This window comes from Budorcas taxicolor, chromosome 13 (assembly GCF_023091745.1).
Source record: "Budorcas taxicolor isolate Tak-1 chromosome 13, Takin1.1, whole genome shotgun sequence".
In the NCBI taxonomy this organism is placed as follows: Eukaryota; Metazoa; Chordata; class Mammalia; order Artiodactyla; family Bovidae; genus Budorcas; species Budorcas taxicolor.
The window spans coordinates 58,393,104-58,510,704 of record NC_068922.1 but is presented as its reverse complement, the minus strand read 5'-3'; the positions used below and the strand labels follow the sequence as shown (position 1 = coordinate 58,510,704).

Sequence of the window (117,601 nt, the reverse complement as noted above, 5' to 3'; positions counted from 1 at the left end):
ACCACCAAGAAGCTCTGGAGACTGTTCAGCATCCCCAGGAGAGGAGCCTCTATTTAGGGCCACAGGAATGTTCTCCTTGGAACATTCAGAAAGTTCCATTTAGAATCTGAGATGCGTCAAGATGTAGAAAGGTCCCTGGAACTCCTGCTGTGGCCCCAGGGAGCCCTGAACTCGGCCAAAGGGCTGACCTGCCTGCCCCACCTCCAGTGCACACGCCCACATCTGCTCCTACACCCTCAGGGTGTCCTGCTGTGGCGTGTTATCTGTAGGTAATCAGCAGCTGTAGTCACTCCAGCAGCTCCTTCCCACTGCCTGGTCTGTGGTGTCAAAGGGTAAGGCTGGCCAAGGGGCTAGGGCAGGGGGACAGGGGCTTTAGAGAAAACTGAGGACCCCTGGGCACTGACTTGTCCCCACCTGTGCCTGTGGTGAGAAGAGGGGTGAGCACTGGCTAAACTGGGAGAACCCCCCTCCATGAACTAGGCTGAGCAGCCTTGGAGGGAGCATCCTGAAGGTGGGGGGGCAGGAGCGGGGAGGGGCAGGTCTGCTGTGAGCTGGGGTTGGGGGCTTGTCGTGTCTCAGGAGTCACTGTCCGGCATAGAGTCCCCCAGTCTGCCTGCCGTTGTTCCAGTCAGCAGCTTCACTTCTTGGAGTCTCAGTTTTGCCATCTTTAAAATGGGTATAATACAAATGCTACCACATGAGTGACTGTGGGAATTCAGCTGGACCAGGTGTGTGGAGGGCTCTGCATAGAGCTGTCTGGGGATTTAGTGGGATCCTGGGTGAGGGAGGAGATCTTGCCTTTCCTGGGGGGTAGGGGCAGACAGGGGCCTGTTCCTGATGGCCCCGCTCCCTGAGTTTTTCACTGCTTTCTCAGTGGCCTAGGGGAGCTAGAGTGGCATTTTGAGGTTTCCTGAGCCCCTCCCAGAGCAGAAAACATGTGGCTGGAGGTGACACAGATGTTCACGTGTGGATGGGTATGAGTGTGTGTGAATGTGGGGGGGCCCCAGTGGACTCCCAGGAACACAGCTGTGTGATTGTGAATGTATGCAGGCAAGTGGACACTTGGGCCCCTGGTGTGGGCATGGGGATGTGGTTTGTGATGATTTCCATTTCTGAAGCCTTTCATGAGATCTGGGAATCTCCAGGTGACGGATCTCCCCGGCTGGACCCTCAAAGCCCCTCTCCCAGGATGGGCTATGGAATTAGGGACCGAGTGCAAAATAAAAATGTGCAACTCCTTGTTTGAAAAGTATCAAGACTTTCAAGATGGCAACAGCATAGCATTAAACCAAGTGTGGGGCCTTTCTGAACCCTGGTCCCCATGTATGTGACTGCCCTGGTCCTGTCCCCTCACTCTCCCTGGCAGTATGAGCATGTTTGACCCCAGCTGGACCATGGTCTTTCTAGGCCAGCAGCAGTGGTGGTGATGGGATCAGCTGGAAGGGGCTTTAAAGTCTGTAAAAGTGATCCCCACTCCCAGGGCCCCCAGTCATGGAAACAGCCAGGAGCCCAGGTCACATGTGGAGCCCATGATAAACACACTCTCCCAACTGTTCTACTGAAGGCCAAGTGAGCTCTGTTCCCCTGAACCAGAGGCCAGCAAGTTCGTGCAGCTCCTGCTCTAGTCAGCCTGGCAGGACGCTGCGGGTGAAGCTGTCTGTGACAGGGACAGCCCTCAGGTGGCTGGGATGGGCTCTGCTGCATGGGCCCCTGGGGTAGAGAAGATGAGCCATGGAGGTGAAGGCCAGGCTGTGGGGATGGGGGTGGGAGAACCCCCTGAGACCCCCAGAGCCCCTCAGCATGAAAACCAGAGGCTGCCATCTGGGGGCTCCTGCAAGGGGCTTGGGGCTTCCCTGATGGCTGCCGCTTGACACTGGCCCTAAGGTGACACTCTGCTGGCAAAGCATGTTTCCCCCCCTTCTCTGGAAAGTTCTTTGTGATCTCCAGAAATCACCAGATGGTGCTTGAATGTGCCCACTGGGAACCTCAGGATTCCGCCCAGAACCTTCCAGGTCTCCTCCTGCTGAGCTCTGAGGTCCCTTGGGCTGGGGACTGGGTTTGGCTTGTTCACTGGGGTCTCCTGGAGCCTGGCACAACCTTCCAGTGTGAGGAGAGGAGAGAGGCTCCTTTGCAGCCCATGCCATCAGCACCAGGACCGGGTGTTGGTCAGAACCCTCCTCTGAGGTTGGGCTCACCGCCGGTATGACAGCTAGTCCTTTGACATTTTATTTTAATGGAAAGCCTGATGATTCACATTCATTGGCTTATTTTCTGATGTAGGAGGTCTTTTCTCCAAGGGCCTGAGGGGTCTGCCAACGGCTTACATCTTTCTCGCAAAAACCACACACCTGAATCATCATCTGCTTTTTGCCGTTTCTCCTTTAAAGTGAAGAGAGAAGGCATATGTTCACGGAGACAACCAACCCAGAGACCTTCCTAGCGGACTTCGATGCTCTAAAGTAAACTTGTCTCTTCAATTCATCAACAAAGATTTATTTGGCATGGACTGCATGTCTGAGCCAGCCACTAGAGGCTGAGAAGCCAGAGGAAAAAATGCGCTGAGGGAGGTTCTGCCCGAGTGCAGCAAGGTGGGTTTTCTGTTTTATAAATGCAGAAACAGGCTCAGAGAGGTTGTGTGAGTTACTTAAGACAACACAGCATGTGCATGGAAGGCCTGCAAGGAAGCTGAGTGCAGAAGTTGGCTAGAGGAGGTGGTAAATGGGGTATCATTTGGTGGTTAAAACTCATGCTTTGGTGCCAGTGGAGCTGGATTCACGTTCTGCTTCTGCAGACCTTGGACTATACCTTTCCCCTCTAAGCCTGGGTTCCCTCAAACTCTGAGGGTTGTACTCTGCTACATGCCCGCTGACCTTTGGGAGCTTGTTTCTCACCTGTAAGATAGGGACAATAACAGTACCACATCAGCCAAGCAGCAGATATTTATTGAGCACCTACTATGTGCCACACACCAATCTAGGTGTGGAGGCAATCATGAACCAAGCGGCCGCTGTGAGTTATTGTGACAGTTGATGGGGAATGTGGGCCTCATGTCTGGCCCTGGTTCCCTCTTCAAGCCAGAGGTGGGGCGCATCTGGGCAACAGGGCTGCCCTGAGGGTGGAATTTGGCCCAACATGTGCCCTGCTCCGAAATCCCATCCTCTGTCTTCAGCCTGCCAGGGGCTAGGCCAGGAGCCCCAAGCGGGGCAGGGAGAGGACTGGGGGCTGGGGGAGGGGAGAAGGACTGGGGAAGAGGGGTTGCCACCATCGTCACCATCTTCTGGGGTAGCAGCCAGCTGTCAGGCACCTGATGATGGGCTCGTCTGTCAGCTCTTCACTGCACTGTCCTGTGGACCCTCAGGACCCCCTGGTGAAGCGGGGATCCCATCTGACAGATGAAGAAACTGAGGCTCAGGGAGTGAAGTCACTTGGTTATGATCACACAGCTTGTGGGGGTGGAGGCTAGGTAATGTCTGTCCACAGCCCGATCTTTGAATTATTAGTTGATGAAAGAAGAGAGATAGGGGGAGGAGAGGAGAAAGAAAGACTTGACAAGGGTAAGACGGTGCCTCACTTTGGGGGACTTTCTGGACCATCCTCCCCCACCCCCTGGTTTCCTCTGCACCCGTGCTTCTCTGGGAAGTTCAGCTCACCCATCTCTCAGGCTATCTCTGGGCCTGGACGCATGGCAGCTGTTATTCTTCTCTGAAGATGGTGTCCCAACCTTGGGCCTGAATTTTCCTCCCTCAGCCAGGGACCTGGTATCTCTGGAAGCCTGGGGAGGCTATTTTAAACCTCACAGCTGGTTTTCATCAAGGCTGCTGATATGTGCGTGTAGAAACCTTGGGATCGTTGTGCCAACATAGAACGAACTTTGCCGATGAGCGAGGATGGTGTTGATCAGAGTGGAGGCTTGTGGGGGGCATGTGAGGCTGTGGCCTGAGCTCTGTCCCTACCTGGACACTGGGAGGAGGAAGGTCAGCCTCGGGGTCTCCGTGTGACCCTGAGCATGTGACTTCCCATCTCTGAGCCCCAGTCACCCATCGATGATGATGAGGATAAATAACCAGGACTTGTCAAGCTCTCCCAGCATGCTCTCATCCAGCAGATTGAGAAGCAAGGCTCAGAGAGGGGCTGTGGGCTGCTTGGGTCACCCAGGGGTGACCAGAAGACCGGACTGAGTCCAGCTCTGGTCTGACTGTAGGGCCCAGGCTGTCTGCTCTGTCACCCCAGGGCTCCCAGGCCCTCTTTACCCTCAAACTAGGAAATGCTCTTACAGTCCCATTTCACAGAGGAGGAAACTGAGGCTCAGTGAGTGTGGTGACGTCCCCAGGGGTCTGCCCTCTAGTCACTTGCACAAAGTTTCCTCCTGCCTAGGGGCCCTCATACCTTCTGTTCCCTCTGTCTCCCCTTTCCCCTCAAGAGCGGCTTCTTCAGGAAGCCTTCTCCCACCCTCAGGCTAGACTCCGCCCCCAGACTAGACTCCGCCCCAGACTAGACTCCGCCCTCCTTTTGGGCACTGACCGGATCGATAGCTTTTCTATTTGCTGCTGTACCCCATCCTCACAAATGGACTGGATGTAAACAACAGCCTTTATGAGCTGAGTGTGCATTGGTCATAAGTGCAGGGGGCTCCACGTGCTTGTGGTTTTGGGGTCTCCCAAGGTGGTGGTTGGCTGCACTCCTTCCTAGAGATCTGGGAAGCACCTGTTTCCTGCTCGTTTGGATTGTTGGCAGAATTCAGAGCCTTGGCCAGTGGCCCCTGCCTCCAGCAAGCTCAAGGCCAAGTCTTTCTCAGTCTGCCATCTCTCTGACTCTCTCCAATTCTCTTCCACTTTGTTTTTTTTGAGATGTCATTGCCATGTAACATTATATATATGTTATCTTCCATTCTGAAGGATCTTTGTGATTACATTGGACCTGGATCATCCTGGATAATTGCTTCATCTCAAGGTCAGCTGTTTAGATACATAAATCATGGGGATGTAACATAGCATGGGGACAATAGTTCATAATACCAGATTGCATATTTAAAAGTTGCTAAGAGGGACTTCCCCAGTGGTCCAGTGGCTCAAAGTCCACGCTCCCAATGCAGTGTGCCCAGGTTCAATCCCTGGTCATGGAGCTAGATCCCACACACTGCAACTAAGTTTACAAGCCACAGCTAAAGATCCCTGGTTCGATCCCTGAACTGGGAAGATCCCATGTGCCCTGGAGCAGCTAAGCCCCTGTGCCACAACCAAGACCCATTGAAGCCAAATAAATAAACATAAGTTCCTGAGAGTAGATTAACTTGAAGTCTTCACCAGCAGAAAAAAAGGAAAATATTTTGTAACCATGTACGGAGAAGGCAATGGCACCCCACTCCAGTACTCCTGCTTGGAAAATCCCATGGATGGAGGAGCCTGGAAGTCTGCAGTCCATGGGGTCGCTGAGGGTCTGACACGACTGAGCAACTTCACTTTCACTTTTCACTTTCATGCATTGGAGAAGGAAATGGCAATGCACTCCAGTGTTCTTGCCTGGAGAATCCCAGGGATGGGGGAGCCTGGTGGGCTGCCGTCTATGGGGTCGCACAGATTCGGACACGACTGAAGTGACTTAGCAGCAGCAGCATGGGGGTGGATGTTAGCTATTGTGGTGATCATTTCTCAATGTACACAATTATTGAATCCTTATGTCGTACACCTGAAACAAATATAATGTTGTATGTCTATTATACCTCAATAAAAATAATTAATAAAAAAGTAAAAAAGATTTTCTCAGTATAACCTGAAATATAAAATAAAATGAGTAGAAATTTAAAAATACTTTACCTTGTTCACTTAAAAGTGGGTTGTTCTAATTTGTCTAGATGTTTTCATTCATCTTCTGATTTCTCATGTATTTCTTAATCCTGTTTCCTGCCTAAGTGATTCCACAACTTTAAGACCTTCCAATCTATGCATATGAAATTGTCACATATTCCAACTGTACCTGACGTTTAAAATTAAGAAAAAAAAATCTAGTGTCATATGTTAAGCAAAAAAAGTTCAGCTGTTTAGTAACCTCAGTTCTCTCTGGAGCCTTTACTTCTCTTTGTCATATAACCTAACGTATTTATAGAGTCTGGAGACTGTGGCTTGGACATGTTTGCGAGAACATTATTTTGCCTCCTGTATTACCTGACTCATCTTTTCTATCACACATGTTTATCAAATCTGTCATTATATATTCACTTGTGAGATTCTTTGTTTTCTGTCTCCCTCTCCAGGCCATTAGAGAGTTGGAGGGAATTTGGAGTACAAATTCCCTGAACAAACAGCAGGGCCAGGGTTTGAACCATGTTGTTATATATCAACAAAGAGTGTTCAATGCTCAGTTTCTCCCCCTGTCTCCAACAGGTTGCTGTGTCCAGTTGCACAGGTTGTGAACTGCACAACTCTAAGGCTCAGCTTACATCTAAGACTCTGTGATCCTTGCAGTTGGGTAGGGTCCAGCCTTTTTTTCCATGGGCCATGGCTCTGCTCCTAAACCTGGAGCTGTGTTCTCAACCCTGTCTGCCTTTGGAGTCATCCAAAGGGCTTTTAAAATCCTGATGTCCAGGCCATGCCCCAGACCAGTTGCTTTGGAATCTCTGCAGTGGACTCTGGCATCTGCATTTTCCAGGTGACTCTGAAATCAGGCTGAGACGGCCTCCTTCTGGCAGGTCAGAGAGAGAGATACGTAACACAGAGGGAGGGATGCCCACTTAGCTAAATTTGCATAAGTGAGGGTCAGCAGCTGCCTTCCCCTCCCATGGTTCCATTTGCTTACTCTGTGTGGCTGTGGCCCAGCTCTTGTGTCTCCTGCAGCCAATTAGCAGGCCTGCACAGGGCAGATGCCCTTGTGGGCTCAGGGCTGATTTCAGATCTGCCAACATCTGGCTGTCGGTGGACATGGGCTGCTCTTGTCTATCAGCCCTGCTCCACCAAGGGTGGCGAAGTGCCTCTTGGGTGACCAGCTGGCTGCAGAGAGGGGCAGGAGGCTCAAGGGTTGGGCGGAGGGAGAGTAGTTTCCTCAAGGAGCCTGTGAGGGTGTCTTTTGCTTGGGTGTCATGTGAAAGTTACTGGATGTTAAGTTTCACTTATCAACCCTGAATATTCATTGGAAGGACTGATGCTGAAGCTGAAGCTCCAATACTTTGGCCACCTAATGCAAAGAGCTGACTCATTGGAAACTACCCTGATGCTGGGAAAGCCTGAAGGCAGGAGGAGAAGGGTTCGACAGAGGATGAGATGGTTAGACAGTATCACCGAATCAATGGACATGAATCAGCAAACTCCAAGAGATAGTGGAGGATGGGGGAGCCTGACATACTGCAGTCCATGCGGTCACAAAGAATTGGACACGACTTAGTGACTGAACAGTGACAAGTTTCACTTCACTTAGCTGCTGTCAATTTGCTGGCACGTTGAAAGTGAAAGTGTTTGTCTCTCAGTCGTGCCCGACTCTGCAACTCCATGGACTGTAGCCCACCAGCTCCTCTGTCCATGAAGTTCTCCAGGCAAGAATACTGGAGTGGGTAGCCATTCCCTTCGCCAGGGGATCTTCCCAATGTAGGGATCGAACCTGGGTCTCCCGCATTGCAGGCAGATTCTTTACCATCTGAGCCAGCAGGGGCATCCAGTCAGTTAGCATGCTGACATGCTAGTCGGGGGCACTGAGCACAGCTTTTGAGTCTGGGTGGCTCACTTCTGGGGCACGTGACGAAATGCACTGGCTGACGGGGTGAGATAGGGCATCAAGGGCTGCTGGGGTAACGCTCTGGCGACACCCTCTTTCCAGGACACTTCTGCTCTATTGGGCACCTTGGGACCCAGCTGGAAGGAGGAAGGAGAGGGCAGCCTGGGGAAGCCCGGGGTGGGTGTCAGTAAGAGATGGGATTGTGGCTGGCACATCTCACCATGTGCTAGGAGTACTCATGGCCCTCTCTTGGTCCCAGTGTGAATCTGGGGCCTCTTGGCCACGCCCTACCACTGGAGGTGTGGGCCCTGCTGGGACCCCAGCCCAGAGATGGGCTTGGCAGGTCTCTGCTTTCTCCAGGGTCACCTACAGCTTCACAGCCCTGGGCCTGGTGGCCCTCTGCCCTTGGCATGCACCTCTTTGCCCTCCCCAAAGGCTCGCATTTCTTTCGCCTGTTGGCTGGGGGCCCAGGCATTTCTGTTTCCTGCTCAGTGAAGTTGGTAGTGGGGGTGGGGAGACTCGGGATCTGCTCAGGGCAGGAAGGGGGAGGACCATGGCTTCTCTCTGGGAAACCCCCCAAGCTAAGACATCACGTGCTAAACTGACATCCTCAACTGCTCACACAGCCCCTCTAACCACAGCCCTGGGGTGTCACTATGCTAAGGGTCTGCTGTATCTCCTGCTCTGGTCTCATGGCCCAGATGGAGCCAGTCAGACACTGCAGCTGGCACCAAGAAAGTTGAGGGGGTGATTCTTGATGGAAACCACCCTTCTAAATTCATTTCCATTATAATAGTTGTTAAAGTGAATTGGGCCCCTTTTAGGGACAAATGAGTTGGGTACAGCTGGGTATAAATGAGTTCATCTAATCCTCAAAAAGTCTTGGGAGCCAGTTAAACTCTTGGGGGCAGGAGGAGAAGGGGACGACAGAGGATGAGATGGCTGGATGGCCTCACTGACTCGATGGATGTGAGTCTGAGCGAACTCCAGGAGTTGGTGATGGACAGGGAGGCCTGGCGTGCTGCGATTCATGGGGTCGCAAAGAGTCGGACATGACTGAGCGACTGAACTGAACTGAACTGGACTGAACTGAACTGAACCCATTTTTTAAAAAGATTTTTTTTTAATATGGACCATTTTCAAAGTCTTTATTAAATCTGCTACAACATTGCTTCTGTCTCATGTTTTGGTTTTTTGGCCACGAGGCATGTGGTATCCTAGCTCCCCAGCCAGGGATCAGACCTGCACCCCCTGCATTGGAAGGTGAAGTCTTAGCCACTGGAACACCAGGGAATTTCCTCTTGTACCCATTTTGTAGATAAGAAGACCAAGGCATGGAGAGCTCAGTTGACAGGGCCACAGGCTCCTGGGGGGCAGGGCCAGTGTGGGGATGCGGCCTGAGCACCCAGGCTCTGGGAAGAAGTTTGCTGACTTTGAGTGTGCGCACAACTTGGGAGGGGATTCTCGGCCCTACCAGCCACAGAGGACATAGGGAGCACTTCAGCTGCTCTAGAGGCACCGGAACTTTGGAAACTACATGCTTATCTGCTCCCCGCAAGAGCTGCAACTGGGCAGGGCTTCTGAGCAGCTAAAATTGGCTGGTTCTTCATTCAATTGCTTGTTCATTCATTCATTCACTCGTTCATTCAACCAGTGTTGATAGAAGCCTTCTCCTTTGCCAAGTTCTTATCCCAGGGCAGCAACAGCAGCCAGTAGACAGTCAGGCCATGCCCCGCCTCCCCTCCCCAACCCCCACCCCCGCCTCCCCTGGAGTTCCATATCCACAGGGGAGATGGGTAAAGAATCAGCAGGCTTGTGGTGTCCATGCTGTGGCAGGTAGAAGGGCTAGAAGGCGATTAAAGTGGGCAAGAGACTGGAGGCTGATGGGATGGGGTGGGGGTGGGGGTTCTGCCTACAGCAGGGGTCAGGAGGACCTATGAGGTGGTGACCTTTGAGACCTGAACAAAGAGGAGGTCAGCCAGGCAGAGGAGAAGTCTGTTCATCTTCAAAACTGTGTAACAAATAGCCATGAACTTAGTAGCTGAACAAGCACTCAGGGTGCCTGTGGTTCAGAAGTTGGCACATTTTAGCTGAGCTCTCTGCTCAGAGTCTGACAAGGCTGCAGCCGTGGAGTGGGCTGAGCTGGGTTCTCGTAGGGAGGCTTACCCACCGAAGACTATCTTCAGAATTTGTGCTTTTGAACTGTGGTGCTGGAGAAGAGTCTCAAGAGTCTCTTGGACTGCAAGGAGATCAAACCAGTCAATCTTAAAAAAAATCAACACTGAATATTCATTGGAAGGACTGATGCTAAAGCTGAAGCACCAGTACTTTGGCCATGGTGCTGAGAAAGAGGGAAGGAGGAGAAGGGGGTGACAGAGGATGAGATGGTTGGATGGCATCACCGACTCAATGGACATGAGTTAAAGCAAACTCCAGGAGATAGTGAAGGACAGAGAAGCCTGGCATCCTGCAGACCATGGGAATGCAGAGAGTCAGACATGGCTGAGCAACTGAGCAATAAGCTCCCTCAAGTTGTCAAAGACTCAGAACTGAGATGCCTTTGTCCTGTAGCTGTTGGCTGGGAACTACTCTCAGCTTCTACAGGCTACTTCTAGACCCTTACCATGTGACCCTCTCAGGCCTCACGGTTTCAAACTCTGATTCAGGAGGGCCTGTCTCTTTTAATACCTCACCTGATTAAACCAGGCCCGTCCCAGGTAATCTCCCCTTGGAGAAACTTCAAGTCAACTGATTGACTTGGGACTTCTTCTTGGAACTGATATTCCATCTTATTCACAGTCCTGCCCAAATTCAAGGGATATTATGCCAGGTGTCCGCACCAAAAGACAGGGTTCTGCCTCCCACAAGGATTGGAGGCTCTCTGTGCTACATGAGGGGGACAAGAGCACTCTTTGGAAGAACTCCTGGTCAAACTGCCTTAGAAAGAAAAGTCAGTGAGAGGCACAGGCTCCATTCCAAAGCCTTCCTTGGGCCAGCTTCGGGAGTCTCTCCAAGTTCTGGGCACTCTGAGAGCCAAGTGTGGAGTCTGCTCCTGTGTGTCTGTACCCTTCATAAAAGAAAAAGACAGAAAACAGCTCGGGGCTCTTTCTGTCATGAGCGACACAAACTCTGACTGAATAGACTTAAGAAAAAAGATTTTTATGGAACTGAAATGGTCTGGTGCTGGCTTCAGGCATAACTGGATCCAGGAGATCAAATCCTGTCACTAGGACTTGATTTTTCTCCATCACTGGCTCTGTCTTCCTTTCCAGTCAACTCCTGGCAGCTCGAGATTTACATCCTCCCACTCCTCTTCCAATAGAAACCCAGGTTATTTCTTTCCAACAGTTTCACAGAATTAACAGACTGGATTGATTTGGGTCATCTTCCTGCCTGTGAATCAATCGCTGAGGGCTGGAGGATGCAATAAGCTGATGGGCCAGGACTGAGTTACATGTCCACCCTTGGACCCTCGAAATGGGGTTCCCCTCAGTTCAGTTCAGTTCAGTCACTCAGTCGTGTCTGACTCTTTGTGACCCCATGAACTGCAGCACGCCAGGCCTCCCTGTCCATCACCAACTCCTGGAGTTTACCCAAACTCATGTCCATTGAGGCAGTGATGCCATCCAACCATCTCATCCTCTGTCGTCCCCTTCTCCTCCTGCCCTCAATCTTTCCCAGCATCAGGGTCTTTTCAAATGAGTCAGCTCTTCACATCAGGTGGCAAAATTATTGGAGTTTCAGCTTCAATATCAGTCCTTTCAATGAACACCCAGGACTGATCTCCTTTAGGATGGACTGGTTGGATATCCTTGCAGTCCAAAGGGCTCTCAAGAGTCTTCTCCAACACCACAGTTCAAAAGCATCAATTCTTCGGTGCTCAGCTTTCTTTATAGTCCAACTCTCACATCCATACATGACTACTGGAAAAACCATAGCCTTAACTAGACGGACCTTTGTTGACAAAGTAATGTCTCTGCTTTTTAATATTCTGTCTATGTTGGTCATAACCTTCCTTCCAAGGATCAAGCATCTTTTAATTTCAAGGCTGCAATCACCATCTGCAGTGATTTTGGACCCCAGAAAAATAGAGTCAGCCACTGTTTCCACTGTTTCCCTATCTATTTGCCATGATGTTTAGCTTTAAGCCAACTTTTTCACTACCCAAACAATAGGGAATTGACTTGAGGTCGAGAGTCCTGCAAGAAAATTCTAAGTGCTATTTCCAAAAGATATGGGAGTGGGGATGTAGTCATCTCTGCATTCGATGAGACAAAAACGAGGGTGTGTGTGTGTGTGTGTGTGTGTGTGTGTGTGTGTGTGAACATCTCCCATCATACCACCCAGGGCAAGAAGCCAACTGAGGGGAAATTCTTGTTTTAATATTTTTATTTTAAATATTTATTTATTTGGCTGTGTCGGGTCTTAGTTGAGGCATACGGGGTCTTCACTGTGATTTGCAGGCTCAGTGTTTGAGCACGCAAGGTTAGTTACCCCAAGGCACTTGGGATCTTAGTTCCCTGATCAGGGATTGAACCCATGTCTCCTGCATTGGAAGGCAGATTCTTAACCATTGGACCACCAACAAAATCCATTGTGGGGAAATTCTAAAGCCAGTGTGTGTCTCTGTGTGTGTATCTGTACGTGTGTGTGTGTATGAGTCAGTGGGCCCTCCCCAAGGTGGGGGGCTGGAGGACAGAGTTCAGGGGTGGGTGGGCAAAGGGGATATAGCCATCCCTGGAGGAGAGGAGGACTTCCTAAGATTGGAAAGAAGCGTGCATGTATGTTAAGTTGCCTCACTAGTGTCTGATTCTTTGTGACCCAATGGACTATAGCCATGAGATTCTCCAGACAAGAATACTGGAGTGGGTTGCTGTGACCTCCTCCAGGGGATCTTTCTGACCCATGCATCGAACCTGCACCTCTGATGTCTTCTGCATTGGCAGTTGAGTTCTTTACTCCTAGTGCCACCTAGGATGCCCTAGAAGACCCCGAAGGTGACTCAGATCTGGGTTAAATACTGCTTTTGCCATTGATCAGCGGTGTGACTCCAGAGATGCTGTTCCTCTCTGACCCTCAGGCTCCTCCTCTGTAGGATGGAGGTTCTGATGGTGGCAGATTAGTTGAGGCCACACAGAGCAGCACTGGGGGAGACTGCATGGCTGGGTCCTGTAGTTTCTTCTTGTCTATTGGGAGAACTTTTGGACAGTGCAGGGCATGTTTGGTGGGCGGGGGCGGGGAGCACTATCTGTCCGTAATTGCCCTGGAGCCTTGACTCCCTGAGGACAGGGCCTGGTCTCTGTCTGCGGCCACCTCTGCTGGCACTGCCTCAGGCGAGAGGTGAGCAGCGGATCCCCCACCCTGTACTCCCCTGTTCCTCCTGCCACATGGCCTCCCCCAACTCCCCATGGCCCACAGGGCCCTGGCTGCTCCGCAGTGTCCCCAGTGCCAGAGTCCTTTCGTTTTGTTTTGAGGGGCCCAACTCCTTCCCCTCTGCTGTGCACCCTCATCAGAAGCCCTCCAGAGGAACTGAGGTTCTCAGGCAGGAGCATCCCCCTGCCCCTGAATCTGTAGGCTCCCAGTGGCCAGAGGCACCGGGGATGCTCTGGGAAGGTTGGTCATCCCTGTGCCCCATGGTCCCGTCGGTGGCTGGCTCCATCCTGCAGCGTGCTCTGGGGGCGCTTGAAGGCTCTAAGCGCCCACGCACTGCCTGGACTGGAGCAGGGGTCCCTTGCGTGTGAGCTGACTTCCTTCCTAGACCCCAGGAAGTAGACAAGTGCCGTTTATGGCATCATGGCAAATGCCTCGCGGCTGCTGGCTATCATCAGCTTATCTCCTGGAGCTGCGTGGTGACACTTTGACTTTTCCCAGGGTCCCTTCCCCTTCTCCCACTTCCCCTCCTGTTAATGGTGTGGGCCACTCTGACCCCTAGATCGATTTGCACTTCGGGGAACTATTGGAGGAGAAGGAGTGTGTGGCTAGACTGCTCGGGTAAAGGTATCTGCTAACAGCGGTCTCCAGATTTCACTCTCTGAAGGCAGAGAGACCCCTGAGCCAGGCTGGCTTTGTGGGTGTGCGACTTGGGTAGTCACACAGGCCCTCTCTGAAGCACCTCATACTGACTTTAATGCTCTGCCGCCACTGTTTAGAAAGTCTCAATACTTTTTGAACAAAGGCCCCAAGTTTTCTTTTCTCACTGGGCCCTGGCATGGGATTATGGGGCTGGATGGGGCCCTGAGGTTGCCTCCCCCCAACATGGGAAGAGCTCCTGTTTTCCACAGACTTTCAAATGTCTACTTCCTCCTGAGATGTGTACCCACTGGGAACGGTTCATTCATCCCTGGTTCAGGGGCCCCATCAGAACTGCCCTGCCATGCCCCATTTTTGATCCTCCACCTTTCTGTTTGGGTTTCCCAGGTGGTGCTAGTGGTGAAGAGCCCACCTGTCAATGCAGGAGATGTAAGAGACTCAGGTTTGATCCCTGGGTGGGGAAGACCCCCTGGAGGAGGTCACGGCAACCCACTCCAACATTCTTGCCTGGGAAATCCCATGGACAGAGGAGCCTGGGGGGCTACAGTCCATAGAGTCACAAAGAGTTGGACACGACTAAAGCGACTTAGCTCACACACAGTTTTTCCTTTAATTTCTGACCTTTCTCTTGTTATACATTCACTGAGCTGGTGCCAGCCTGGCCTCCCTTGCTGCAGCATCTCGCTTAGTCCTCACGACACCCCCACGGGATGGAAACGATGGTCAGTCTATTCTACAGATGGGGAAGTCGAGGTTGGGAGTCAGGAGCGACAGGCTGAGGTGGTGCTGAATCCAGGCTGCAGAGCAGCGAACTTGGACAGAGAGCTTCCTGCCTCCGGAATCGGAGGAGACAAGACAGAGTCCTGTGTCCACAATCTTCCCCTTCACAGTATCCCTTCCCCAGGGCTTGCTCTGTGCAGGAGATGGTGTAAGACTTTGAGGTGCTTGGGGTCCGTGGCTGTATCATTAGGGTGGGGGTGAGCCACCCATGGGACCCACCAGAGTAGGCCACTTGTGGTTAGTGCTGGCGGAGTGGCCTCCCTGGGGACGTGATGGATCGGCAGAGCCAGGGTTCCCAGGACTAGGTTCTGCAGAGCTTTTTAAAGCCATTTCCTAGGCTAGAAAGAGGAAGATGCCAATTAAGTGCCTGGCTGAAGCGTGAGATCCAAGTATCCTTGAACCTAGTCACGGAGCCTCCCGAAGTTTCCATCCCAGCCCAGCACGCTGTCTGGAATCAGATGGGCCTGGAGGCTTTTCACTAGCATCCCTTATGAGGGGAGATGCTCTAAGTGGACCCCTCAGGATGATACGTGCCCACCACTGCCCCACGGGCTCCTGACAATGTGTGTTCTGGTGGTGCTGATGCTGCTGATCTGGAGAGAGAGAGAAGGAAAGAAAGTAGGAAGGGAAAGAAAGAGAGAGAGGTGGAGAGGGAGGGAGGGACAGAGGAAGGAAGGAAGGGAGGAAAGAAGCAGGGAAGGAAGAACTGTGGGAGAGAAGCCCCGGGGAGTGGGCGGTGATGCTGTGTGTTACCATCAGAGGCAAGAACCGAATTCCACTCCCATCACAAGTGGCTGTAACTCAGGCCTCAGTTTCCTCCTCTTGGAAATGGAGCTAAAGACAGTTCCTATTTGGTGGGCTGGGGTGAGGAGGCAGAGGGCCTGGTGCCCGGAAGAAGTTCTGACTATGTGAGTTTTATGTTATTTGAAATATGACCAAGTGAGGGTCTTTTCAGAGACTTCCCTCTGATTTAGGACTCGTCTGCAAAGATGAGCCTGTCATCAGGCACTGGAAGTTTCTTTTATAAAAGAACTCCCAAAGATGGAAGAAAATCCATATCGTGTAGCTGCTAGGTAGTAAATTTGGGGTAGAAGATGCTGGAGGGGAAATTTGAATTTTGTACTTTGTATACTTTGGAGTGTATAAGCTCCCTGGGGTCCCTTGTGAACTTCAAGGGGGTGCCCTTGAACTCTGAGTGTGGGACATATGAGAACATTCTGTGCTATCTTTGCAACTAAAAGTACTAAAAGTTGCAAAGATAGTACAGAGTGTTTGCCCGTGTCTCTCACTCAGTTTGAATTTGCCATAATGTCATTCTGCATGATTGGGTCCTGCACCAATCCTGGTATCATTATTCACTCGATTCCAGACTTTATTTAGAGTCCACAGGTGCCCATGCCAGCACACATCCAGGGTGCACGTGACGTTTAGTGCTTTTGTTACCTTGGTCCTCTGGCTGGTGACTTTCTCCATTATGCCTTGTTTTTGGTGATCTTGGCCGTTTAGGGGAGTACAGCTCAAGTGTTTTGTGACACACCTTCCAACCTGGGTCTGCCTAATGTTTTCCTCGAGGTTAGACCAGGCTTGGGGTTTGGGGAAAGAAGGTCACAGAGGTGAAATTCCCTTCTTGTTACATCCCACCACAGGCACATACAGTCCACGTGGTATTGTTTTTACTTTCTAGCCATCCTAGAAAATTAATGATACTACATCTTCCCACCTACAGGGCGGGGCTGTGGAGGTCTCCACACCAAAGAGATCTCTTAAGGGTCACTCTGGGAGAGGCAGCAGAGACCAGTAATGGGAGGGGTCAGTGGGGGCTTGAACCCCATCTGTCATATTTCAGGTTTACAAGCTCTTTTCTTTTACTGTGAAATGGTAGATAAATGTGTGAGTAGCCCCACAAGCCTACTCGCTGCACTGAACTAAAAACACGTGTGTATACACTTACATACACATGTACACACATGTACACACTCACAGGGACACAAATACACACCTATACACATTCACAGGTACACACACATACATACACCAGTGAGCAAACTGGGGGAGTCTGAATAAAATGGGTGGCTTGTATCCATGTCAGTGTCCTGGTTGTGACCCTACAGTATAGTTTTGCAAGATATAATCATGGAGGGAGGGGCTTCCCCCGTGACTCAGCAGTAAAGAATCTGCCTGCCAATGCAGGGGACTTGAGTTCAATCCCTAGGTGGGGAAAATCCCCTGGAGAAGGGAAATGGCAACCCACTCCAGTATTCTTGCCTGGGAAATCCCATGGACAGAGGAGCCTGGTGGGCTATAGAGTCCATGGGGTCACAAAGAATCGGACAGGATTTAGCGACTAAACAACAAAACAAACCACTGGGGGAAGGGAGGTGACATTACACAGGATCTCTTTGCGTTATTTCTTCCTCCTGCATGGAAATCTACAGTTATCTACAAATTACAGGCTTAGTTGAAAATAAATGCTCCAAAGGCTTCTGATTGCCCACAGAATTAAATCCAAGCCCTTCTGTGCTTTGGCCATGCCCACCCCAGGGCACACCTGAGTCCTTACCTGGGGTTCCCACCTCCCCCTCCCCCGGCCTGCTCTCAGGCCCTCCTACCTTGGTGTCTTCCCACCTCAGGGCCTTTGCACCTACTGTTCCTCTGCTGGGATGACTCCCCTTCCCTAGGCCCACCTCCTCCAGGTCTGTCCTCGTTGTCCTTAAAGTTTCATTTCAAGCATCACTTCCTCCAGGGAGGGTCTTCCTTCCAACAGGAGCCTTCAGCTTTGCCTGACCCACCCTGTGGCACCCCACCTCCCACTCTAAGCCCCCATGGCTTGATTATGTGGTTATTGTGTTATTGGTTCCATGCCCACCTTCCCTCTAAAGGGTGAGGTCATGCAAGCCCCAGGGCTAAGCAGGCCCCTCAAAAAATACTCGCTGGATGAATGGATGGATGAATGAATGAATGGATGGATGAAAACAGTCTTTGTTTCTCAGTTAGTCTGAAACAGGGCCAGAATTTTAATCCTGGCAGTGGAAATGCCAAACTTCCTACCAGAAGAAAACTCATGTTTTCCTCTGGCCTGCTTCTGGTGTGCCCTGCCTCGGATGACACGGCTGCTTGATTTGGGGAGGGTATGGGCTCATAGGAAGGAATTTTGAAGGACTTGTCTCCCAGAAGGGTCTATGAGGCCAGTAAGGCATTAAGAAGTATCTTTCATTGAACTTTAATTCAGCCCTGAGAGCGGATTTAATCTCTGCAAGATAAGCTTATTCCAAACCGATGCTGCCTGCCGAGGACCTGTCACAGCTCTGCACTGAGAAGCAGGCCTGGACTGCTCAGATGGCTAGGTGTGCGAGTAAAAAGGCTGCAGGCGCGGATTTTCTCTCAGAAGCCTCTCAACCAAAGTTCTGGGAGGTGTTTGCGGATGTCCTTTTGAGGCCAGGCTCAAGGTGGGTTGAAATGCGCTCTTGGGGGTCAACCAACTCCACCTGGGCATGGAAGCCATCACTCTGATCCTCTGACTTCCGATCATCCTCCCTCCAGTCATCCCAGCCTCGGATTCCCTATTCATAAAATGACCAGATGCTTGGCTTTCAGAATTGTATGTGTGTAGGGGTGTGTACATGTGTGTGACTGTGCAACCATTCCCTTCCCATATAGGACATCCCTAACAAGTAGTGGATGTGCTGTTTGCAAGCTCCCTCCCTCTTTCTCCCGTGTACCCGAGAGGGGGTGGCAGGGGAAGGAAATACCAGGCAGTGACTTTGGCCGACAGGGGTGCAGCTTCACAGCCAGCACGCTGTTCCACAGGGAGCTCATATTTTTATGTACAAAACAGTGTGTGCAAATGAGATTGTGCTTAGAAAGCCCTCCCTTGCCCACTCAGCCTGTGGGACGTGGGAATGGCGCAGTCGTGGGTTGAGGGTGGCCCCTCCCCCTGCAAAAGTTATGTCCCCCTGGAGCCTGCTAATGTGGACCTTACTGGGGAAACAGTCTTTACAGATGTAATCAAGTTAAGGATCTCAAAACGAAGCCATCCTGGATCCGGGTGGGCCCCAAGTCCAGTGACAAGTGTCCTTAGAAGAGAAGAGAAGAAAAGGGGACACACAGGGTGGAGCCATGTGGTGATGGAGGCAGAGACTGGAGTGATGTGGCCACAAGCCCAAGACACCTGGGGTCACCAGGAGAGCCCAGGAAAAGGTTGTCCCCCAGAGTCTGCAGAGGAAGAGAGGCACAGCCAACAATTTGACTTTGGACTCTGACCTCTAGAACTGGGACAGAATAAATTTCTGTTGTCTTAAGCCACCTGGTTTGTAGTCCATTGTTGCATCAGACATGGAGAAATGAATACAGACATCATAAATGGCTGTGATTATAATTCATCTTCCACCTTGCTGTTCAACCAAAGCTTACATCCCCGTTGAAGTGTGTTGATTCCCGCTGCTGCAGATGTGCAAGGATGAACATCTTATGCTTATGGTGTCCCCTCCCCCATGCCTTCCCCTGGAGGGTGTGACGCCTGCCTCTCTACCCCTCTTGCTGCATGATTTTTGGGAACCTTCTCTTACATCCTGCAATCTGACTTGGCCAATTTCCTTGATGAAATCAGACCTTGGCACAGCACTGAACCCCCAACAGCCTGACTTCCTGGAGGCTACCCCTCCCCCACAGGCCCAGGTGGATGGACAGAGAGCAGGCTCAGGTTGGAAGCGGTTTCTTCCGATTCCAATAAACCCTAAGTCCCAGGGAACTTCCTTAAGGCTGGCCTCTAGTTGTCCTAGGCAAAGAAACCAGAGGGTGTGGGAGAATGCTTAGCATCTTTTGAGTGGATTTAGATGAAAGTGAGTCCTCAAGGGAGAGGCCAGTGGGGTAGAAGTCATTTGTTCTGGAAAGGGACAGGAGCTGGCCGTGAATCCCTCTCCACCTGCGTTAGCTGTTGGCCAAAGTGCAAGTTATATCAGCTCTCTGAGCCTTACTCTGTTCACCAGCAAAAGAGGATAATAATGGTCCTGACAGCACAGATCAAGGAGATAAAGCTGACGGTCTACAGGTCACCCTGGGGCGGTGCCCCTGGGGTTGTGCAACCTCGCACCGTGTACACAGAGCAAAGGCATCCCAAGATGGCGCCTCTCAAGACTCGTCAGCTCTGTGTGACTCAGGGGGGCCTCCTGGGGCCATCTCTGGTTAAGTTTAGGGGGCAATCACCCAGACCAGGCCCCCAGCTGGAATCTGCTGCTTTCTAACCCAGAGAGCAATTTATCAGAGCCTGTCTCCCTGCCACATGGTATCTTGAAACTCAGTGCATCTGAAGCTGATATGTCTGAGATTGGATGCTATTGGCTCTGTCTCTCTAGTCAAAAAAAGTGAAAGTGTTAGTTGCTCACTTGTGTCCGACTGTGATCTCATGGACTGGAGCCCGCCAGCCTTCTCTGTCCACGGCATTCTCCAGGCAAGAATACTGGAGTGGGTTGCCATTTCCTTCTCCAGGGGATCTTCCTGACCCGGGGATCGAACCGGGTTTCCTGCACTGGCAGGTGGACTCTTTACTGTCTGAGCCACCAGGGAAGCCAAGTCTCCCTGGTGCCCAATGCCAAATCCTCTGCTTTGTATTTTCAATTTCGTTTCCTGCATCCAGGCCACCCTGGTCTGACTCTCCCTCCCTCCAGGTCTGGACCATCAGAAGCCCCTGTTCTCACTTTTGTAACCCCATCTGGTATCCGTGGCAAAGGAGATTGTGCGGGGAAGTCCTTGGCTGCTTGCTGGGGCCCTGGCATGTGGATGGTTGCTGCTGGTATGGTGATTACCTTCCATGATGAGCCATGCCAGGCTGGGACTTCCCCTTCCTCCTGGCCACAGAAAGAAGTACCTCCGCTGCTGATGTGTGGACATGCTGAACTCCGACTGTCCCTCTGCACGTGGCCATCTGGGTCCCGCCTTCCAAGAGAACCCGTTCCGCTAAGTCTTGCCCTCTGTAGGTTCCTTCACCTGAATGTCTTTCTGAATTGTCTGAGCCCTTCCTTATTCCTCCAGACCCATTTCGAGAGTCATCTGCAATGACCCAGCTCAGCCTCTCAAAGCCTTCCTTGCTTCTTTTCGGCCTCCATGCGGTGGGTTTGACTTGACTTTGCATTCTAGCTGACAGTGAGTATACTTCAGGCCTCCCAAAAGCTTCTGCATATATTATCTCATTTAATTCTTTCTACATCCCTGCCAGGTAAGAGAGTTGGGCACTGCTGGCCCCATTTCACAGGAGGGAAATGGAGGCCCCAGAGCTCAGGCTGCTGCCCAAGGCCACACAGCCAGCTAGGGGCAGAGCAGGGTGCAGACACAGGAAAGTGTCACATCTGAGCCCCTGCTGGTCCCATCTGGAGGCACAGAGCCCTTCTGGAACCCTTCCAGCAGGGCTGAGGCTAGGATGAGGCGAGTGAGGCATGGCCCTGTGCACAGAAAATGCACAGAGATAACTACAAAGCAAAATTTTAAAAAATCAAAATCAATGCTCAGGGCTTCCCTGGTGGTCTAGTAGTTAAGAATCTGGCTGCCAGTGCAGGAGACATGGGTTCGATCCCTTGTCCAAAAAGATCCCACATGCCACAGAGCAACTAAACCCATATGTTGCAGCTACTGAAGCCTGAGTGCCTAGAGCCCTATGCTCTGCAACAAGAGAGGCCACCGCAATGAGAAGCCCTTGGACCACAACTAGAAAGAAGCCCCTGCTCGCTGCAACTAGAGAAAGCCCGCAGATAGCAATGAAGACTCAGCGAAACCAATACATAAGTAATTAAAAAAAATCAATTGCCAAAAAAAGCCATGAGGTACAAAATACAGAAAAAGTTTAGCACAGACAGGGGGCAGCCCTGTGCTGGCACCATCCTGCCTCACTTGCCTCACCCTAAACCCAGCCCCGATGCCAATGAACATTATTTACACAGCCAGACAGTGGCCTACAGTGGCTATAGTTTACTCTCCTGAATTTTGCAAACTGAAGGCTTCACGTATGTACTGCTTCCCCAATGGCACCTAATTTTTATTATGTAAACCTTCCACCTTCCTGTCATATGGCAGGTCCTTTTTTCTTCCCCTCTGGACCGGGCTTCCCTGGTGATTCAGATGGTAGAGTCTGCCTGTAGTGCAGGAGACCTCGGTTCGATCCCTGGGTTGGGAAGATCCCCTGGAGAAAGGAATGGCAACCCACTTCAGTATTCTTGCCAGGAGAATTCCATGGACAGAGGAGCCTGGCAGATTACAGTCCATGGGGTCACAAAGAGTCAGACACGACTGAGCCACTAACACTGGACCATAAGCACCTCAAGGCCACAGGCTGTGTCGAGTGCGAGGGTTCATGCACTTCATACAAGGGCTGCATCTTGGGCCCATCCTAGACCTGTCCCATCAGATCAGCACCCAACAAGATCCCTGGGGTGTCCGTGGACACAGTCAGGCCTTGCGGTCAGACACATTGAGTTCAAGTCCTCATCCTGGCACTTTTAGGCTCCTCAACTTGACAGCGATCATCCCGTGCTGGGGTTTCTGCTAGGTCCTCTGCACACATAATCTCATTAATCTTCGTAACAACCCAGGGGCTCTCAGCCAGTGATCCTGTCTCCTCGAGGACACTTGGCGACATCTGGAGACGTTTCGGTCATCACAGCCAGGAGCAGCTGCTATCTGCATCTTGTGAGTAGAGACTCTGATGTTGCTGAGCCCCTGGCAGTGCAGGACATATCCCTGCACAGAATGGTCCAGGCTGAATGGTTGTGGTGCTGAGGCTGAGAAACCCTTCCAAGAGAGCCAGTGACTGTCATCATCTCTGTTTTGCAGAGAAGGAAACTGAGGCTTAAGGAGGGATGGGTTCCAAAGTCACTGCGCAGGTGGTAGGTGGGGGGCTGTGATAGCAGTGGGAGAGCTCATTCATTCAATTAACCAATTTTCTACAAAGCATCTCCTCTCCGTTCAAAGCGGGAATTGCACACGCCTGTGTGGACACACAGTCAGCATTCAGTCAGTGCTGCCACTGATCAAACCAGAGGCTCATAACATTTGCTGAGTACTCAGGAACTATATTGTGGCCATTACTCATTAGACTCCAGAGGATCCAGCTCCGACATTCCCACTTTGTATTTTCATCTGGACAGAGGGAAGGCCTTGAGGGGGACTTGCTGGGGCCTTCAACTTCCTGATTCCAAGTCTTGGTGCAGAGCTGAGCTGCCCTGGGGGTGCCCAGAGACCTGGGTTCATGGCCTGGCAGCACCCCAAAGCAACTCATCTGGGGAGCAGATGAGCTGGAAACCATGGAGACCACCTGGAGACCATGAGAGCTGGTGGAGAGAGCCGAGGTCCTGGGACTGTGGTTCTCAGTAGCACACGGGGTGGGTCCAGCAATATTCAGGACATACTTTTGCTAAAAAAAAAAAAGAAGTGATTCCTTGTTTAACTGAAATTCAAATTTAACTGGGTGTCCTGTGTTTTCTCTGCAGCCCTACTTCCTGGATGGTCCCACATCTCCCCTACCCTCCTTTATTATTTTATGTAAACTTTTATCAAGACGTAAAATATATAAACAGAAAAGGGCTCGGATGTTAACTGACCAGATGCACAAATCTTCACAAAGGGAGCACACATGGGTATCTAGTACCCAGATCCAGAAGGAGAACTTGACCCTCAAAGTTCTCCTTGTGCCTCTCTGGGCCCCCTGTTCCACCCTGGGGTTACCATTGTCCTTATTTTCAGCTCCACACATAGACAGTTCCTGCCTTTGAATGATCTGTGCATGGAAGCACACAGAGTGTTCTGGTCTGGCTTCCTTCTCGTTTCAAGATGCATCCCTGTGTCTGGTGTCTCATCTTTCCTCTGGGATCAAGAATATTCCACAGCTGTATACACAGCCCTTTTTTCCTCCATCCCATCGATGGGCATTTGAATTATTCCTAGTTTGGGGCTCTTATAAATAAAATTGCTAAGAGCATTCCTGCACAATCCTGTTTTAAGTATCACCCATCCCCAGTTAGGGAAGATCCCCTGGAGTTGGAAATGGCATCTGCTCCAGTATTCTTGCCTGGAAAAGTCCATGGACTGAGGAGCCTGGTGGGTTACAGTCCACGGGGTTGCAAAGAGTCAGACATAACTGAGCGACTGAGCATGTATGCATCCCTCCACCACACACACCCCAGCTATCATCTTAGGCATTTGAGGGATCTGTCTGGCTGTCTGCCCATTGACTGGAAGCCCCGTGGGTGCAGGCTGGCTGCTCACTCTGGTACCCAGCCCCTAGCACATTGCCTGTGCTAGGTGCACAGGCTAAGCACACAGTAGGTGCTTAGCATGTATTTGAGGGATGGAAGAACACCTGCTCCCTCTCTCTCTGGGCATCTCGGGTCCAGGCTCTCCTGGGAACAGTGTTCATCAAAAGATAAGTTCTGGGCACAGAGCTTGGATTTGTATGCAGTTTGACTGGAGACCCAGCAACCGCCATGCAAATGTTAGGGAAATGGGCGCATGAGGCTCTGGCAGAGGTAAAGATGGAAGAGTTCAGGGAGCAGGAACCAGCTTCCCGCAGCCTGCCGGCTGGGCTCCACCTGCACGGATGTCCTATTTATAACTACCCCAGGCTGCCTGACTTTCCCCAGATGTCGCCAGTGGGAACATTCCTGGGCTTCTCCAATGCCTCCAGGCACTCTGAGTCCAACAGCTCAGAGCTGGATGATAAAGGCTGATAAAAGACTCCAAGCCCAGCACCTGGGCCCCCAGCTCCTCCAACCTCTGCTATCAGAGTCCCATAAAAATAGCCTGCTTCTAGCTATTTTGGGCCCCAGAAAGCCTCAGAGAGACACAGAGTTCTGAGGAGAACCAAGAGGGAACCCAGAGCAGCTGAGAGGGGCGATGAAAAAGGAAATCCAGCCGCAGATGGCCTTTCCCAGCAAATGGGAATGTTTCTGAAAATTGCAAATTAGCATCCCTATGCCAAAGCCTTTGACTGTGTGGATAACAATAAACTGTGGAAAATTCTGAAAGAAATGGGAATATCCGACCACCTGACCTGCCTCTTAAGAAACCTGTATGCAGGTCAGGAAGCAACAATTAGAACTGGACATGGAACAACAAACTGGTTCCAAATAGGAAAAAGAGTACATCAAGGCTGTATATTGTCACCCTGCTTATTTAACTTCTATGCAGAGTACATCATGAGAAAAGCTGGACTGGAAAAAGCACAAGCCGGAATCAAGATTGCCAGGAGAAATATCAATAGCCTCAGATACGCAGATAACACCACCCTTATGGCAGTAAGTGAAGAAGAACTAAAGAGCCTCTTGATGAAAGTGAAAGAGAAGATTGAAAAAATTGGTTTAAAGCTCAACATTCAGAAAACGAAGATCATGGCATCCGGTCTCATCACTTCATGGAAAATAGATGGGGAAACAGTGTAAACAGTGGCTGACTTTATTTTTCTGGGCTCCAAAATCACTGCAGATGGTGACTGCAGCCATGAAATTAAAAGGCGCTTCCACCTTGGAAGGAAAGTTATGACCAACCTAGACAGCATATTAAAAAGCAGAGACATTACTTTGTCAACAAAGGTCCGTCTAGTCAAGGCTATGTTTTTCTAGTGGTCATGTATGGATGTGAGAGTTGGACTATAAAGAAAGCTGAGTGCTGAAGAATTAATGCTTTTGAACTGTGGTGTTGGAGAAGACTCTTGAGAGTCCCTTGGACTGCAAGGATATCCAACCAGTCCATTCTGAAGGAGATCAACCCTGGGATTTCTTTGGAAGGAACGATGCTAAAGCTGAAACTCTAGTACTTTGGCCACCTGATGCGAAGAGCTGACTCATTTGAAAAGACCCTGATGCTGGGAAAGATTGAGGGCAGGAGAAGAAGGGGACGACAGAGGATAAGATGGTTGGATGGCATCACCGACTCAATGGACACGGGTTTGGATGGAGTCCAGGAGTTGGTGATGGACAGGGAGGCCTGGCGTGCTGTGGTTCACGGGGTTGCAAAGAGTCGGACATGACTGAGTGACTGAACTGAACTGATGTAAGAGGAATATTCATGTGAAAATGCAGTTCCTGACTCCCCTTACATGCCCTTTTTTCACCTGCCCACCCTAAGGGACATTTGAATTGTGGCCCTGGGTTGACTTGGTCCTGTTGGACTTGAGGGCAGGGGTGATTTCAGGCAAATCTCTCATTTATTTTTTTCATCTCATTCAACATTTTAAAAATTAATTTAATTTCAGTGACGTATAGTTCCTTTATGGGACTTCCCACGTGGCGCTAGTCGTAATTAAGAACTCGCCTGCCAATGCAGGAGACTTAAGAGACAAATGTTCAATCCCTGGATAGGAAAAATCCGCTGGAGGAGAGCATGGCGATCCACTCCATTATTCTCGTCTGGAGGATCCCTCAGACAGTGGAGCCCAGGGGGCTGTAATCCATGGGGTCACAAAGGGTCAGACACAACTGAAGTGACTGAGCACGCAGACATAGTTGATTAATAATATTGCGCTACTTTCTGCTGGACAACGAAGTGAGCCAGTCATGAGCATACATAGTTCCCATCCCTTGTGGACCTCTCTCCCCCCCACCCCGCATCCCACCCGTTTTACATGTGAGGGCTCTGGCTGCGCAGAAGTTCACAGCCCAGGTGTGAGGTCCTTTTGGAAATCCCATCACATCCCAGCAGAAAAGTTCTCTCTTCTGTTTAACAACTCTCCCTTCAAATTAACTCACTCTCTCAAAGTCTCTCTTTTTCTGTTAAAAAAATAGTAAAAGCAAATTTAAGAACATTTTTATGAAGAGCGGGTGCTGTAACTCCTCCTCCCCCACCCCAGCTGCCTTTGATGTGGCATATTCCCTTTCCTGTGGTGCCACCAGAGTTCAACCTGCTGCTGCCAAGCGCCCTCAAAACCCCAGAATAGTTAGTCCTGTCAACACAGTTGATCGGCTGCTGTCTCTGTCCTGAGATGCACACATGAGTGGTGGCTGCTTTCCAAGGGGTTCTCAGCATTGGTATCTGAGTCCTGGGTTCTCTATCTTCTTTCTCCCAGTGTGACCCTCAGTTTCCCCATCTGTGAAATGGGCATGGAGCGCTACCTCACAGGTGGTTGCATGGACCAGGGAGACGCTGCCGTGGAGGGTTGAACACAGGGGCGGGTGAGCCCCACCCCGCTCAGGTGGCCCCCTTAGCCTGGCATCCCTCCCACTCACTGCTCAGACTGTTGGGATGTTGCCTTGATATCCTGACTGTAGTGGGATCCTGCGTCCACAACCTTCTTCCCCTTTCCATTCCTTCTTTCCCCTACTCTTGCCTTCTTTCCTCCTTCTCTCCTTCGGTGAAGTTCTTGGAAGCGACGTAGTGCGACTGTTCGGGGCAGGCCTGGCTACAAGGTCAAGAGCCTCGTCAGGGCCAGGCTGAGTATGAGGACAAACAGCTCAGGGACAGCGAGCTCTGGAGGGAGTGTGGGGGCTGAAGATCCCTGAACCAACCTCCCAACATCTGCCAGATCCTGGCCTGGCCTCTGCTCTGGACATGGAGGCTCTTTGCATATGCAAAGGAGCCTTCAGCCTCCCCAGGCCTCGGGCGGCATCATTCTGGCCACCTGCTTTGGAAGCGGAGACTGGGGCCACTGGGGCCTTCCAAGGGGCCGAGTTAGGGACTCCCTGTCAGGGGCAGGAGAGAAGCCAGCATCCCCTCGGTGGTGGGGAGAGATGCTGTGGCTTTCCCTCCTGCTCTGCTTTGTCTCTTCTCCTGTCTCTTCTCTTTGTCTCTTTCTCCCTCTCTTCCTCCCTTCCAGCCCTCCCTACCCTTTTCCTCACCCTAATCCCTTCTGATAGAGACCTGACTGTCCAGGCTGTCCTTTCCAAAGGGTGCGTCCAGGTGGAGAAATGCCAGGATGTGACCAAAGATGTCTCCATCCTAATCCTTGTAATCAGTGACACTCTCTTACGTGGCAGGGAAGTTAAAGTTGCAGAGGGAAGTGATGTTGCCAATCAGCTGACTTTAAACCAGGGAGATTGTCCTGAACTATCCAGGTGGACCAATGTCATCAATATGCGTGTGCAAGTGTGTGTGTGTGTGCTAAGTTGCTTCAGTTGTTTCTGACTCTGTGTGACCCTATGAACTGCAGCCCATCAGGCTCCTCTGTCCATGGGATTCTCCAGGCAAGAATTCTGGAGTGGGTTGCTGTTCCCTTCTCCAGGGGATCTTCCAGACCTATGGATCGAACCTGGGTTTCCTGCATTGTCAGTCAGATTCTTCACAAAACCCTTTAAATGGAGGCAGGAGAGTCAGTGTCAGAGGGAGAAAAATAAGCCAGCCTTTCCTGGCTTTGAAGGTGGAAGAGGCCATGAGCCACGGGATTTTGGCAGGTTCCAGGTGCTGGAAAAGGCAAGTATAAATGGATTCTCTCCTAGAGCCTCGGGCATCTCACTGCCCATATTCGAATCCTGGCTCTGTCTATGAGCTGTGTGGCTTGGGTCGTGTTTCTTAACTTCACCGTGCCTTGCTTTCTGCTTTGTAAAAAGTAAATAATGATGGCATTTCTCCCAAGGGATGGTTGTGAAGATGTGAGATCATGAGTGTAAACCCCTTGGACCAGGAGTAGCCCATTGCCCATGGGCTCCTGATAATGACTTCCAGATTTTTAATTTTCCCCCAAATACCACCTTCCTCACAGACAGTGGGAGCATGTTTGTAGGTGGGAGACATGAGGAAAAATTCAGCTCCTACTGGCTACTCTGATAGGTGTCCTTGCAAAACCATGGCTTTTCTATGAGAAACTTTCTCATGAAAGATGGCTGTCCCACCATCTCAGTCAGATTTAGGAAGCCCCATGCTGTGAGCTGTACTACTTAGAAATACTGTTCATTATGAGGTTGCTCATGTCATTTGGCAAGGAATTAAATCCCCTGTCAAGTAAATGTATTGCTATTAGTTTGAAAGGATGGTCTTAGATTTCCATTTCTTTCAAAATAAAGCCCAGGGAAGACAAAAAGGACAGGTGGAAGTTACAGGTTAAGTTTTTCGTATGTGCTTGTAAAACTGCTGAACATATGCGACTGAAGACAAACATGGTAATATGAATAGTAGCTTCAACTCACTGCAAGAGGGCCACTTTCTTAATTTTTTTGAATATTATAGTTGATATACAAATTTGTAATAGTTTTAGGTGAAGCATGCCACTTTTAAATTCCTTTTTTAAAAATAAAAAATAAAAAGAACTTTACAGTACTGCTTTGGTACATAGAAAACACGATCACTTGCCAGAATCAAGAATAATTATCATCATTATTATTAGTGACATTTTGAGCATTTATTCTGTGGCGAGAACTGCCAGAATGCTTCATAAACTGTGACACATCCATCCTCGTCATGGCTGTTACTCTGTGACGCTCGTACCATTATTCCCATTTTACAGATAAAGAAACTGAGGTTAACTTCTTCTTCCAATCTGCTCATAATAGGGGTCTCCAGTGAGGACATGAAAATTACTTGAATTCTCCTTTTTAATGCACCTGAATTGCCACGTTCCCCTCTCTGCTTCCTTTATTCCACTCAGCTCCTGTTCCTCCTGAAAAGGTTAGAAACTTGGCTGAGCATCACTCCCCATACCCACCCCTAAGCCTAGGCTGGTGAATGCCTTCTCTTGTTCCCAGCACTGCAGCTCTGAAGCACCCACCACATGCACCTTCCCCACTACCAGACAGAGCTCGTCAAGGGCAGAGACAGAATCCTCCCACTGCCCCCTCCACTCCACAGCCCTGGCGCACAGTAAGTGCTCAGTAAACACTTGTTAAAGAGATGAGTGAATGAGCAAATCAAAAGCCGGAAGTGAATTCAAAGTCCAGCACAGCTGAGGTTCCCCACCCATGGGCACCTGGGTGATCAAGACAGTTCCTGACTTTGTTTTGGTAGTGACTGTCTACTTTAAGGTGGAGCTACGCTGAGCCTCATTTTCTTGTCTACACGATGGAGTGACAGTAGAATGGGGGCTGTGATAAGGATCGAGTTCATATTTTAAATTAGAACATAGACTGGCACAGAGCAAATGCTCAAAACTATTAATAATAACATTATATGTAATCACTGTATATATGATCTACTTATCTATGTATCATAATTATTTATGGCAAGCAATACTGGGTTTCTATTTACTGTAGTGTTGTGAAGTTCTATTTAGAAATAAATGAATTTGATTTTTTAAAAGTGAGTTGAGGGCTTCCCTGGTGGCTCAGTGATAAAGAATCCGCCTTCCAATGCAGGAGACACAGATTTGATCACTGGTTTGGGAAGATCCCACATGCGGTGGAGCAACTAAGCCTGTGCATCACAACTATTGAACCTGTGCTCTAGAGCCTGGGAGCCATGACTCCTGAGTCCACGTGCTGCAGCTACTGAAAGCCGTGTGCCCTAGAGCCCTTGCTCCACAACGAGAGAAGCCACCACAGTGAGAAACCTGAGCACTGCAGTGAAGAGTAGCCCCTGCTCTCTGCAACTAGAGAAAGCCCTTCATGTAAAAATGAAGACGCAGCACAGCCAAAAATAAAATAAAGAAATAAAATTATATATTTAAAAAGCAAGTTGAAAATAAGTTTCTGTGCAGTGGTACCCAGATAGGGTCCAAATCCTGAGGTGGCATCAAACAACGGGTTAACGTGACCCACAGGGTAATGGTGACTCAGTTGGAAGCAGCTTTTAGAATCTGTACCCTGGTCATTTGGGCCTCCCAGGTGGTGCTAGTGGTAAAGAACATGGCTGTTCATGCAGGAGACATAAGAGACCTGGGTTTGATCCCTGGGTCGGGAAGATCCCCTGGAGGGGGGAACAGCAACCCACTCCAGTATTCTTGCCTGGAGAATCCCACAGACAGAGGAGCCTGGTGGGCTCCAGTCCATAGGGTCGCATGCAGTTGGACACGACTGAAAAGACTTGGCATGCACATGCATCTTGGGCACTTGGACATGTGGCCGTGGGCGTGGGTGTCAGTGTAGACGCCGAGGCTCTTTGGAAAAACCTGAAGATGCTTTGCCAAGGACCCTGATGCTCTGCCACCCTGGGCTCCCCTGTCTTGTCTGCTCTGAATGCGTGGCCTCCACCCCAGACCCCGGCTGGTATTTTTAGCACACAGGCACCCTGCACTGCCTCCTACGCTCTGACCAAATTTAGAAACCACAAGAGGTCTTTGCACTCCCATGCCCTCGGTAGGAGGAATGGATGAAAAGGCCCCCATCCCCAGCCCCTGCCAGTCCAGCTGCAGCAAACCCTATGCCAGGCTCTGTCTACCGACTGCTGAGAAGCCTGAGATTTATCTCACAGTGAGAAACAGCAAGCTGCAGAACCACAGGTGTGTCTGGGTCTACTTCTGCGAAAACAAAACAACCCCCATGTGTATGTGTCTGGGACTGCTTAGCCTGGGCGGGGCGTGGGACAGGCTGCTAACTATGGGAATAGGGGAGCCAGGGAGACAGTGGGTTACAGGCTGGAGTTAGAGCCTGGGAGGTGAGTAACTCCGTCCTTATGCAAAGCTTTGTATTTATTGTTTAAAACAAGTATGGATTACTTCCGAAATTTGAAAACCTTGAACACCAAAAAGTTTAAATATATCCCAAGATTGAAAAATCTCTAACTGAATGTTTATATGGGATTTTACAGTTAGCAAAGGGCTTCTGCGGTTTTGCGTGATGGACTCTCACTCTTTCGGACAACTGGACATCCACTCTCCATCTCCTGATGCCTCTTAGATATGCCAGGAACATTATTGCTCCGGACTTTGGTCCACTGGATGCTGACTTCACCCCAAGTTCCAGGAAGAAGGCATGGCCGGGGCTGACCAATCAGAGCACTGCATGGCCTTGGTGCTTTAGGGCTAGATCTCACAGCTAGCAGGGAGATTACTGCAGACACTGTTAAGCTTGGAGAACCCAAGACTCTCTGCTTAAGAGTTGCTACGGAACCTCTCACACGAATCAATTCATTTCTGTTGGCCAAGCTTGTCTGAGGCTTGTCTGAGTGGCGATTGGGTCGGCACTCCAGTAAATCCACACAAAATGATGGCTGAGTTGGCAGGGATTTTGCATATCATTTGTGAAACATGGGCAAGATTAAAATTGAATTGTATGAACTTATCATTGAATGCTGCTGCTGCTAAGTCACTTCAGTCGTGTCCGACTCTGTGTGACCCCATAGATGGCAGCCCACCAGGCTCCCCCGTCCCTGGGATTCTCCAGGCAAGAACACTGGAGTGGGTTGCCATTTCCTTCTCCAGTGCATCAAAGTGAAAAGTGAAAGTGAAGTCGCTCAGTCGTGTCTGACTCTTAGCGACCCCATGGACGGCAGCCTACCAGGCTCCTCCGTCCATGGGATTTTCCAGGCAAGAGTACTGGAGTGTGGTGCCACTGCCTTCTCCGTTATCATTGAATAAGTTATATTAAAAACAAAGGTCATCATCCTTGGAGCAAGATTCACAATTTGGTTTCACCAGCATCTAGCACAGACAGCCCATTTTGGGGGTTGATTGACTTGAGGCGATTGGGGTCCAAGGTCACCTGGTGGCGGGGTAGGATCCTGAGCACAGACTCTGTGCCCCACCCTGGCATCAACCCTTCTTGTCCAGTCATCTCTGACCCCGGGAGGACCAAGAGGCCCAGCTGGTAGTTGAGCTCAAATGCTCTGCCTCAAGCAATGAAGAAGACTCTGCCCTTTCCAGTGGCCCTCAAGTTCAAAGCCTTTATTCTAAGTACCCATTTCTTAACAACTTGCAGCTTTGCAAAATGATTTCAGCAAGTGATGGGTACAGCATTTAATAACATGAGGTCTCTAAAGATTGAGGACAGAAGGAGAAGGGGGTGACAGAAGATGAGATGGTTGGATGGGATCATTGACTTAATGGACATGAGTTTGAGCAAACCTTAGGATATGGTGAAGTTCAGGGAAGCCTGGTGTGCTGTAGTCCATGGGGGTTGCCAAGAGTCGGACATGACTGAGCAACTGAACAACAATATGCCTTTTCAAAATACACAAAGCAAAAACTGAAAGGATAGACAAATCCGCAATTCTGGTTGACCTCAAACTCTTCTCTAAGTCACTGAAAAAACAGACAAGCTATCAGTGAGGATAGAAAAGACCTGGATGGCGGTGTCAGTGACGTGACCTAAGTGATGCATTAGAACAGGCCACTCAGTAACAGGATACACAGTTTTCTCAAGTGCCCATGGAACTGTCACCAAGACAGACCGTATTCTGGGCAACCAAACAAACCCTAACAAATTTAAGAGGAATGAGAGCATACAGTGTTCATTCTCTGACCGTAAGGTAATAAATCTAGACTTCACAAACAGAAAGGTATCTGGAAAATCCCCAAATATTTAAAAATTAAATGCACTTCTAGGTCAAAGTGGAAATCTCCAGGGGAAGTAGAAAATATTCTGAACTGACTAAAAATAAGAATATATCAAGATATGTAAAATGCAACTAAAGCAGCGCTGAGAGGGAGTTTCATAACGTCAAGTGCTTATGTTAGAAAATAAGAAACATCTCAAATGAATTATCCAAACTTCTGCCTTAAGAAGCTAGAAAAAGAATGGCAACTTAAGGCTGAATGAATGAAATTATAAAGATAAGCGCAGAAAGCAATGTAATTAATATCAGAAAAAAATGAAAGAGAAAAATTAATGAAACAGAAATCTGACAATTTGAAAAGGCCAACAAAATTGTTAAACCTCTAGCCAGACAGATAATAACAAAAAGAGAGAAGATAAACATTAGCAGTATTAGAAATGAAAGAGAAAACATCACTAAAGACTCTACAGGCATGAAAAAGATAGTAAGGGAAGATAACAAACGATGTTATGTCCTAAAATTTGACAGCTTAGGTGAAATGGACTAATTCCTGAAAGACCGGAGAAGGCAATGGCACCTCACTCCAGTGTTCTTGCCTGGAAAATCCCATGGACAGAGGAGCCTGGTGGGCTCCAGTCCATGGGGTCACTAAAAGTCGGACACGACTGAACGACTTCAGTTTCACTTTTCACTTTCATGCATTGGAGAAGGAGATGGCAACCCACTTCAGTGTTCTTGCCTGGAGAATCCCAGGGATGGGGGAGCCTGGTGGGCTGCCGTCTATGGGGTCACACAGAGTCAGACACGACTGAAGTGACTCAGCAGCCTGAAAGACCTAGAAAACCAAAACTCACTCAAGAAGGAATAGTTAACCATAGCTATTAAAGACATGGAATGCATAGTCAAAACTTTCTAACAAAGCAAGCTCAGACCAGATGTCTTCACTGGTAAATATTACCATTCAAGGAAGAAATAATCCTAATTCTACACAAATTCTTCCAGAAAATTGAAGAAGAGGGAACACGTCCCAACTCATTTCTTGAGGCTAGCATATGCTAATACCAAATAAATTAGAGGAAGAGGAAACTATAGACCAATATTGCTAGTGTACATAAATAAAAGAATCCTCAGCAAAATATCAGGTCAAATCCAGCAAAATATAAAATGTATAATACATCATGACCAAGTGAAGTTTATCCCGGAATGCAAGGGTGTTCAACAGTGGAAAATCTGCCAATGTAATCTAAAACATTGACAGATACAGACAAAGCATATAATCATCTTAATTGATATAGAAAAATCATTTGACAGGATTCAGTACTCATTCATGATTAATTCTCAGCAAACTGATATTAGGAAGAAATGTCCTCAGCTCATTAAATGGCATCTACAGAACACCTACAGCTAACGTCTTAGTTAATGGCAAAAGGCTTGATCCTCACCCCCTAAACTGGGAACTGGACACAGATGTCCACTCTCACCACTCCTATTCACTGTCATAGTGGAGGCCCTCACAAGCGCAATGAGGCAAGAAAATAAAAACCTAGATCGGAGAGGGGAAAAAAAAAATCATTCTATTTGCAGATGGCATGACTGTCTATTTAGAAAACACCAAGGAATCTACAAACAAATTGCCAGAATGAATAATAAGTGAGTTTAGTAAGGTTGCAGGATACAAGGTCAATATATAAAACTCAGCAGTATTTCTCTGTACTAGCGATGAACAGTAGGAAGTTGAAATTCTAAAAACAGCATGATTTACAATAGTATCCAAAAAAAGAGAAAAATCTCACCAAAAGCTGAGGATAAATTCCAACATCTGTGCAAGATCTGTACACTGAAGTCTATAAAACAATGATAAATGAAATTGAAAACCTAAACAAGTGGAGCGATAGACTGTGTTCATGAATCAGTGTGTGCTCGCTTAGTTGCTCAGTCGTGTCTGACTCTTTGCAACCCCGGGGACTGTAGCCTGCCAGACTCCTCTGTTCATGGGATTCAAGAAGACGCAATATTGTTAAAATGATAGGTTCTTCCCAAACAAGTCTGTAAAATCGTCCCTTCCAAAATGTAGTTTTGTCCAACAAAATGTAGGAATTTGTACATCTTTGGTACAAATCAACAAGTTGGTTTGTAAATTTGCATGGAGAGGCAGCAGACCTAGAATAACCAAAACAATTTGGGGAAAGAGGAAGAGCTTTGGAAGACTCCCGTTCTCTGATTTCGATGCTTACTATAAAGCTACAGTAATCAAGACAGTGTGGTGCTGATGAAAGCCTGGATCAGTGGAACAGAGTGGAATCCAGAAATAGATCCCACATGTGTGGCCAATTTACTTGCAACACAGCTGCAAAGGGAATTCAATGGACAAAGGATAGTTTTTTCAACAAATGGTGCTGGAACAATTGGTCATCCACGTGTGGAAAAAGAAACCTTGATCCACACCTTGTATCATAAACAAAATTTGACTCAAAATAGATCCATGACTCCCATGCGAAGCATAAAATTACAAAGCTTCGGAACTGAACCTAGGGAAAAAAATCTTTGTAACCCTGTGTTATGCAAAGATGTCTTAGCCAAGACACTAAGAGAGTGATTCGTCCCAAGAAAAGGATAAATTAGACACCATCAAATTAAAAGAAAAATCTGCTCTTTGAAAAACACTATTAAGAGAATGAAAAGAGAAGACAGAGAGAAACTACTTGCAAAGCATATGTCTGATAAACAATCTCTGTTCAGAATCTATAAACTCTCAAACTAATTGAAAAGATGGTTAAAAGATTTGACCAGATATTTCATTAGAGAAGATACGTAGATGGCAAATAAGTCTTTGGAAAGGTTTTCAGACTCACGAGTTATTAGTAAAGTACAAACCAAAACCACAGTAAGATAACACTATACCTACTAGGAGAGCTTAAAACAAAACCAGACAAACCCCGATAATACCAAGTGGTGGCCAGGATGTGGGGTGACTTGACCGCTTACTGGTGGGAATACAGGTGTGTCCACTTTGAGAACTGGTTTGGTAGTTTCTTACCAAGGCAAACAAACATCTGTCTTATGACCCAGAGATCTCACCTCAGAAGAAATGAGAATACAGATTTGCACAAAACCTGTACACAGATGTTTTATAATAGCTTTATTCATAATCTACCCAAAGTGGGAACAACTCAAATGTCCTTGACCTGGTGGATAGAAAAGCAAATTATGGAATAGCCATACAATGGAATATTACCCCATAATAAAGATAAATTAACAAATAATCTAGGAAACAGTAAGGCTAACTCTCAAAGTTGTTACCTTGAATGAAAGAAGCCAGGCTCAAAAATGTAGTGTATTTGATTAGAGACATGTGATTCCATCTATAGGATGTTCTGGAAATGGTGATTGTCAGGGCAGAAAGAAACTAGTTTTGCTGTGGGCCAGGAGCAGCGTAGCAACAAAGGAGCACTGTGGGGTTTGGGTGTGTTTACACAACCATTCTCTTGTCAAAACTCAGAATTGTGCACTTAAAAGGGGAACTTTTACTATTTGTAAGTTGTACCTCAAAAACAAAAAAATATGTAAAAAAATGTAGTGTTGGAAAATAGCACTGAGAATTCTACTATCTATATCATGTAGATAAAAAATTGTGATTAGTAAACTAATTTCCATTTGGCCAATGTTTGAAGGCTCCATATTTCCATGACTAATTTCTGATTCTTCATGAAATTTTGTTTTTTTTAAAGATGCATACTTAAGTTTATTTTTCCTTATTTATTTATTTTTGCCATACCATGAAGGGTGTGGCATCTTAGATCCCTGACGAGAGATAGAACCCATGTCCCTCCAGTGGAAGTGCAGAGTCTTAACCACTGGACCACCAAGGAGGTCCCTTCAAGAAATTGTTTAAAACCAAAATTTTAAAAGAATGTGAGCAAGTATCTATCTGTTCCTACCCATCCATCCATCCATCCTGATGTTATACATCCTGTTGCAATACAGGGTAAGGATAATTTTTAAGAAGATCCAGCTCTTCTTATTCTGAAATGGGTCTGTGTTATTATCCCGACACAGGGCAAATGCAGTCGGACCAATGCATTTTCAAATGTCCATTCTCTACATGACACGTCTACCGTCAGCCTGGTAGAAACTGCTATGCGGTTGGCAGACCCTGAATCTTATTGCTGTCTCCCTCCTCTTATGCTCTGCCACCACGAAACAGATGTCCCAGGCCACCTGAGTGTGGGACCTCAGTGCCGAACCACGGAGGAGGCCCAGCAGACTCCAGAACCCAGGTCACCTGTTGCTTCCAGAGCTCTGTCTCCTTCCATTCCCAGGAGGGCAAAAGCCGTTGCCAGGCCACCAGAGGGCTGCCGAGGTGCCCTTTGGGGGGTAGAACCATACAGAGCAAATCCTCAGATCCTGGTACTGAAAGCATCTTCAGTTTTTCTAACATCGGTGAAAGCACGGAAGCAGCGCAGCCTAGAGGGCAGATGATGCCGAGCTGGCTCAGCCACAGCACTGCCAGTGGAAAATGCCAGCTCTTGGGTGTCACTCAGAGCCGTTCACTTCATGTGCTGGGGTGTCCTGTCCGGGAGTCTGTGATTTTCGCAAGCCCCTGGACAGTCCCAGTGCCCAGAGAGATTTCTGAACTCTGTGGCTGAGGGCCTTGAAGGAGCAGGGACTCCAGCCCCACCCCCAGGACAGGATCAAGTGACAAGTGTGTTGTGTGGTGGCACTCGAGGAGGGGACCCACGCTGGCCAGTGGGGGACCAGGTGACCAGAGCAGCGAGAAGCACACACCCCCCCCAAGTGACAGGTGACGCTGTTCCGAGCGGGACCCAGGCCCTCTGCACAGACAGGCTGCCCGCTGAGCAGAAGCACCCCCAGAGAACTGGGGTGTCGCCTGCAGACACAGGCTCCAGTCCAGGCAGTACCGTCCAGCCGTCCTCACTGTGCGCCTGCAGCTCTGGCCACTCCGCCTGTTCCCGAGGACACCCCCCTCTCCACCCTTCCGGCTCTTCCAGCAGAGGCGCCGGGCTCCCCCTGCTGCTCGTGACCACGACTGCTCTTCCCAAGCCCTGAAAACAGGACTTTCATTTTGTGCTGGGGCTTCCGAGGGAATTCAATTGGGTTCACGATATTATGAACAGCTTCTGGATTACATCCTAAAATCCAGGCACACAAAGTTGAAAAAAGAGTGCCAGCAACTGTGGCCACTTCTAGGGAGACCATCACACCAGGTGACATTTTGGCCTCCAGGGCTCTTCCAGGTTAAAATCATTCCAGAGATTTCACTGCTAACTTGGGCATGTCTGCTAATAAAACTCTACTTCCGCTTCTCTGAAAGACTCCTACTTTCAAATATTAGCTTCTTTATTTAGGGAGTTGGCAACAGGCTTGATAACAACACTCCGCGGCCAGGATGGAAAAAGCCTAACTGTTCCTGTATTCCATTTAAAATCGATTTTTGATGCCTGGGGCAGCTGTATTTAAATCTTGCTACACCAGCAGCAAACTCAGGCATGCCTGTGTCATGAAAGGTTTTTATTTTTTTCCGCTTAAGGCAAATTCTTTAACTGACAAAATACTCTTATGTCATAGAAAAATCCTAGAATCCCATTTAGAATTGTTTTGTCAGTGTTCACTGATTATTCGAATGCCATCAACCGGCTACTCTCATTTTTAGGGTGAAGCGGTTCTCATGCTTTGAAATACTAGACAGGCTTCTTGCTACAAACAGATTCATGTTTAGATTTCAGATGGTCATTAAGTGAAAGGACTACCCTCAGAAAAGATTAAACACAGCTTTTCCCACCGAATTAGTGACCGAAGCTGATGGACTTAGAGCAATTCATTGTCTAATGCCCTGTTTTCTGTTATTACTTTCCTGATGTTGGTAGTTCAGGCACTGGGATGTAATTATAATAATAATCAGGATGAGTCTTTTAATCAGCGACCTCTGGACTCGTCTACAAACTGTCACCCTTCATTAGCAGGAAATGACATCACGTTCCAGCTCAACCATTTGGCTGCTACGCAGGGCAGTATTCTACCATGACAGCTATTTGCAGCCACCCTGTCTCATCTCCTGTGACTTGTTCCTAGCCACTGGGGCTCAATAAAGAGTTTTTTTTTTCCTTTACTGGATTTTTTGTCTCAGCAAGCACGGTGAACATCCCGTACAGCACTTAATCTGCAACTGCTCAGAAAAACAAGCACATGTGTCTTTTGACATCCTGAATTGCGCTTACTATAAAAGACAATGATTTATGGAAACAAGGCTTATAATCATAGCCATGCCTTGGAAATGATACAAAAGCTACCTAAGTCACACCCGGAACAAGGCTGCCTCTTAAGATCTGTTTTATCTGTTACACTCCATTAAAAATAAAGTGCAAATAAAGATGGGGAAATGTAGAAACAGTTGGTTTGATAAGCCAAAGGTCCTAAGCCTTTTCAATGAACGTGTTTAAGTTCAATGCTGTTAAGTCTTTAACTGCCCGCTAAAAGGACTGATTGCTGTAAAGGATACATTTCCAGGGACTATTCAGTGAGATTATCAAAGGTCAGCCAAAAGCATAACATTTATACAGTAAGTCCCCTACTGACGAACGAGTTCTATTCTGAGAGCATGTTCATAAGTCCAGCAAAGTTAGTTTAGATACCCAACTAACGTAATCAGCTATATAGTACTGTACTATAATAGGTTTCTAATACGTACCACACAAATAATACATTAAAAAAAAACACTTTAAATCTTACAGTACAGTACCTTGAAAAGTGCAGTAGTACCAGCTACATCACTACTGCTTTTCCCCTTTCTTCCAGACATCCCGGGCTTCTCTGATGGCTTAGATGGTAAAGAATCTGCCTGCAATGCAGGAGACCTGGGTTGGGAAGATCCCCTGGAGGAGGAAATGAACCCACTCCAGTATTCTTGCCTGGAGAATTCCGTGGACAGAGGAGGCTGGCGGGCTACAGTCCATGGGGTCTCAAAGAGTCAGACATGACTGAGAGACTAACACTAACCGGACATCCTAGACTCGAAATAGAGATACTAAACTACTGTACTCTATACAGTACTGTACAGCAATGTACACAAAACCCAATCACTTGTAAAGGGTACATGGGGTATATGACAAAGTACCCCCAGACACGTGAGCTGACTTACATGACTGGACGTGTGAATGCAGGTTCACATCTTTGAAAGTTCCCAGGTTTGTATGTAGGGGACTTACTGTCCTGGAAATAATGCCTGGGAAATAAGAAACTCCTGCCATTCTCATAAGGCTGTTGAACTTTCCAATATAAACCGCTTGTGTGCCATCAGGGTTGACCCCCTTGTGGTACCAACTCTTGCAGCTGTTGCCGTTTGTTGTTTAGTCGCTCAGTTGTGTCTGACTCTTTGAGACCTCACAAACCGTAGCCTACCAGGCCCCTCTGTCCATGGGATTCTCCAGGCAAGAATACTGGAGCGGGCTACCATTTCCTTCTCCAGGGTATCTTCCTGACCCAGGGATCGAACCCAAGTCTACTGTGTCTCCTGCATTAGCAGGCAGGTTCTTTACCACTGAGCCACCAGAGACTGACCTCAAACAACAGAAGCATCAGACAAGCCTCAGGTGCGTTTAAAAAGCAGCATTTATATAATAAAACTGTTGTCAAACAGTGCTGCAGTTTGAACATCCTTGCCTCCAAACAGAGACAGTAAATTGTGCAAGAGACGTGCATTCCAGAATAATTTCCTGCTGGATCTCACAACTATTTGAAGCAGAAGTGTGTTGAAGGCGGTCTCTCTCCAGGCATCCTGACTCTGAGCCCACGAGGTATCTTCTCTTCCAGGTCTGGGAAAGGCCCCTGTCTCAAGGAGCATTGGGCCAGAAACCCTCCTGTTACTATTAAAAGACACACAGCTTTTTATTCATCTTTCTGTGTGGTACGAAGTACGAAAGTGATCAAACGCCTCACCAAGACTTTTTTGTAACTTGTTTGTTAACCATTTCCAAGGACTGGAGTCAAGCTCCATGTTTGAAAAGGAAGAAACTATCGCCCTCTTGTGGGCACATGTGTCATTGCTCCTGCCACAGGCTTTGGGGATTTTTCCTTTTGAGAAATTTCAAAGCTGGTGGGAATCTGGGCACATAACAGAATCTAAGTCAGGCATCGGAACTTAATTCTACCGAATAGCTCACCCAGGTGGTATATGTTCAAAAATCTGCAAATAACCTACGAAAAAGACTGTTTCCAGGAAGTTTTTGATGGTGTCTACATACCAACTGGACTTACATTTTTCAAAAGGGTCTCTTCTTAAACTCTTTTATTTTATATTGGAGCATAGCCGATTAACAGTGCTGTGATAGTTTCAGGTGGATAGCAAAGGGACTCAGCCATACATATACATGTATCTATTCTCCCCAAACTCCCCTCCTATCTAGGCTGCCACATAACTCTGAGCAGAGTTCCCTGTGCTATACAGCAGGCCCTTGTTGGTTATCCATTTTAAACATAGCAGTGTGTACATGTCAATCCCAAACTCCCAACTATCCCTTCCTCCCATCCTTACCCCTGGCAACCATTATCAAACACATTTCTTATGTTTTTCTTTTTAATAAAAAAATACCTTTTAGTTAAATAGATTATACGAAATTTAGCATCTTAACCATTTTAAGTGTGGAGTTCAGTACGGTTCATTACATTCACTTTGCAACCAATTTCTAAAACCCATCTTGTCTTCCCAAACTGAAACTGTCCCCATTAGACAATAACTCCCCTGCCCCCTCCCCCTAGCCCCTGCAAACCACCGTCTTACTTTCTGTCTCTGTGAATTTGACTCCTCTAAGGCAATGGCACCCCACTCCAGTATTCTTGCCTGGAAAATACCATGGACGGAGGAGCCTGGTAGGCTGTAGTCCATGGGGTCGCTAAGAGTCGGACACGACTGAGCGACTTCACTTTCATTTTCACTTTCATGCATTGGAGAAGGAAATGGCAACCCACTCCAGTGTTCTTGCCTGGAGAACCCCAGGGATGGGGGAGCCTGGTGGGCTGCCATCTATGGGGTTGCACAGAGTTGGACACGACTGAAGTGACTTAGCAGCAGCAGCAGGAAACTCACATGAGTGAAATCAAACAGTATTTGTCCTTTTATCACCGGCTTATATCACTAAGAATAATATCTTCAAGGTTCATCCACCTTGTAGCAGGTGTCAAATTTTCCTTCCTTTTTAAGGCTGAATGATATTCCACTGTACAGATGGACCACATTTGACTTATCCATTCATCTATCCATGGACACCTGTGTTACTTCCACTTTCTGGCTACGGTGAATAGTGCTTCCATAAACACAGGTATACAAGTATCTCTTCAATCCCCTGCTTCAATTCTTTTGGGTCTATTCCCAAAACTGCTGAATCACGTGGTAATTCTATTTTTAATTTTTTGAGGGCCCACCATACTGTTTCCATAGCATCTGGCATCTGCACCATTTTACATGCTCACCAACAATGCACAAGTGTTTCAGTTTTTCCACCTTCTCATCGGGCGAAGAAAACATTTTTTAGAACCGTCACTCACACATAACAAAAGACAGCAAATTTAAGTCAATTCATTTTATTGAGTTTTGCAAAAACATGTTTAAACAACAGTCAAAGAATAAGAAAGTATTACAGAAGTTCAAATAGGTCCAACTGTAGCATACAGCAGAGCATGGGATTTAAGCCTTACTGTGTGATTTCAATTAATTCACTGTCATAAAATGAATACACTATCTTTCCTGCTAGGAAACTGCTTCCATATGTTCACCTTACATGGGCCTTCTGAACTTGGTGTATTTTAACAGCAGATCAGCATTTTAAGAATTTGAATTTAGTTAGTTAGATGGGAGAAATTCTTTTACAATGTGTATGTACATCAAATTGTTTATCAAATCATAAGAAGGTACACTTTAAAAACCTTACAATTTTATTTGTCAACTACATCTCAATAAAGCTAAAAAAAAGAATTTAGGGCCTATCAATGATTTTAAAATATGGGAGGGGAAGAGTTCACAGCAAAAGCAGTTGCTGTGCTAAGAAGAAAAATATGACTCAGTATAAAGACTGTTCTTGTTTAGTTGCTGTCATGTTTGACTCTTTTGCAACCCCAGGGACTGCAGCCCAACGGGCCCCTCTGTCTACGGGATTCTCCAGGCAAGAATACTGGAGTGGGCTGCCATTTCCTTCTCCAGGGGATCTTTCCCACCCAGGGTTAAAACCTGCGTCTCCTGCATTGACAGGCGGGTTCTGTACCCTGAGCCACATGGGAAACCCTCACTATAAAGATAGGCACTAGTTCATTTTAAGTAAAAGAGGCATTTCATGTGCTACTCAAATGTGGGAAAATTCAATTGGCAAAAGAGAAATACTCATTCTAGGGAGCTCTAAAAAAGTACACATTCTTTACAGGTACACATTCACCTTATTGGATTTTTACGTTTTTTCTCTGCCAATTATTTAAAAAATATAGACAAAGGTGTTTTAGCAAAACAAAAGGGTGACCAATTGATCTAGTAATTAATAAGCAATAATGGAATGTAATGGGGGGAGGGGTTTCATACATGCCAAAGAATGACATGAAGAATACAAAATCTAAAATCAAGTCTTGCTTATCAACTAAAGTAAAAAATTTACTTATCATTTTCCAGTTTAAAGTTTCTTATTTCTATTCAGTTTTTAAAATAACATTAAGATATTTCATGTTGAATTTAAAACTAACTAAAAGCATTATATTTTATTATATTACTTTAAATCTAGCATTAAATTTTATGGAAAATTTATTTATATTTAAAAAATGGACATAAAAGTAGTCTTTAATGTTAAAACTCATAATATCGGAAATATCATGGGTGTGTACAATGTAACCTGTAGTTTCCTATGTTTGACACTGTTTGTTGAAGCACTAAATAGTCTATACTATGACGGAAATGACTATTTATTGCTTGTTCATCATGGGGCACATTGTCTGCATCAAACAAATGAATTCATAGGTTTGAGGTTTTATCCTCCAATTCAGGATTTGGGCCCTTTATCAAATACCTGCAATGTTTTGCAACATCCAGTTGAAAATACGCAAACAATTCTAGGCACTACCACAAGCTCTAGAAAAAATTATGATAATTTCCTATGATGAATTCAATTGTTTCAAACACAGTGCTAAAACCTTGTAACTCTATGTAAGAATTCTGCGGCTGTGAGACTGAACCCTGCCTCCTCTCACTTATCCATCAAGGCCAGGATCATGTCGCAGGTCAGGTCCTCCTCCAGGTCCTCACTTTCGGTCTTAGCTTCTAAGAAGTCAATGGGCACCATCTCTCCTGGGTACAGCTCTCCATTCACGAGGGATACCTCCTCGGCTGTAGCTTCTTGGGGAAAAAGGCACAGGGTTGGTATATTTAAAATAAAGCCAAGAAATTAAAATCGATAGATGGTGTAACTGTATCTTGGAAGTGACTGCTGAATTTTTAGCACAGCAGTAAGCGTTTTAGAAAGCAATCCTTCCGTTTATAGAACAGGACAAATGTGGTGCTGGAGAAGACTCCTGAGAGTCCTCTGAACAGCAAGGAAATCAAACCAGTCAATCCTAAAGGAAATCAACTGGGAATACTCATTGGAAGGAGTATACTTTGGCCACCTGATGTGAAGTGCTGGAAAAGACCCTGATGCTGGGAAAGATTCATGGCAAGTGAAGGGGAAGGCAGAGGGCGAGATGGTTGGATGGCATCACCGACTCAATGGACATGAATCTGAGCAAGCTCCGGGAGATACAGGAGGACAGGGAAGTCTGATGTGCTGCAGTCCATGGGGTCACAGAGAGTCGAACATGACTGAGTGACTAAACAATGACAACAACGTGGTCATTTGCTGTAGCAGCCCCAGGAGATGGACACAGTGGCCAGCAGCTCCACCAGGCTCAGGGACAGTCCACCAGAGTGGCCAGGGACGTCACCGCCTGGCTCACAGGTCCAGCCAGGACCCCATGACAGGGGTGTGGATCCACCAGGCCCCCAGGCTCATTCCTCTCCGATTCCATCATCACCCCCACTTTACCAGCCCACCCACTGTGGCGGCAGCAGCAACACTGCTAGGACCAGGCGCCTGCCCGGGTCGGGCACTGAGGGTTCCCTTTCACAGTAACTCCCAGCACCCAGGGAAACAGACAACCAGAAACCACTGTGGAATAAAACCCGATTGGTTTGAAAGGAGGTACCGTCTTCCTTGGCTGGCTCTCTTGGGCTGGCGGGCTTCCTCTTCACTGCTCTTTCTTTTTCCACGGTGGTCGGCTTTTCCTGCCCAGGGTTACATTTTTCCGAGTGTCTCTGCATGTTGCTCTGTAGAGGGGACAGGGAAACGACACAGCAGGGGGCATGTCATCGTTGCCAGGACCGGCCTGGAAAACCCACGGCTAAAGAGACAGGACGCAGGGAAGAGCGCGTGCCTCACACAGTTTGTACAAACAAGACAACTTTTTAAAGGAGACTGCTTTCTGTTGTATTTAGGTCTAGCCAAAATCCAGCTAGTCTTTAAATATTTTAAAAATCATACGAGTCAGTGAGAAGACAACATTTATTTTTCTGGACTGTTTTTACTCTATGAAGCAAGGCTTGAAAAATTCAATAGACTGGATCCCAGATTTTATGAAAATCAGTGATAGACCATGTACATTTCATTGTGCTGTCAGCTTCCCCCTGGAAGGTATTAAGATTGTACAACGTCTGGAGTTAAAAAGACAGCTCAAAACTTTTATATCAGACCTATTAACCATATATTTTTGTCAGCATACACTCCGGATGATTTAAAATAAATAAGAACACTTACACTATCTGACAAGTTCATAAACTAAAGTAAGATATTGGCAGCATGTCATTAAATACTTCCATTATATAAAACACGCCTCCTAATTTCCATTTTGACTTTGGTGGGGTGCCAAGGACCGTCCTGGTGTGTGGGGAGGAGGAGGGAAGATTCACATGTCAGGGGAGGGGAAATATTATTTAAATTTCTCCCATTTTATGCTTAGCCATAGGGGTTGGAACACTGCTTCAACAGCAGACTTGAGTAGCTGGGACAGAAACTGGTCTGTGAAGCTGAAAATATTTACTTTCTGGCCCTTTACAGAAAAAAAGTGTACCAATCCTTGGTTAATAAAATGATAACAGATGTAAAACCAAGCCTTTTGGAGTCAAAGATTCTTCTGTGAATATGATAAAAGCAATGGCTTCACCCCCAGCAAAGTTTATAAATCTCCATCTACGACTTCCCAACAACGTCACGAAGTTTGTGGCTAAGGACCCCTGATACCAGTTTTGCATGAACAAACAAAACAAAAACATCCAGCCTTTAAAAAGTAAGTGGGGTAAGATTTTAAGTAAACATATCGATATCTGGGGCTTCCCAGATGGCGCTAGGGGTAAGGAACTCGCCTGCAGATGCATGAGACATAAGGCATGAGGGCTCTTTCCCTGAGTCAGGAAGGTCCCCTGGAGAAGGGAACGGCAACCCACTCCAGTATTCTTGCCTGGAGAGTTCCATGGACAGAGGAGCCTGGCGGGCTACAATCCACAGGCTCGCAAAGAGTCAGACATGACTGAGTGACTTAGCACACGTCAACATTTAGGGCCCAGAGAGCAAAGTGAAATAATACAACGAACATTCATGTCAGGGAAACGATTCTCAAGAGAGGAGGCCCCTGGTGCTCTGAAGCCAGAGTGGGGGTCCTTCCTGGGGAGGAAGGGGGGTGACATTCTGGCACCCACCCCAGTATTCCTACCTCGAGGAATACACAGGGTCCACTGTGCGTTAAAGACAGGAAGTCTGAGAATCACTTACTTTTGATTGGAGCATGACTGCTTTACAGTGTAGTTAGTTTCTGCTGTGCACGCCCGCGTGCTCAGTCACGTCTGTCTCTTTGCAACTCTGTGGACTGCAGCCTGCCGGGCTCTACTGTCCATGGGATTCTCCAGGCAGGAATACTGGAGCAGGTTGCCAGGCCCTCCTCCAGGGGATCTTCCCTACCGAGGGATTAAACCCGCGTCTCCTGCATTTTCCACATCACAGGTGGGTTCTTTACCGCTGAGCCACCGGGTAAGCCTGAATCAGCTACAGGTGTACAAATATCCTCTCTCTTTTGGACCTCCCTCCCTCCCGCCCCCCACCCCACCCTTCTAGGTCATCACGGGGCCCTGAGCTGAGCTCCCTGCACTATATAGCAGCTTCCTACTGTTAACCAGTTTACTCATGGTAGTGTATATATGTCAATTCCACGCTCTCCATCTGTCCCACCCTCCCCTTCCCCTGCTGTGTCCACTGTTCTCTGCTACTTTTTAAAAATTAAATTGGAGTATCCAGATATGCTTTCATTTATTTAAACACAGTTGTTGGGTTTTTTTTTTTGAGTAGTTTTACATTCTCAGCAAAATTGAGAGGGAGGTAGAGATTTTCTGCCCTGAAAATCCTCTGTTCTGTGCCTATTCGTTCCTCCATCAAGCCCAACCCTTGGAGGCCATTGATCTTTTTACTGTCCTCATAGTTTTGCCTTTTCCAGAGAGTTATGTAGTTGGAATCAGACAATCTGTAGTCTTTTCAGACTGCTTCTTTCACCTAATGAGCATGTACAGTTCCTCCGTGTCTTTTCATGGCTTGATGGCTCATTCCTTTTTAGCACTGAATATCCCACTGTCTGGATGCACTGCAATTTATGTGTCCATCCACCTACCCGAGAAAGCCTTGGTTGCTTCCGAGTTGGGCTATTATGAGTAAAGCTGCTATAAACACCTGTGAGCAGGTTTGTATGTAAATATAAGCCTTCAGCTCCTTGGGGGTAAATACCAAAGAACAAGGTTGCTGGACTGTAACGTACGAGTAGATTTAGTTTTGCAGGAAACTTCCAAGCTGTCTTCCAAGGTGGCTGCACTGTTTTACACACTTTCACCAGCAACGCATGACAGTTCCTGTTGCTCCACATCCTTGCCAGCATCTGGTGTTGTCAGTGTTCTGGACTTTGGCTGCTCCAATAGGTGTGTCGTGGCATCTCATTTTTTTTTTAAGTGTTAAACAAAATGGCTTTTATTCCAACAAGCTATTATACATGTTTTGGTAAAACAGCAATTGTTTGAATTTGCATTTCCTTGATGACATATGATGGGGAATAATTTCGTAGGCTCATTTGCCATCTGTATAGCCTTCTAAGAAGATCATGGCATCCGGTCCCATGACTTCACAGCAAATAGATGGGGGGAAAAGTGGAAGCAGTGACAGATTTTATTTTCTTGGGCTCCATAATCACTGAGAACCATGACTGCAGCTATGAAGTTAAAAGATGCTTGCTCCTTGGAAGAAAAACTGTGACAAACTTAGCGTATTAAAAAGCAGAGACATCACTTTGCTGACAAAGGTCTGTCTAGTTAAAGCTATGGTTTTTCCAGTAGACATGTACAGATGTGAGAGGTGGACCATAAAGAAGGGGAAGTGCTGAAGAATTGATGCTTTCAAATTGTAGTGCTGGATAAGACTCTAGAGAGTCCCTTGGATTGCAAGGAGATCAAACCAGTCAGTTCAGTTCAGTTCAGTTGCTCAGTTGTGTCCGACTCTTTGTGACCTCACGGACTGCAGCATGCCAGGCCTCCCTGTCCATCACCAACTCTAGGAGTTTACTCAAATGTATGTCCATTGAGTCGGTGATACCATCCAACCATCTCATCCTCTGTCATTCCCTTTTCCTTCTACCTTCAATCTTTCCCAGCATCAGAGTCTTTTCAAATGAGTCAGTTCTTTGCATCAGTTGGCCAAAGTACTGGAGTTTTAGCTTCGGCATCAGTCCTTCCAATGAACATTCAGGACTGATTTCCTTTAGGATGGACTGGTTGGACCTCCTTGCAGTCCAAGGGATTCTCAAGAGTCTTCTCCAACACCACAGTTCAAAAGCATTAATTCTTCAGCGCTCAGCTTTCTTTATAGTTCAACTCTCATATCCATACATGACTACTGGAAAAGCCATAGCTTTCACTAGATGGACTTTGTCAATCCTAAAAGAAAGAAATCAACCCTGAATATTCATTGGAAGGACTGATGCTGAAGCTCCAGTACTTTGGCTATCTGGTGCGAAGAACTGACTCGTTGGAATAGACCCTGATGCTGGGAAAAATTGAAAGCAAAAGAAGAGGGCAACAGAGGATGCGATGGTTGGATGACATCACTGACTCAATGGACATGAATTTAAGCAAACTCTGGGAGATAGTGTAAGACAGAGGAGCCTGGGGTGTCACAGACTGTGGGATTGCAAAGAGTCAGCCTCGACTTAACGACTGAACAAGAATGACAAATATCTTCTTTGGTGAGGTGCCTGTTAAAATCCTTGGTCCATTTTTTAATTGGGTCATTTTCTTATGGTTGGGTTTTAAGAGTTCTTTGTATTCTGGATAAATCTTTTATCAGATGTGACATTTGCAAATATTTTCTCCTAGTTTGTAGCTTATGTGCTCATTCTTTTGATATAGTCTTTCACAGAAGTTTTTAACTTCATTGAAGCCCATTGTATCAGTTATTTCTCTCATGGATCATATCTTTGGTGTTTTTTCTGTAAAGACATCACCATACCAAGGTCATCTGGAACTTTCCCCGCTATGTTATACTCTAGGACTTTTACAGCTTTTTTTTTTTTTTTTAACCTTTAAGTCGGAAGTCTGTGATCCATTTTGAGCTAATTTTTAGAAGAGTGTAGGGCCTGGATCTTGTTTTTATTTTTTGCATGTGGGTGTCCCATTGCTCCAGCATCATTTGTTGAAAAGATTATCTTTTCTCCAATGTCTTGCTTTTGCTCCTTTTTCAAAGATCAGCTGATTGTGTTTTTGGAGGTCTATTTCTGGGGTCTCTATTCTGTTCCATTGATCTGTTGGGTCTGTTCTTGCACCAATATCACACTATCTGAAGTTTTATTTTTTAATAGTTTTTTATATTAAAAAAAGTTTATTTATTTATATGGCTGCATCGGGTCTTAGCTGCAGCAGCTCAGGATCCCTTGTTGCATCCTGGGAACTCTAGAGCACGTGGCTCAGCAGTTGTGACACCAGGGCTGAGTTGCCCTGCGGCATGTGGGATCTTGGTTCACTGACCAGGGATTGAACCTGTGTCCTTAGCACTGGAAGGCAGATTCTTAATCCCTGGACTACCCAGGAAGTCCTTAAGGCTTTATATGAAGTCTTGAAGTCAGGGAGCATCAGTCTCCCAAGTTCATCTTTCTCCTTCAATATTGTGGGCCTCCTGCTCTCTCTGTAAACCTTGGAATCAGTTTGTCAGTAACCACAAAGTAACTTGACAAGACGTTGATGGGAATTGCACTGAGTCTACAGGTGACACCTTGATGATACTGAATTTTCTTATCCATAAACCTGGAATATCTCTCTACGTATTTGGTTCTTTGACTTCATTCGTCAGAGCATTCTTCATTTCTGTTGCAGTGTTATTGATCTCCAGCATTTCTTTCCAGCTCTTTCTTAGGATTTCCAGCTCAGCTTACATGGTGTGCTGCCTGTTTTTTTCTGTTAGAGCTCTTAGCATATGAATCATAGTTGTTTTAAACTCCTGGTCTGATGATTCCAAGGCCCCTGGCCCTCCTGATGCTCACTCTCTCTCTTCAAATTTTTATTTATTTATGTTTGCTCTTTGGCATGCCTTGGAATTTTTTCTTGTTAGCTGGACATGATGTACTATATAAAGGTAACTGCTGTAAATAGGCCTGGGCTTCAAAATCACTGTGAACAGTGACTGCAGCCATGAAATTAAAGGCCGCTTGCTCCTTGGAAGAAAAGCTATGACAAACCTAGACAGCAAATTAAAAAACAGAGACATTACTCTGTGGACAAAGGTTCATATAGTCAAAGCTATGGTTTTTCCAGGAGTCATGTATAGATGTGAGAGTTGGACCATAAATGAGGCTGAGCACTGAAGAATCGATTCTTTTGAACTGCGGTGTCTGAGAAGAGTCTTGAGAGTCCCTTGGACTACAAGGAGATCAAACCAGTCTATCCTAAAGGAAATCAGCTCTGAATATTCATTGGAAGGACTGTTGCTGAAGTTGAAGCTCAAGCTCCAATACTTTGGCTGCCTGATACGAAGAGTCAACTCACTGGTAAAAGACCCTGATGCTGGGAAAGACTGAGGGCATGAGGAGAAGGGGGTGACAGAGGATGAGATGGTTGGATGGCATTACTGATTCAAAGGACATGTACTTGGGCAAACTCTGGGAGATGGTGAGGGACAGGGAAGCCTGGCGTGCTGCAGTCCACGGGGTCCCTAAGAGTTGGACACAACTTGGCGACTGAACAACAACAAAAAATATTCTGTCAAACGGATGGACAGCATTTTATCTGTTAGCTGATGGACATTTGGGTAGTCTCCACTTCTTAATGAATAATGCTGCTGTGAATGGCTATGTAGTCATAAGTTTTCACTTCTTTGGGGTACATGACTAGGTGTGGAATTTCCAGGTTACACGGTAACTTTATGTTTAACTTTTTGAGGACCTGCCAGGCTATCTTTCAAGGTGACTTCATCATTTAAAAATTTCACCAGTAGTGTATGAGGGGTCCAATCTCTGCACATCTTTATTATCTTCTTTGATCACAGTTATCCTGATGGCTGTCCCATGGGGTAACTCACCATCCTTCTGCTTTGCATTTCCTTAGTGAGGAATCTTTTCACAAGCCTGTAGTTTATCTGTATATCTTCTTTAGAGAAATGTCTACTTAGATCCTTTGCCTGTTTTTAATAGAATACTTATCTTTCTATTACTGAGCTGTAAAAGTTCTTTATATATTCTAGACTCAAGTCCCAGTGTGCTTGCTTGAATAGGAGGAAAAGTTTCCAAACTTCCGATTTTATGTTCTGAAGGAGTCTATGAGGCTAACTTATTCTTTTCTCTGTTTCCCTGTGGCTTCTGTACAATTTTAACTCAGCATGAATGACACTGTTTCTGGAGCACTGCCACTGCTTCTGTTTGAAATTCTGAAGTTTTAGCATTAACACTCTAAAACTGTCACATGACACTACCCAAACACACAACGACCCTACCATCGTCTCTTAAGAGGAAAGACAGTTTCCTCCATAAAACAGTCAAATTCAGATCATTTTAAACTTTTATAAAGTTAGAGTGAAGCTTATATCATATCTAGGAATCTGGCTAATCATCTCTGGTGCTTTTAAAATGTCCATAAATGGACACGTTTTTCTTTCAAAAGGGACTCATCCCCCATCCCTGGAATAGGGCCTGAATTATGTGATGCATTTGCAATGAATTAGGGTCGTGTCACTTTGAAGACTAGGGGACAAAAGGCACCATGGCTTCCTCCTTGCTATCTCTCACTCGCTCTGGTTGTGAGGATACTTGAGCAGCCCAGCAGAGAGATCTATGTGATCAGGAACTGTGGCCTCCAGCCAATAGCCGCGTTGAGGGCGCCAGCTTGGAAGTGGTCCCTCCAGCCCTCGTCAAGCCTTCAAATGACTGCAGCCCTGACAACATGCTGATTGGGACCCATGAGAGATCCAGAGTCAGAACCACCCCAACTTCCTGACCCACAGAAAATGAGACAGGACAGATGCGGGTTGTGTTAAGCCAGTACGTTGGGGGTAACTCATTATGCCATAGATAACTAACACAACATCTAAAAAATGATAAATAGAAGAGTAAGTGTATTTCTCGGCATAGCACCAATGGCACGAGTCTAAGAATATCTACAAAACGTATGAGAAACAGCATTCTCTCTATGAAGTAGCCTAAACAGAATCCACAAGGACAATTCTTTAAAATGTTACCTGAGAAGCAGGGGTTCTTTAGTCTGAGGACTCCCTAAAGCCATTTGCAAGATTCTGTCTGCAGGATTGCCTTTTTCCACAGAAGAGAGACCACACATTTATATAAGATTTCCAAGACTTTCGCGACTCCAAAAAACTAATAACCACTTTCCTAAGGCATGACAGATGCTATCTTAAATCCTAGCAAATTTCTATAATCGGGTTTAAACTGCCTGGGTGTGACACTGTGCCTGGGGGATCCCGGGATCTTTTCAAGGAGGATTTATTGTGACTTGAGTGAGCTTACCCAGCGGGAAAAACCTTTGCCACACTTGGGGCATTCGTAAACAGTCGGGACGAAATTGGTATCGTGGTATTTCTTGAAGTGCACATTTAGAAGCTGCTGCTGTCGGAAACATTTATTGCAGGCGAGACAGACAAATGGCTTCTCTCCGGTATGGGTACGTATGTGAACTGTCATATGGCGTTCCTGGAAGGCAAGGAAAACAAACAGGCTTAGCTACTGACGATTTTTTAGTATCAGGCATTATTTATTGTGTGCGTTTAGTCACTCAGTCGTGTCTGACTCTTTGTGACCTCATGGACTGCAGCCTGCAGAATACTGGAATGGGTTGCCATTTCCTCCTCCAGGGCATCTTCCTGACCTAGGGATTGAACCTGCATCTCTTGCACTGCAGGCGGATTCTTTCCCGCTGAGCCACTGGGGAAGCCCCATTATTAACTGCATACCTTTCCCCCCTCCTCCAAAGACGTGTGCATTTTTAAGAAAAAACAAAGCCAATGCATTCCCGACACAGCCCTACCGTGGAAGCAGCACAGTATGGCCTCTAGGAAGCGAGGTCTTACCCAGTCCTTGCCCCCAGGTTACCAAGTTCTCACGATTAATCCCAGCCGGTCCTTCCCTCCCAGGGGGATGAGGCAGACCACACTTGGAAGAGTGAAATCAATTTCCTCTCCAGAAGAGCTCATGTAGCTGCAGCCTCATTTCTATAACTATTTGCCATGATCCGAGTTTACAAAGAGCAGACAGATCCTGCAAACTTGAAAACCTATCGTTAGAGTTTCCATTCAGCGGCTATTTGGGGGTCGAAGGAACTCAAGCATCTAGATGTTTTCCTGGCTATTATCCGATGGTGTTACAGCTAATCTCCATTATCAATTTAAAAGCACAGTGGTGAAAATCACTGTTCTCAGTAAAGAAATCACCAGAAATTTTAACTAAGATTTACATGAGTAACTCATTTGGGGAATCAAGACAAAAATATAGATTCTACATGCTGTGGGACAACTGAGTTGACGTGCTGCAACTACTGAGCCTGGGCACCTAGGGCCCCGTGTGCCGCAACGAGAGCCCACTGCGATGAGAGCCCACCGCAAGGAGAAACCCAGGCACTGCAGCTAGAGAGCAGCGCCCCATTTCCGCAACTTGAGAAAGGCCACACGCATCAGCAAAGACCCGGCACAAGCGAAAATAAGTAAATTAATCAAAAAACAAGACACACAACAGTCCTGCTTGGTGTGGCTGCTCTGACTCACGTTTGGGCAGCCCCACTGCCTTTGCACCATCAATGCCAACGTCACATAGCGAAAGGGCAGAGAGTGTGTTGGCAGCATAACTACTTAATGACAGTGACTTTGACCTTATGCTTCTGATTGGCTTCAAGGACCTCATGGGGTCTGTGAGCCACACTTTTGAACCCACACTGTGAAAACAACTCTTGGCTCATACACAGCTGTCTTTTGACTATTCTGAATAGTCTCTTTTATGGAAGGCACGATTTTCCAGAATATGTTCAAAGTGAAAGGGAATCCCACTCCAGCCCTTCCTTCTTCCATCTCCCCCCGGCCCCCAGCACCTGCCTGGAGTCCCTGATACACAGTACCTGCTTGCAAGCGTAGTTGCAGTATTCACACTTGAATCTCTTCTCATTTTTGTGAGTCTTCTGGTGCTGGATAAGGGTGTAGCGATCGTGGAACACAGCAGGGCAGTAACGGCATTTCATCTCTGCAGTTTCGTACGTGTGCAGGTTGCGCAAATGGACACCTAAAAGCATCATGGGGCATCATATACAAGAAGTTATTTTCTGTGAGGTCAATTTTCCCCTACTCTTCAAGTAGAGTTTCTCAGCCTTGGAACTACAGGCAGACCTCAGAGATACTGCAGGTTCCCTTTCAGACCATTATGAGAAACCAAATAAAACAAATATTAATACATGGATGTTTTTGCTTCCCAGTGCCTATAAATCTTATGTTTATGCTAGACAATTGTCTGTTAAGTGCGCACTAGCGTTGTGTCTAAAAAACTAGATGCATGCTTTAATTTAAAACTACTTTACTGCTTTAAAAAAATGCGAACTGGCATCTGAGCCTTCAGCAAGTCATAATCTTTTTGCTGGTGCAGGATTTGAAATATTGTGAGATTTATACCAAAATGTGATACAGAGACAAGAAGTGAACAAGTGTAGTCGGAAAAAAATGGTGCAAATAGACTTGCTTAATGCAGGGTTGCCACAAATGTTCAATGTGTAAGAAACACAGCATCTGAGGAACACAATAAAGCAAAGTGCAATAGAATGGGGTCTGCTGGTAGTAACACTTGAAGCTGGCTGATGTCTTCCTGGGCGGGGTGGGGGCGTCCTGGGTGCTGCAGGATGTATGTTTAACAGCCTTGCTGGCCTCCACCCTCTAGCACCAGTCGCAGCCCTTCCTCCCCAGGGTGATAACCAAAGTGCCTTCAGATACTGCCAAATGCCCACCTCCCCAGCCATAAAGTCATTCTCAGCTGAAAACTGCTGCTTTAAATGCACAGTGTACTGACATCTCATGCTAATATTCTTTCTCATGGAGTTAAGCACCTAAGGTAGGACATATCGGACCCAACATGTTCATTAAACAAAGCACTTGGAGAACCTTACTATGTGGGTGGATTTTTTGGATAATGTTAAGATGGTTTTACGTGAATGTCTGTGCACATGCTGATTGTGTCTGACTCTTTGCAACCTTACGGACTGTAGCCCACCAGGCTCCTCTGTCCACGGGGTTTCCCAGGCAAGAATACTGGAATGGGTTGCTATTTCCTTCTCCAAGGGATCTTCCCGATTCTAGGATAGAACCCGTGTCTCGCATCTCCTGCATCGGCAGGCGGATTCTTTACCACTCTGTTGCCTACTGCTGCTGCTAAGTCGCTTCAGTCGTGTCCGACTCTGTGAGACCCCATAGACGGCCTCCTACCAGGCTTCCCGGTCCCTGGGATTCTCCGGGCAAGAACACTGGAGTGGGTTACCATTTCCTTCTCCAATGCATGAAAGTGAGAAGTGAAAGTGAAGCCGCTCAGTCGTGTCCGACTCTTAGTGACCCCATGGACTGCAAGACACCAGGCTCCTCCATCCATGGGATTTTCCAGGCAAGAGTACTGGAGTGGGGTGCCATTGCCTTCTCCCTAGGATGGTTTTATGTAACAAAGATATAACCTCTGCAATTTTTGCATAATTTTAAAATATATATATTTATTTGGCTGCACCAGGTCTTAGTTGGGGCATGCAGGATCTAGTTCTCTGATCAAGGATCAAACCTAGGCCCCCTGCCTTGGGATCTCTGAGTCTTAACCACTGGACCACCAGGGAAGTCCCTAGCCTCTGTATTCTGACTTAAAAGCCCAGATGTTCTGTTAGATGTCAATCTTCTGATTTTTCCTAGGTTGTAATTGACAGACACACTCTAAGATAATTTCTTGTCAACTGAGTCTAGTGCGAGTTGGCTTTGTGATCCTTTGTGTCAGAGGCTACACTAAAATTAACAGCTGCTGGGTGGAGGTACACACGTCAGGTGTGCCGACTCAGTCATTTAAAGAGCTTGGTATCTCCTATAGAGACAAGAAGGAAGGCTGAGCTTGTTTATAGAACATCTCATGACATGTATGGAGAATGTCACTGACTCAGATGGGCCATAGCCTGTATTTCTTGGTGGTGGTGTCAAAAATGTCCCTTCTTGGCAACTGGTTCATGGTTCACGCCCTACAAGGTCCCACTGGGCTGTGTTTTGCAACTGACAAAGATTTTGAAGAAAAACAAAAGCTAAGGCTTCACTAAACACCTTTACCCTTTTAGAAATGTTTTCAAAATAGTGACTCTCATCTCTAGAATCTCTCTGGGCAAACTGGGGACTCTATCTCTGCTGGCATATTCTGAGCATCACAGGGTTATGTTTTAGGAAGAGGACAGAGGCAGTGGAAACTGAGGGACCAGGAACCCTGGAACAAAGGAGAGAGGCTGGCTCACTCACTCTACCTGTCCCCCACCCCTGACACCAACTACAACCAGTTTCCCCTGAAGCTAGCATATGACCCCAGCTCTCAACCCGGCACTCAGACGTGCTCAAGGTGCGTCCTCTGTTACGATGGTTTACCTGGTCACAATGTGGATTTCATGTCACAGGAAGAGAACTGTTTCACTGAAGCAAGTTCCTCATGGAAAGAACCATGTCTCGCTTCTTACTTTTGTCCCTTTAGTTCCCAGAACTTTTCAGGGTCACAGCATGGTGTTAAGAAAAGCTTGCTGAGTGTCACTGGACAGGACACTGATAAAAGATTCAGAACCTGCAACGAGGCCATGTCCTGGCATCCTGGTCACAGGACTCTGGGGTAAGCTCGCTTTCTGTATCTGATCCCCTTCGTCATTTGTGAAAAAACAGACCGAATACAGAGCCAAGTAACACCTGGAGGAAGCCCATTACAAGTTCAAATGCCCGTGAGAGCGCATCTGTGTACCTAGACAGGACCTGGACCAAACTCTGAAACTACAATTATGCAATATAGCCACAAGATGGCACCATAGGACCTCTAAAAAAACAAAACAAAACCAACAATCAAGGAAAAAAAAAACAAAAAAACCCCAACTCAACCCCGGAGCAGTTTTTGAATTCTACTGCCTCCCTGGCATCAGGCCCAGGGCTCCTCAGGTTTCCCAGAGCTGCACACAGTGCAGCCAAAAGAAGTCAGTAGCACTGACATGTAAACGCTATCATGTGTAAAACAGATAGCTGGTGGGAAGCTGCTGTGCAGCTCAGCTCAGTGCTCTGGGGTAACCTAGTGGGATTGACCTGGAAGGGTGGGATGGGGCGGGGCGGGAGAGAGGCTCAAGAAGGAGGGGATATATGAATACATATAGCTAAGTCACATTGTACTGTAAAGCAGCTATGAAAAGTGGAAGTCTTCATGGCTCTGTCATATTTAAGTCTTGCAACCCCATGGACTGTAGCCTGCCAGGCTCCTCTGTCCATGGGATTCTCCATGCACGAATACTGGAGTGGGTTTCCATTTCCTTCTCCAGAGGATCTTCCTGATCCCAGGATTGAACCCAGGGCTCCTGCATTGCAAGCAGATTCTTTACCGTCTGAGCCACCAGGGAAGCTCAAAGCAACTACACGCCAATGAAAAAAACAATAAAGGAAGTTCCGGACGCCAGACACTCACGCAGGTCGCTCTTCCTGGCGATGATGGTGGCGCAGTGTGGGCACTGGTACTTGGGGACATTCTCGCTGTGCTTCTGCAGGACGTGCATCTTCATGGTCCCACTCTGGGTGAAGCGGGCATGGCAGATGTGGCATTCGTAGGGCTTCTCCCCTGGGACACGGAAGACAACAGTGACCATCTGCTGAGGTGCTCCACCCCGAAAACCCTGGTGCTCCGCAAAGGACACCTGGGGCTGAAAGCCTTTCTTTCCCCCAATATTCCCTTTTCAGCTCCTTCATCCTACGTCTGATTCTCCAAAGAGCACGAGATTCCTAAATCAAGCCGGACAACATCATGTCCAGCTGTGGACAGTGGGCCAGAGGGAGCGACTCTCCTAACATCTGGTGGCTGCTCATGGTTCAAGGCCCACGCATGCCCATGTGCTCAGTGGCCCAGTCATGTCCAACTCTTTGCGACCCTGTGGACTATAGCCCGCCAGGCTCCTCTGTCCATGGGATTCTCCAGGCAAGACACTGGAGTGGGTTGCCATGCTCTCCTCCAGGGGATCTTCCTGAACCAGGGATGGAACCCGCGCCTCTTGTGTCTCCTGCGTTGGCAAGCGGGTTCTTTACCACTAGCGCCCCCTGGGAAGCCCTCAGAGAAAGCAACGCGTTGCCTATTTGGCCTTAGCAGGAGAGACTCCCACCTGAATGTGTTCTCATGTGCCGCTTCAGCTTGTAGGTGTCTTTGCTGGCATAGCTGCAGAGGGAGCACTGAAACGGGCGCTCACCCGTGTGCGAGCGGATGTGGCGCTTCAACTTGCTCGCCTGGTAAACAAATGAAAGATATTTATTGCAATGGAAACGTCAAACCTGCGGACTCTTGAATAAAGCAGCATTATAAAAGATATGTAAATGAGTCCAACGTTAACATCAGAGCCCATTTCACACCCCGGAAAACACGCTAAGCCTTTCATTTTCCTTTCTGGGTTGGATGGTGTCCTTCATCTGAGTTGTGTGCGCTGAGACCTCGGGTGACAATGAGAGGGAGGATGAAGAGACTCTCACCTTCAGCTTCGCTTTGCAAAAGAAGATGGAAATCCAGACGCTCAGAGCAAACACGATTTTATTTTCATTTCTAAGGCAACATCCTCTCAAAAGTGGCGAAGTTTAGATTATGCTGCAGAAGCACGCAGGCCACAAAACTATTATTTGTGTAAATAGAGAAACTTGAAACATGAGCTCTTGAATGGACCTGCGTCTGTTGGAGGCACTTTCCAGCTCCAAGTCCTGTGGACCCTAAACGGCCCAGGGATGGAGGAAAGCCTCCTTAGTAATTAAGAAGAGGTTCCAGGGACTTCCCTGGTGGTCCAGCGGCTAGGACTCTACGCTCTCAAAGCAGGAGGCCCAGGTTCGATCCCTAGTCGGGGAACTGGATCCCACATGCCACAAACCGCAGCAAAGAGTGAAATAACTATCTTTTAACAAAATAGGTTCCACGTGGCAGTAGTTTCTCCATGAGAAGTAACTTAAAAAAATTATTTTATTCTTGAATGCCTTGGGTCTTGTGCACAGGCTTTTCTCTCGTTGCAGAGAGTGAGGGCTCCTCTCTGGTTGTGGTGCACGGGTTCTCATCGCAGTGGCCTCTCTTGCTGGGGAGCACGGGCTCTAGGTGCTCAGCCTTCAGTAGTTGTGGCGCATGGGCTTTAGCTGCTCCGTGGCATGCGGGATCTTCCCAGATCAGGGATTGATCGAACCCGTGTCCCCTGCATTGGCAGGCAGATTCTCATCCTCTGTACCACCGGAGAAGCAACTTTTAAGTAGAAGGAAAGTAACATTTAAGTAGGAAAAAAATACACTACATTCTAATTTGATTAGAATGTATGTACCCTACTCGGTTAAAAGGTAGACACGCCTCTCATTTGATCTTTTTTTTTTTTTTTGCCTATTTTATTACCTTCAAGAACTGTTCTTACACTGTAATCACTTATTTTGGGCCTTTATCTACCTTTAGTAGAACAGAAGGTAATCGCCTAGAATACAGATGTCAGAAATCCCTGAGGAGTCTCTTTGTAATCTTAGGAGGGCTGCACTGGGCTGGGTTCCCTAATGTGTGGCAACTACACACAAGCCTGAAGAACATTCTAGAACAGGGGAAGACTTGGAAAACAAGAGCCAAACCAAAACAATTCGGCTTTTAGATTTTCATTTTTATTTATTTACTTTTCGTTGGACTGGGTCTTCGTTGCTGTGGACAGGCTTTCTCTAGCTGCAGTGAGTGGGGGCTACTCTTCGTTGCAGTGTGTCGGCCTCTCATTGCGGTGGCTTTTCTTGTAGCAGAGCACAGGTGCACTAGGCGCACGGGCTTTGGGAGTTGCGGCACGTGGGCTCAGTAGTTGTGGCCCACGGGCTTGGTAGCTCTGTGGCTTGTGGGATCTTCCCAGACCAGCGATCGAACCCCCGCACTGGCAGGCTGATTCTTTATCCACTGCGCTACCTGGGAAGTCCCAGCTTAGATTTTTAGAAGGAAAACAGATATCTTTGAGTGTACCAGAAAGCAAAACAAAAAGAACTTTTAAAATCATAGCACAAAAGGTTTGATAAGTTGCACGGTGTAAATGATCAAAGAAAAGTGCTAGTCACATAGGCGTGTCCAACTCTGTGATCCCATAGACTGTAGCCTGCCAGGCTCCGCTCTCCATGGAATTCTCCAGGCAAGAATACTGGAGTGGGTAGCCATTCCCTTTTCCAGGGGATCTTCCTGATGCAGGGATCGAACCCAGGTCTCCTGTACTGCAGGCAGATTCTTTACTGTCTGAGGCACCAGAGAAGCCCATCAAAGAAGGCTGTGTGTAAACCTTCTCTGGATGGCTGTGACAGCGAGGATGGGGAGAGAGGGGAGTTCAGAAGCTGCTATACCTGTACCCCAGCCTTACTCACTCCTGCTGGCACTTGGGTATAGGCATGATGTCAGGGAGGGGGCTTGGGTTACTCCTTCTTAGAGCAGACCAGCATGCTAGACTTTGAAAGTGCAAAAAAACAAAACAACAACAACAACATAAATACAACCCAACAACAAGATGATGGCAGCAGCAGAGGGTTGGGGTTGAGGCCAACTCCAGAGACGGGTCTCAGCGAACCTGGGAGTGTGTGCTGAGAACTGGCAGAACAGCAACCAGAAGTCTACACCACAATTTACGACCTTCAGATGGCTTCATTCTGTGAAACCCCGCATTTGTGTTTTTGAAATGGAGCAGGAGCCTATACTTCTCTGGTGGCTCAGACAGTAAAGATTCTGCCTGCAATGCAGGAGACCCAGGTTTGATTCCTGGCCTGGAAAGACTCCCCGGAGAAGGGAAAGGCAACCCACTTCAATATTCTTGCCTGGAGAATTCCATGGACAGAGGACCCCAGGGGGTTACAGTAGTCTATGGGAGTCCCAAGGAGCCAGACACCTGAGTGACTTTCACTTTCAGGATCCTATGGTCCTTGCCGCGCCCCCGCGTGCCCCCCACCCCCAAATGATGTTCTCTGCCTGCCTTTGGTGTGGAAAACTTTAGTCAAAAAGTAAGTTCAACCAGAGAGCGAGAAATGCTGAAACAAACGAAAAACCAAGTGAGAAGAGACTAAATAATAATGATGTTTTCATTGAGCACAGGGAAGGACCTTTAGTTCTTTTTCAAGGGCTACAGATAATATTCTGGGCCATATCCTGTGGACTGTCTTACAGATACTAAAACACCAGGTGGAAAAGTTAACTACATGAAGACCAGATGGCACCCAGGACATGAGCTGCCACAATTCTGAGAAATGGCCTCAAAGAAATGGGAACAAAGGGATCCTGGAACTGAAGATTAACTGTACCTAAAACAACCAAGATGATGCTGGTCCAACCAGTGACGACCAATTTGAAGATGAGTGTTACAGATGACTGCTGTTTCTGCATGTAGCTCCCCACTGCCCAACTCTGTCTATAAAGGCTCTCACCCTCTGCTTGTCGGGGTGGGGGGAGTCGGCCTTTGGACAGATTTCTGCCACCCTCTCCCTCAAGTTGCTGCTGGTGGTGGTTTAGTCCCTAAGTCGTGTCTGACTCTTGTGATCCCATGGACTGTAGCCCGCCAAGCTCCTCTGTCCATGGGATTCTCCAGGCAAGAATACTGGAGTGGGTTGCCATTTCCTTCTCCAGGGGATCTTCCCAACCCAGGAATCAAACCTGGGTCTCCTGCATTGCAGGCAGATTCTTTACTGACTGAGCTATGCTGGCACCTGAAATAAAGCAAACTTTCCTTTCCACCAACCTGGCCTGCTTATTGGCTTTTGAGTGGCAAGCAGCTGGACTGCACCCCCCCCCGCCCCCGCCCCACACTTTTGGTTACATTTTCATTATACAGTTACAACCTTTAACTCAGATGAAAAACAATTTTTAAAAATAGTAAGAGCAAAAAAGAAAATTATTTTTGGAATCAAATTCGGACGCTGTCTGTGAAATTTCCTAGTTGATGAAACACAGTTGCATCACTATTGCATTTAAACTTTCGCTGTCCCATTTGGCTTAGTTGAGTTCGAGTGTCTTTTCCTTGCTCAATGGGCTCAGGACCCAGCATGTGCTGTACTGGACGGCAGAGTCCTTAAAACTTGCAGAAAAGTGACATTCAAAAGTAACTGTGATCCACTGGTTAAGAATCTGCCTTGCAATGCAGGGGACACTGGTTTGATCCCTGGTCTGGGAGGATCTCACATGCCACCGAGAAGCTGGGTCTGTGAGCCACAACTCCTGAGCCTGTGCTCTAGAGCCTGGGAGCCGCAATTACTGAAGCCCACACCCCCAGAGACTATTGCTTCCAAACTACAGAGTAGCCCCCACTTGCTGAAACTAGAGAAAACCTGCAGGCAGCAACGAAGCCCCAGACAAAAATAAATAAATAAATAATTTAAAAAGTAACTGTACTCTTCTGCTGTCATTTCCCTGAGAATGAGCTCAGTTTTCTGGGATGTATAAATAAACCAATCTAGTAGAAACGATATGATAAAACTGAAGATTCAAAAAGGTGGTCTCTGTCCTTAAGAACAGAAATGGCCATGTTTAAATCTTTAAGCAAGTTGCTTTGCACGGAACCGAGTACCACTGAGGAAAGCTCAAAGATTTTGGCAAAAATTCAAACCGGATCTGTGTTCTGTGTTAGAGCAGATACATTTTGATTTTGTGGAATGAGTGCTACATGGAATGCTGGGTAGAATGTTTAAACAAATATGAGAATTATTTCTTAAGGACCATAGATTACTTGTAATCTGTACACCATAATATATTATTTTCACTGCTGCTGCTGCTAAGTCGCTTCAGTTGTGTCCGACTCTGTGCCACCCCACAGACGGCAGCCCACCTGGCTCCTCTGTCCCTGGGATTCTCCAGGCAAGAATACTGGAGTGGGTTGCCATTTCCTTCGCCAAAGCAGGAAAGTGAAAAGTGAAGTCGTTCAGTCGTGTCCGACTCCTAGCGACCCCATGGACGGCAGCCCACCAAGCTCCTCCGTCCATGGGATTTTCCAGGCAAGAGTACTGGAGTGGGTTACCATTGCCTTCTCCAATTACTTTCACTAGTTGGTGTCAAAGAAAAAAAAAAAAGAAATCATGTTTAAAAAAAAATTAAATTTAGAAACGAGAACGAGATATTGGAAGAGATTCTATTACCAGTTTGATTTACAGAAACTTCTTAATAAGACACTACGTACAAAGAGTGAACTTACTTCTACACTAGCGTACTTGCACACGGAGCATTTAAAGGGTTTCTCGTGAGTGTGTTTATAACGTCTATGCCGGACGAGTTCTCCACTGGTGACAAATGCCATGTCACAATCAGCACACTTGTGGGGCCTGGTTCCTGTAAAATCACACAGTTTATTCTTTCAAACAAGATTTAACAACAATTTATCTAGGCAATTATAACATATAATACTCAGTCTCAAAATGATTTAAAAATTCAGAAGAGGCTCTTTAAACCAAATGCTCCAGAGAGATATGAGAAAAATCTTTGGACCATCCAATGTTTTTAACCAAAGTGGAAGAAAAAAAGACAAAACTAAAGTCTAAAAAAAGACACCATTTTTATTTAGAAACAGGTAGATCTGCCTTCTTACGCAAGTCTCAACATGCATCCTGCAAGGGAAACGCCCCCCCTCAGCTGTTTACCTGTATGGGTGTTGACATGATTCCGAAGGAGGGTGACTGTACGGAAAGCTTTCAGGCAAAGGTGACACACGTGGGGCTTTTCAGTGCTGTGAATTTTCACATGACGATTGAGACTCGAAACTCTAGAAGAGGTGAACTTGCAGAAGTTGCAGTGGAAGGTTCGTTTTACTTCTGCAGGAGGGAGAGACATTTATGTGTTTGTAAACATTTTCCTTTAGGTGCTCAAATTCCACTTAAATACATCAAAGTAACTTGGCACATCCTTTTTTCTTTTTTTAACCTAACGTGGTGACCCAACAAAAGACACTCCATGAAAATGGTAACCAAAAGAAAGCTGGGTGGCTATACTCATAGATGAAATAGACTCTGACAAAAACTGTTACAAGAGACAGATAAGAACGTAATGTAGGGCTTCCCGGGTGACTCGGGGGGAAAGAATTCACCTGCCAATGTAGGAGACATGGGGTTCAATCCCTGATGCAGGGAAGATTCCACCTGCCCTAGATCCTGTGCTCTACAACCAAAGAAGCCACCACGATGAGACGCCTGCACATCGAAACTCGAGAGTATCCCTGCCCTGCTGCAACTGGAGAAAAGCCCTCGCAGCCAAAATTAAATAAGTAAGCATTTTTTAAAAAAGAACATAATACAATAGTAAAAGAATCAAATCATCACGAAGATATAACAATTATAAACACATGTGCACCCAATAACAGGTCCCCAAAATACTTGAAGCAAAAATGGAAAGAATTGAAAGCAGGAAGAGAGCCTTCAATAGCAGCTGGAGACTTCAACAACCCACTTTCAGCAATGAAGAGCACACCGAGGCAAAATATCATCAAGGAAACAGGAGACTCAACATAAACCTATTTGACAGAATAGACTTCTATGAACACTCCACTCAACAAGAGCAAAATATATATTCCTCACAGATGTATATGGAACCTTCTCTAGGAAAGACAATAGGGTAAACCAGAAAACAAGTGTCAATTAATTTTAAAAGACAGAACTAATCTGCCCTTTGACCATCACAGACTGAAGTCAGTAATCAATAAAAGAAAGATATTTGGAAAATTCACAAACATATATAAGCTAAACAATACACTCCTAAAGGACCAATGGGTCAAAGAAGAAGTTGCAAATACTTTGAGATGATGCTAACCACAAGTAAGAAGGGACAGTGGTGGCAGTGTGGTTTTCTAAACTGAACCACTTTTTAGCCCTGACCAACTGTTGCTAGAAGGAGGAAACAGCCAAAGGTAGCCAGATACAGCTTTTTATAAAAGAGCTAAAAGTTGAAATTTCAAGGGTGAAATCTCTTGATTTAGATAAGAGAGAAACTAAACTTTTAAAAAACCTGAACAAATAAATTTTTAGGGCCAGGTTTATCCTCTTTCCTAGCTTCACCTAAACATCCCCTCCCCTTAGAAGATGTCTTGGCTGCCCTCTGGGTATCCCTCTGTCCATCTCCCAGCACTGACACACTCGCTTGGGTCTCCGTCAGACCTCCCAACCCCCAGGGGTGCAAAGTAGGGAGCAGATGGGGCCCAAGCTTCTATCTGTTGCTTTGTTTAGTCGCCAAGTCATTTCCGACTCTTTGCAACCCCATGGACCGTACCTGCCAGGCTCCTATGTTCAGGGGATTTCCCAGGCAAGAATACTGGAGTGGGTTGCCATTTCCTTCTCCAGGGCATCTTCCCAACCCAGGGATCAAACTCGCGTCTCCTGCACAAGCAGGTAAATTCTTTAACACTGAGCCACCTTGGAAATTCAAGCTTCTATTTAAGTGCACCTAAGTAGAAAGGGAGTCTCTGTACCATGCTTTTAAAACATTTGATCACAAAACGCAAAACTCTTTTGCATTTGATTCACAATATAGAGTTCAAAGTTTCCTGCCATTCTGAAAACGACTAAAGCAACCACTACAAACTCAAATTGCCCTCTCCCCCACTAAAGAGAATCAGTTGCCCTGTTGTTTGCAGAGCTTCTTGCACCAACTGAACTGGCCTACCCTTTGCCTTTTTTTGATTTTTCGTAGTGCTGGGTTTTTCAAGGTGTGCTTGACCCGGTTGAGGTTTCTCTTTTTGTTCTTCCATATTTAAGTTTGAAAATGTCAGAATAATTTCATCTCTTCCTTCATCTCCTGGCCTTGCTTCCACAAGGAAAAACTGCTCTTCTGCTTTTTCACTGAATCCACCTTCAGCCAGCAGCTGTTCCTCTTCCTGACCTTTCTGGAGCTAATGCACAAAAACAAGTATTCAAACAAGTACAATACTGTTAATTACAGCCTGGTTTAACTCTCCACCTTGATGAAACCATAAAATCCACAGAGGAAAACATAAAAAAGTACAGAAAATTGTCCGTTGCAACCAAAATGCTTAAACTGTAATTATTAAGCATCAAGGGTTTGAATGGAACATTAATACAGTTTTAAAACTCAAAGGATCTTATCATATTCTAATTAGTGTAACTTCTTAAACTCTAAATAAACTGCACAAGTTCCTTCATGATTTTTCTGGGACATATCTTTATTGTAACAATTTAATCTTTTTTTTTTGGATGTGGACCATTTTTAAAGTCTTTATTAGATTTGTTATTGCTTCTGTTTTATGTTTTGGTTTCTTGGCCGTAAGCCATATGGGATCTTAGCTTCCAGGGATCAAACCTGCAACCCCTGCACTGAAATGAGAAGTCTTAACCACTGACCATCTGAGAAGTCCCTGTGTTTAAAATACAAAATTTAAACTGCTTGTCCATATATAATATTGCACAAGTTAGTTGCTCAGTCCTTTCCAACTCTTTGCGACTCCATGGACTATAGCCCGCCAGGCTCCTCTGTCCATGGGATTCTCCAGGCAAGAATACTGGAGTGGGTAGCCATGCCTTTTGAGGGATCTTCCCAACCCAGGGAAGGAGAACTCTAAAAAACAGTTTTCTGGCTCCCCCTTCCTTTTCTTAAAACCAGGTGTACCTTTACGGATCCAGTGCTTTCTTCCAGGTTCATTGCAGACTTGCAGTCTTCACCGGCCCTGGTCACATTCTCCTCCAGAAGCTGAAATTGCATCACCTCCATCTCCTGCAGCGAGTAGACCTCCTCCTGGACATTGAGGACACACTGGTGCAGGCTCTGCTGGGCTGCCTCCTCGAGCCACACCAGCGACTGCACCCCACCACCGGCCTGGCTCACCGTCACCTGCATCTCGTCCTCCTGCTGGGGACCCAGCCAGCGCAGGTCCTGCAGTTCAGCCTCTTCCGAGGGGAAGTGCACAGTCCGCAGGGTCAGGATGTGCCTCTCGCTCTCCTCCGGGGCAGCCAGCACCAGCTCTGGCACCTCCTCCAGGATCGTGGTCTGGAGGGGCCCCTGAGCACTCTCCACCTCCAAACCCGCAGAGCCCGACTGTTCCTTTACTCCGCACACCCCATCATTGTCAGTTTCCTCTTCCTCCTCCTCCTCCAGGGCCCTGTCTGGTATCAACTCTGGTTCTTTGATTTGGGTGAACTGCTCAGGGGGGACAGAGAGCTCAGCCCCTGCCATTATGACTCCGCCTCTGTCAGAGAAAGAAGCAAGCCTGTCTGGGTGGGCATAGTGGGGGGTTCAGCCTAGTAGGCTTTGGGGCTGATCAAGGCCTGATAAGGTTCCAGCCCCCAAAGACTTGGGGGCTCACATGGGTCAGGACTAAGTTAACTCAGCCTAGGCTGAGAAGGGGCTGAGGCTAAGCAGGATTTAGGCTAAAGTAGGTGTTTGTCTAGAAAATTCTAGAACCAAAAGATTTGAGCCTGGGCAAGCTTTCAGCAAATGCACATTCCAGGCCTGGAAGGCTTGAGACTGGCCAGGCTTTCAGCAAATGCACATTCCAGGTCCAGAAGGGTGGCCTGAACCAGCTTTCCACCAGGGCACAATTACAGACTGAGCTCCCTTTGAGCCATGGAGGCTTCAGGCCTAGGGCCTCTACCCACGCAGCCCTGGCCTTCAGGCCTCAGGCTCACCACATGCCCCCTCCAGGCCTGGGGCGTCGTTCCCTCCCTGGACCACCTCTCCCCGCTTGGCCCCTCCATGACTGGGCCCCTCCCCCACCTCTCTGGTGCAGCTCCCGGGAACCTTTCCCGCCATCCCGCCAACTCCCACTCCCGCGTCCACGCGGAGCAGCTCCTCCTCCAGAGGAGGCTGGAGTCTGGCCCCCCTGGGGAGGATCCTCACCCAAGAAGCGTGGCCTGGACGCGCAGCCCGCTAAGTCCATTGGAATCCGCCTCGTGCCGCATGCTTGCAGGCCACTGCCTGCTGCTGCCAGCCGACTGGGTGCGAGGGTCAAAGACGGCAGTGCGCAGGCGCAGAGTGGGAAAAGGGGGGGGGGGGCCGCATGCAAGGGGCGTGGCCTGGGGAGAGGATGATGGAGGAGGCAGAAAGTGAGGGAGAGGAGGTGAGAGCTGCCGGGGGAGCTGCAGGTAATGCTGAGAAGATGGCCAGTGGGGATGGATAAAGGGAGAGTGGAGGGGGACCTGCAAAGGGAACTTAGACGGGGCAGCTGAGGGGGTGGCGTGCAGGGGGACCTGCAGGGGGCGCTGAGACCACGTGGGGGATGGATGGGGCGGGGAGGAGGACCTGCAGGGGGCGCTTTGCGACCACGTGGGGAGATGGATGGGGGCGTGGAGGAGGACCTGCAGGGGGCGCTGAGACCACGTTGGGGGATGGATGGGGGAATGGGGGGCACCGACAGGGGGCGCTGAGAGACCACCAGGGGAGATGGATGGGGGAGTGGGGGGGATCTGCAGGGGCTGCTGAGAGACCACCAGGGGAGATGGATGGGGGAGTGGGGGGGAACCTGCAGGGGGCGCTGAGACCATGTTGGGGAATGGATGGGGAGTGGAGGGGGACCTGCAGGGGGCGCTGAGACCACGTGGGGAGGTGGATGGGGGAGTGGAGGGCACTGAGAGACCATGAGGGGAGATGGATGGGGGCGTGGGGGGCACCTGCAGGGGGCGCTGAGACCACGTGGGGAGATGGATGGGGGAGTAGAGGATGACCTGCAGGGGTCGCTGAGCGACAACCGAGGGAGATGGACAGGGGAGTGGGTGGGACCTGCAGGGGACGCTGAGACCACATGGGGAGATGGATGGGGGAGTGGAGGGCGACCTGCAGGGGCCGCTGAGACCATGTGGGGGGATGGATGGGTAGTGGGGGGCACCTGCAGGGGCCACTGAGAGACCATGAGGGGAGATGGATGGGGGAGTGTAGAGGGTCCTGCAGGGGGCACTGAGAGACCACGAGGGGAGATGGATGGGGGCGTGGGGGGCACCTGCAGGGGGCGCTGAGACCACGGGGGAGATGGATGGGGGAGTGGAGGGCGCTGAGAGACCATGAGGGGAGATGGATGGGGGAGTTTGGGGGACCTGCAGGGGGCACTTAGAGACCAGGTGGGGAGATGGATGGGGGAGGTGGGGTGGGAACCTGCAGGGGGCGCTTAGAGACCAGGTGGGGAGATGGATGGGGGAGGTGGGGTGGGAACCTGCAGGGGGCGCTTAGAGACCAGGTGGGGAGATGGATGGGGGAGGTGGGGTGGAAACTGCAGGGGGCGCTTAGAGACCAGGTGGGGAGATGGATGGGGGAGGTGGGGTGGGAACCTGCAGGGGGCGCTTAGAGACCAGGTGGGGAGATGGATGGGGGAGTTGGGGGGGGTGGAAACTGCAGGGGGCACTTAGAGACCAGGTGGGGAGATGGATGGGGGAGTTGGGGGGGGGTGGAAACTGCAGGGGGCGCTTAGAGATCAGGTGGGGAGATGGATGGGGGAGTGGGGGGGGAACCTGCAGGGGGCGCTGAGAGACCACGTGGGGAGATGGATGGGGGAGGTGGGGGACCTGCAGGGGGCGCTGGGACCAGGGAGATGATGGATGAATGGGGCAATGGGAGAAAGTAAAGAATGAAGTGAAGTGAGTTTTGACAGATGGAGTGGGTTGAAGAAAGAGAAGGGAACTCAGGAGGATCTTGAGGCCCGGGCTGGGATCGCCAGTGGTTTATGGAGGAGAGCAAGGGCAGGAGCAGAGGGGGCAAATATGGTGGGTGTGATGGAGAACGGGAGGGAGCTCAGGACATAATGGTGGGGAGGCGAGAAATGGAAGTCAATGGAGTAGATTACTGAGGAAGAGGGGCAGAAAGGGTGAGCTGTGGGGGAGATGGGAGGAGCCATCTCCCTTCTTAAACTCAGAAGGAGCCATGATGCACCAGCTTTGTGTCCCTGAGTTGTTCGCTTAAAGGGGTTACTTTCTGTTGGAATTTCACCTCAGTAAGTTCTTTTTAATGGAGATGACTGATTTTTTATTTCTCCAGAAGGATTTGGTCTCCACTAGATACAAATAAATACAAGTTTGGAGCCAACGGATGATTAAAATAATTTTCAGTTCACTCATTCTTTTTTTTTTTTAAGGTATGGTTTACACTGTTCCAGGAAAATTTCATTCCGTGTTGTTTTTACTTTTCAAAATCTTAAAATTTAGTGCAATTGTCTTAGTTTCTGATTGTGAGTAAATATATGGGGATGGGGCTTCCCAGGTGGCTCTAATGGTAAAGAACTTGCCTGCCAATGCAGAAGAGATAAGAAACGTGGGTCAGATCCCTGAGTCCGGAGGAGGGCCTGGCAACCCACTCCAGTATTCTTCCCTGGAAAATCCCATGGACAGAGGAGCCTAGTGGGCTACAGTCCATGGGATCACAAAAGAGTCGGACATGACCGTGTGACTTAGCATGCTCCCACACTAGAAAACAAACAAAATGTATACTGGAAAACAAAAACTAAGGAAAGGAGACAGCAGTCTTGAGGATGGGTTTGGGGGTGTGCCTCCAGAACCTCAGGGGAGCAATGGCCTTTGAGCACAACTTCCAACAAACCAGTGATGGGTTTTCCTCCTGTACACAGCCAGAGAACTATGTCCATCAACGTGCCTTTTATGTGTCTCCCCATTCATTCTCCAAGCCTCTTCTCATTTTATTTCACATTATTGTGTATAGTACATACTCATTTGGGGGGGTTGTTTTTTGATAGTACAAAGGATAAAACTAAAGTTGCTTTTGAAAGAAACTCATTTGAAACTAACACAACATTGTAAATCAACTATACGCCAATAAAATTTAAAAAAAATCCCTCACATACGAGCTGTAATAAGTTTGTTAGTTAAAACCTTGGATGGTTAGTTTTAACACTGTGTCTGGGTTTCTATGAAAATTTATATGCTTTATGAGGAGAAGATAAATATTTGAAGGTTACTGGGAAAAGAGTGTGTTTCAATAACTTCTTTTAAATCATTGAAATGAGTTTTTCTGCTTGAACAATCACGACCTCTTTAGTGTCTTCTTGGGTAATTTTGTGTTACTGCTCTAATGCTCATCCAGCTACAATGTTTTGCCAGTATTTATATCACAAATTTGTGTTTAGAAATTTCAACTACTGATTAAAAGCACATTTTTTAAAGGAAAGGAGAGATGTAGAAAGGGGAAACAGAAATAGACTTGGAGGGAAAAGTAGGGGCTTTAAGGGGTGGAGGGCAAGCAGGGGAGAGCCTGCTTGAAGAGGAGAGAAGGGTGACGTGGATGAACTACTCAAAGGAGATAAAGCAAAGGAGATAGACCTGTGGTTTTCCAAACTAGTTCTCACATAGGAAGTTCCAGCAAAGATTGTAAAGCGTTTCCTTTACTCTTTTCAGATATCTCTGGGACTCACTGGAAGACCTCCCGCTGAAGGACATGTCACTTTGGAGCCTCCGAAGGGCCTTTGTTCAGAAGGCAGAGGTAAGAGGGACACCCCAGAAGGTTGTCTTCCTTCCAGGATGTCCAGGCAGCTCCACTGACCAGGGCAGGGGGAGGAGCCCTCATGTGTGGCTCATGATGAAGTGAACCTGTCCCTTGCCATGCAGGGGTGGTGAGGCTGTTCCCCAGGCAGCACCGGGGCTGGATTCCAAAGATGGGCAGTTTCTGGAGCCCACCTGTTGGCCAACCTCAATCCTAAGGCAGTGGACATGGCTGGCAGCCTCTGGAAGGATCCGGAATGTGGAAGCTTGATTTTGGTAGGCCTTGGTTCTTCAAGGAGGCAGGTGACTGTCATGTCCATTCCGGGTTCTCTGTGGAATCTGAACTGACCCTTCCCTTCTTGCTTCCTGAGCCTCCCTGCCATCTTGGATGATATAATACGAGGGGAGGTGGGATGTGTGTTGGGGGGTGGACGTCCTCAGAAGGAGATGCTGAACTTCTGCTAATAGGCTCTTGGAGCACAGGAGACTTGCAAAATGAGATGTGACCCTGTTCCATTCAGAGTGTGGGGGGCAGTTTCCACCAGTTAAACTCTTGATCCTTGTCTATCAGGAGTTAGAGACAGAGAAGGAGGCAGGCCAGTTGCATTTAGTTGAAAATGAAAAGGGCAGTTAACTCCTGGGTCCACAATTGTCAAGTCTAAATGCCTCAGATTCGATTTAGTTGCCTCCTTGGTGGGTTTCCCAGGTAGCTCAGATGGTAAAGAATCTGCCTGCAATACAGGAGACCCAGGTTTGATCCCTGGGTCAGGAAGATTCCCTGGGTCGAGAAGATTCCCTGGAGAAGGGAGTGGCTACCCCTTCCAGTATTCTTGCCTGGAGAATTCCATGGATGGAGGAGCCTGATGGCTACAATTCATGGGTTTGCAAAGAATCGGACATGACTGAGCACTTTCACTTACCCCCGTACCTCTTCCCAGATGTTTTCTTCTGCAGTTCCTTATCCTGCTCCATCCAGACCCATCTCCTAATTATTGCAAGTGGCCACACAGGGTGTAAGCTGAGCTGTGTGTCTGTTCTAACATCCAGAGCTTTGCATCTGGCTGGGCTTTGCCATCATCAGTGTCCTCGATGGCACTGATGGATGTAATATAGCCCTGCCAAGACCCGGGAGGTCCTGCCTGCTCTTCCTAAGGCAAGTGCTGTTTCATCTCCTAAACATGCCTGGGGTTGGGATAAGCCAGTCTCCGGTCCTTCCAGTACCCACGTTTAGTTGTCGGTCATTTGGCTCCTCCAGAAGACAAAGATGCTCACCATGCCTCTTGCACAGGATGTCAGGGGACTTCTGTGTGGTTGACAGCTGCTTGGTGGATGGGTTCCTGGGAGATACCCAGAGGCCTGTAGCCTCTGGCCTTTTAGCAGCCAGGGCAGTATTGTTCCTCAGCCCGCCCACAGTATCAGCTTTTGATCAGCCAGTGTGGCTCAGGGTAAAAAAGGGTCCTGCCAAGTGTATGGTGCTTACATAGAACAAGGGCAGGAAGCTACGTTAGTGCTTGGTGCAAGTGTCCGAACACCTACTTAGCTCTCTTTGCTACAGGCTTTACCTCTAGAGTCTGTTTTTGACCCAGGAGGCATGGATGCATGGGACAGACATGATATATATTATTAATATTATCTGGAAATGTAATAGATTTACACAGAGATACATGTGGTCAATGTGAAAATATTTTGAAACAACAAAAAATACTAAATGAGTGTCTTGCAGGACAGCACTAAATGAGGCAGGCCAGCAAGGGCTGTCATCGTCTTTTGAAATTATTCTGTCTGCTCACTGCTTCCAATGTGATGTCATGAAGCTTACCTCTTAATGAGTCCCTGCCCCTCTAACTTGAGTGCAAAATCTTTACAAGCCATGTGGTAAATTAAACATTGAAGTATTTGAGCTTCCCAAGTGAAAAAGGAGTTTGATGATGCAATGCTGACTAAAGGTTGGAACTGCCAGAAAATCTGCGACAAGGGGTCTTTGTCAGTAGTTGCGTATCCAATGTACCTGGGACAGAGGGGACCCTCCACAGCTCTTTGTGGAATCGCTGGATGTTGGCGCCTGTAACGCTTCACCACTCATTTTTCTAGCTTCTCTAGCATCCATGAAGGGTGAGTGTGATTTTTATATCCTGAGTCTCACATAAATAAATGTCAGGGTGATTTTCTACTGTCACCCTGCAGGGATAATCGCCTGAACAATGGAAAGACATCGCTGAAGCCCTTCATTTTAAGAAGCCTTCCTAGAACATTTTACTGTTTTCAACAACTGTTCGCTCATGCAGTAGGTGTTGATAATGAACTCATATAGCTCCATTGTGGGGAGATGGGGGCGCTAAGAGGATCTTTCAAAAGCAGATCTGATCCCAGAATTTCCAGACTCAACATCCATGGGCCATTTTCCTGAATGGATGGTGGGCCTGCTCTAAGGTAAAGAGAATTTAACACATAATAGGTTAGGAGGTAGCCCTGGTGCTAAGATCCTCAACTGCGGGTGTTACTATAATCAATTCAATTCTAAGGAAAAGGAGAGTGAAAGTTAACTTTACTTTGTTAAATATTAGAATTGGAGAGCAGATACCAAGGTTTTCTTCTGCATAGCTGGTTGTTTCTGTATTTATTTACTTCTGTTGCACCAAAGCCTGACTAGCAACTGGCAGTAAATTATTTTTTAATCCACTTTTACAGGGGCTAGATTGGCCCCTCTGCACGTCATAAAGATAACTCGTCCCGAAAAAGTACCTAAACAGCCTCGCTCTTTTGCCTGAGATGTGATTGATTGCTGTCATTCTGGCTTCAACCAATGGGTTGCCAAGGAGTGTCCATTTTCAAACATGCCAGTTAACCTGTTTGGCAAACACTGTTGTTGTTATACGGGTCTTTATACTTTGACCTTTGGTATGAACGCAGAGCAAATGTACTTTTATATAACGAGCCATTCAGCATTGTTGGTGGACTTGGCCTCGGAGGAAGAGTTTGGGGACAGAGAAGGTGTGGGAGAGAATTCTTAAAATTGTGTGGGATGTTTGTGAGAAGGGAAGAGGCAGGGTACAAGCATGGGAATGAAGTGAAAGTTGTTCAGTCGTATCTAACTCTTTGCGATCCCATGGACTATATAGTCCATGGAATTCTCCAGGCCAGAATACTGGAGTGGGTATCTGTTCCATTCTCGAGGGGATGTTCCCAACCCAGGGATCAAACCCAGGTCTCCCACATTGCAGGTGGATTCTTTACCAGCTGCACCACCAGGGACGCCCCATTTTACTGTTAAGCAAAAGTCCAGGAAGTGTTCTGGAATTGCCCAGAACTTTATCATTATGACCTCTACTTTGTCCTGCTTCTACATGAAAAAACATTGGGGAAATAAGTAGACAAATAAATAATTAATGCTTGATTACATTGTCTGATTAAATGGAGTGTGATAACAAGCATATTTGGGGGTAAAAATCTGGAAAGTGCAGCCCATGATTGGTAGTTAACTTGTGGGCTGGTCTGCTGAAGAGGTGAAGAGGTCAATGGAAAGGATTCTTTTTTTCTGTACATAATTTTAAAAAATAGTACATGAAACTAATGCAAAAGAAAAGGTGGTTTACTTTTTTGTTGTTGGAAAAAAATTCTGTAGGCTCAAAAGTCTGAAATAAATGCTGAGGGTTTATGGACTGTTCCATTTGTCTCTACGTCCCAGGCAAGTCTCACTGCTATTCAACATCCAGAGGAAGCATAAAGTAGCAGTAGAAGTGGTACCCTGCTTCCCTGCTGTGTGGCCTTCAACTGTTTACTCACCCTCTCTGAGCTTCTGTTTTTTCATCTCTAACTTGAGCCTAAAAATAGTGCCTTCTTAACTTTATTATTATAAGGAATAAATGAAATAATCCATGTCAAGTGCTGAAAAATAACACAGTGCTGGGGATATAGTAAATACAAAATGAATGTCAGGTGTTAATATTTTTCACTGATTTGTGCAACGATTATTATTTATAATAAAATGAGTTGATGTCGTTGGAATTCTGCAAGTCTTTTAAGCTTCACTTTTTAGATTTCTTTTGCTAGTTCTAAAATTAAATCTGCCTTAAAACAAAATGACATCCCTGAATCTTTTGGCACAGAACAGATAAAGGGGTATTGTTTTACATTTTTATATTTCTCCAGTAGGTTCAGGGTTAAAAAAAAGGTCTAAATTCAGCATCATGGTTGTTGTTGTTTAGTTGCTAAGTCGTGTTCGACTCTTTGTGACCCCATGAAATGCAGAACACTAGACTTCCCTGTCCTTCACTATCTCGCTGATATTCTCCCTGATAATCCTACTCTAAAACCTAAGATGAGTGAGGTCCAGCATTGCCCGGTCCTGAGGAGAGCTTGGGATGTCCTGGTCTTCGCAGGAGCTACTCCATTCTTGCTCTTGTCAAGGCCAATGGTAACCACACCGATGGGTCCCTGCTCAGTTCCCAGTGCTCTGACCACCCCTCTGACCCTCCCCTGCTTCCACCCAGCCCAGGTGACTAGAATCTCACCTCTGCTCGAAACACAACCCTGCCCCACACAGAGCCCCCCAGACACCATGAGAGTTGGTGTCTCTCATTCACCCCCAGGTGTCAAGTGACCACCTCTCTTCCACCTGCTTCTGCCACACAGCCCCTTATTGTCCCTCACACCCTAAGCAGGGTGTCCCTCGAGGACTTTGGAGTTTGAAAGATGGCAGAATGTGCCACCCCAAAGACCTCACTTTGGCATAAGGATTATTTTGAGCTAAAGGCATTTGGAAAAGATCAGATGCAAGCAGGACCCCCTAACCCCCTTCCCTTTTCTTTCTTCCTGAAAGCAGGAGATGAAACCCCCACATGTTGCTTTCCTGGTACTAGGAGGAGAGAAACAGTCTTGTCGCAGAGATGGGGCATGGAGGCAGAAAGAAATCTGAACAAGCAGACCTGTTCAAATACTTCCTATCTTCCTTTAGTCTCCCCATGTTTTATTACTTTTCCATAGTTGGCTGTCTTTGCTCAATTTGGTGGATAAACACCCAGACCTGGTCCCTTCACTGGGTCTTTGTTCCCTTCGGGGTACCCAAGTCCATGCAACAATCTGCGTTACTCCTGTTAACCTGCCTTGGGTGAGTGCTCAGTTGCTAAGTTGTGTCTGACTCTTTGCGACCCCATGGACTGTAGCCCACCAGGATCCTCTATCTATGGGATTCTCTAGGCAAGAGTACTGGAGTGGGTTGCCATTTCCTTCTCCAGAGGACCTTCCCAATCCAGGGATTGAATCTGCATCTTCTGCATTGGCAGATGGTTTCTTCACCACTGAACCACCTGGGAAACCTATTAATCTGTCTTAGATCATTTAATTCTCAGGTGAAGCTGGAGATCCTTTGAGGACAAAGGAAAAGTTTTGCCTCCTGTAAAATTTGATCTCGGTTCTTCTGATCCTTCTCTGAACTCCCTGTTTAAAACGGAACTCCCCATCTGTTGTCAGCCTCATGTTCCCCAGCATTCCAGAGTGGCTGGCATCTCCTCTAAAACCTGAAGGCTCATGGTGTGTCCACAACAAATATCACTGAAATGCACGCTCCCCGAGGGCCAAGGTCCCTCCTGTGTGTGTGTGCTTTTTAATCTGCTGTTTGTCTCTTCCCGGCACTGGGTCAGGCCTGCCACGTGCAAGGCGCTCAACAAATGTCTGTTGAATGAATGGACCTGAATGAATAGTTGTGCAATCATTTTATGCAATAAATTTACCTGGTTTCAAGAGTCAAGAGTTCAGAATAAATGTGTAGTGGGTTCCATTTACCTTTCAAGGTTAGCTGTCTATAACCTTGTAATGTAACACATGTCTAATACTTCTTTAACTTCTCAATCTGAAGGGTTTAGAAAGGCTACCTGCCATAAAACAGCAACAAGAAACAGAATCCCCAGATGGAAGCTGAGAGTCTTTTCATGGTTTCTGTCTTCTCCCCAAAGTCTTTCTGGGTTTTCATCAAGACGTGTTTCAAAATATATATTCTACAGAATTAAAGTTCAGAATCATGACTCTGGAAAGGGGAAGGGATCATTTGCCTTTGGAACAAGGGATGCATTGTGGGTGACAGGGACTCAGAGTCTCTGTGTGTAGGGCTTGCCTCCTGAGATGCAGAGCCAATGGGCTTCTCTTTAGTTTAGGGGTCCTCAGGGTTGCATTTCAGCCAAATATTTGTGAATGGATAGGTGGAAGGAAGGAAGGGAGGAAAGAAGGAAGGAAGGAAGAGGCTTGGAAAGCAAACTGGAAGCCCAGATGAGCCAGTGGGAGGCTGGCAGTTCAACCAGGTCTCCCAGAGGCTGCTTGGGGCAGGCCAGGAGCTCCTCTGGCAGCCACCCAAGGGGAGACCCATTGTCTAAAGCAGCTGACTCATATCTCTGGAGAGCAGGACTGTCCTAACGTGGAGTGGATACTCACCTTGATAAGTTGCCTGAGGGTAGCAGAGGTTCCCGGCCAACACCCTAGGTGAGATAAGGAAACTGCTCACATTAGACTTGGGGAATTCACCTCTATTGCGTTTGCCTTTCCTTTTCTGATGTTGAAGGAGGAGGGCATGCAGGGAAAAGAGTAGAGAGAAAGGGGGAGGGACGAAAGACAATAGTGTGGACACCTGAGCAGCATGGGGATTGGGGCACTGACCCTCCACAGAGTCGAAAGCCCTCATATAACTTGCAGTTCACCCCACCCATCAGGGGTCCCCTACATTCACATCCAGGAATCCAACCACCACAAACCCAGCTATATTTACTACTGAGAACACCCATTGTTAGGGGACCTATCTCCAGCCAGGGTTGTCCAGGGGGTCAACTGTGCTGTGAAATGGCTGAGGTATCGCCTAGAAGGTGTTAGACGCTCAAGTGTGTCTGACTCGTTGTGACCCCATGGACTTTAGCCCATCAGGCTCCTCTATCCATGGAATTCTCTAGGCAAGAATACTGGAGTGGGTAGCTATTTTCTTCTCCAGGGGATCTTTCCAACCCTGGGATCGAACCCGGGTCTTCTGCATTGCAGGCAGGTTCTTTTCCATCTGAGCCACCAGGGAAGGCTGAGGTTATCTCCTAAGCTGAGGTTATCTTATTAAGCTGCAGGTTGTGTGTCTCCCTCCAGCTGTCAGTGAGCTCTGCTGCACACACAGAATTCTCAGTTTGGGGGTGATGTGTGTGCATATGGGATGTTTATGTATGTGTAGGAAGGGCTGGCTTCCACATCTTCAAGTGTGCAGTGCAGGGCAGTGTGGGTTGGTGGAATGGTCCACACATAAATTTAACCCAGAACTGGGGTTTGGACACAGAGACCACCATGAGAGTGTTGGTTTTGTTTTTAACCTTTCTGCTTTGAAAATCATTCTAGATTGACAGGTTGGTTGGTTTAGTCACTAAGTCATATCCGACTCTTGTGACCCCATGGACTATAGCCTACCAGTCTCCTCTGTCCATGGGATTCTCCAGGCAAGAATACTGGAGTGGGTTGCCATTTCCTGCTCCAGAGGATCTTCCCAACCCAGAAATCAAACCCAGGTCTCCTGCATTGCAGGCAGATTCTTTACCGACTGACCTATGAGGGACTGACTGGAAGTTGCCAAAAAAAAGTGTATGGCAATGTGGGGAAGGGGAGAGGCACGTACCCTTTGCCAAGTCTTCTGTGGTGGTTACATCTTATGTACCTGCAGAGCAATATCAAAACCAGGAAACAGACATGGGTACAGTCCACAGAGTTTACCTAAATTCTTGGTTTTACCTGCACTCCTCTGTGTGGGTGTGTAGTTCTTTCACACACGTAGATTTGTGCAGGCACCACCGCCATCAAGATACCAAGTACCATCACCCCCGGGATCCCTCGAACAACCCCCTCCATGGCCATACCCCCTCCTCTCCCATCCCGTCCCGGTAACCATAAGGATTTAAGCCCCTTGCAAATTGACAGAAATCTTGGGAAGGATATTGTATTTTTTCCATACGACTTGCATGAGGGTGTGGCTGTGTGTGTGCAACAGAACTCACACAATCCCATGTCACGCCTGTCTTATCTTGACATTGAGGGCCATGTTGGTCTTTGCGACACAGCCCTGGAACTACGCTGATGAGACAGAATGACTCTGACTTCAGTGCTAAATAGCTCACACTCCAAAGTCCTCTCACACACAAAGTCCACATGTAGACAGCTTCTGACGAGGGGGTGGGGATAGCGTCTGGGAGCAAAGCCTTGTGAGCTGGGTCCCAGAGTGCCAGGGTGTCTGTGGAGATGAGACGAGAGCCTTGTGGAGGCGGAAGCACTGGGGACTATTTTACCAGAGTCATTTCCTCCACACTCTTGGAAACCTACACCATGCCCTGTGACAGCAATTGTTTCCATGTAGCACCCAGAGTGCTGACATTGTGGATAAAGGATCGTTGTTGTTGTTGTTGCTGTTCGGTTGCTCAGTCATGTCTGACTCTTTGCAACCCCATGGACTACAGCATGCCAGGCTTTCCTGTCCTTCACTGTCTCTCAGAGTTTGCTCAAACTCATGTCCATTGAGTTGATGATGCCATCCAACCATCTCATCCTCTGTTGCCCTCTTCTTCTGCCCTCAATCTTTCCCAGCATCAGGATCTTTTCCAATAAGTCGGCGCTTTGTATCTGGTGGCCAAAGTATTGGAGCTTTAGCTTCAGTCCTTCTGATAAATATTCAGGGTTGGTTTCCTTTAGGATTGACTGGTTCGATCTCCTTGTTGTCCAAGGATAAAGGATATGTTTTAAAATCTAGGACAAAGCAGCAAAGCCATGGCCTCTAGGGTCCAGCCCATGGGTGACTCTGGCTGCCAGAAGCAGGGGGTGTCCTCTCCTGAGGGGTCCGGAACTCCCAGCACCACTCAGCCACAGCTACAGAGAGGCAATGCCTCGAGCCTTATTTTTCTAGACAAGTCAGGGCCTGAGCGTATAAGTAAATTCCTCTGAGTTTCAAACTGTGGCAACTAATTGAATGAAGTTTTAAGTCCTCTTGTCAATCAAACAAAAGGATGCAGGAGCCAGATTGGCCCCAAGCCAAGTGGGATATTTCCCATCACTTCCCATTACTTAGTCACAGAAGGAGGGGACTGAATGGTTGGCACCATGGATCATTCCAAGAGTACTTGTAAGTGGTTTATGAACTTATGAAGTCATTGTTTTTGTCGAACGACAGCTCTGGAGTCATGATAATTAAACTTTGTATGGTGCTGACACATCGACACATCGATGCTGGTGCAGGTGTCCCCCATTTCCTCCTGGTGGAATGGGGACAAGGATGGCTTGTCTGAGGTCAAAGGCCTGGGAGTCCAGCCGTGTGCGCGCACACACACACACACACACACACACACACACACAATTGCATCCTGCAGGTTTTCTCACTTGCCTGTCTCTTCACTAGCCCAACTCTGAAGCATTCCCTCAGGACTCCTTCACGTCTGCCTTCTTCTGTGTCTGCCCGGGCCATACAGCCCAGTCTAAGCCCCTAACCCTCGTTCCCTGCTCTCAGAGCTCCTGGGAGGTGGTGAAGTGCAGGGCCGGCTCCTACAGGAGCACAGATGGTCCCAGGTCAGAAGTTGAACTCTCTTTGGGTTCCAGAGAAAGCCACTGGTGGGCTTTGCCTCAGGGAGTGATGCTACCCAAGTTATTTTACGAAGTCCTCTCTTTTCCTTATCTCTGCTCTCACGTCTCTTTGTACCCTTGGGTGCTTAGATTCATGCTTTCGGCCACGCACTGGTAACCACGATCTTTGCTGATGGGAATGCCTGCCGTATCTCCACTGACTGCAGGAGAGAGATGACACAGGTGTCATTCTGTCGAGGGCAATGGGTGAGATGACTGGGTGGCAAGGAGGCAAGCTGCTGCTGTCATCTTAACTTCTTAAGGAACGGGAATCATTTTCCTACAGCCATGAAGATCATAAACATGACCCAGGTCATCTCTCTCTCTCTCCCATGAAAGACACATCCATTATTACAGACAAAACATTTTTCTCATCAGGTTACCATCCATAGAGATGCTCCTTGGGACCCATTTAGTCTTTATAGTTTTAAATGGCCTGGGCTGGAGCATGAGGAAATTAGTCTTCAGTTTGTTGACCTTGAAAGCTTGATCTAGAAGGAGGTGGCGATGTCTACCCTGTCCAGCACGTGCCAGAGGCCTCTGGGCTTTCCCACCGCCTCCCTCTCTACCCCACTGTTTCTTGGCTACAGACTCCCTGGCCTCAGCTTTCCTCATAAATGCCACATTCAGGCCCATTTTGCCAGGGGAGGGGGGGTGGTGGGGGGAGGTCTTCTCCCTCTGATGTAAACATGACAACTCCTGCTCAACAAAAGTGTGCTTTCCCTGGTATAGCCATAGTCTAGAATACTCCCCTCCCCAACACATGATTTCTATCACCACCCCATGTGTTAGTCTCTCTTTCATCTGTATTCTTGTTCATATGTTTGCCTGACCATTGTTTGTTTCCCCTTAGAATGTGGCTCCAGGAAGGAAGGGCTCCCTTGATCCCCTTTGTCCCTCAGAGGTGTGAAGAGCACCTGACATTCGTCTGCTGAGTGAACTTGAAGAGTCCAAATGTCGATGTCCTTAAAAAAAAAACCTATAAATCTATCAGTTACTTTAAAAAAATTGAATTATAGTTGATATAATACACTTTTAGGTCTTGAGTTCCTGCGGCGGACAGAGCAAGGCACTGCCAATGGTCTTTAAAAAAAATATTTTAATTAATCAGTTTATTTGGCTGTGCCAAGTCTTAGTTATGGCATACAGGAGCTTTAATTACAGCATGTGGGATCTAGTTCTCTGACCAGAGATTGAACAGGGGTCCCTTGCTTTGGGACTTCAGAGCCTTAGCCACTGAACCACCAGGCATGTCCCAACTGCTGATGGTCTTGACCTTCCTTGACAACCGCAGACATAAGCATTTGTGACTCCTGAAACTCAGTCTTCTCATCAACCTGTGCAAGCATTTAGCTCTTGCAAACAGGCTCTCCAAGTCAAGGAACATTCCAGAGAAAGAAGGCTCTAGGCTCTGGAGTGGATGTGTACCGACACCCTTCATCTTGCTGTTTGCTTTAGCACTATATGTTCACTTTCTTCCTGAGACTTTCATCTGGCTTCTTTCCAGTAGCCTGTCAGGAAGTTATAGACGAAGGACCCTTCAACGGTTAGCCCAGACTTTAGTTGTGTTTTGAAAGATGAATTTAGAGGTAATTTCCCAATTACCAGTGGTCATCACATAAACTGAGACAAAAGACCGCTGAGTCTTTGCCTTGGCACAAACGGGCCTTCACTCCGGCAGGAACCGGTTGTGGTGTCTTAGTGATGAATGCAGGGAATCAGCAGCTTAAAAACCAATTAGCTTTCTGCTTCTTTTACTAATGAGGGGACAGTGCCGGGCAGAGTTTGGCTGCTTGAGAGTGGAGTTCAAATAGGGCCAGCCGTGGAAGTTAACCTAGCAGAACTGATGAAAGAAACACATTTCAAGGACGTCTGTGTTCTTAGCAGTATCAGAATGCTCATCTTTATCTGATGGAATGCTTCTGAGCCCACATCATCAGTGCGAATGTTCAGGATGTAATAGCTATTGACGCTTATTCTAGATAATAATGCCTAAAGATATCGCTGGGGCATTTTTCATGGGAGCTTGACTCTACAAATGGAAGTTTTTCTGCACTGTTGCTATCTGCAAAAATGTCAAACTTATACACACTAATATTCATAAGGTGGCATTGGTATTTGTTTCTATAGTTGTTTGTGTGATATTTCCAGTGGACATGGGTTTGAACAAGCTCTGGGGGTTGGTGATAGACAGGGAAGCCTGGCATGCTGCAGTCCATGGGATCGCAAAGAGTTGGACACGACTGAGTGACTGAACTGAACTGAACAGGCGGAGGGATTCTCTGTGTGGGGCTGTTTGTGCCATTACCCAGGGCTGAGTTGCATCTCTGGTTTCTACCCCCAGATGCTAGTTGTTGTTTGTGTTATAATGAGTGCAGGTTGTGTCACGGGTTGATGTCACAGGGTGATCGATGGTACAGGGTGAGGGGGTGATCACCTTGAGGCTGTTGCTTGGGCTCAGGGTCTGATTTGCTGCCATGAAGGTCTAGGAACTTAATTCTGTCAGGCAGGCACTGATGTATCAGTTGGTGCCAATTTCTTAATTTATAGCAAAACACTCCCTTTCTAGAAAGATAGGCCCCAACTCTACCATCTAGGGTTTCTCATTTCTTGCAGCTACTGTGATTAGAACTGTGGCTTGTGGAAAGACAGGCCAGGAAGAGTCCCAGCTCCACTGGTTATCTCCAGCAAGCTGCAACTTTTCTGAGACTCATTTTCTGCCTTTGTAAGACAGCCATCCAGCCTCCCACTCATAGGATGACTGGGAAGATTAAAGTAAAATACTTATGTAAACTGCTGGGTCCAAAAAAGAAGCATTGGATGGTTTTAATGAGACAGCTTAATACAGTGGTTTAAGAGTATAGACTTCAGGGTCAACGAGCGGCTCTCTGTCCAGCAGTTGTCCCCCGAAACAAACTGCTTCATTTTTCTGAGATTCAGTCTTTTCATCTGCTAAATGGGATCATAATAGCATTTGCTGAACAGAATATGATTACTGCGTAGATTTTCTTGCATAGATCTTCTTATATTGAAGGACACACAGAGCAGTGACCGTGCTGCCTGGAAATAGCATGGGCTCTGGTGAACAGAATCTGCCCCTGTCATGAGGAATCAGTTGTTTGGCTGGTGGAAACCATAGTAGCTATGGTGATACCACCAGCAACCAAGCAGAACAAGCAAGAGGTGAAGGTTTCCTGGTGAGCATGGAACTGAGTGAAGAGGTGGACTGTAGCAGGCAGAGCTTCTCCACCCATCATTTATTGGTATTTCCAGTGGACATGGGTTTGAACAAGCTCTGGGGGTTGGTGATAGACAGGGAAGCCTGGCATGCTGCAGTCCATGGGATCGCAAAGAGTTGGACACGACTGAGTGACTGAACTGAACTGAACAGGCTCTGTGTGGGGCTGTTTGTGCCATTACCCAGGGCTGAGTTGCATCTCTGGTTTCTACCCCCAGATGCTAGTATCACCACCCCATTGTGACAACCAAAGATGCCTCTTGTGTTCAGTCACTAAGTTGTGTCCGACTCTTTGTGACCCGGTGGACTGTAGCACGCCAGGCTTCCCTGTCCTTCACCGTCTCCCAGAATTTGCTCAAGCTCATGTCCACTGAGTCGATGATGCCATCTAACCATCTCATCCTCTGTCACCCTCTTCTCCTCCTGCCCTCAATGTTTCCCAGCATCAGGGTCTTTTCCAGCACTTCACATCAGGAGGTCAAAGTGTTGGAGCCTCAGCTTCAGCTTCAGTCCTTCCAATGAATACTCAGGGTTGTGGACACTGACACATATCCCCAGGGTGAGGACAGGATCACCCTACTGGAGGAGCTCTAGTCTAAGGGGCAGCCTCACCCAGAAGTCCACTGTGCTCTGTAACACACTTCAGTGTCCACACCTGTGCAGACTCCTCCCTGACTGAAAGTGTGCTTTGATCTTCCCTTTTCCAGACTACTCTCTGCTATCGTTTGTCTGATGACAGATAGCGAATGGCTACAGTGAACCAGGTACCTGGGGGGTAGTTTATCTGGGAGTGAGGCTCAGCCTCTCCCTTGGGGACGCTCCCTCCAGACCTTCCACCTCATGCCCTCCGTCCACACTCTCCTGCTCATGGGGTCTCTGTCTTGACCCCAGCTTTTGGAATCTCCCTCCAGCCTGGACCAGGACACCCCTTGCCCCGTCGGAGTCAAAACTTCTCTGCAGAGAATCGCTTCTCTGGAGAGCTCATCTTTTCCCCTGTGTGGCTGCCCATGACATCTTCTAGCATTGTGATCCTGGGGGATGTGAATGGTCCTCACTGGACCACAGGTTCCTGTACAAAATGAGAACAATGATGTGTCCCCCAGGTGGTGCTTGCATGCAGGTGGACCGAGATTCCAGGCCCTTTTACCTGTTCTCTCTAAGGATAACCTTGTTCTCAATTGTACCTCCTCTGACCGCTTGATATTTACCACAGTGATTTTTAAGGACAGGGTTAAGTTATCATGTCTAAACATCAGTTTTTTGTTCTATATTCCCAATGCCTATATTTGTCTGCATTGCTATCCAGTTTCAAAATGCTCCTTACCAGCAGAACTCAGTACTCTGTAGATCTCTATATCATGGTCAGAATAACTTTGTTGTTGAGTCGCTAGGTCGTGTCTGACTCTTTGCAACCCCAAGGACTGTAGCCCACCAGGCTCCTCTGTCCATGGGATTTCCCAGGCAAGAATACTAAGTGGGTTGCCGTTTCCTCCTCCAGGGGATCTTCCCGGACCAGGGATTGAACTTGTATCTCCCGTATTGGCAGGTGGATTCTTTACCACTGAACCACCAGGGAAGCCCCATCTAGAAGAGCTTGCCCCATTGTAATTTGGACTAATGTCAGAGAAGGCTTGGCTGAATTAGTAAAAGGGAAAATAGTTTTCCAATTTAAGAAATAAGGTATTTTATCACATTCAAAACCAGCAAGAACTGGGCTAGTTAACTACGGGTGAAGAAGATGGGGAAGTTCATTTTGTAAGATCTGGATTGCTTGTGCATTTTTTTGTCCCTGTGCAGTGCCCACCAGCACAGAAGTGTATCCATAATCTCTGCTCAGCTTAATGTGTTAGGGAACAGCTTGAACTCTTAAGTAGCTTCAACAGTCACCAGAAATCCTGTTGACACGGTTAATTTGCTTAGCAAAGGCTTTCTCAAAAGATCTTAAAAGGTAAACTTTAACTCAGCCTCTGCCAGGATTGCCGTTAGAGGTGCAGAACTGATGAGCTTTACTCAGCTCATTTCCACCTCTGCTGTACTTACCAGGGCAACAGTTCCATATTTCTGAGATACATAATGTTCATGTCATGACACCGTTTTTATAGCTGCTTCACATAATTTAATTTGGGGCACCCAATTTAATTGTGTGTGTCCTGCTTTAACTATGGATTTTTCAAAGGTAACTGAATATTTTTAACAGGAAATTTTAAGTCCTGCTCACCCACACCAGCTTCTTGTTCTTTGTCTTAGAACTTGAATCATTGCCATGAGGTATCCTGGAAAGCTTGCTTGTCTGGACATGGGTCAGATTCGGGCTGGTCTCTAACAAACTGTGTTAATTTCTTTGATATTCAGTTTCAGTGTTTTGGAATTATCTTCCATTTTCCTCCTTTCTCAGAATCATAAAGGTCAGATTTGAGAAGAGAAGGGCTCTTGAGGCAGAAAACAGAAAGTTTTATATAAAATCCTGTCCACAGGATCTCTCAGATCTGCAAAATGAAAATGGATGGGTTGGCATAACAGAATTCTGTAAAGATCTTTAAGAGAGAGAGTGTAGAAAAGGAGCCATGGAAGAAAGCAGAAATGTCACAAGGGGTGTTTCATAAAACACATGAAATGGCTCTCTAAGCCATTTAGAGATAATGTGAAGTTTAAGGCTGGAGAGGCGGTGCCGGCTATGGAGGGGTGGGGCTGGCCCAGGAATATTTGGTCTTTAGTATATGCCCTGATGCAGGGCAAGATTAGGAGAAAGATGGGCCACCACAGTTACCAAGTAAATTCATACAAGGCCAGCAACATCATCCATTTGTTGTTGTTCAGTCGCTAAGTAACGTCCCATTCTTTGTGACCTCATGGACTGTAGCACACCAGGCTCCTCTGTCTTCCACTGTGTCCCCGAGTTTGCTCAAATTCTTATCTATTGAGTCGGTGATGCTATCTAACCATTTTATCCTCTGCCGCCCCCTTTTCCTTTTGCCTTCAATCTTTCCAAGCATCAGGGTCTTTTCCAATGAGTTGGCTCTTTGCATCAGGCGGCCAAAGTATTGGAGCTTCAGTTTCAGCATCAGTCTTTATAGCCCCAAAATGGAACCACCCAAGTGTCCATCAACAAAGGTATGGGTAAACAAAACGTGATATAAACACACAATGGAATAGTATTCAGCCATGAAAAGGTATGAAGTATTGACATATACTACAACACGGATAAACCTTGAAAATATTATGCTAAGTGAAGGAAGCTCCAAAAGGCCACATTTTGTATGATTCCATTTATAGAAAATTTAATTTCATTTACAGGCAAATCTATAGAGATGGAAAGGAGATTGGTGGTTGCTAATAGGTTAGGAGATAGTGATGAGAAGTAGCTGGGAATGAGTGACTTGTTTCCCTTTGAGGTTATGAAATGTTTTAAAAGTGAGTGGGGTGATGGTTGCTTACTTCTGTGAATATATTAAAAACCACTGAATTGTACACTGTACTTTTAAAGGATGAATTATTTTAGGCTGTCTGAATTATATGTTATGGGGGAGAGAGAGAATTAGGAGATTATGGTCATAAAAACTTGAAATAGGATTTTTATAATTGTTATTTCTGTTAACAGAAGTTATGCTTCCAGTTGCTGAGTTGCTGGAAAGAGTTTGGGGTTTGAAGTTCAGAGACCTGCCTTGAAGCTTCAAGCAAATCTCTTAAACTCCCAGGGCCTCAATTTCCTCATCTAAACCTTAGGGAGTTAGATAAAATGACCCATGTGTTCCTTTCCAACTGTAAATGTTCTGTGATTTCCAAGATTCTCCTCCTGTCTTCTTTCTTCCTAAGCATCACCCCCAGAAAATTCCACCTGATGCCTCCCTGCTATCACTGACATGAAGAGGGCTTATTGTGTTAAATAACTTTGAATGTTTTATATACTGGGTTTCCTTCGCACAGGATATCCTTAAAGCTGGACATTCTTAATTCTTCTTAAACTGTCCCATACAATTCTAAAATTATTTAGAAACATCATGCATGGGTCATCAGAATTGTGACCATTGACCTATGTTTATGTAACCTTCTGGTTACACAATCAAGCCAGGTGAGGTTAGAAAAAGGAGTGTCTGGACTTTTGTCCAGTATCTGCCCGTGGGATCAATTTATCACCTTATTTTCTTTCTTGATTCCTGTTTATGTCTCCTGATCTTATTCAAAGTGACTTGAAAACATTAAGTACAGCTCTTGATACTATTAAACTGATGGCTCTAAGTGAAAAAAACAAGACTGTCAACTTAGAGCTGTAGATAAGGCCAGTTTCTGGGGAGATGAGGACTGCAAGCTTTACCTGAAACAGACACCTAAAAGTTAAAGGTGGAGGGGGCAGGTGGGGAGGAAAGAAAGTAAAGAAAAGGAGTTATGTTACAGTCGGTAAAGGTTAGAAATGAATCACAAGATCAGGGTAGGAAACCAAGTAATAAAATAAGTGCATAATAGTGGGTTGCCAGGCAGACAGTGGGCTAATACTGAAGTGACAATTGAATACAGAAGTGGGGGCTGAGCGAGGGAAGAGTGGGCGAGATGGAAAAACAAAGGAAGACATCATCAAAGCCAACACAGAGGGGAAGAGCAGTCTGTCACATTGTCTTTGGAGAAATTAAGAAGCCAGACAAATTATAAGTGTATCTTCCCTGGGAAACATGATCAGACAGTCTCAGGTTGGCACTCCTGGAGTGGTGCTGTGGGGTCCTATGGGTTGATGTCTCCGACTCCTCTGGGGACAGTCAGGACTTGACAGGGTTTGCAGGTGTCAGCGAAGTGCAGGAGTGAGAGCGGGGTGATGCTTGGGGGTTTTGCAGGACCTCCTGGATTTTTCTGTTCAGAAAGAGAATAGCAGACAGAGATAAAGACATATAATGTTACTGGGGAGGGGAGAGCTGTGTATTCAGCTGTGGGCTGCTAGGCCTTATCCCTCTGATTTTTCCCAAGGCCCCGTGCAATGGGGCTATTCTCACTGTGGTATTCCAGACAAGGATTCTGGAACAGCTTGCATGACCACACACAGCAAGGATGCCCTGCTTCTAACCTCCCTGACACCTGTCTCCCTTCCTGGGTCTCCTTCTGGAGCCACTGCATGCGTGGTTGAACATGCCTCTCCCAGCCAGGGCTGGAGGGAGGGGTTTTCAGGGACCACCTGGACTTGGATGTCATGGATTTCACTTGTCCTGACACCATAAAGGAAATGGACAGGGCCACTCTGAACACTTGATCTTGTTTGCATTCGGTTGTCTTTTTCTTCTCTCCATTGGCAATGGCTTCAGAATAATGCCTTGCACAGAGTGTGTCTCAGTATGTCTCAGGAACAAGCTGCACAGAAACCCTCCATCCCTCTTCCCCAACAAACGCCAGCCATGCCCAAGCAGCCTGCAGAGCTGGCCACAGCCTGGGGTTCAGGTGGGCCTCAGGTGATGCATGGGGCAGCTTAGCTCAGCGTCCAGGTGAAAGGAAGGGTCTTAGCGAGATGGGATTCCTCACTCCATCTCTCTCTAGCCCACAGAGTCAGGCAACCACACACAGCCACATTGGCCTCTGCAGTCTAAGAAGGGTTTCAGTCTCCTTCTAGAAGTTTCTCTCCAGTTTTCAAATGTCATGACCAAAGGAAGGAAGAAAGTCTGACTTTGAAATTGATTCCTCGACATGGCAAGGCAAAGAAAGTTTCTAGCAGACGGCTCAGGCCTTGCTGTTTTGTGAAGATAACAGGAAGCGTAATTTGTTTTCAGAGTGTAATTTTATTGTATCTTAATGCAAAAGAAGGTGAGATAAATTCCCTATTATTTTATAATAACCCTATCATTTTTAGAATACCATACTGTTTTAATAACCATTTCACGGCAAGTGATGAATATGTAATTGCATTTCTTATATATTAGCATACTATAAGTTAGCACCAAAAGCTTTCCTTTTTTCCCCTTTAATTTTTATATTTTCACCATTGAAAATCTTTTAAACATTTTCAAATGGCTCGTTCAGGCTTATATTGTAGACTTTGCGCTACAAACCTTTTGTCATCATCTCTCTTTTCAGATGGCAAATTACCCTAAAAGGTTTAATGAATAAATAAATTAATAATGACCAGAGAAAGGTCCCAGTAAAGCAGTATGTGTTTGGGGCATTTTGGCTGACATTTAGCAGATAGAGACGGTATTATGATCTTATGATGAAAGATGAACTTAAGCCCCCACCACCACCCACGCTGACTCTCCTTCCTGACTCCTAAGAGTTTTCATGGCGTGGTTATGTAAATGCACAGAGCATGAGGGAAATTATTGTTTAAAAAACAAATGAATCACCAATTTAAAGGCGTTTCTGCATCTCGCTCTTATGTCTACGGTGACTCATGACGGTACTGCTTTTTCAGAGATGGAGTTTGGAACAAGTTTGCATGCCTGTACTGATCTCTTTGCTAACTTACCATCGATCGTCTAATTTAGTGCTGTTGTTACTTATTCCCAGCAAGACACTCGCTTGGGTTTTTTGGTACTTTGTTTACTCAAAGAAGAATTCTTGTACAAAGTCAGGAAACTAGAGAGGTAAAATACTTAATACAGATAAAACCTGGAGCCTTCTTGATGTGCTCGGAAGTCCACACAAGACATAACAGTGGCAAGGAATCTTGGGCCTGGGCAGACACCCCAGAACTGTCCTCCTGTTATGTTAAGGGGAACATTTACTTCAGGCTGATTTTCCCATAGCCCAGTGTTAAGACTCAAAGCTCCCATCATTTTTTTGGTGGCAGGGTCGGTGGGGGAGCACCATGCAGCATCCTGGATCTTAGTTTTCCAACAAGGGATCAAACCCATGCCCCCTGCAGTAGAAATGTGGAGTCTTAACGTCTAGGCTGCAAGGGAAGTCCCGAGCTCGCATCCTTAAACCCAATATTGTGAGGAACTCAGGAGTAGATGACTCAGAGCTGGGCTCCTCTTAACCAAACTCATGAGACATGTTTAGGACAAGAACCCCAACATGCTGACCTGCAGTGAGACCAGAGCTGTGCTGGCACTGAGCTCCGAGCATCTACATCCTGCATGGCTTTCAGAAGCCAAATTATACTCTCAGGATGCTCAGGAGTAGAGAACTCAAGCAAAGGAGTTGGTTAGCATAAGCTGAATTTACTTATGCAGACAATAGCAGCCACTGAGGATTTACCATGGGGAGATCTGGGACGTAATCATGACCGAGACTGACAAGGTGTTTGTCCAGCATGGAGCTCATCAGGATTGAGTCAGGGATTCTGAAATTTAACCCGTAACACTTGGAGACACTAAAGTCAAGTAGCAGTAAAAGAAGTAGAGGAGAGACACATGAGAAGACAGGGTGCTGGGGGGTCCTGGGAAGGGCTGAGCCCCGCGTGGCAGGAGGAATGCTCCAGGCAGAGACAAGAGCAGGTGCAGAGGCCCTGAGGTAGGAACAAAGGTGGCTCAAGGATGTGACCAAGTTTAACTCACAAAAAGGAAGCTGGTTTTGCAGTTCTGAAGTGCTCCTTATAGCTCTCAGGGGCTGATCACAGTCTGATATGGAGGGTGAGGTAGGCAGATTTTAAAAAACCAATGGACTGAAAATTTCTGGATTCTTCTTGCTGCTCCATGCACCATCCCACACCCATCTCATCCTTCACATCAGTTAGCATGGTGTCTGGCCTCATGAATTGCATGAACATGGGCTTCCCTGGTGGCTCGATGGTAAAGAATCTGCCAGCAATACAGGAGGGTGGGGTTCAATCCCCGGGTCAGTAAGATCCCCTGGAGAAGAGAATAGCAACCCACTCCAGTACCCTTGACTGCAAAATCCATGGACAGAGGAGCTTGGTGGGCTACAGTCCATGGGGTCGCAAAGTGTCAGACATGACTGAGTGATTAACACACTTTATGTGTCAGTAAATGTCCCAGGCACTTGTAGAAAGGGAAGGAGCAGCATGGGCAAAATCTTATTTAACAAAAGCAAATCCCTCTTCAGAGAAGGCAATGGCACCCCACTCCAGTGCTCTTGCCTGGAAATTGCTATGGATGGAGGAGCCTGGAAGGCTGCAGTCCATGGGGTCGCTAAGTCGGACACAACTGAGAGACTTCACTTTCACTTTTCGCTTTCATGCATTGGAGAAGGAAATGGCAACCCAGTCCAGTGTTCTGGCCTGGAGGATCCCAGGGATGGGGGAGCCTGGTGGGCTGCCTTCTCTGGGGTCACACAGAATCGGACACGACTGAAGTGACTTAGCAACAAAAATCCCTTTCTGTTAAAATGTGAATGCCTGCAACTGGAGATAGTAAGGTCATCTCACAAAGATTACCCATTCAGGCCTCTATTTGCATGGAAAGTTAGATTTCGTCTCTGACTTAGACTTAAAAAAAAGAACAACATGTGTCATATGAAACTTTTTTGACATGACAATACCTGGAATAATTAGATACATAAAGAACAATGAAATGCCAAGCGTTTCTAAGTATATTTTGAGCAGTTATTATCCACCATCAGTGCCTTTCAAATGTCACTTGTGGAGTGTTCCTCTGTTTGTCTCGAAGAAAACTTTTTCGCTGTTCTTCTTTAAAGTAGTTGAGAGTCTGTGTTGAACTAAGGCAAGTCACTCCAAAATTAAAGTGCTCAAAACCTTTATTTTGAAAAGCCCAAGTGGTGCCCATCAAATCAGTGAGAAGAACATTCTTTTTTCAGAATTTAGCATGTGCTTCTGGAAATGTCAGATGTGCTCTCATTTAAATAATGTGACATCTCACAAGGAGACGTCTGATGAGCATCGCATTCAATTGTTATAAGTACGACAAAAAAAAGTCCAAGAAGTTCCCCCCACCCCAAAATCTATCATTAATAATTCACATGAGTTACTTTATATGTGGACGCCTACTGAATGTGATTTAATTTCTCTCTCTTTCTTTCTCTCTGCAAATGGAGGCTCTGAAGACTCATTTTAACAGAAGAAACACCTGAAATTTTCACCTGAAAGGAAAAAACAAAGCGTTACATTTGCTCAGCTAAGTTTTGCTTGTTCAAAATGTATACAAAAATGTTCTAAAGCACAAAAGTGCTTGACATGCATCTTTAAATACAGGTATTTTGCAAACATGACGTGCCCTCCAGCATGTGAAATTTTCATTTACCACCACAGGCCAGCTCACGAAGAATCCAAGCTTGCTTGTTCGCAGCTCATTGCATTTTTCACAGGTGCACACAGCATTCAAAATGCTCATGAATCTTGAAACTTGAACCCGGAAGTTGTAATTTGCTGAATAGAAATAAACACGAGTCCCCGAAGGACTGGTCCATGGCTACCGTCTTGTTCCTGAAATGCCAGAGGCCCAGGAAGACAAATGTTGGCATGAATACAGGATGGGTTGATGGAACAGGTCAGTGGGAAGGGTACCAAAGAGCTGTTCCTGTGCCTGGGATTCAGCCTTTTCCTCTTTCTCTTCCTTTGCTCTTCATGCCTGCTCAGTCACTTTAGTCATATCCAATTCTGTGTGACCTCATGGACTATAGCCCACCAGGCTCTTCTGTTCATGAGTTTCTCCAGGCAAGAATACTGACGTGGGTTGCCATGCCCTGCTCCAGGGGATTCTTCCCAACCCAGGGATCAAAACTGCGTCTCTTATGTTTTCTTTGCTCTCCACCCTTGGTCAAAACATGGAGGCCTGACTTTAGCCCAGGGAGCAAAAGGCTGACCTTGGTGTCAGGTGGATTCTTGGACAGGTGGCTCACCCTTACCTGTGGACCAGCCGTGGCACCCAGTGTCAGGACCAATGGCTTCCCCAGTGCTGAATGAGATCAGGGATGGAAAGCCATTAAGAAAGGTTGCAAGCACAGCCCCCCAGTCCAGGACACGGCTCTGTGAAGGAGAGACTGTCCTCTGTTGGAGAAAGTCAAGTCAGGAGAACCTGAGTCACCGTGGGCACTTGGGATGCAGCCCAGGATGCAGAATCCAGCAGGGAGGGAAGCGTGGCGGGCTGCCATGCTCCCTCTCCCCGGGCTTAAATTAATTTCTTCAAACGTTCTCGTTAGTTAACAATGATTGATAGAGTGGAGATATTATTAATAAAAACTAGGTACTCAGCCTGGGAATGGACTTTGGTTCGTGCCTCGGCACTTAGCAAAGGTCAAGTGTGAAAAGGGTATTTTCAGCGGCTTGCAATTGGAATGCGTCTGGCCAGATGGAAAATGACTCCAGCCATTTATCAAAGCTGTCAAGACACGTCTCCCACCAGAATTGTTTACCAATATTCACAATGAGCTCTGCAGGCTGCTAATAGGAGCCCGGTCGGCCGGAACTCTGGATTTTGGGAACGACTTGGGATATTTAGTGCACCTATTTGATTCAGTGTGGGTACTCCTGTGATTGCTGATGGTCTTAATTATGAAAAGGCACTGTGGGACTTCTGGAAAAGTAAACAACACTGCTCAGAAAAACGCCTTCCCCGGCAGCTTCGAATAAGCCCGGGCAGACCGTGCTCCAGGGAGCTGATGCAATGAAGGGAACGGAGTGAAAAATGAGCCGCTCACTCCACACATGATAACATAAGTCTGATTCCAGGAAATGAGAGGGTAGAAGAGTAGACAGGAAAGCATATGGAAAAAGTGAAATAAAAACCTGAGGTGCTGCTGCTGTTGCTCCACGGTTAGGGATTTAGTAGGGGTGGGTGCATGGATTGGATGTGTTTATCGCCTGCACCCTGTGCTTGTCACTATGGCTGTGGGAAGTTCCACTCCTCCTTGTATAGAACTTGTCTTCCAGCTTGGTTTGTTTAGCAATCATTTGCTGTACACCTACTATGTGCCGGGCTTGGTTTAAGGGGCGGAATTTGCTGAAAGGAGTGAGAACACAGACTCCTAGAAATCGGGGCTCTTGCCTTTGCCTTGCTGTCCCTGCGAAAAAAACCATACGGTGTGGAATCTAGAAAAATGGTACAGATGAACCTATTTGCAGGCAGAAATAGAGATGCAGATGTAGAAAGCCAACTTGTAGACATAGTGGGGGAGAAAGGGAGGGTGGGTCGGATTGGGAGAGTAGCACTGATGTATTTACATTACCAGCTGTAAAATAGATAGGTAATGGGAAGCTGCTGTAAAGCTCAGGGAGCTCAGCTAGGTGCTCTGTGATGACCTAGAGGGGTGGGATGGGAATGGTGGGAGGGAATATATGTATCCAGATAGCTGATTCACATTGTTGTAGAGTAGAAACTAACACAACATTGTAAAGCAATTATACTCCAATTAAAAAAAAAACAACATAAGGGTGTTTATCTGGGCTACAGGTATGGTCTGGCTACCCTCTGATGTAATTACTATAATTATCCTTACCTAAGGGGTGAGGAGACCGAAGAAGCATAAAAGGACTATGACCTAACTAGGCCACATGGTCTAGGTAGGATTGGAAGTGTTGGGCTCTGGCGTCCATGCTGTTGGCTACTATGCCTCCCTGAAGGACACAGGGGGTCCCATCTGCAGGTTGAAATGCCCAGCCAGTCTCTGTTTCTCATGACCGGAATGCTCAAAGAGGATCCACTGCTCAGTGACGTTGTATTAAAACTGGTGTCTGGGCGCCTAGACTTCCCACTGTGTTCCAGCCCCATAGCAGTTGGCCCTGCCATGTGGAGAGGGAGCCCAGAGGGGCTTGTGGGCTGAGGTCAGCCCCTGAGACAGATGACTGTGCCCTAGACCCTGTGGTCCTGGCCAGGCCCACCCTCAACAAGGCAGAGAAGGATTGAGAAAGAGGCCTCTTGCGTCACAGCTTCCCTGAGCCAATACAGGGAAAGTAAACTGACCTAACCTCGGCTTTTGGCAGAACTGCAGAATGGAAATTTTTTTTAAGTTTTTTTTTTTGATGTGGACCATTTTTAAAGTCTTTACTGAACTTGTTACAACACTGCTTCTGTTTTATGTTTGGGATTTTTGGCTGTGAAGCATGTGGGATTCTAGCTCCCTGACCAGAGATCAAATCCACACCCCCTACATTGGAAGCTGAAGTCTTAACCACTGGATCGACCGCCAGGGAAGTCCCTGGAATTCTGCCTGATTGAAAATTAAAGAATGACAGACACTAACACATATAAGGGGCAGAGGTCTCCCCAGCTCCTGCTTCCGGTTTTCCCATCTGAAATACTGACTCACTGATGAGATGAATCTCCTCTATCTGTGTTGGCCTGATTCTAGGTACCTCCAGCAGATTTCTCACCCTTTGACAATTTTACTTTTTCCTGAAATACCTAAAACACCAAAATGAAAGTTTCTTTCCACCTTTACCATTTATTTTACTTGGTTGCATCTTCAAAGCAACACGGACTAGTTTAGTGAATGGGGCTTATGGGCTGGCGTCTTTCCCCACCAGATTCTGTGGTCATTGTTTAAACAGGGTTTTCTGTGTGTATGTAGTTGGACTCTGATGCAGTACCAGGATGTAAGAATAGCATCCTGACGGACTTCCATTTCCTCCATATTTCAACTTGGAAATACTTCAAGGTATTATGGCTAAGTTAGATGCTTCCGTCCCTGATGAAACGTGCTGGCTGGACCCCGACCCTGCGCCACGTGTCCCTGAGTCTCGATGCTGTGAATTCCTGCCCCCAGTCCTTGGCTTCCACAGTGGCTCAGTGGTAAAGACCCCGCCTGCAATGCAAGAGATGTATGGGATGCAGGTTCAATCCCTGGGTTGAGAAAATCCCCTGGAGGAGGGCACAGCAACCCACACCAGCATTCTTGCCTGGAGAATCCCATAGACAGAGTATCCTGGCGTGCTACGTTCCATGGGGTCATGAACGAGTTGGACACGAGTGAAGTGATTTAGCATGCAAGCACCCTCGGGAGAGGATCTGAGAGTGTTTGATATACTGAGTTTGGAGAATTATCCTTAGCATACATCAGAAAAGACATTTTAGTTCTGAGCCGTAACATCGCGGGCGTGTGGAAGAATTTGCATAGTTACTGTGGAACGCTGGGGAAGAGGAGTGTTCAGTTCCCGAGCAATTATCACTGTTTCAGAGACAGTTAACTGCGCTGCAAAGTGGATCCATTTTCTCGCTGCAGAACAAGTGCGTTGGATTGTTTTTGTGATAACGATGCAATGAGTTCTCTTTGCTCTGTACTTCACCTGGTGGTGCTGTCTTTTCTCTCCTAGTGTGCTTGGAGCAGTATTCTGTGAAAATGGACACTCTGTGAAAATGGACTTAACTTCCTCTGTAGCACTTGAAATCCCAAGGGCACTGAGAGTCAGAAAGGCCATCTCATTCTAGAGATAAGGAAACTGAGACCGTAGGTGACTGATCCAGGGACATTCAGCACAGGGGGCACATGCATTTCCAAAGACCACGTGGAGCTGTTTTGCCCAGCTAGCACCCTCCACACTGAAAATCAGAGTAGAAAGTTGGAATATAGAAATAGCAGAAGATTGGGGATTGGAGCCGAAATCTGGCTACACTCGGAATACAGCATGAAACTGACGAAGAGAACAAAGGCAAAGTTGTAAAAACAAAAAAATTAGGGCAAACCCGAGTTTTAAATTTTCTTTTTTTTTTTTTTACCATTTTCCACCCGATGTAGCTGTGCACCTAAGTTAGCCGGCATGTGACTCTGACTTCCCATTTTAATATGCACATGCAGCGTGGACACTAAGTCCTCCTCAGCCTCCAACAAGAAGGGAGACTTAGCAGACACAGAGTCACTGATTTTCCAAAGTAAGTGAGAGGAGAAGATGATGAAAACCAAAGCCACTGTGGACCTCAGACTACAGGGCAGTGAACACGTGCAGTGTCTCATTCACCTCCTCCCCACACAGGTGAATAGAGTGAGGCACGGATGCTGGTCTCAGGTTTCTGGGGAAGCTGGGCCCAGGATTGACCTGGGTCTCCTGAGTTGGGGTTCTGTGCAGGTTGGAATCTTGTCTAACGGAAGATGTTTTTGGCTGTGAACCATAAGCCACCTAATTCAAACAGCCATCTAGCAAAGGTGGCCCAGAGGAGTTGTGGACTTTTTCTGCTGATCCTGACTTGGAAGGTGACTCTCCTGTCCCCTCCTGGTGCATCAGCCTCCATAGCTGTTAAGCGTCAGCATCCCACAGAAGTGACCCTGTGCTCTGAAGTCGCTCACTGGATGGATGTGGGGTGGGATGTTGAATTCCAACAGGTGCATCAATCTTGCACACCCAAATTGTCTTTACAGCTCTCCAAACACCTGACAGAGAAATCTTCAAAGGAAATAAACAAGACTTTATAGAGTCACTATTTCCATAGGTCACTAATGACTGAAAGGGGAGATAGCCAACCCCCTAGATAGATTCTAACATTTGGTTATTAGCATTCATTTAACGCATATTATGTGCATGTCTTTGCTGCAAAAATTTTGCTTTATTAACATACGGAGGCAAAATGGGTTCCCTCTAGATCCATCTTTATTTCTTCATTGTGGAAAGAATATGCGCATAGACAAAATCATGATCCGCGCGGGAGAAGATTCACTAATATCACAGTCATCTTTGCTGGGTGAGTGTACATTCAGCCCAAGACCGGGGTCTTCAAATGTTACGAGGCTGTTGAGAGATGCAGAAAGGATTAGGAAGAGGGATGATGGGCAGGTGGGGAGTGTTGGGGACCTGCCAACATCCTAGAATGACTCGTTCCCCCCCAATATACCTGCCGTCCAACCTGGGCCATTACCTCTACGTCTTCCAAATAAAAGACAGGACTGTGCTGTGCTGTGCTTAGTCACTCAGTCATGTCTGACTCTCTGAACCCATGGACTGTATAACCTGCCAACCTGGGATTCTCCAGGCAAGAGTACTGGAGTAGCTTGCCATGCCCTCCTCCAGTGGATCTTCCCAACCCAGGGATTGGACTCAGGTCTCCCGCATTGCAGCTGGATTCTTTACCATCTGAGCCACCAGAGAAGCCCAAAAGACAGGACTACATAATCTTTTTTGTTTTTCAGTTGAGGTAAAATTCACATGCCATAAAATCAGCCATTTTAAAGTGTACAAATCAGCCACAGTTAGTGTGTTGAGAAAGTGATGCAACCACCACCTCTATCTGATTCCAACACATGTTCATCACCCCCAAGGGAGACCCCCGACTCATTAAGCTGGATGAGCATCATCTTTTAAGGACCTCAATTGTATGACTCTATGGCTTTAAAATAGGAACTCAACTCATTTAGCTCTGTAAAACAAAAGAGAATAAAACAAGACCCTCCGAGCTGTAGAGATTTTAAGATTCCCCATAAAAGTAGAACATCTAAATATTTGCCTCTAACAAACATGGCCAGAGTGGCTGATGGGAATTTCCCAGGGCAGATGATGCCACGCAGATCATTACAGGACTGGCCAGTGTTTTTCTGCTGTTGGAAACTTCCACGGCTGGGCCAGTCGGTGCCCACGGAGCAGCATCCGTGACAGTGGACACCCACAGTGGATTTGCGCAGAACCTTTGACACCAGGACAAGACACAGGATTTACACTGTTAGTTTCTTGTCATCTCCTAGAAAACCACTGTCCCTTTGATCTTTACCAGAAAAGGGGCAGGCTGACACAGGAATTCAGATTCCTGAGCTGAGGGACATTTTTGTGGTCACTCCCATCAGTTTGGGGTAGAGGAGAGAGGTCAGGAAGCAAAAGTTAGAACTGGACATGAAACAAAAGACTGGTTCCAAATAGGAAAAGGAGTACATCAAGGCTGTATATTAACACCCTGCTTATTTAACTTCTATGCAGAGTACATCATGAGAAACGCTGGGCTGGATGAAGCACAAGCTGGAATCAAGATTGCTGGGAGAAATATCAATAACCTCAGATATGCAGATGCAGATGACACCACCCTTATGGCAGAAAGTGAAGAGGAACTAAAAAGCCTCTTGATGAAAGTGAAAGAGGAGAGTGAAAAAGTTGGCTTAAAGCTCAACATTCAGAAAACAGATCACGGCATCTGGTCCCATCATTTCATGGGAAATAGATGGGGAAACAGTGGAAACAGTATCAGACTTAATTTTGGGGGGGCTCCAAAATCACTGCAGATGGTGATTGCAGCCATGAAATTCAAAGATGCTTACTCCTTGGAAGGAAAGTTATGAACAACTTAGATAGCATATTCAAAAGCAGAGACATTACTTTGCCAACAAAGGTCCATCTAGTCAAGGCTATGGTTTTTCCAGTGGTCATGTATGGATGTGAGAGTTGGACTGTGAAGAAAGCTGAGTGCCGAAGAATTGATGCTTTTGAACTGTGCTGTTGGAGAAGACTCTTGAGAGTCCCTTGGACTGCAAGGAGATCCAGCCAGTCCATTCTAAAGGAGATCAGTCCTAGGTGTTCTTTGGAAGGACTGATGCTAAAGCTGAAACTCCAGTACTTTGGCCACCTCATGTGAAGAGTTGACTCATTGGAAAAGACTCTGATGCTGGGAGGGATTGGGGGCAGGAGGAGAAGGGGATGACAGAGAATGAGATGGCTGGATTGCATCACCGACTTGATTGACGTGAGTCTGAGTGAACTCCGGGAGTTGGTGATGGACAGGGAGGCCTGGGGTGCTGCAATTCATGGGGTCGCAAAGAGTTGGACACGACTGAGCGACTGAACTGAACTGAACTGAAGAGAGGTCAAGGGCTTGCAGTTGATAGCCCCAGCTTGGGAAAATGGTTTATTTGCTCTCTCTTGTTGATATTTAGTCACTGAGTCGTGTCATTTGTCCTCTCTGAGTCTCAGCTATTCCATCCTTCCAATGAAAGAACTGATTGTAAGCAGTGGATTTCCAATGTTTTCTGAAATTCCTTGCTCAACAGAGATCCAGTATGTCAGTCTAATACAATATGTGCCACGAGCATGCGTGCTCAATCGTGTCCAGCTCTTTGAGACCCCATGGACTGTAGCCCTGCCAGGCTTCTCTGTCTGTGGGATTTCCCAAGCAAGAATACAGGAGTGGGTTGCCATTTCCTCCTCCAGGAGGTTTTCCCACCCCAGGGATCAAACCTGCGTCTCTTGCATTGCAGGCAGATTCTTTGCCACTGAGCCATTTGGGAAGACCCAATACATAGCACAGATGAGGTCAAATCTGTTGTGAGTGAGGAGGGTTCTGAGCACATCTTGCCTGGCCATTCATCCTTCCACCTCCTTAGGAGGCTCAGAAGTTCAATTCAGTTTAGTTCAGTCACTCAGTCGTGTCCATCTCTTTGCGACCCCATGAATTGCAGCATGCCAGGCCTCCCTGTCCATCACCAACTCCCGGAGTTCACTCAGACTCACGTCAATCAAGTCGGTGATGCCATCCAGCCATCTCATTCTCTGTCATCCCCTTCTCCTCCTGCCCCCAATCCCTCCCAGCATCAGAGTCTTTTCCAATGAGTCAACTCTTCGCATGAGGTGGCCAAAGTACTGGAGTTTCAGCTTTAGCATCAGTCCTTCCAAAGAACACCTAGGACTGATCTCCTTTAGAATGGACTGGCTGGATCTCCTTGCAGTCCAAGGGACTCTCAAGAGTCTTCTCCAACAGCACAGTTCAAAAGCATCAATTCTTCGGCACTCAGCTTTCTTCACAGTCCAACTCTCACATCCATACATGACCACTGGAAAAACCATAGCCTTGACTAGATGGACCTTTGTTGGCAAAGTAATGTCTCTGCTTTTGAATATGCTATCTAAGTTGTTCATAACTTTCCTTCCAAGGAGTAAGCATCTTTGAATTTCATGGCTGCAATCACCATCTGCAGTGATTTTGGAGCCCCCCAAAAATAAAGTCTGATACTGTTTCCACTGTTTCCCCATCTATTTCCCATGAAATGATGGGACCAGATGCCGTGATCTCAGTTTTCTGAATGTTGAGCTTTAAGCCAACTTTTTCACTCTCCTCTTTCACTTTCATCAAGAGGCTTTTTAGTTCCTCTTCACTTTCTGCCATAAGGGTGGTGTCATCTGCATCTGCATATCTGAGGTTATTGATATTTCTCCCAGCAATCTTGATTCCAGCTTGTGCTTCATCCAGCCCAGCGTTTCTCATGATGTACTCTGCATAGAAGTTAAATAAGCAGGGTGTTAATATACAGCCTTGATGTACTCCTTTTCCTATTTGGAACCAGTCTTTTGTTTCATGTCCAGTTCTAACTTTTGCTTCCTGACCTGGATATAGGTTTCTCAAGAGACAGGTCAGGTGGTCTGGTATTTCCATCTCTTTCAGAATTTTCCACAGTTTATTGTGATCCACAGAGTCAAAGGCTTTGGCATAGTCAAAAAAGCAGAAATAGATGTTTTTCTGGAACTCTCTTGCTTTTTCCATGATCCAGCAGCGGATGTTGGCAATTTGATCTCTGGTTCCTCTGCCTTTTCTAAAACCAGCTTCAACATCTGGAAGTTCACAGTTCACGTATTGCTGAAGCCTGGCTTGGAGAATTTTGAGCATTACTTTACTAGTGTGTGAGATGAGTGCAATTGTGTGGTAGTTTGAGCATTCTTTGGCATTGCCTTTCTTTGGAATTGGAATGCAAACTGACCTTTTCCAGTCCTGTGGCCACTGCTGAGTTTTCCAAATTTGCTGGCATATTGAGTACAGCACTTTCACAGCATCATCTTTCAGAATTTGAAATAGCTTGACTGGAATTCCATTACCTCCCCTAGCTTTGTTCGTAGTGATGCTTTCTAAGGCCCACTTGACTTCACATTCCAGGATGTCTGGCTCTAAGTGAGTGATCACACCATCTTGATTATCTGGGTCACGAAACTCTTTTTTATACAGTTCTGTGTATTCTGGCCACCTCTTCTTAATATCTTCTGCTTCTGTTAGGTCCATACTATTTCTGTCCTTTATCAAGCCCATCTTTGCATGAAATGTTCCCTTGGTATCTCTAATTTTCTTGAAGAGGAGATCTCTAGTCTTTCCCATTCTGTTGTTTTCCTCTATTTCTTTGCATTGATCTCTGAGGAAGGCTTTCTTATCTCTCCTTGCTATTCTTTGGAACTCTGCATTCAGATGCTTATATCTTTCCTTTTCTCCTTTGCCTTTCGCTTCTCTTCTTTTCACAGCTATTTGTAAGGCCTCCCCAGATAGCCATTTTGCTTTTTTACATTTCTTTTCCATGGGGATGGTCTTGATCCCTGTCTCCTATACAATGTCACGAACCTCCAATGTCACGAACCTCCATCCATGGTTCATGAGACACTCTCTCTATCAGATCTATTCCCTTAAATCTATTTCTCACTTCCACTGTATAATCATAAGGGATTTGATTTAGGTCATAGCTGAATGGTCTAGTGGTTTTCCCTAGTTTCTTCAATTTAAATCTGAATTTGGCAATAAAGAGTTCATGATCTGAGCCACAGTCAGCTCCCAGTCTTGTTTTTGCTGACTGTATAGAGCTTCTCCATCTTTGGCTGCAAAGAATATAATCAATGTTCTCTCAGTGTTGACCATCTGGTGATGTCCATGTGTAGAGTCTTCTCTTGTGTTGTTGGAAGAGCTATGACCAGTGCATTCTCTTGGCAAAACTCTATTAGCCTTTGCCCTGCTTCATTCTGTATTCCAAGGCCAGATTTACCTGTTACCCCAGGTGTTTCTTGACTTCCTACTTTTGCATTCCAGTCCCCTATAATGAAAAGGACATCTTTTTGGGGCGTTAGTTCTAAAAGGTCTGTAGGTCTTCATTGAACCGTTCAACTTCAGCTTCTTCAGCATTACTGGTTGGGGCATAGACTTGGATTACTGTGATATTGAATGGTTTGCCTTGGAAATGAATAGAGATTATTCTGTTGTTTTTGAGATTGCATCCAAGTACTGCATTTCAGACTCTTCTGTTGACCATGATGGCTACTCCATTTCTTCTAAGGGATTCCTGCCCACAGTAGTAGATATAATGGTCATCTGAGTTAAATTCACCCATTCCAGTCCATTTTAGTTTGCTGATTCCTAGAATGTCGACGTTCACTCTTCCCGTCTCCTGTTTGACTACTTCCAATTTGCCTTGATTCATGGACCTAACATTTAGGAGGTTCAGAAGAATTCCCCCTAAATCCCTCAGAACACAGGGTGGAAACCATGGCTCCTGACTCTACAGGAACTCCAAGTTCTGGTTGGCTGGTCTTGGGAATTCCTGTTTTAATTTTATTGGTCTCAAGGTAACCAGGAAAATGCCAATGTATGTCAATCAAACTGTCCTCAAAATCCAAGTTCATGGCTTTGCTTTTCATTGCTTATCTGGAATGCAGCCATTCCCCACCCCTCGCCTCACCTGCTCACACCTTTCATCCTGGTCCTGCCTTGGTTTCCAAGTTGCCCTTCTGACAGCTCCATCCACATGGGCAACTGAAACTTTTCTTTTCTTTTTTAATTAGAGGATAATTGCTTTACAATGTTGTGTTGGTTTCTGCTGTACAACAACATGAATCAGCCATAATTATATTTATATCTTCTCCCTTTAGAGTCTCTCTCCTCCTCCCATCCCACCCCTCCAGGTTGTCATAGAGTACCAGGCTCTATGTTATATAGCATATATATATGTCATACACACACATACACACACACACACACACACACACACACACACACATATATATATATAGGTTCCCTATGTTATATAACAGCTCCCTGGTACTTATCTATTTTGTACATGATAAAGGTTTTTCATGATAAAGGCTTTTCAGTGGGCTTTCTAGGTGGTGCTAGTGGTAAAGATTCTGCCTGCCAGTTTAGGAGATGCAAGAAACTCGGGTTCCATCCCTGGATCAGGAAGATTCCCTGGAGAAGGAAATGGCAACCCACTCCAGTATTCTTGCCTAAAAAATCCCATGGACAGAGGAACTGGCGGGCTACAGTGCATGAGGCCGCAAACAGTCAGACACAGCACAAATTACACAAAGGCTTTTCAAAGTCTTGCTTCCTCACTCCTCAGAACCCTGGGGTCAGCCAGCTATAGCTTAGGACAACAAAAAAAAGTGTATGTGACCTCAAGGAGATGTAGTGAAACTGTTTGTTTTTTTCAGTGTCTGATCTTTCTCCTTTCAACAAAGCAGTTTTGTGTCTGGGCTCAACTTTTTAGATGCTTTCTAAAAGAAGAGAAACTTTGTACCTTAGGATATGTTTAAACAGCCCCAGGTAAGCCGAGGGGTCTCTGTGGTGTTTACAAATGTAGAAACGACAGATGCAGCTCACAGAGTGGGCCGGGCAGAGGTGGCCCCCACCTTCCCTGGCCACCTAGGAACGTATTGAAAAATCCACACGGCAGGTGTGACTGAGGATCCCCAGGGAGTCCAGCAGCAGAGCAACAGCAGAGCTGCCACTGCAGGTCCCCATGGCCGGTACTCAGTTCTGAGACTTACTTAGAACTCAGTGTTAGTCGCTCAGTCGTGTCCAACACTTTGCAACCCCATGGATTATATATAGCCTGCCAGGCTCCTCTGTCCATGAAATTCTCCAGGTAAGAATACTGGTGTGAGTGGCCATTCCCTTCTGCATTGGATATTCCTGGACCAGGGACTGAACCCAGGTCTCTGGCATTGCAGGCAGATTCTTTACCTTCTGAACTACCTGGGAAGCCCATTTACAATGAAGCCCGTGGATAAATGGGGAAGACACAATGTCAGCAGTCAGTCCTTTGAAAACATTGCTCAGTGAGTCCCCTCTGGGGCAGGGAGTCTCCGAGGACAGGGACAGACCTGGGTCCCGAGTCATCATCAACAGAGGGCATCAAGTGGGGCAGCGGGAGACAAGCCTCAGATCTGCTCCATCTTGGTCTCTGAGTTGGGGTGTTTTTAAAGAGGAAGAGCATTCTTTCGTCTAGGCCGCCGACATGCCATCCAGACTAAGGAAGACCCGGAAACTTAGGGGCCACGTGAGCCACGGCCACGGCCGCATCGGCAAACACCGGAAACACCCGGGAGGCTGAGGTGATGCTGGTGGCATGCATCATCACAGGATCAACTTCGACAAATATCACCCAGGGTACTTAGGGAAAGTTGGTATGAGGCATTACCACTTAAAGAGGAACCAGAGTTTCTGTCCGACTGTCAACCTTGATAAATTGTGGGCCTTGGTTAGTGAGCAGACACGAGTAAATGCTGCCAAGAACAAGACAGGAGCTGCTCCTATCATCGATGTGGTTCGATCAGGTTACTACAAAGTTCTGGGGAAAGGAAAGCTCCCAAAGCAGCCTGTCATCGTGAACGCCAAATTCTTCAGTAGGAGAGCTGAGGAGAAGATTAAGAGTGTAGGTGGGGCTTGTGTCCTGGTGGCTTGAAGCCACATGCTGGGAAATTCATTAAATGTTAAGTGCTTTTCTCTTCTGGAAAAAAAAAATAAAATAAAGAGGAAGAGCAAAGAAAAAGGAATTAACCATTGTTTTGTGACCTTTCTTAACCGTACTTTCAAGGGTGAGGATTCTCTGGTTTATGACTCTCTGGCCAGGTGATCTGTGGCTCAGGGGTCTGTGAGTTCACCTGGCCTTGGAGAAACAACCCGATTTTGTACGTAAACAATCAGACCTACAGCAGCAACTTCAGTGCGTTAATGAAGTTCTGACAACAATGGTCTTAGTCATCTAACTCAGGTTGATTAGTGCTCAGTTAGCACAGCATAGAGTTCTGAGGGGACAAGAACAGGATTGAGGTCAGAGGAGGCAGGTAAGGGGACAGTTTGGGTAGAGAGATTAATCATAAACTCAGTAAGGGAACCCGATTTTGGGGGGCTCGGTTTCACTATTACAGTTTTTATCAGCAAACTGGCAATCTCTACTCACTTGGGGAGATCAGCCACCTGGGTGTGAAGGTGTGTGCTGCGTATTTACTCAAAGGTTGTTCCTTTGAATGGCTACTTTCACTGATATCAGGTGCTCAGAAAGTGTCTCCAGCAACGGAGTGTTACGTTGTGGTAGAAACTAGACGGGACACACTTCTGTTTGGCTGACAGCATTGTTATGAATGAATTCCAGTGACCATTTAGGCAAACGATTTTAAACTAAACAGAAACATCTCCTGTTGTACTTACACTGAAAGATTCAATTGGCTGAATTAAAAGTGTGAATAAATGAACTTGCTTGTACCCTTTAAAAAATCTCTCCTGCCCTCACAGCAACTATTGATTTACACGTTCTTAGTAAATTAGTTTGTTTTGTAGAATTTTATATGATGGGAATCATAAAAATGTTTGCATTTTAAAAATTGTACTTCCCTCAATGCTGCATAATTATTTCATGATTCATAATTCATAGCTTCATTCTTTTTATAGCCATGTACTATCCTGTATAGATGCCCCACAATTTCCTTACCCGCTTAATGGACATTCAGCTTGTTTTCAGTTTTGGCTTTTACAAACAAAGCCTTATGTTACACACACACACACACACACACACACACACACACACACACAATCTGAATAAATGAAACATAGCAATGGGTTGATAGTTTTGGTGTAAGTTGGTGACGTGTGTACACTCAACACGGCTGTGGGAGTGAAGTCGCATAGGATGGTCCTCAAAGAACTTCTGGTCTGAGATGGTTGTTCCCAATGCCTTGTGATTGTCACAGCTCCTCACAGACACAGTCATGAAGCCATCTCAGCTCACACTCCACAGGGCAGGAGGGCATGTTTCCACTGATCTCCTCCAGTGAGAGTACGCCCACTGAGCTACGGGGCTGGCTGCTGGTGGTTGGGGCCTGGCCCTGTTCTCCCGACTTCTCACCTAGTGTTCTCGAAAAGCTAGCCAGCAGTTCCATAGCTCATTAAATTGGACTGATGTTCTGATGGCTTGCAAAGCAAATTTTTTTACAGCTGTTATAAAGGTCTCATTGCTCAAGTGTAATCGAGCAAAACTGCCAAGCCCCCTCCACTCCCTGGATGCTAGGATTTGCAAAGGCAACAGAAAGTGTACAGTTGACTCCAGAAATAACTGCACCCAGCCCAGAACTCCTGGGACAATACGTGGAAGGTTCCAGGAGGGGCAAAGTTCCCTTACAAGAGACAGTCCGGAGCTTGGCCGCTTGTGTTCCAGTCCCTCTCTGCAACCCACCAGCCTGGGGCTGGGAAGTAGTCGCCAGATCCCTGATGCCTCAGTGTCCTTGTCTGCACACAGTGGGGCTTGTGGACTCCACTTAGGGTGCAAGGAGTTAGTCAATGCAGAGCACTTACAACATTCAGCACCTACTGTGTGCCAGAAACTGTGCATACAGAAAGAAACAAAATAGATAGAGATCCTTGCCCTTATGGAATTTATACTTGGGGTAGGGGCAGGGGGCACACCATGGACACTCTATAAGGTTAATGGCCCCTAATTAACGTCAGACAGTTGCCAATAAGCCAGGCACCATCCCACTTTTGGGGGTGTTCTTCCCGTGGGCCTTTGCCTGTGGGGTGATAACCTCACCACTGCCCTGTTCTGCCAACCAGCAAACATCTGTACTCAAGATGCACTGCCAAAACCCCTGAGGTCCCCCACGAGCCTCTGTGCCATCCCACCCTGCCTTTCAACGGGAGGGCCTGTGTTTTGCATCTTCAGGGGACTGGGGCAGAGCTCCATCAATCAGAAGTTGTGTAAGGGCCTGCCATGGCTGATCCAGGGGCCGCAGGCCATGCGGCACTCATTAACGACTGTCTGTTCAATGATTATCTGCCTGGGTTTATTGTGGTGAGCCAGTCCAAAGCATAACTGATCGTGGCCGTGATCCAAAGACCAGCCCCTGACGTCAGAGTCGAGCCTCTCTGGGTGTGGTTGGGGGGCCGGGCCTCTCTCTTTCTTGGAATTTAAAGTCCAGGAAGTTCTGCCTCCAAACCCCAAACAGGGCCTTCCCACTGGGAACGCACGCTCACCCGCGGGAAGAGCCTTGCAAGAGACCCTTTGGCCTCTGATCTGATCGTCCAAAGAGAAGAAAGGTAGGCAGAGCCTGTTCACATACGTTTCTAACAAACTTCAGTGCTAACTGGAACTGGTTTTCTTTTTCCTCCTAGCCATGACGGTGACCCCGACAAAGTGTGCAGAGTTGAGGGTGTCCATGGTTGTCTTTGTTCAGGAAGCCCGTGCTTTTTCTATTGCAGGGAACCTCGGCATCCGTGCCCCCCAGCCCAGCTCTGCAGAGATGCCTCCTCAGCTCTCAGATGGCCTCAACTACTCAGCCAAAATCGTCCGGGGCTCCCTGGACAGCCTGCCCCAGGCCGTGAGGGAGTTCGTGGAGAGTAGCGCCAAGCTGTGCCGGCCCGACCAAGTCCACATCTGTGATGGGTCCGAGGAGGAGAACCGGCAGCTGCTGAGCCACATGGAGGAGGAGGGTGTGATCAAGAGGCTGAAGAAGTATGACAACTGGTGAGCACGCCTCTGCCCCCCACGCCGGCATTCGGCCTTCCTCTCTACCCAGGGTGCAGGTGGAACAAGGGGGACGAGGACCTCAGCAGAGCTGGGGCGGGGCTGTGTGGGTTGCAGACTCTTGAAAAACTTAGTAAAAGAGCCAGAACTGTGTAGACTTAATTTTACAATGTTTGCAGAGCAGCCCAAGTCATCAATGAAGGGGTGCATGCAAACTGTCTTTGCAAACCAGGTCCCCGATGGAAAGGATGGTCAGACAGTCCCTGTCCCAAAACACGAACTCCTGGTCTAGTGAGTGTCCCTCTGACTATGTCACAGTGGGCGTGGCTGTGTCCGCATTGACACAGCATCCTTAGTGCTCTGGTACCTGCCAGGTGTGGGAAGAACATGATGATGAGAAAACTGGTCCCTTCCTGAATGGTCCATGGCTGAGGGAACCTAGGGAGCAGATGCCATGCAGAATACCAGCACTTCTCTAATCCCCACCTGTGTATTTTAAATTTTTGTTTACTTGTTTATTTTCATCCGTGCTGGGTCTTCATTGCTGCGATGGGTTTTCTTTAGTTGCGGAAAGCGGGGGCTACTCTCTAGTTGCAGTGCCAGGGCCTCTCATTGTGGTGGCTTCTCCTGTTGCAGAGCACGGGCCCTAGAGCGTGGGGGCTTCAGTAATTGCGGCTCCCGGGCCCTCACACACAGGCTCAGGCTCAACAGTTGTGGTGAAAGGCCTTAGTTGCTCCATGGCCTGTGGGAAATTCCTGGACCATAAATCGAACCTGTGTCCCTTGCATTGCAAGGCAGATTCTTTACCACTCAGCCATGAGGGAAGCCCCTAATCTGTGTATTTTAATTTTTTTTTTTTGCAGCTGGTTGGCTCTCACTGACCCCAGGGATGTGGCCAGAATTGAAAGCAAGACAGTCATCATCACTCGAGAGCAGAGAGATACGGTGCCCATCCCCAAAACTGGCCTCAGCCAGCTGGGCCGCTGGATGTCCGAGGAGGATTTTGAGAAAGCGTTCAACGTCCGATTTCCGGGGTGCATGAAAGGTGAGTGAAACATTTATTTGACTGGGTACAATATCAGCAAACCTTTTATTATCATCTCTGTCCTACCGGTAATTGTCCCAGGTTCTCCCATTGCTCAGAGAGTTATAAATTCCACATAAGAAATGGCCACATATTAAAAATGTATAGCTCAGTGGTTTTATAGACTGTCTTTGATGACCAGGAAAACAATTTCTATGCTTGTGAATTTAAGATAGCTTGGTGGAACCCAGCTGCACATTTATGAAAACTCTTTAATTTTGCTGTTATGGCCACCTTTTCATTTCGTATTGTTGAGTCGGTAAGTTGTGTCCAACTTTTTTGTAACCCCATGGACTGCAGCATGCCAGGCTCCTCTGTCCACCACTGTCTCCTGGACTTTGCTCAAACTCTTGTCCATTGAGTTGGTGATGCCATCCAACCATCTCATCCTCTGTCACCTCTTTTTACTTTTGCCTTCAATCTTTCCCAGTGTCTTTTCCAATGAGTCAGTTCTTCGCATCAGGTGGCCAAAGTATTAGAGCTTCAGCATCAGTCCTTCCAATGAATATTCAGGGTTGATTTCCTTTAGGATTGACTGGAGTAATCTCCTTAAAGTCCACAGGACTCTCAGTGGCCTCTTCCAATCAAGGGGCTGGTGGCAAGCAAGATGTGATGTTGGAGAGGGATCATGAGAAGGGTCACAGATGGTGGTTGTCTGTGAGTTTGGGGTTGTTTCTCACCAGCTCCCACCTCCCGGCCCCACAGGTCGCACCATGTATGTCATCCCGTTCAGCATGGGGCCCCTGGGCTCTCCTCTGTCCAAGATTGGCATCGAGCTGACAGACTCGCCCTACGTGGTGACCAGCATGCGCATCATGACGAGGATGGGCGCCGCCGTCCTGGAAGCACTGGGGGACGGCGAGTTCGTCAAGTGCCTCCACTCCGTGGGGTGCCCTCTGCCTTTAAAAAGTAAGCGCATTATTTCAAAATCAAAAGCCAGAATTAAAAAAAGAAAAAGCTTACCCTTAAACTCCGTTGGGGACCTGGCACACTCATGTGGGCGTGTCCTCCTGCACAGAGCCTTTGGTTAACAACTGGGCCTGTAACCCTGAGCTCACACTCATCGCCCACCTGCCCGACCGCCGAGAAATCATCTCCTTTGGGAGTGGGTACGGCGGGAACTCGCTCCTTGGGAAGAAGTGCTTTGCCCTCAGGATGGCCAGCCGGCTGGCCAAGGAGGAGGGGTGGCTGGCAGAGCACATGCTGGTAAGACGCAGGGAATTCTACACGTGTGCAGCAGAGGGTCGGGCAGAGGAGGGGAAGTGGTAGACCCCTACTGCATTAGCATTCCTATTAGGAATCAGAGTTCCAGTGCTCCAAGGACACTGGGAATTCCATCAGTAACGATGAATGGCTTCCAGGCCCCCTCCGAGACTAGGGCGTGGACCTCTGGGGCAGAAAGGAACCAGTGCTTCAGGGGAAATCTTGTCTCCAACAGATTTTGGGCATCACCAACCCCAAGGGCCAGAAGAAGTACTTTGCGGCTGCGTTTCCCAGTGCCTGCGGGAAGACCAACCTGGCCATGATGAACCCCACTCTCCCGGGATGGAAAGTAGAGTGTGTGGGTGATGATATCGCCTGGATGAAATTTGACCAACAAGGTGACTCTTTGAGGCCCAGGTGTTGATCATAATCATTGGACCTTAGTGAAGTTTTGGGTTTAAACACACCAAATCCTCCCAAGCCCACGGTGTCCGGATTTTTAAATTCAGTTAGTTCTTGCAAAAGCTCGGACATATGTATTCCATCAGCTTTCTTTAATCTCATATCCAATCTGGATTGAAATGGGACCTTCTATCGCTATTTGTTTACATTTTGTTTAGCTGCTAAGTCATGTCTGACTCTTTGCAACACCATGGACTGTAGCCCCCCAGGCTCCTCTGTCCATGGGATTTCCCAGGCAAGGATATTGGAGTGGGTTGCCATTTCCTTCTCCAGAGGATCTTCCTGACCCAGGGATCGAATCCACGTTTCCTGCATTGACAGGCAGATTCTTTACACTGGGATACCTGGGCTGGTTAAAATAGTTTGATGGGGAACTGGTAAGAAAGTCAACGTTGATTAATAATGCTGGCATGAGACAAGAGAAAGAAATTCTGGGGAGGAGGGAAAAAATAAAAAGACTTGAGAATTTGGTGCAGAAATTAACCTGGCAAGATTGGTACTCACTTCCACTCCTTGGTTTAAAACTTTCCAGGTAACTTGCGGGCCATCAACCCAGAGAATGGGTTTTTTGGCGTCGCTCCAGGAACCTCTGTGAGGACAAACCCCAATGCCATCAAGACCATCCAGAAGAATACCATCTTCACCAACGTGGCCGAGACCAGTGACGGGGGCGTTTACTGGGAAGGCATTGACCAGCCACTGGCCTCAGGCATCAAGCTCATTTCCTGGAAGGGCAAAGAGTGGGACTTCAAGGATGGTAAGCCCCCCCAGGAGGCCCAGTGCCCCAGTCCTTGGGTGTGTGTGCTTGGCCAGACGCTCAGGGCCTGTCTTCCCTTGCTGCTGTAGGGGAACCTTGTGCCCACCCCAACTCACGGTTCTGCACTCCGGCCAGCCAGTGCCCCATCATTGACCCTGACTGGGAGTCTCCAGAGGGCGTGCCCATTGAGGGCATCATCTTCGGAGGGCGCCGGCCTGTTGGTGAGGCTCCTGGGCAATCGGGCTGGGACACGGGTGTGTCAGTACGGGGGGGGACGTGTCAGTACGGGGGGGACGTGTCACTACAAGGGCTCACGTTCCGTGATCTGGTTGGAGGGTGTCAGGGATACGGAGCTTCCTTTCACAAATGACAGGGTAATGAGCAAGCTCGGGCATAGAACCTAGTCTCTGCCCACTGAAACTCCTGGGTCCTTGTCCAGGGATGGGCTCCCAGTTTGACTTTGGCCACGTGGCCTCCTGCTATGACTCTGACGTGGCAGCGTCCGCCCTTAGCTCTGGCGCTCCCGCATCAGCCCCTTTAGAAGAGAGACCACACACAGCACATCTTTCCACTTGCGAGACGGCGTCTCGGCTGAGGGGCTGGGGGTCAAGGCCTCTAAGGAGCGTTTCTTTCTCTTGCTAAAGGTGTCCCTCTGGTCTACGAGGCTCTCAGCTGGCAGCACGGTGTGTTTGTGGGGGCGGCCATGAGATCTGAGGCCACGGCAGCGGCGGAGTACAAGGGTGAGTCTGGCCAAGATCCGGGCCGCCAAGAAGGGACAGCGACAGCTCTGTCTCTGTTTCTCCGTCTCTATTTTTGTGTTGCTCTGCTTCTCGGTCTCTCTGTTTCTATGCCTCTCTGTCTCTCTCCCTGTTTCTGTATCTCTGTGTCTCTCTGTCTCTTTCTGTCTCTGTATCTCTGTCTCTCAGTTGCCCCTCTGTCTCTTTATCTCTCTGTCTCCCCGTTTCTCTCTCTGTATATGCAGAGAGGTACAGAAAGCCAGGCGGCCGTGTCAACAGTAAGTGTGCCCATAGTCCTGAGGCCTCACTTACCCACAGGGTCCCCTGTTAACAGGCAAAGTCATCATGCACGACCCCTTCGCCATGCGCCCCTTCTTCGGCTACAACTTCGGCCAGTACCTGGCACACTGGCTCAGCATGGCCCAGCGCCCCGCAGCCAAGCTGCCCAAGATCTTCCATGTCAACTGGTTCCGAAAGGATAAGGCCGGCAGGTTCCTCTGGCCCGGCTTCGGCGAGAACTCCCGGGTGCTGGAGTGGATGTTCAACCGCGTGGGCGGGGAAGGCGGCGCCAAGCTCACGCCCATCGGCTACATCCCCAGTGAGGATGCCCTGGACCTCCGGGGCCTGGGGGATGTCGACGTGAAGGAGCTCTTCCACATCTCCAAGGAGTTCTGGGAGGAGGAGGTGGAAGAAATACAGAAGTACCTGGAGGAGCAGGTGAACGTCGATCTACCCCTGGAGATCAAGAATCAGGTCCTGGCCCTGAAGCAGAGAATCAGCCAGATGTAATCAGGTTCGCTTGACTGTCCACCTCCAATCCATACAACGCACCAGGAGCAGGAGACACGGCGCTTCCCAAATTCTCACTGCCTGCAGCACCGCAATGACCGCACCCAGGGGCTGATCGAAAGACACACCTTAATTTTTCAGATAAGACCTATAGCAGACTGAAGCTAGTCACTAAAGAGTTTGGGGAGGGAAATAGCAGTCTCCAGGAAATAGCAAACATTCATGATACAATGCACCTTTGTTCAACTTAGGGACACTCAAGCAGACAGTGTTTGTCTTTTCCCTTTAGCTGCATCAGTTAGCCAGAATGCACAGAAAAAGACACTTGAGCTGTATATATGTGTGTGTGCACATGCGTGTGTGTCTGTGTACTGTCGTCTAAAACGTACTTAATGACTTTGGAAAAATCTTGGGCAAGATTACCTAGTTGTTGCTAGAATGCAATGTTGCTTTCTTATTAATATGTGTGTTTAAATTATTTTTATATACCATGGTTCCTTACCTTTACGTAATTTCAACGTTTTCCCCTAACACTTCTTGGGAAAAAAAATCATAAAATAAACTTTTATAGAAAAGATGAATTTGTTTGCCTGGTTTTTCTTATCTGAACCACCAAGAAGAGGGGACTCTGATGAAACCTTCTGTGATAGAATCCCCTCCAAAGAACGTGGGACTACCCTGGTGGAGGGGGGTGAGCTGGGGGGTGGAGCAAGCCAGATGGGGAGGTGTGAGTGGAGAGACTGTCACCCAGAGGTGACACGCCACCATGCTTTGGGTTTTCTGAATTAACTCGAAGCCATCCATTAGTGCCCTTGAACATCCACAAACCTGTAAATTGTGGGTCTTGGGTAAGGGGAACAGGAGAGTTTAAAGCATGCTTTTTGACAAAACCTTGGGTGTGGGGGCTCGGCCTTTCATAAGAATTATATTGTGGCCAATTTCACAGACTTTTGTCAATAAATTCTCTTTTCAGCAACTCTTTTTTTCACTGTCATCCACTGGGGAGGAGAGTAGAGACAGAAATATCCTTTAGAAGAAAATAGAAAAAGGCATTGATGGAGCACCTTCTGTATACAGGGCATCACGCCTTTGATGGGCTCAAGGTGGGCTGCCTTGCACCCTCCTCTGGCCCCTCTGTCCCCGGTGTTTATTGGGTCCTCCAGGCAGTTTGAACAGACCACACGCTGGACCGGGCACATGTGTTCAATAGATGCACCGGGCTTTCTCTGGCTACTAGTCTCCTTTCTGGGCCAGCTCTCCTGCTCAGCACACACCAGGAAGTCAGTTCTCCTCAGCTCTGCTCACTTCCACAGCTTATGGACTCACCGTCCCCTTAAAGTCCTCTGTTTCTTCTGGGATCCATGTGGATGGGCAAGCTGAGATCCACCCGATGTTATAGGTGGGGAAACCAAGGCCAGGTGGGTCCTTCAGGGCTGTCAAACCGTAACCAGAGTTTTCTTCCCCTTTAAGGAGCTGAGAGCCTACGGGGCTCTGCCGGCAAAGTGTCATGTTCTGATAGCAAAATCACTGACAGTGAAAAATCATTTAACTGAATTAAGTGTTATCTGCTGTATTAATTTAAATCAGTGGCTTTCAAACTTGTTTCTTCCTTTTCGCTGCACAACCTATGATTGACAGCTACTCTGACTCAGAAACCCAGCTTCTAAGGGAGACAGAACAGGAGGCTGCCCACCTGAGGCTGGGCAGGTGTCGGGACCCAGGCCTCCTGTTTTCCTTTTTTCTACTCCCTGGGGGCCTCTGAGGAAGTTCTTTGGACCCCTGAGAGGCACTTTCAAGATATAGCTGGGGCACCATTTTTAAAATGCAGGCTCCAGACTTTGGCATCCTGTTCTAGGCTCTCGGAGGCTTCATTTCTTTTCGAGCAAAGCCGTCCATCTCACAGTTTCCTGCGCACAGCATCACCCACCCAGCCAGCAAACTCACACAGGACCGTGTTGCCACCTGGCCCAGGAAGCCAGGGAGACAGCCTGGAGGAAGTGTCTTAAACAGAATAAGAATTTTCAGAGAACCGAAAGGACTCAGCTATCGCCATTGGTACCTAAGTCGGTTTCCCCAAACTGAGCCAGCTGTGCTCCACCCACCTCCAAGTCCTAGTTTCTGTGCTGGGCCCACAATAATAGGGACGCTAGGACCTTGATGGCTGAGGTTCTATTGTTGAACCTGAGCTGTCAAGCGAAGGCAGGAAGGCAGCTAAGGCCAAGGTCATTTGCAGGTGATCAGACTGAGGCCTTGAGAGTGGCCCTTTGCTCAGGGTGGGGGTAAGAATGAGAAGTCAGGCTCCCGGTTCCTGATCAGCCCGCCCCACGGTACACGTGAGTCCAAACCAACAGAGGTACTGATGTC

The 117,601-nt window shown here is 47.3% G+C and overlaps 2 protein-coding genes and 1 pseudogene across 2 annotated transcripts; 2 read left to right on the top strand and 1 right to left on the bottom strand.

Annotated features, from left to right (window-relative positions):
* Window positions 1-44,078: 44,078 nt before the first annotated feature.
* Window positions 44,079-67,839, bottom strand: CTCFL (CCCTC-binding factor like). The gene is made up of 11 exons (XM_052650400.1): window positions 67,498-67,839; window positions 67,276-67,401; window positions 66,316-66,541; window positions 64,305-64,475; window positions 63,863-63,996; window positions 58,826-58,946; window positions 58,141-58,290; window positions 54,554-54,714; window positions 52,957-53,139; window positions 45,073-45,193; window positions 44,079-44,227 (listed from the first exon to the last, which is right to left on the bottom strand). Exons 1-11 carry the CDS (start codon window positions 67,837-67,839, stop codon window positions 44,079-44,081), a joined length of 1,884 nt encoding a protein of 627 aa, XP_052506360.1.
* On the top strand, window positions 67,368-115,689 carry PCK1 (phosphoenolpyruvate carboxykinase 1). Its single transcript, XM_052650399.1, has 11 exons — window positions 67,368-67,536; window positions 71,997-72,081; window positions 109,941-110,205; window positions 111,069-111,250; window positions 111,995-112,198; window positions 112,308-112,495; window positions 112,728-112,890; window positions 113,487-113,711; window positions 113,801-113,932; window positions 114,356-114,451; window positions 114,783-115,689. Exons 3-11 carry the CDS (start codon window positions 109,982-109,984, stop codon window positions 115,235-115,237), a joined length of 1,869 nt encoding a protein of 622 aa, XP_052506359.1. The 5' UTR covers window positions 67,368-67,536; window positions 71,997-72,081; window positions 109,941-109,981; the 3' UTR covers window positions 115,238-115,689.
* Window positions 106,690-107,192, top strand: LOC128058023 (60S ribosomal protein L27a-like; annotated as a pseudogene).
* Window positions 115,690-117,601: the final 1,912 nt, after the last annotated feature.

Coding starts and splice junctions, on each gene's coding strand:
- PCK1 (XM_052650399.1), top strand. CDS start 109,982: ATGCCTCCTCAGCTCTCAGATGGCCTCAACTACTCAGCCAAAATCGTC. Junction 112,199..112,307: donor GTGCCCTCTGCCTTTAAAAA/GTAAGCGCATTA, acceptor CCTCCTGCACAG/AGCCTTTGGTTAACAACTGG. Junction 112,891..113,486: donor GATGAAATTTGACCAACAAG/GTGACTCTTTGA, acceptor AAAACTTTCCAG/GTAACTTGCGGGCCATCAAC.
- CTCFL (XM_052650400.1), bottom strand. CDS start 67,839: ATGGCAGGGGCTGAGCTCTCTGTCCCCCCTGAGCAGTTCACCCAAATC. Junction 67,402..67,497: donor AGCAGGAGGACGAGATGCAG/GTGACGGTGAGC, acceptor CTCAATGTCCAG/GAGGAGGTCTACTCGCTGCA. Junction 63,997..64,304: donor TCATGTCAACACCCATACAG/GTAAACAGCTGA, acceptor GTGATTTTACAG/GAACCAGGCCCCACAAGTGT.